The following is a 144,179-nucleotide window of genomic DNA, read 5'->3' as shown; positions in this document are numbered from 1 at the left end:
TATTCATTTCATTGTCATGCCTCTGGTCTGTGCCTCCATCTAGGGAAGGTTATGGGCGTGTTGTACCCTGGCCCGGTAAGCAGGCATAACCTTGTGAGCCCGTTGTTAAGTTTTTGGTACCAGGTCCCCGTGTGGGATCGTGGCCACGACGGTGGTCGTTGTGTCTGTGGTAGACACTAGGACACCCAGGACTAGCCCGATGGGGAGTGAGTCAGAGTGGCCGGGAGAGTGTCATGGCAATGGAGTGGTTTCGTCGGAATGCCGTTGGTCCACCCGAATGGGAGTGCGAGGCCATGGGTTCCGTGGTGTGGGTCCAGTGCACTACCCCTGCAGAGTGTATTAATCTATCGATAGCCGAGTCCACGGTTAAGGACACACTCGAAAGTAGGTCACACCATGGGTCAACATTTAATGAATTTTGCACACTAAGTATGAAGTTTGCATTGTGTTGGTGGTGGAAAGGCCATCGTGTTGAGTTGGACCAGATGTTGGTCGTCTTTGTGATCACCGTAAGGATCACAGGCCATATATTGGTCGTGGTTGTGATCACCGTAAGGATCACGGGCCATTTATTGGTCATGGTTGTGATCGCCGTAAGGATCACGGGCCATTTATTGGTCGTGGTTGTGATCGCCGTAAGGATCACGGGCCATTTATTGGTCGTGGTTGTGATCGCCGTAAGGATCACGAGATGTCTCTGGGTTGGCACATTTGTGATCCAGAAACGATCACGGTTGGTAAGCCAGTTCAAGGGATGATTATCACAAGAGTATGGTCACAGCATGATGGATATATTGTTGCATTGATTACAAATTTGGTTAATTGTCATGATATTGTTTGTCATTATGTTTATGCTTGTTGTGAGCTTGCAAGTACATTCAATGTACTGACCTGGCGTGTCATGCCAGATTTCAGGAAAGTCCCGTTGGAAAGGAGTGCTGTCCGAGTCTAGATCGTGTCCACGTCGGTGTCCCTATGCTATGGAGTTCTGCTACGACGTTGTTCCGCTGCCGCGTCATGATCGAGGCCCCTTTATGTTCACTAAATAATGTACATATTGTTCAGCCGCACCATGTGTGCCGCTTGGCCTCGCTAACTGTTGTAATATAAACTCCAATCCGCTAGCATCAATAAAGAGGTTGTTTTCTGTACGAAGTTGTTGTGTGTTGCCAGAAGACAAGGTCTCTGGGCTGGCAATGCATGGTAAACCGGTTGCTCTGAGCCGGGGTGCCATACTCTAATGGGTTGGTTCTAAATCTTGCAAGCTAGGAATCAATGAGATGTGTAGGCATCTTTGTTGTACTTATTATTTGAATCTTATTTGTTGGTTCTGAATCTTGGAAGCTGGGAATCAATGAGATGTGTAGGCATCTTTGTTGTACTTACTATTTTTATCTTATTTGTTGGTTCTGAATCTTGCAATCTGGGAAACATGGCATGATGATGCAGAGGACAACAACCATAACAAACTGTTCAAACTTGGTAGTATTTTCTGTGTGGAAGTGCGGCAAATGTGTTGATCATGTGCGTCCTTAGAATAATAATTCTAATTGTTGTGCATGTTAATCCTGTGGCACTGATAGAACGAGCCAATGCATTGCTTGTTTTAATAATACATTTTAATTAAATTTAAGTAAAGTGACCACTAGCACTTGTTATTACAGTACCAATACAGACCCACTTGTGAACCGATGTGTGTGGCCGGAATAGGTTTCTTAATGGAGGCGTTTGAATGCGCCGAGGGTGCATATTCTGCTGGGCGTGCAGCAGGTGATGGAGGGGTAGTAACTATTGTCGCCTATACACACTCAGTTTACTATTGAATCTAGTTCCCCAAGAGCTAAAAAACGAACTGCTGTTGCCGCCTACTCACTCGTTCACTTGAAGAGACTCCAATGGCGATTCGAGGGGTGAGCCTGCTGGATATGGACTTCAGCAAGGAGTTCACTATTGAGTTCTCTGTTCAGTCCCATGGCGGCACCAAGTTGAATGTGATGTACACCAACGATCCGGACTCAGTGAAGCTCTGCCTCGCTGAGTTCAAGCAATACCTACAGGACAAGAAAGCACAAGGTCGCAGGACTAGACCTTGTGCCCATCAATTCGTCTCCTGATAGGCACCAGCGGATCGCGGTCACCCAGGTATGCGTGCGAGAGGAGTTTCTTGTTTACCACTATTGTAGGGACATCAGAGGTTCTGGAGCATTTGCCCTTTTCATCAGCAGCGCCGACTACACCTTCGCTACGGTGGAGAGAAGGAAGAACACGACGATTCGGCCATCTGGTGCAATAAGCTTGTTGACATCCTGATAATCCCCATGTGCAGGGAATCATCGTAGCAATTCCCAAAGGCGGAAGTGATAAGTATGGAGTGTCGAACCCACAAGGAGCCAAAGGTAAGATCAATATTGTCTCAAGCCCTATCTGCCACTGATACGACTCTACGTGCACCGAACGTTTGCTTCCAACTAGAAACAAGAAATAAAACTATGTTGTGGGTATAAAGAGGATAACTTTGTATGATATCAGAGAGCTAAAATATAAAAGTAGGTGCTGTTATCATAAGTTTAGAATATATTACTAAATAATATAAATAGAGAGTGTGGAATAATGGTGGATCGGTGTGCGGAATTGTCCTAGGCAATTGTTAACAAGACCGATAGTCGTCATTGCAATTTCATATGAGGGAGAGGCATAAGCTAACATACTTTCTCTACTTGGATCATATGCACTTATGATTGGAACTCTAGCAAGCGTCCGCAACTACTAAAGATCATTAAGGTAAAACCCAACCATAGCATTAAAGCATCAAGTCCTCTTTATTCCCATAAGCAACAACCCCCTTACTCGGGTTTGTGTTTCAGTCACTCACCAACCCACTATAAGCGAATCATGAACGTATTGCAACACCCTACAACGGGAATCCCTCACGCTTGCGCGACACAGAGGGCATCATAGGACAGCACCAAAATAAAACACACAACTCGTACCAATCTAGATCATCAATCAACTCAAAGACAAAAGATATCTACTCAAAACATCATAAGATGGCAACACATCATTGGATCGTAATATGTAGCATAAAGCACCATGTTCAAGTAGGGATTACAGTGGGGTGCGGGAGAGTGGACCGCGTAAAAGAGATGAGGTGGTGATGATGATGGTGATGTTGATGAAGACGATCACCGCAGCGATGATTCCCCTCCCGATGGCACTCCGGTGCCACCAAGAGAGAGGAGGAAAGGTTCTCCCCCTTGTGCTTCCTTCTCCATGGCTTTCCCCCTCTGGTCCTTGGCCTTCAAGGAGATGATGGCCCCTCCGAGAACTTCCTCCATGGCCTCCGGTGACGATGGCCCCCTCCGGCAGGGTGCTAGAGAGGGCCTAGATTGATTTCTTGTGGCTACAGAGGCTTGTGGCGGCGAAACTTCTGATCTAGGTTATTGCCCGACGGTTTCTGTATTTATAGGAATTTTTGGCGTAGGTTTCACGTCACGGGGTTATCCAGGCTGTCCACGAGATGGGGGGGCGCGCCCTATGGGGGTGGCGTGCCCCCCACTCTCGTGGGCAGCCCGAGACTCTTCTGGCCCAACTCCGATGCTCCGTGGTCTTCTTTTGGTCCATAAAAAATCATCAAAATTTGGCAAGTCAATTGGACTCCATTAGGTATTCCTTTTCAGTGAAATTCAAAAACAAGGAGAAAACAGAAACTGGCACTGGGCTCTAGGTTAACAGTTTAGTCCGAAAAATCATATAGAATGGCATATAAATGCATATAAAACATCAAGATGGATAATATAATAGCATGAACACTTCATAAATTATAGATACGTTGGAGACGTATCAGCATCCCCAAGCTTAATTCTTGCTCGTCCTCGAGTAGGTAAATGATAAAAGAAATAATTTATGAAGTGTGAATGCTAGCAGGTGCACAAGTTTGATCAATGATAATTTCAATCACCTTTTCTAGCATCAATATGTGTCATAATAGTAGCTTATCTCATAAAACTTTCCATGATCAAGTAACAATCTATTTACAATGTCAAGTATGGTTCAAAAACTTCATTTAGAACTAACAGACTATAATCTCAGACATTGAAGCAATTGCAATTTATCATAACATCAGAAAGAGTCAAGAATAGAGGCTTTCAGCAAGTCCACATACTCAACTATCATATGGTCTCCTACAATTGCTAACACTCACGCAATACTTGTGGTTATGGAGTTTCAGCCGGACACTGAGAAAGATAGGGGCTTATTGTGTTGCCTCCCAATGTATTCACCTTTAGGTGATGTCAATAATAATAGCCCATACTAACTTACTGATGAGGACATCAATACAATTGTTACACCCACAGCCCCTGCTGCTATACATACTAGACCAATTACTAGAGCTCGTGCACGCCAACTAAATTACCAGGTACTTTCGTTTCTTGGTAATGATTCTAATGTTCATGAGAATATGATGCTGCCTAAATTGGATACATTTGTTTTGCTTACAAATGAAGGGCCTAGCTTGGAGAAGGATGAACATTGGAGCAAGAACAAGCATGGAGATGATGGCATGCACAAGGGGAACAAGAACGGAGTTACAAGTGATGATTTCAGGACTTTGAAGCCACCATAATGGGTGCATGAAGCCTTGGACGAAATATACAAGATGCCACTTCATAAATTTCCTCCCGAGGCTATTTTAGGTGCGGCGTCACCTTATTATTGGGCCAGGCCCATGTAATTTCGAAATACAAAAGTATAGGCTATTTTTAGAGTCCGTATGTGTGGGGAAACAAGAGATAGGGTTGATTTCGGACCCCTCCACCAAGGGCCACGAAATTCCCCCCCTCTTCCTCCATATATACAGCCCTTAGGGCATTGTTTAGACTTTGGGTTTTGTTTAGATTAAAAGTTCGCCATAGCTGCAACTTCGCGTACTTCTTTTGTGTTCAACGACCAGACAAAGGCGTCACAGAACCCCACCTTGATCAATAAAGCTTTCATCTTATATTCGCAATATCCAGATTGCAATCTCAGTTTCTTGCTTGTTCTTCGTTTGCTCGCAGGAAACAGACCCTCGTGGTCAGGTTGATCGTGCTCCGGCGTGGACAATAACCTCTCGGAGTTGGTTTAGCGATTGCTAAGGCGCGACGTCCTCGCACGTTCGTAGTCGGTTCGTCAAAGTCGACTGCCACCAAAGCGATATCCATCATCTCATCGAAAGACGGGACACCTTTGCCTCTATCAAGTGGTATCAGATTTCTAGGTTGCTCGGTGAGATTTTACAGTTTTTCGTAGTTTAGATCGAGTCTGTTCTTCATACCTATAGTCCACGAAAAAGCCACAAAAAAAATTAGGGTTAGTTCATCATATCCGAACCAATCTGAGCCTTTGCATAATCTTTTTAGGGTTTTGCTTTGTTGAATTTGCGGTTGCATCGTCGTGTCTAGTTGCTGGTCTTAGAGTCTAGTCTTTTAGAGTTTCGAGTTCTGGTCATAAGTTGTCACGCCGCCGCCGCACCATCATCATCACCCCTGCCATCTACCACCACCGCTTATCCGCCACCGCTTCGAATCCGTATCCATATACCACCACAGCTGTCATATACCACCACCGCTGCCATCTACCACCATATATCCACCACCAATCCGAATTCTTGTCATATTAGGTTTGTTTTTGAGATCCATCTAGATTCTGATTCGTGTTTCCTTGCCGGAGTAGGTTTCGAAAAAAAAAGAGTCCGGAAACCACGCTCCGTTTAGGCCCAAAATTTTTCGAAAATGCATTTTTCGAGAAAATTTCTGGCTATCCTATTTTTAGGTGTTTCTGAGTGTTTTGAGACAGGTGCCATTATAGGAAGTTTTTTTTGACCCGTTTCCAGTTTTTGGGTCCGGGCAGTCGAAAAAAAAAATGGTCGAAAAAAATTTCGTGCCCATCCTGTCAGTTTGAGCTAGGAAGAGTTTTGAGACACTCGCCATTATAGTGATTTTTCGCAAAAAAAAGCAGCGCAAAAAAAGAGCGCAAAAAAAAAGAGCGAAAAAAAATTCCAGAGTGTGCTTTTCCCTTGTTTACGTGCCGCGCCGTGATTTTGTTGGTGTTCTAGGCTCGCGTCTCTAGCACAGTCTAGCCTAGGACCAGCACAGTACCATCGTTGAGCGTTTATTCAACTTTGCATCTCCGAATTGATTATTGCTGACCCTTTTTGCTACCATATTATAAGCCTTCCCAGCTCCACATACATCTACGTCGTGCATTTGACTCTCCCTGCTCTATCCAAGCTTTGAGAGTTTTTGACTACAACGGTTGCCGATCACCGCCTGCTGCTGGGTAAGAACTGGTAAGAATTTGAGATTTGCTTGACGGATTTGTGACACCCACCACCACCTCTTGTTAGTAGTCTATAGGATCATATTCTTGTGTGTTTCTATTGCTGCTAACTATGCCAGGATCACAAGCCGACGAGACTGACTGGGAGAACATGACGAATAAGGATTTGCATGATAAATTTTAGCAAATGATGAGTGGACAGGTGCAAGACGTGCTAAACAGATTTGAAGAGGCCATGGAGAAGATAGATGGCATGGAGAAGACGTTCGAAACAAAGCTCGATAACAAGTTTAATGAATTGGTCGCGCATCTTCCACCACCACCACCCGCTGCTCCTAACGCACCTCTCCAACAACAACAACAACGACTACCTCCACGTCGCGAAATAGACCTCCGCCGAGCGAGCCGTGTTCCTCTTGCGTTTGGCCAAACTGCTGGTGCTGCTGTTGATACTTCTGTGGCTCCTGCTGCTGATGCGGAGGAGGATGATTATGTGGGAGATTACGAGGATGAGGTTGCTCAAAATCAGAACTACGTGCAACCACCAGCACCACCACCAGCAGGTCGACCTCAGGTATATATTCGTAATGGTAGGCCTGCACCACCACCTCAGGTATGAGATGATGTCCATATTCCTAAACTGAAATTGAATATTCCACCATTTGAGGGTAGATATGTTCCTGATATATATCTTACTTGGGAGTTAGAAACTGAACAACGTTTTACATGTTTACAATATCCCGAGGAGAGACGGGTTGTTGCTGCTGTTTGTGCTTTCACTAGTTTTGCATGTGTCTGGTGGTCTGAACATTGTAGATTATATCCTATTCCAACTACTTGGGCTGCTTTGAAAACTGCTATGCGTACGCGTTGGGTTCCACCATATTATCAACGTGAATTGCTTCAAAAATTGCAGCGTTTAAGACAAGGAAAAAATTCTGTAGAAGAATATTATCAGGAATTACAAACTGGCATGATTTGATGTGGTATTGTTGAGGAGAATGAAGCTATGCTTGCACGTTTTCTGGGTGGATTAAATAGAGAGATTCAGACCATTCTAGACTATAAGGAGTATACTAATATCACTCGTTTATTCCATCTTGCTTGTAAAGCTGAACGTGAAGTGCAGGATCGACAAGCATTGGCGCAAACTAACTTTTCTGCAGGCCGACCTTCATCATGGACACCGCGTGCATCTTCTACTTCAACTGCACCAGCACCTCAATCAGATGCCTCCTACAGCCGTGATACAAGAAAACAGGAACAACCACCATTATCTGCCAAGAGCGCACCTGCAGGGCCTACATAGAGTTCTTCTTCTTCCAGGGCATCAACAGGGCACACAAGTGATATTATTTGTCGTCGTTGTAAGGGAGGAGGTCATTATGCGAGAGAATGCAAATCTCCGCATGTGATGATTGCTACCGAGGGTGGTGGATATGAGTCCGCTAGTGACTATGATGAGGAGACATTGGCTCTTATTACACGTGAAGAACATGGTGGAGATGATTCTGATCATGAGACGCAATACATGGCTCCTGAAGACGCTGACAGGTATGAATGTTTAGTTGCTCAACGTGTTTTGAGTGTGCAGGTCAGACAAGCTGAGCAAAATCATAGGCACAATTTGTTCCATACCAAGGGAGTTGTGAAGGAATGTTCTGTGCGCGTCATAATAGACGGAGGGAGCTGCAACAACTTGGCTAGCATGGAGATGGTGGAGAAGCTTTCTCTTACCACAAGACCACATCCACATCCTTACTACATCCAATGGTTCAACAACAGCGGCAAGGTTAAGGTAACACGTACTGTTCGTGTGCATTTTAGTATCTCTACATATGCTGATTATGTTGATTGTGATGTGGTACCTATGCAAGCATGTTCCTTATTACTTGGTAGACCATGGCAATTTGATAAAAATTCTGTACACCATGGTAGAAACAATCACTATACTCTTGTTCATAAGGATAAAAATATTACTTTGCTTCCTATGACTCATGATTCCATTTTGAAAGATGATATTAATAGAGCTAATAAAGCAAAACAGGAGAAGAATAAGAGTGAAAATCATACTGTGGCAAAAGAATTTGAGCAACAAATGAAGCCTAATAATAAACCATCTACTGTTGCTTCTGAAATTAAATTGAAAAGTGCATGTTTATTTGCCACCAAATCTGATATTGATGAGCTAGATTTCAGCAAATCTGTTTGCTATGCTTTTGTGTGCAAAGAGGCATTATTTTCATTCGAGGACGTGCCTTCCTCTTTGCCTCCTGCTGTCACTAACATTTTGCAGGAGTTCGCTGACGTTTTTCCACAAGACGTGCCACCGGGATTACCGCCTATTCGAGGGATTGAGCATCAGATTGACTTAATTCCCGGTGCTTCACTGCCAAACCGTGCACCATACCGTACCAATCCAGAGGAGACGAAGGAGATTATGCGTCAAGTACAAGAGCTTCTCGACAAAGGTTATATACGCGAATCCCTTAGTCCTTGTGTTGTTCCTATTATTCTAGTGCCGAAAAAGGATGGTACATCACGTATGTGTGTTGATTGTAGAGGCATTAATAATATTACTATTCATTATTGTCATCCTATTCCTAGGCTAGATGATATGCTTGATGAATTGAGTGGCTCTACAATATTCTCCAAAGTTGATTTGCGTAGTGGCTACCATCAAATTCGTATGAAATTGGGAGATGAATGGAAAACAACATTTAAAACTAAGTTTGGATTATATGAGTGGTTAGTCATGCCTTTTGGGTTAACTAATGCACCTAGTACTTTCATGAGATTAATGAACGAAGTTTTACATGCTTTCATTGGACGATTTGTGGTAGTTTACTTTGATGACATATTGATTTATAGCAGATCTTTGGAAGAACATTTGGAACATTTACGTGCTGTTTTTATTGCTCTATGTGATGCACGTTTGTTTGGTAACCTTGGGAAGTGCACCTTTTGCACCGACCGAGTATCTTTTCTTGGCTATGTTGTTACTCCACAGGGAATTGAAGTTGATAATGCCAAGATTGAAGCTGTTGAGAGTTGGCCGCAGCCCAAAACGGTCACACAAGTGAGGAGTTTTCTTGGCCTCGCTGGATTCTATAGGCGTTTTGTGAGAGATTTCAGCACCATTGCTGCACCTCTCAATGAACTTACAAAGAAAGATGTGCCTTTTCTTTGGGGTACCGCACAGGAAGAAGCCTTCACGGTATTGAAAGATAAGTTGACACATGCTCCTTTACTCCAACTTCCTGATTTTAATAAGACATTTGAGCTTGAATGTGATGCTAGTGGAATTGGATTAGGAGGTGTGTTATTACAAGATGGCAAACCTGTTGCATACTTTTCTGAAAAATTGAGTGGGCCTAGTCTGAATTATTCTACTTATGATAAAGAATTATATGCTCTTGTTCGGACTTTAGAAACATGGCAACATTATTTATGGCCCAAAGTATTTGTTATACATTCTGATCATGAATCTTTGAAACATATTAAAAGTCAAGCTAAACTGAATCATAGACATGCTAAATGGGTTGAATTCATTGAGACTTTCCCTTATGTCATTAAACACAAGAAGGGAAAAGAAAATGTTATTGCTGATGCATTGTCTTGTCGCTATACTATGCTTTCACAACTTGACTTCAAAATATTTGGTTTGGAGACCATCAAAGATCAATATGTGCATGATGCTGATTTTAAAGATGTAATGCAGAATTGCAAAGAAGGAAGAATGTGGAACAAGTTTGTTGTTAACGATGGATTTGTGTTTCGTGCTAACAAGCTATGCATTCCAGCTAGCTCCGTTCGTCTTTTGTTGTTGCAGGAGGCGCATGGAGGAGGATTAATGGGACACTTTGGCGTGAAGAAGACGGAGGACGTACTTGCTACACATTTCTTTTGGCCAAAGATGAGACGGGATGTTGAGCGTTTTATTGCTCGCTGCACTACATGTCAAAAAGCTAAGTCACGACTCAATCCTCATGGTTTATATATGCCTTTGCCTGTACCTAGTGTTCCTTGGGAGGATATATCTATGGACTTTGTTTTAGGTTTACCTCGAACAAAGAAGGGGAGGGATAGCATATTTGTTGTCGTGGATAGATTCTCGAAAATGGCACACTTTATACCATGTCATAAAAGTGATGATGCTGTTAATGTTGCTGATTTGTTCTTTCGTGAAATTATTCGCTTGCATGGTGTGTGATGAGGACATCAATACAATTGTTACACCCACAGCCCCTGCTGCTATACATACTGGACCAATTACTAGAGCTCGTGCACGCCAACTAAATTACCAGGTACTTTCGTTTCTTGGTAATGATTCTAATGTTCATGAGAATATGATGCTGCCTAAATTGGATACATTTGTTTTGCTTACAAATGAAGGGCCTAGCTTGGAGAAGGATGAACATTGGAGCAAGAACAAGCATGGAGATGATGGCATGCGCAAGGGGAACAAGAACGGAGTTACAAGTGATGATTTCAGGACTTTGAAGCCACCATAATGGGTGCATGAAGCCTTGGACGAAATATACAAGATGCCACTTCATAAATTTCGTCCCGAGGCTATTTTAGGTGCTGCGTCACCTTATTATTGGGCCAGGCCCATGTAATTTCGAAATACATAAGTATAGGCTCTTTTTAGAGTCCGTATGTGTGGGGAAACAAGAGATAGGGTTGATTTCGGACCCCTCCACCAAGGGCCACGAAATTCCCCCCTCTTCCTCCATATATACAGCCCTTAGGGCATCGTTTAGACTTTGGGTTTTGTTTAGATTAAAAGTTCGCCATAGCTGCAACTTCGCGTACTTCGTTTGTGTTCAACGACCAGACAAAGGCGTCACAGAACCCCACCTTGATCAATAAAGCTTTCATCTTATATTCGCAATATCCAGATTGCAATCTTAGTTTCTTGCTTGTTCTTCGTTTGCTCGCAGGAAACAGACCTTCGTGGTCAGGTTGATCGTGCTCCGGCGTGGTCAATAACCTCTCGGAGTTGGTTTAGCGATTGCTAAGGCGCGACGTCCTCGCACGTTCGTAGTCGGATCGTCAAAGTCGACTTCCACCAAAGCGAAATCCACCATCTCATCGAAAGACGGGACACCTCCGCCTCTATCACTTTGGCGTGAAGAAGGCGGAGGACGTACTTGCTACACATTTCTTTTGGCCAAAGATGAGACGGGATGTTGAGCGTTTTATTGCTCGATGCACTACATGTCAAAAAGCTAAGTCACGACTCAATCCTCATGGTTTATATATGCCTTTGCCTGTACCTAGTGTTCCTTGGGAGGATATATCTATGGACTTTGTTTTAGGTTTACCTCGAACAAAGAAGGGGAGGGATAGCATATTTGTTGTCGTGGATAGATTCTCGAAAATGGCACACTTTATACCATGTCATAAAAGCGATGATGCTGTTAATGTTGCTGATTTGTTCTTTCGTGAAATTATTCGCTTGCATGGTGTGCCAAATACTATTGTTTCAGATCATGATACTAAATTTCTTAGCCACTTTTGGAGATGTTTATGGGCTAAGTTGGGGACTAAACTGCTTTTTAGTACTACTTGTCACCCCCAAACTGATGGACAAACTGAAGTAGTCAATAAAATGTTGTCTACTATGCTTAGGGCTGTTTTGAAGAATAATAAGAAAATGTGGGAGGAATGCTTGCCTCATATTGAATTTGCTTATAATCGTTCATTGCATTCTACTACTAAGATGTGCCCTTTTGAAGTTGTGTATGGTTTCCTACCTCGTGCACCTATTGATTTGTTGCCTCTTCCATCTTCGGAGAAGGTTAATTTTGATGCTAAACAACGTGCTGAATTGATTTTAAAAATGCATGAGTTAACTAAGGAAAACATTGAGCGTATGAATGCTAAATATAAACCTGCTGGAGATAAGGGTAGAAAACATGTTGTGTTTGCACCTGGAGATCTTGTTTGGTTACATTTGCGTAAGGATAGATTTCCTGATTTGCGCAAATCAAAGTTAATGCCACGTGCTGATGGTCCCTTTAAGGTGTTAGAGAAAATAAATGATAATGCATATAAACTTGAGCTGCCTGCAGATTTTGGGGTTAGTCCCACTTTTAACATTGCAGATTTAAAGCCTTATTTGGGCGAGGAAGATGAACTTCCGTCGAGGACGACTTCGTTTCAAGAAGGGGAGGATGATGAGGACATCAATACAATTGTTATACCCACAGCCCCTGCTGCTATACATACTGGACCAATTACTAGAGCTCGTGCACGCCAACCAAATCACCAGGTACTTTCGTTTCTTGGTAATGATTCTAATGTTCATGAGAATATGATGCTGCCTAAATTGGATACATTTGTTTTGCTTACAAATGAAGGGCCTAGCTTGGAGAAGGATGAACATTGGAGCAAGAACAAGCATGGAGATGATGGCATGCGCAGGGGGAACAAGAACGGAGTTACAAGTGATGATTTCAGGACTTTGAAGCCACCATAATGGGTGCATGAAGCCTTGGACGAAATATACAAGATGCCACTTCATAAATTTCGTCCCGAGGCTATTTTAGGTGCTGCGCCACCTTATTGTTGGGCCAGGCCCATGTAACTTCGAAATACATAAGTATAGGCTATTTTTAGAGTCCGTATGTGTGGGGAAACAAGAGATAGGGTTGATTTCGGACCCCTCCACCAAGGGCCACGAAATTCCTCCCCTCTTCCTCCATATATACAGCCCTTAGGGCATCGTTTAGACTTTGGGTTTTGTTTAGATTAAAAGTTCGCCATAGCTGCAACTTCGCGTACTTCGTTTGTGTTCAACGACTAGACAAAGGCGTCACAGAACCCCACCTTGATCAATAAAGCTTTCATCTTATATTCGCAATATCCAGATTGCAATCTCAGTTTTTTGCTTGTTCTTCGTTTGCTCGCAGGAAACATACCCTCGTGGTCAGGTTGATCATGCTCCGGCGTGGTCAATAACCTCTCGGAGTTGGTTTAGCAATTGCTAAGGCGCGACGTCCTCGCATGTTCGTAGTCGGTTTGTTAAAGTCGACTGCGACCAAAGCGATATCCATCATCTCATCGAAAGACGGGACACCTTTGCCTCTATCACTTACATCCAATTGGATATATATATATATATATATATATATATATACATATATATATCATGATCTTTCAAACATGAAGAGCTTGCCAAAGGATAAAATAAAAAAAAGGAAAGGTGAGGATCACCTTGACTCAAGCATAAAGTAAAAACATAAAGTAAAAGATAGGCCCTTCGCGGAGGGAAGCAGAGGTTGTCATGCGCGTTTAGGGTTGATGCACAAAATATTAATGCAAAAGAACATCACTTTATATTGCCCCTTGTATGTGGACCTTTATTATGCAGTCCGTCGCTTTTATTACTTCCACAACAAGTTCGAACAAATATTTTTTTCTCTGCACTAATAAGTCATACATATTTAGAGAGCAATTTTTATTGCTTGCACCGATGACAACTTACTTGAAGGATCTTACTCAATTCATAGGTAGGTATGGTGGACTCTCATGGCAAAACTGGGTTTAAGGGTATTTGGAAGCACAAGTAGTATCTCTACTTGGTGCAAGGAATTTGGCTAGCATGAGGGAGAAAGGCAAGCTCAACGTGTTTGGAGGGTTAATGACAATATACTTTAACTGAGATGTCGGAAAACATAAACCATTACGTTGTCTTCCTTGTCCAACGTCGACTCTTTTAGCATGTCATACTTAATGAGTGCTTCACAATCATAAAATATGTCCAAGATAATATATTTGTATGTGAACCTCTCTTTCCTTATTACTTCCTATTAATTGCAACGATGACCAAAACTACGTTTGCCAACTCTCAACAACTTTTATGCCTCATACGGTCTATGTGTGAAGTCATCACTAACCATGTTATAAGCATATGAAACATATAAAAATTCAGATTAATGACATTCAATTCATTACTCATAGGATAGACATGAAGCACAAGAGTAAATGACAAACTACTCCAAAAGATATGAGTGAAGGACACTGAGTAGGCAAATAATTAACTAGCCATGGGAGGGTTAATATTTTATTCAATATTTCAGATCCAATGATTTTATTCAAACAGCAGGTAAAATTGAAAATACGCTCCAATCAAAACACATATCATGTGATGAATAAAAATATAGCTCTGAGTAAGATGTACCGATAGTTTTGAAGACGAAAGAGGGGATGCCTTCCGGGGCATCCCCAAGCTTAGGCGCTTGAGTCTTCCTTGAATATTACCTTGGGGTGCCTTGGGCATCCCCAAGCTTACGGTCTTTCCACTCCTTATTCTCCTCATATCGATATCTCACCCAAAACTTGAAAACTTCAATCACACAAAACTTAATGGAACTTCGTGAGATAGGTTAGTATGATAAAGAGTAAACCATGCACTTTGGTACTGTAAAAGACAAGGTTCATAATTGTTTTCACATAATTCCTACTGTTACATATCATTTCTACAATTTATATTGAGAAATATAAGCCATAGAAACTGGAAAACAAGCAAACTATGCAATAAAAACAGAATCTGTCAGAAACAGAACAGTCTGTAATGATCTGAACAATAACCATACTTATGATACTCCAAAAATTATGAAATAAATTGGTGGACGTGAGGAATTTGTCTATTAATCTTCTGAAAAAATAATCAACTCAAAATCACTCTTTTGTAAAAAATGACAGCTAATCTCGTGAGCGCAAAGTTTCTGTTTTTTACAGCAAGATCACATCAACTTTCACCCAAGTCTTCCCAAAGGTCTTACTTGGCACTTTATTGAAACAAAAGCTATAAAACATGATTACTACAGTATCTTAATCATGTATACAAACAAAAACAGTAAGGGCAAATATTGGGTTGTCTCCCAACAAGCGCTTTTCTTTAATGCCTTTTAGCTAGGCATGATGATTTCAATGATGCTCGCATAAAAGAAAAGATTTGAAACAAAAAGAGAGCATCATGAAGAATATGACTAGCACATTTAAATATAACTCACTTCCTATGCCTAGGGATTTTGTGAGCACACAATTTATAGGAACAAGAATCAACTAGCATAGGAAGGCAAAACAAGTATAACTTCAAAATATTAAGCACATAGAGAGGAAACTTGATATTATTGCAACTCCTACAAGCACATATTCCTCCCTCATAATAATTTTCAGTAGCATCATGGATAGCAACTTTGTTCTCATACTCAATTGGAACCTCTTCCGAAATAGTGGAATACTAACTAAAGTTGACACTCTTCCAAATCCACTTTCATAAATATCGTACAAAGATTCAACACCCTCCAAGATAGTGGGATCACTAATTCCTAAAGTTGACACTCTTCCAAACCCACTTTAAATTATAGTATTATTCATACTCCAAAAGATATAAGTGAAGTTCTTGGAGCATTCTACAATCAATATAAACTAACCAATATCCAAGCTCAAAATATATAAGTGAAGCACACAAAGTATTCTATAAAGCCATACTTCAAACGATTTAAGTGAAGCACAAAGAGCAATTCTATAGGATCATACTTGAAAGATATAAGTGAAGCGCATGAAGTATTCTATAAATCAATGAATAGCTATCTCATACTAGCATGATTCTTAAATAAAAACAAAAAAACAAAGGGCACAAACAATGTGAATAAAACAAAAACCGAGGTATACCGATATTTGTTGAAGAAGAAAGATGGGATGCCAACCGGGGCATCCCCAAGCTTAGATGCTTTAGTATCCTTTGAAATATTTACTTGGGGTGCCTTGGGAATCCCCAAGCTTGAACTCTTGTCTCTCTCTATTCTTCTCACATCGGTAACTCCTCGTTCTTCAAATACTTCATTCACAAAAACTTAAACAAAAAACCTTGTGAGATCCGTTAGTGTAATAAAGCAAACCACCACTTTAGGGTTCTGTAATTAACTCATTATTTATTTTTATTGGTGTTAAACCTACTATATTCCAACTTCTCTATGGTTCATACCCTTACATACTAGCCATAGATGCATCAAAATAAGCAAACAACACACGAAAAACAGAATCTGTCAAGAACGGGACAGTCTGTAGTAATCTGGAAGTTTAATAAACTTATGTAACTCCAAAAATTATGAAATAAATTTGAAAATTTGAACAATTTGTACATAAGTAATGTGCAAAAAGTTTCAGACACATTTGACTTTCCAGTAAAAACTGTAAATTCATGCAGTACAACCAAAGTTTCTGTTTTTGTTCTGCACATAGTAAGCAAGCAATCTTATCATACTAAAACCAAAGCTTGGCACATTATTTTTATAATACAATGGACATTTACAAGGGGATAATTATTTACAGAGAAACTTCCATGAAAAATTCTACATTATTTCCGTGAGCATGAACACAAGTGCTCAAGGTCGACCCTCACTTCTTCAATGCATAACTTTCCAATCACTTCTCTTTTTGAAAAACCTTTTTTTAGGCATGAGAGGCAAGTGAATATTTTTTGGTATTTTCAATCTTTTGATTTTTTTGTATGTTTCACCCACAAATAGACAGAAACAAAAGGAAAAACAAAATCTACTTAGTAAAGAAAGCAAACAAGCACACACGAGAATATCAACCCCACGCTATTGCTCCCTGGCAACGGCGCCAAAAAAGAGCTTGATAATCCCCAAGTGCAGGGAATCATTGTAGCAATTCTAAAAGGTGGAAGTGATAAGTATGGAGTGTCAAACCCACAAGGAGCCAAAGGTAAGATCAATATTCTCTCAAGCCCTATCTCCCACTGATACGACTCTACGTGCACCGAACATTTGTTTCCAACTAGAAACAAGAAATAAAACTGTGTTGTGGGTATAAAGAGGATAACTTTGTATGATATCGGAGAGCTAAAATATAAAAGTAGGTGCTGTTATCATAAGGTTAGAATATATTACTAAATAATATAAATAGCTAGTGTGGAATAATGGTGGATCGGTGTGCGGAATTGTCCTAGGCAATTGTTAACAAGACCGATAGTCGTCATTGCAATTTCATATGAGGGAGAGGCATAAGCTAACATACTTTCTCTACTTGGATCATATACACTTATGATTGGAACTCTAGCAAGCGTCCGCAACTACTAAAGATCATTAAGGTAAAACCCAATCATAGCATTAAAGCATCAAGTCCTCTTTATTCCCATAAGCAACAACCCCCTTACTCGGGTTTGTGTTTCAGGCACTCACCAACCCACTATAAGCGAATCATGAACGTATTGAAACACCCTACAGCAGGAATCCCTCATGCTTGCGCGACACGGAGGGCACCATAGGACAGTACCAAAATAAAACACACAACTCATACCAATCTAGATCATCAATCAACTCAAAGACAAAAGATATCTACTCAAAACATCATAAGATGGCAACACATCATTGGATCGTAATATGTAGCATAAAGCACCATGTTCAAGTAGGGATTACAGCGGGGTGCGGGAGAGTGGACCGCGTAAAAGAGATGAGGATGGTGATGATGATGGTGATGTTGATGAAGACGATCACTGCGGCGAGATTCCCCTCCCGATGGCACTCCGGTGCCACCAAGAGAGAGGAGGAGAGGTTCTCCCCCTTGTGCTTCCTCCTCCATGGTTTCCCCCTTTGGTACTTGGCCTTCATGGAGATGATGGCCCCTCCGAGATCCTCCTCCATGGCTTCCAGTGATGATGGCCCCCTCCGGCAGGGTGCCGGAGAGGGCCTAGATTGATTTCTCGTGGCTACAGAGGCTTGCGGCGGCGGAACTTCTGATCTAGGTTATTTCCCGACGGTTTCTGTATTTATAGGAATTTTTGGCGTAGGTTTCACGTCAGGGGTGGGTCTCCGGGCTATCCACGAGATAGGGGGCGCGCCCTAGGGGGGTGGGCGCGCCCCCCACTCTCGTGGGAAGCCCGAGACTCTTCTGGCCCAACTCCAATGCTCCGTGGTCTTCTTTTGGTCCATAAAAAATCATCAAAAATTGGCACGTCAATTGGACTCCGCTAGGTATTCCTTTTCTGTAAAACTCAAAAACAAGGAGAAAACAGAAACTAGCACTGGGCTCTAGGTTAATAGGTTAGTCCGAAAAACCATATAAAATGGCATATAAATGCATGTAAAACATCATAGATGGATGATATAATAGCATGAACACTTCATAAATTATAGATACGTTGGAGACGTATCACATCCAGAAGCAATACAAGATCATCGGCAATGGGCAGGAGAAGGACTCCGTGGTTGACCTAGCCGAGAGCATCATCAACCCCTGCTACGCCAACATGAAAGAAGACAACGATACCAAGGAGCTCCACCGGCCACCCTGCATCCGAACAAGTCTACCCTCGTACTCCCCTCCGCTTGCGTCTTCCCCCGCTCTGGTTCATTCGGTCCACGGTCTTGATGTCATCATCCACCTTGGTGCTCTCGCCGCGGCGCCGCTGTCTGTCGTTCCGAACATGGCTAGCAAAACAAGATGAATCAGGAGACAACTGTTCGTCGAGAGGCTGATAGTCCCGGGCCCACCAGATCCATGGCTTAGGTTTTGTTGTTTAACATGGGCAGCCCACGACATGTTTCAACATTTTTTGGATCAAGCGGCCTCTAGGCCTCCCAACCTAGCTTGTCTATAACATCAGCAACCCAAGTTATGTTTGTTTTTTTAAGACGACGGATAGCTCAGTTCTATTTTCTATAAGAATGCAAAACTGAACCTATGTTTTCCCTTCAATAGTAGTGTATATATATATGTATATATATATATATATATATATATATATATATATATATATATATATATCTTATTTTATTACATATATATGCATTTAAAATTAGTGTGAATTATATGTGCAAGCAAAACCCTACATGCACGTGATAAAGGAACATTTAGTTTCTCGGTGTCGCTGGGTGCGAAGTAATCAATCCGCTATTTTTCTATCCATTGATCCAAGGCATTTAAGAGTTTTGTTACGTCATCGTATGTCAGTGAAGGCTGATGAATTATTCAATCTACTTTTCCTTTTGATCGAGGAGATTTAAGGTATGATGTTTCTAAATATTGTAGGAAAAATGAACCATTTAAAAAATCCTGAACAGGTTTTGGAAAATTATGTATACTTTCAGAAAAATGCGAACAAAATTTGAAATAGGAACATCTTTTAAAATTTACAAACATTTTTTCAGAACACCAACTTCTTTTATAAAAACATGGACATTATTTGAATTTGTTAACATTTTATAAAACAGGAATATGTGTTGAAAATTCATAATATTTTTTGAAAATGTGTATCTTTTATGCACGAACATTACTTTGAATTTTGAAAATATCACTAAATCAAGAATATTTTTCGAATTCGGAGCATTTTAGAAAATGTTGTTTACTTTTTAGAAATCTCGAACAATTTTACAAAAACATATTTTTTGAAAAAATGGGAAACTTTTATCAAGTTCTGAATATTTTCTAGAAAAATATTTTTTTGAAATTTTGAATATCTTTCGAGAATTATGAATTTATGAAATAAATACTATAAGAAAAATAAACTTGGAAGGAAAAAAAGAGGTAGGGGAAGGAGAATAAAAATAGAAGTAAAACACATAAAGCAACAAAAAATTACAATTTTGACCATTTTCCATTTTTTTTTGAAATTCTGAATGTTTTTTTGATAATTTTGAATTTATCAAATAAATTCTATAAGAAAAATAAACATGGAAAGGTAAAAAGAGGTAGGGAAAGGGGAATAAAAATAGAAGTAAAACATAGAAACAAAGAAAAATGGGCCAGCTGTGACTATTTGTCACCCTATGCAGAAAATAGAATTTTCATAGCTGCGTGGGTAAAAAAAAAGTGGGCTGGCTTCGCTGGGCCACAGTGCGCGGCCCACATATGAAATTCTGAAAAAAAATCCTTTTTTTCTAGCAAACAAACGCATAAGAATTTAGTACCACCTCCGATAGAAAAAATTTCTTTTCGGGAGTGAACGGATGAAAAGTTGACAAAACGCACCTTGCTTTATTAGTAGCTCGCCACTGCATGTCACACCTGCCATTGTGCCCATGCAAGGAAATGTTGAAACTTTAAAACTAATATTAGAGAGATAGACATGTGGGACGCCCTTCAAGAGCTACTCCTTGCACCTAGTCCATACACCTCCCCTCATACTTCTATTATTTTTTGCACACCACCTATGCATCTCTATAGATCAAAGAATTGTTGCCATGAATCAGGGTTGACCGGGTCGAGGAGGCGGGTCGCCGTACATCAGCGGAGATGGAAGGCTCATCGAGGACGAAGTGAGAGGAAAGGTTGAATAGGCCGACTGGGACGTGCGGAGATGTGACGCCAGCGTCCTCCTTCCAAAGAAGCAGAAGTGGGACAGCCTCACCAAAGAAGAACAAGCGGCAGCATAGTGCAGAGAGGCGAGAAGCCAATACTCGGTGATTCATTGTTGCCTGGTGAGGACATTTTCTAGTAGGTCGGGTATCACTACATGAAAGCGAAATTCCCTGGATGCGTCTTGGATTATAGCACACAAAAATGTCGTAAATCGTAACACCAAGATTGATCATAAAATCTAAGGATGATTATCCTTTGGTGAGAAATCAGTACCTGCATATTCGGCAGTAAGCTTACATCCATATAGATCATCCCTACAAAGAGACTGCTTGTTCCCCTTCGACTTCGTGATGAAATTCTTCAGGGGTGTTAGTCCTCATTTTTTGTCCCTTTTGGTCATTTGATGACAAAGGGGTGAAATTTGAGTTAGTCTTCAAGCGGGTCTATATATATGGGAGTTTTTTTATTTAAGTTGCAACTCTCCCTCTTCTGAAGTGTTTGTTGAATGAGTAGTAAACTTAAGCCCGATGGTGACCTGATACTTTTGCTATGGTTTTCTGCATGCTATTTCCTCATTAATGTTATGCACGCATGCTGAATTACATCAGTCACCATATTTCGTCATGCATTTCAAATTCTTCATTCAGTATGTTAAATGCGTGTATGAATTACAAGATATAGGGGGGGGGGGATCTCCATGATTCTACTCTTCAAATGTGCATTGCTTCAAAAGCATATTCCTCACTATGCACATCCTCAGGGGGAGTTCTTCTATATCTTGCAATCAAATTACTCAATATTGAATACTCTAAATTCATATGTTTATCCCCATTGAAAACTTAACCTATATTGTAATCAATCACCAAAAAGGGGGAGATTGTAAGTGTATCTAGTGCCCCTTAGCGATTGTGGTGTATTGAAGACTTATAGGTTAAGAGACTAATATGTTTGTGAGTGTACATAGGCTCTATAAGTCGATGAGGACTTTGATATTTACAGTGAAAGTCGACCCCTAAAAATGAATGTCTTCGACTGAAGACTTTGGTTCTCCTAAAGACTTTGAAAGTGAAGAAATTGGTGTGACCGTGAAGACTCGGATATTCATGCAAGGAATCTGAAGGGTGAAGACTTTTGTTTTCATTGTTTCATTTTCTCTTTGTTGAGTCATAGGAAACACCGTACTGTTAAAGAGGGTCGAGCTAATACTAAGGAAACTGATTTCCATGTGATGCTCATCTCAAAATCCTACACCTACCCAATCCTTCGAGTGAAGCCATTGGAAATCTCATATTAGTGCAGTCAATTTCTTCAGTGATAGAGACGAAGATCTTCTGGTCTCTGAATTTGTCCTGCTCGAGGAGTTAGGAATTTGCCAGTGTGAATTACGTACAAAGTGAGGAACATGATAGCCCTGAGGAATTCGAACCTCAAATCCGACCGTTGCTATGCCACGCGCCAGCTGTCCAAAATATCCTACCACCTAACGGTCATATCATTGAAGGGCATTTATGTCTTATCATGTCAGGCTGCTCCCTAGGCTATAAATAGCCGCCCGCTACAACTACTAGCTGGTTGGCTGCTCCGAGAGAAACCGACACTTGTCAATTGAGAACATCCCATTCCTCTGAGGACTTTGAGCGAAAATCATCAAGTGAGGAAAACCCAAATCCCAAACTCAAACCTACAAACCTCAAAGTGATTGAGCATCACTGAAGAGATTGTTCCTATGTGGAACCGACGCTTGTTACCGTTGAGGACTGTGTATCCTCCGGACGGTTAGGCGTCATGGTCTGAGTATCCAAGAGGAATTGTGGGTTGCCGAGTGACCAAGTCTGTGATGGTTTGGAAATCACCTGTGAAGACTTACCACTACTATTGGGCGAGGTCTGTGTGATCTTAGCTCAAGGACAATACGGTGAGGACTGTGTGTCCGGAACTGTCTGTCCTTGAGGTTAAATACTCAGCCGCTCTAACCAGACGTACAACTTTCATAGCAGTTGGAACTGGTCTACCAAATCATTGTCTTCACCAAGCCTACTGGTTCTATTTCCTCAACCTTTTCATTTCCTTAGTTATGTGTTGATGAACTTGATCATTACTATTTGAAGACTTTGACCGAAGACTTTCTCTAATTCCTCAATCCTATTTCTTCAGTCAGTTTGTCTTCATCCTGCTTATCCTGTGTTTACGCTTTTTGTACTCCGTGTTTGTCTTTTATTTCATCATGATGACTATGGTATTGCTCTGTTATGCTTATACATGAGTACTTATTCCGCTGCAAGTAGTTATTCACTTGTGAATTTCCTTACCCTGAAATTCCTCAGTGAAGAATTCATAAAAATCGCCTATTCACCCCCCTCTAGTTGACGTAACGCACTTTCAATTGGTATCAGAGCAAGGTACTCCCTTGTTCTGTGTGATTTTGGTTTAACCGCCTGGAGTTTTAGTTATGTCGACTGCAGGTATGATCAAGGTCTCGGCTGGGTGTCCTACCTTTGATGGGACGGACTACCCCTACTAGAATAACAAGATGCGTATGCATCTTGAGGCAATCGATAACGATCTCTTGTACATTGTGGAAAATGGTGTTCCCTCAGTCACTCCGTCTATGAATGCTGCTGATGTGAAGAGATTCAAGCAACACGATTCTCAAGCGAAGAATATCATATGTGGCCATCTGAGCTACGGACAGTACGGCAGAGTGAGTGCCCTGGAAACTGTCAAGCTAATTTGGGACAGGCTGTCAAAGATCAATGAAGGAGTCTCAACTCAACATGACTCCCGAGTTGATGTTCTTCGCAATCTCTTCAACCACTTCAAAAGACTCGAAAACGAAAATGTTTAGCAAACCTTCGATCGCCTCACTGACATCTCAAATGAGCTTCAAGCACATGGTGCCACTGACATCACCGACCATGAGGTGGTGAAGAAATTGTTGAGATCACTTGATTCTTCATTCGACACCCTTGCACTGATGATTCAAGAGCGAGCTGATTATAAGTCACTTGATCCTGCTGATATCCTCGAGAGGCTGAATACTCATGAGTTCCAGCTTGCTAAGATGAGAGAGATCTATGGGCCGAGCTATGGAAGATCACGTGCACTGAAGGCCAAAGCAATATCTGAGTCTGAAGCTGAGGATTCTGGTAGCAGTCTTGGTAATCCTAAAGAATTGAGCCAAGAGCTAGCAATGCTCATGAGGAAATTCCAGAAGTTCTCTCGTCGCGGTCATTTTGGAAAGTCTTCAAGAAATGATGATTCCTCGTCTCGTGACTACAAAAAGAGAACTTGCCACAAATGCAAGAAACCTAGTCACTATATGTCTGATTGTCCTCTGTGGGAAAAGGAATCAAAGAAGAAGTACAAAGATGACGATTCTGATGACTCAAAGAAGAAGAAGAAGAAATCTTCAAAGTCTTCATCATCAAAATCCTCAAAATCTTCATCTCACAAGAAGAGCAGTTCCAAGAAGGCCCGGGCATTCATTGGCAAGGAAATGGACTCTAAAGCGGAATCTGAGGACAATGTGGAAGAGGAGGAATCTGACTCTAGTGTGGCGAGCCTAGCCCTCGCCACTGCTTAGGTCAGCAAGTCCATCTTCAACACTGAAGAAAATGACTTCCCCAACTCTGCTGACAATAGCGTCGATGACTATGCTCCCACCTATTGCTTCATGGCAAAAGGTGCCAAGGTACTCAAACATTGCCCCTCTGACTCTAGTGAGGATGAATCTGATGACAATCTCAAGCCTAGCTACTCAAAACTTGCTAAAATTGTTGTTAAACAACACAAGGCTTTAGAAAAGATTCAAAATCAACTAGACAGAAGCGATGACCTGTTTTTTTACTGGTAACTGTAGGGAAAAACCCCCACAGCATTCAAATTTTATTAATAAATAAAAGAAGAATGTACATGGATTACAAGGGGTAATCTAAAAGAAAGAAGAAATAAAACTAAACTAAGAAGCTAGCTCAAACTACCTCACGGAGGTAAAAAAGAAATCCATCTTAACAGCTCCTCCTTATACCTTTGCTTGACTCTATGCTGCATGAGTGTAATATCATGAATGAAGGCACTCCTCCATCTATTAAGACTCTGTCTCTCATGTCTGAATACTTTTGCATTTCTCATTATCCAAATGTTCCATGAAGCAACAAAGACAACTTCAGTAAAGCAAGGTTTTGCAAAATCTTGCTTAGCTTGCAAGACAATAGTGGACATATCATCTCTAGGTGGCCATGCAATTTGAAGGTAATTCCCTATTCTCACACTGAAATTACATTCAAAGAATAAGTGATTCCTGGTCTCACGTGTCACCAAGGGACAAAGCACACAATTTACCCCATCCTCCAAATGCTAGTGCCTTCTTTCAACCATATATTTAGTGTTCAGCCTATCCATAATTAACATCCAAGCAAACACTTTGATTTTCATTGTACATAAAGATCTCCATATCCACAAAAGGAGAGGATTGAAAGACATGGCTGAATGCATGAAAGAGTAAAACAGCTTGGGCTTAAAGGGATGGCAAGTCCCCTGCCAGAACCAGATGTCATTTGCTTCCACTTCCCTATTCCAATTGGCCATCAGATTTTGCACAGTCATATACTCCTGATAGGCCTGTGCAGATAGAGGTAAGTGGAACATCTGAGTAACATTCTATGATTGAAAAGCCTCAAAAGCTGTAATCCAGGGATCTTTCACATATGAAACGAGCCTTGGAAATCTTGTTTGCAATGTGATCACTAAATCATCAATCTTCCACTTATCAGACCAGAACAAAGCTGAGCTCCCAGAGTTGATTTGTACCCAAGTTGTGCTCCTAAAATGATCCTGCAATTTGCAGATATCTTTCCACCAAAAAGAACCACAACTATCAGTCCCCTGGGGTACAGAAGAGTGGTAATATGTATCCCAGATAAGTGAGACCCATGGTAGATCCAACCTATTTAGGAATTTATGCAAGTGTTTGAGCAAAAGAGCCATGTTCTGTACACCTAGGTTTAGGATTCCTAGTCCACCTTTATTTTTGGGCCTACAAATGAGGTCCCAGGCTGCCAAGGATGGTGAGGCTCATCTCTATGCTTTCCCCATAAGCATTGCCTTTGAATTCTATCCAATTGCTTTAAAATTCCAACAGGAACAAGTAGGCTGCCTAGATAGAAGATGGGCATGGAAGACAGAGTAGAATTCAAAAACTGAAGCCTTTCCCCCTGATTTAAGAAAGAAGAACTAGCTGACATTCTTCTCTACATGTAGTCAACAAGAGGCATAAAATCCACCATTTTGGGTCTGGTAGTACCAACAGGTAGGCCAAGGTATGTGAAAGGCATTTTGCCAACCTGACATCCAAAAGCAGCAGCCAAGCCAAAGGTAGTATTCTCATCAACATTTATTGGTACCATGGAAGATTTGTGGTAGTTCACCACTAAACCAATAGAGGTGGAGAACACTTGAAGCATGTCCTTGAGAGCCAAGAGTTGAGTTTTGTCTGCTGGTAGGATGATAAGGGTATCATCAGCATACTTTACTATAGGATAGTCTTGGTCATGGCATGGGATAGGCAGCTTTAAAATTCCCTTTTTGAACATATCATTTACTACTGATTGCAAAAGGTCAGCAGCAATCACGAAAAGTAAGTGTGAAAGACAATCACCTTGTCTAACTCCCTTTTTGCAGAGGAACTGTCTGCCAGGTACTCCATTCAAAAGGACAGTAGATGTTCTAGTGGATAACAATTGCTTGACCCAAGAAATCCATTTATGATTAAAACCCTTATGCTTCAGAATTAGCAGGATAGCTTCATGTTCAATGGAATCAAAGGCCTTCTCAAAATCCAATTTGAGAATAACAATAGGTCTCTTTGACTGATGGCATTGGTGCAAATATTCAAGTAACCAACCAATATAGTCCTGAATGGTCCTGCTTTTAATGAAACCATATTGGTTCTTATGTATACATTTCATAATGATCCTCTGAAACCTATTGGCAGCCATCTTGGACAAGAATTTGAGGCCCATCCCAGTCAATGAAATTGGCCTATAACCTCCAACACTTTCAGGAACCAACTTCTTGGGGATGAGTGTGATATAAGAACCATTTATATTTTCCAAATTTGCAGTGCCATCATGAAAAGCAACAGCCAGGTCATAAAAATCTTGACAAATAATGTGCCAGCATTTCTTAAAAAATAACCCATTAATTTCATCTGGTCTAGGGGCTTTATCTATGGGCATATGTTTGACAATATCATCCACTTCCTCTTTTGTAAATGGTTCTGTTACAAAATCTAACCCATCAATTGGTTTGAGGAGAGCAGTCAAGTCAAAGCCCATTACTATTCCAGCAGAAACTCCCATCCTATATTTGAAACAATTCCATATGATGCCCTCCATCTGAGAGTGGTTAGAGACCACAGACCCATCTGTGTCTTTCAGGGAAGCAATGGAATTTCTTTTATGCCTCTCAGTGGCCATAGCATGAAAAAATTTGGTGTTCTCCCCACCAAGTTTGATATACCTGATTGTACACCTCTTCTTCCAATATACAAACTGAACATGTAATAGCTTTCCCACATGCAATTTTACCACCTTCCTGAAATAGAATTCAGGTCTATATAAAGTTCTAACCTCTTCAGGGCCATCAAGACACAAAATGACCTCATTGCACCTTGAGATCAACACTTTGAGTTTAGAGATACTCATCTGCCATCTCTTAAGGGCCCCTCTCAAAGTCTTAAATTTATCTGCAATTCTAGTAGTGATATGAGTTTTGTGAGAATGCTTCTGCCATGCATGCTTTACACACTCCATAAACCCCTCAAGCTCAACCCAATAATTCTCAAACCTAAATATAGAAGATTTAGGAATAGAGGTCTTAATTGTGACCACACATGGAACATGATCAAAAGCAGTTCTAGCCAAGGGTAACACTTCAGTCATGGGATATGGGGAGATCCAATCAGCATATGTAAAGAACAAATCTAGCTGTTCTAACAAGGGATTGTCATGCATATTAGACCATGTATAAGATCTCCCCTTAAGAGGTAGCTCAAGCAGACCAAGGTGAGCAATTATTTCATTGAAAATGAATATATCATTTAGATCACCCCCTGGCAAATTTCTATTTTCCAGAGACCTCATGAAGTTAAAATCACCCACCACAAGCCAGTTCTCACCCATTGGCATATGCAAGTTATATAACCAGCTGACAAAGTTGCCCCTAGCCTCTCCTTGGCACGGACCATACACAGAAACAAGAGACCATTGTTCATTGTTTTGGTTTGAGATGAACTGAATTACAACTGCAAACTGCTGAATCTCAACGATAGTGCCCCCAAAAACAGATGAATTCCACACTATTAAAATGCCCCCAGAAGCACCCTCAGAAGGGGAAAAAGCAAAACTATCAAATCTTTTTGGGCAGAAAGATCTAATAGACCTGAAATTAAAAGAAGCACATTTGGTCTCTTGAAAACATGCAATAGCACAGTGGCTCTCATCCAATTTCTGTTTGACAGCTCTTTGTCTAGCATCTGAGTTTAAACCCCTAACATTCCAGCACAAAACACTCCAGTTCTTACAAGCATTACTTATTAAAACCACTATGAGTAGAGAGGACAATCTGATGACACTTAATGCCACCACCACCAACAAGCACACATGTCCAGCATGATACATGTAGATTATTACAGGGAATAGCAAAAAACAAATGCCCTGATAACTGAAGGACAAAACATAACACTTGCCACCCCCAACTAGCTAGCTGAGAACTAAACATCTGCACCATTGGTTGTAGGAGTAGAGGGATCAACCATAAGCTTCTCCACAGAGATCAGATCATCAGCAATGCCCAGCTCCTGGCCAATCTGCTGTAGCTTGGAAATAGGAGTTGGAGGTGGAAGATCTTCAAATGGCTCCGCCTGCATGTTCCGAGACACTGTAGCTGAGAAGGGCTTGGCCTTCGGCTTCCTCCTCTTTGACTACATTGGGAGCTCCTGGAATGTTGGGTTAAAACCATCTCTCTGCAAACATCCACGAGTGCACCTTCTGACTGAGGTTTCAACAATTGGAGTGGGAGCCATAGTTTTCCTGGGCCTTCGAACCTTTCTCTGTTCACTTGCAGAAATGATTTCAGTTTGTACAGCTGGCTCAGTAAATTGTTCTGTTTCACAAATAGAAGAGGAATCATTCTGTTGTGCTGGAAAAAGAACCCTTGCCACAGGCATGTGCTCCATTTCAGTGCTATAATAAGTCAGTCTTGGCACCACAAAGGCCAAGTCCCAGCTTCTTTTGGACAGCAAAGCAGACTGCAGAGGTAACACCTATATAGGCTGAGGGATTTCATAACAGATATTAGAATGCATGATGGCCTCAAAGTTCCTTCTGAAGGTCATCTCTCGGGGCAGCTCAAGCCCAAAAAAACTTTAGCAGCAGTGACATCAGAAGGAATTAGTAGGGGAGCATCTATGGCCTCCTCCATCACAAAATTTCCATCCATAGAAGGGCCATTCTTAGGAGCTGGTGGAATTGGCTGATAAACCACTAAAGCCCACTCATCAGGATTATAGTCTAGAGCAATATTGTTGTCCACAGCTACTAGTTGCTCTTGCCCACCTTCTGGTACAACTGGTTGATCCACATCAAAAACAAGCACAAAATTAGGTTGAATATGTTGATCCACTAACACAGAAAGGTCTTAAGAGAGGTCATGCACCATAGATTCTTGCTCCACTTCCACATCATTCTGCACATCTTCATCTTCTCCCCAAACTGCATTGCCCCAATGATTGTCCCCCAGGTCAGGTTTCTCTGGAGGAGGTGGTGGCTCATTCCATCCTAAAATAGGATATGGAGGCAAGATAAATTGTGGAAGTTCAGGAAAAGGCACACCAGGAAGGGGATGAGGATTTCTATTAATTGGCATCCAGTCCTCATCTTGTGGCATCTGCTCTGCAAAATTTGCACCAATAATATAAATAGGCACTGTCCATGACACTCTTGCCCCCTCCCCCATGCAGCATAGTCATTGAAAACAACATCACGAGGAACCAGAGCGTCCTCAGGAAAAGATGCAAACACTAGTGATCTGACTAGATATGGATCTTCACTGTTCCAATGATGGAATTTGCCAAAGGTGTTAATTGCTGCTCTAATATTATCAGTATTGCGAAGATCTAGTGGGATTCCCAGCAACATAATCAGACCCTGACAAAAACCCTAAGCCCCACAAAAGCCCTCCCCCTCATCATGCTTCATAAAGCAGATGAACCGATCATTGCCAAGGTGTTGTGGAGGAATTTGGAGGAGAGAAAAATGCACTGCTAGATCCCTAACTCGAAACAGCCTGACAGTAATGATCCAAGGCTGAGCAGAGCAAACCTAGTATCCATGAGCTTCCAGCCATTCAGCAACCTCCTCGCGAGCAGCTCCAATCTCATTGGAAGAGGGCACATGCATGACCTCAGCAAGCATGTAATCTTCATGATGACGCACGATAGGGACGTGCGGCGTGACATAGGTACGCGGCCATATTGCATCCCCTGCATCGATGATGTGATGTCCAGCAGGAACGTACTACATTGGGTCCAAGGGAAGTTGGCCATGACAGGCGGCGGTGATGGTGGCTCAAGAGGAGGCGGCTGTGGTGCTAGAGGCGAACCAGGAGGAGTCCTAGGACCAAGATGAACAGGGTTGGGCGATGTAGTCGGTGCAATCAAAACCAAGGAGTCCAAGTTTGGTACAAATCCTGGCAAAGAGACATTCTCATTCCCTGTAGCTTCAGTCTCGAAAACTGAATCATTAGCGGGTTTGGGTTTCCAAACCAAACCCAAGCACTTGGCAAAACGGACGCAATCGCTCCTACTATGGCCAACTCAAGAGCAGCCCAAGCACTTTAAAGTTGACGTTCATGAAGAAGAAAAATGCCCTCGCTTAAAACAAGTCTGACATGTAACAATTTCGTCGACCATATCATTAATCATTTGATCAAAAGAAGCCTCAACCTTCGATGGGCTTGGCACAGTAACATAATTAGATGGGCCGGCCATAGCTAGACCCAAAGGAGGCAGATTTGGAGGGCCAGAAATCCAGCCCGTGCCTGCCGGCACATGATCCTATGCAAGACCCCTCAACGCGATACGCTGTTGGATCTCCAATGAGCTCACCGTGCCAAAGACGATCGGCGGCGAAGCAACAGTCCAATTAAGAACGGCAGGTTGGGGCGAAGGAATGACCTCACGCTCCCTCTCAGATATCTCATAGCCAACACTCTGTGTTGCCGCAATACACTCAGCCATAGCTTGATATCTGTACCCTTTGCACGCATCATAATTTTGAAACGTAGCAAAAGATAACTTTTTCTGAACAGAAGACCTAGACTTAATGGCTGATTTGGATGGAGGATTGTGCATTGCAAGAAGGCCGGAGGCTGCCCTACATTTAGAAGGGCTAACCAAAATCCACTCAGCATCACACTCTTTCTTCCAAATTTTGAACTCACGATACCAATTGGGACCCCCATTTCCCCACCAATGAAAATAACATTTGAATTGAGGGCAAGAGTATGATCTAGTGTCAACAATATGAAAACCAACATCCTTGCATGAAACATTGAAGCTAAATACCTTGTCTGCAATATATGAGACCCAAAGATCAATGGCAGATCCTCCAAACGCCGATTCAAGAGCGGCAGCCACAGAGTCCTCGTTGAGCCTAAAATCATGCCTGCTAAATGAGACAACCAGGGTAAAAGCCCCTCTCTCACCCATGGGGTGGAGAGTGAGGCCGGATGCCCTATAGATTTCATCTGCAAAAACTCTACCCCTAGAAAAGTCCAAATCAAGGGTAGATCCCAAAGAAGAATCCATCACCAAAGACATAAGCAGAAAGACCTTGAGACGCCGAACAAGATGAGTGGATCAAAACACCAAATTAGTGGTGAGAAATGAAGATCGCCGATGGATAGGGTTTAGGGGTGGGTGGGTGGGTGGGAGCACCATGGGTCCATTTACCAACAGGAAGTTGGCGAGTAGCTTGCTAAGCGATGACCTGTTGGGTGAGGAATTGAATCGAACTAAGACTCTGACAGATAATCTTGAGACTTCAAACTCGTTTGACAACCTTCTGAATCATCATAACACTCTATTAACTGAGCATGAGAAGCTTTCTTATGAATTTCTTCAAAGAAAGCAAGATCTTGAGAAGTTAAAAGCAAGTTATGAAGATCTTCAGAAGGAAAACGATTCATTGCTTGCTCAATAGATCAGCTGATATCGTCCAAAATAGACTGCAAAGGGCCGCTGGAGCCAAATGAAGTGTTGTGCCTCTTCTATTGGATCCAAAGAGGATCCTGGACTTCATTGACCTCTGGCACAAAGATCCAAACACTCCACTGCCTGAGCTAAACCTCACACCTGGACAAAGTCACATGTTGACGACGTTCATTACAGAAGAAAAGTGGAAATTTGATCAAGCCAGAGCTGCCAAGAAAGCCCAGTACAAGAAGCAGCGCTATCTGAACGATAACGTTATGAGGTTATCACCTGAGCAGCTCATTGCTATGCAATCTGACATCAAAAAGCTCAGTGATGAATTTGATGCCTATAAGGCTGAATGGATGGGAGCCAAGGTCAGATTCGTCAAGCTGGCAAAGAAATTCACACCCAATGTTGTTGATCCATCGCACATTGAGATTCCCTTAGCTGAAGCTTCTGCCCAGCCGAATGAAGGTCATGCCAGCACTGCTGATGAAAATCAGGCTACTGATGAAACTGCTAGTACCAGAGCTGAAGAAATACCAGCCGCTGAAGAAACTGCTAGGGCAACCACTAGTGTTGTGCCTGAAGAACAAGTCAGGACGGCTAAAGAAACTGAAGCTGTGCCTGAAGTAACTGCACAAGACAGGCCAACTGCATCAGTTGTGCTTGAAGAAAATGATCTGATTCCCTCTGCTCCGCCTGCACCAACACCAAGCCCAATTCTTCCTTATGCTCTGGAAGTGAAGAAAACAAAAGCTGTGGAGAGAGCCGCTCTGAAGAAAAGGAAAACATCTATTTCCTCAGAATCTTCTACACCGAAGAAGGAGAAGATTTTGATGAGTTCTCTTGAGAACCCTATCGATGATGTTCCTCTCTGAAGCATGCCATCAAAGGAACTTGTTCCTTATGGTGAAGATTATGAGATTCCTGATGAATCTGCTGAAGAAGATCCCTCTGCTGCTTCCACATAGCAGATGGATGAAGAAGTTGAAGTGGATGCTATCACTTCAACTCCCCAGGTATCATTGCCAATGCCTCAGTTCACAGTTGAAGAGGCCGACGTTGAAGAAATGGAAGAGGATGAGGATGTGGACAATGGGAGCACCACTCCAGTGATGAACGATGATTTTTGGGAAAGTCAGCACCCCAACTCTCCTTTGTTCACACCACTCCAACAAATTCCTCAGTCCCCAGCACCAACTGAAGTTTTGATGGGCTCTGAAAAAATTCATGCTACACCTTGCATTCATGAAGAGATTCCAGCCACTAGTGCTGATGATAAAGCCGGCGAAGAAATGGAGGCTGGGGCTGCTACTGAAGCAGAAGCTGATATTCCTCAGCCCGCGGCTCCGGAGATTGAGATTCTAGAGGTTATTCTTCAACTGACTGACACTCCCCAGCCAAAGCCGAGGAATCCCTTCTCCAAGACTCCAAAATTCAAGGTTGATGCTTTCTTCAATGAGCATGTGTTCTTCACTGACTATAATACATATGACTCTGCTCAATTGAGAAGGAAGCGTTTCTGGACTGCCAGCCAAGCCAACTTCTATTCCTCAGTGCTCTTCAACAAAGACAAAGGCTTCGACCATGAGCATATTCCTCACATTGATATGGAACTACTGCCTTGCTTCACACCTGTCCTCGCTGCTATTCATGATGCTGGGTGCTTAACTTCTTCTCGGACATATGTGATTGGAATGAAGAACTTATTCTTCAATTCTATGCGACGCTGCACATCACTGGCAATGCTGAAGATGTGAACTCATGGGTATTGGACAGGATGACAGAAAATACTAACTACAAGGCACTGGCAACTAAATTGCTTCATGCCATGCCTGTCAGTCATCCCCCAGAAGGTGCGCGTCTCATGTACTCTGAAACTGAGTTGTCTGATCATTTCATGCAAGTTCTGATGAAGCCATTGAAGCCTGGTCAAGCCTCACGGACAAAGTTCCTGGTGAAGGAACTGCAATATGTGCGAAGGACGGTATACCGCATTCTGACCAAGACTCTGAGTCCTATCAAATGCCATGACTCAAATGATGAAGAAGTTGTTGGCATCATGAAGAATCTGCTTTTCAATATCATGCACGGTATTCCCGTGAACTACCATGACTTCTTCATGAGGACTTTGGCAAATGTCGCGATGTCTCCCTTTGAGTTGAAGCCTTACGCTCCTTGGATTATGAGATTCCTTAGATCAAGGTCTTCACTCAACTACAAAGCCGACACACTCAATCATGGCAGTTTCTTGCCCCCTATTGAAGTCTCAAGCGGACATTTTCCTCAGCAGAAGAAAAGGGCAAGGCCACTGCAATTATTTATGAGGGTAGTCGCCCATTGGATGGACAGTTCCGCAAAGCTGCCTCATATTCCACCAATGATGACTCTACTACTCATGACTCTACCACCAATGCCTCAAAGCAAAGTCCTCAGGCTACAGTTCCAAGGGTGATGACTGATCATGAGCTTCACCTTAGTTTTCATCAGAAGGTGGATCGAAATCATAAATGGGTCAAACGTCAGTTTGGTTCAATTCTTCACAACATGACTGCCACATATAATTCAGGGAAGAAGAACTACTACTACCTCAATGAAGTTTTTGATCGCACCTGGGCTATCCTGACTCATCTCTACGGTGATGAAGATCTCAAGCAGATGGGTTTCAAGCAGGACTTCGGCTGGTCTAAGCCTCCTCCAAAGAAATTAAAGAAGGTTGAAGTTCCTCCTTTGGTGCCCAGCTCATATTCATCATCCCGTGAGACTGATGAAAATGAAGACTTGGACGACACTGCGGCAGGCCCTTCTCCAACAACTGGCCCCAACAACGCTGATGCTCCTCCTTCGACTTCGTGATGAAATTCTTCAAGGGCGTTAGTCCTCATTTTTCGTCCCTTTTGGTCATTTTATGACAAAGGGGGAGAAATTTGAGTTAGTCTTCAAGCGGGTTTATATATATGGGTGTTTTTTTGTTTAAGTTGCAACTCTTGCTCTTTTGAAGTGTTTCTTGAATGAGTTGTAAACTTAAGTCCGATGGTGACCTGATACTTTTGCTATGGTTTTCTGGATGCTATTTCGTCATTAATGTTATACACGCATGCTGAGTTACATCAGTCACCATATTTCGTCATGCATTTCAAATTCTTCATTCAGTATGTTAAATGCATGTATGAATTACAAGATATAGGGGGAGATCTCCATGATTCTACTCTTCAAATGTGCATTGCTTCAAAAGCATATTCCTCACTATGCACATCCTCAGGGGGAGTTCTTCTATATCTTGCAATCAAATTACTCAATATTGAGTACTCTAAATTCATATGTTTATCCCCGTTGAAAACTTAACCTATATTGTAATCAATCACCAAAAGGGGGAGATTGTAAGTGCATCTAGTATTGCAATCAAATTACTCAATATTGAGTACTCTAAATTCATATATTTCCGTGTGATGCTCATCTCAAAATTCTACACCTACCCAATCCTTCGAGTGAAGCCATTGGAAATCTCATATCAGTGCAGTCAATTTCTTCAGTGATAGAGACGAAGATCTTTTGGTCTTTGAATTTGTTCTGACTAAGGAGTTAGGAATTCGCCAGTGTAAATTATGTACACAGTGAGGAACATGACAGCCCTGAGGAATTCGAACCTCAAATCCAACCGTTGCTGTGCCACGCGCCAGCTATCCAAAATATCCTACCACCTAACGGTCATATCATTGAAAGGCATTTATGTCTTATCATGTCGGGATGCTCCCTAGGCTATAAATAGCCGCCCCCTACAACCACTAGTTGGTTGGCTGCTCCGAGAGAAACTGACACTTGTCAATTGAGAGCATCCCATTCCTCTGAGGACTTTGAGCGAAAATCATCAAGTGAGGAAAACCCAAATCCCAAACCCAAACCTACAAACCCCAAAGTGATTGAGCATCACTGAAGAGATTGTTCCTGTGTGGAACCGATGCTTGTTACCTTGGAGGACTGTGTATCCTCCGGATGGTTAGGCGTCATGGTCTGAGCATCCAAGAGGAATTGTGGATTGCCGAGTGACCAAGTCTGTGAAGGTTTGGAAGTCACCTGTGAAGACTTACCACTACTGTTGGGTGAGGTCTGTGTGATCTTAGCTCAAGGAGAATACGGTGAGGACTGTGTGTCCGGGACTGTGTGTCCTCGAGGTTAAATACCCAGCCGCTCCAACCAGACGTACAACTGTCACAGCAGTTGGAACTGGTCTACCAAATCATTGTCTTCACCAAGCCTACTGGTTCTATTTCCTCAACCCTTTCATTTCCTCAGTTATGTGTTAATGAACCTGATCATTACTGTTTGAAGACTTTGACTGAAGACTTTCTCTAATTCCTCAATCCTATTTCTTCAGTCAGTTTGTCTTCATCCTGCTTATCCTGTGTTTACGCTTTCTGTACTCTGTGTTTGTCTTTCATTTCATCATGATGACTATGCTATTGGTCTGTTATGCTTATACCTGAGTACTTATTCCGCTGCAAGTAGTTCTTCACTTAGGAATTTCCTTACCCTGAAATTCCTTAGTGAAGAACTCATAAAAATTGCCTATTCACCCCCCTCTAGTCGACGTAACGCACTTTCAGTCCTCTATCCGTTAATTATTATTAGGCCGGAGTAATTCAATATGCTAGTGCATATTTTAATCCCAAGGGATTTACAGGTATATTATTATGCATAGCCTTATATAGATGTATTTTAGAGTGTAGATTGATTCATTTTGTTCGGTATATAGTCATACAGGAATCTTTAAAAACTTATATTTAGAAAGGGCGGGAGTATTTTATTCAGCATGGGTGGTTAAAACATTCAGTACCGGGCATAAAACCTTAGCTTTTGTATTTTCAAGTGGCTAAGCAAATGCCTGTTAATTTTTGTGCATCATGTAGTGCTCATTCCCCAGCTATGCAGCAAGCTTGGAACCACGGGCGCATGAACCTATGAGGAGAGATCGTGTGTGGATAAGAAACTACTGGACCAGAAGATGAGGTAGGCTTAGATGGTGGTGTGGGACCAAGTGTACGCGTGTCTAGCTCATTCGAGGCGGCCTACTCCTAGAGCAGCCGTGGGAGCGGGATTAGATCCACGCGCCCGAGCGCGTCCACACATCGACGAAGCAGCAGCAGCCTTCAACGTGAGCTGATCTGCAGTAGCAACACTCCTCACCGGCTCCATGGCCCTCCCCTTCTGCCTCCCCTCTCGTAGGAGTGCTCGCTCGACCCCCACGCATCACACACAACGTCACCTGCTCGAACCCCCTCCATCCTATGCTCGATCAGGAGAGGTTCCCGATCCTCTGCCGCCGGCTGGCCACAGGAGCACCGCCGCCTTCGCCTCCTTCCTTCTCGACCCCTGCCGCTTGCTCGCCTGTTTGCCGCCTCGCCGGACCTTCTCCTCCGACCTCCTGCTATGTCCGAACTCGCCCCTTCCAAATCCCATCGTGGCCCACCGCCCTCCTCTTGCACGGGTCGCGCCCTGCTGCCGCGCCCATCCCCTGCTCACTGGATGGCCATAGCGCCACCGCTGCTCCTGGCTGCCGCGGTTGCCAACTTCTGCCTCCCCTCCCTGTGTCCTCTGCCGGGCCCCTTATCGTCTCCTCCAATAGCTGTTGCTGTGACGCCTTCACCTTCGTGCGCCCGGTCGTTGCAGCCCATGGCCGCCCCTGCGTCCGTACGCGACCAACGAGCTCCATTACTTCACGGCCTCCTGTGCGCCAAGCGAGCCCTGCGTCCGCGTTCTGCTGCTCTCCCTGCGCCCTCCTCCTTCGTCCGCCACTGCCCTACCGATGGCCATGTCCATCCTCTACACCCGAGGACCGCCAAGCCCACTGTGGGCCCGGGCCGTCCGTACGCCGCTGCACCCCGCGCTCGTCGTCCCTGAGCTCTCGCGCCCGAACTCCCAAGGAGAGACACAGCGCGTGCCTCTCCTCCCCTCGATCCAGCAGGCAGCAGCACACGACCCGCCCGCCTCTGCTTCGAAAGAAAACTCAATGGTAAATTCAAAACATTTTTTTGACTTACTAAAACCTATAGTGCGGGTTGATTTCAGGGAACTATATGGTGTTTTTTGCAAAACAACCATGACGGACAACCAGAAGCAATAGCTGGTTTATTAGTAGTTAAGGATAGAAACAACATAAGGTTCCGTTAAACCTGCCGTTAGTCCAACCATTTTATAGACCTTCCCACTTCCTTTATTTTTTGTTTTCATTAATCCTATATCTGAATTTTCTTCCACTTTCTTTTTTGATGTAAACTGAGTTTTCTCTCAGTACTTTTCCCTAGAACCAACTCAACTGTCCCACGTCTAGCCTAAAAATAATAATACCCCACGTCCTATTAACTCATCAAATTAAAATGATATTTTATTTCGTAAACTGAAAGTTCTTACAAAATAATAATAATAATTGTTTATATATAACTTGGCAAGTTAACTCCTAGTGATTGCAACAGCCTGCGGCGTCTAGCAGCGTTGTTTTGCGCACCTCGCAGCAAAACGCTACCCTGCCGACGGCCAGGCCATCCCTCCACTCAGCATCTCCTGTTATTATCTGCCGAGTGTAGGCCCACCCTGCACCTGAACGAGTCAAGTTTCCCACTTCTCTCCGTCTGCGACTCCACTGCCGCGTCTTCCCCATCTCCAGGTCGTTCTAGTCTGGGGCCTCACCGTCGTCCACCGCCTCGCTGCGCTCACGCGGCGTGGTCAACAAACGAGAGTCATCGGAAGACGACTGTATGTGAGAGCCTGACGGTTGGGACCCACAATGTCCATGGTCGCATGCAAGGAAAGTTCCTCCTTATTAAGTTGTTTCCTCCCCCTGATAGCTGGGACCCACCGGCTGTATCTTCGCACGGAAGGAAGTGCCTCCTTGTTATAAAAAAAATGATTCCTCCCGATGACAGCTGGGACCTGACAGATTTGGTGGCTGACTTGTGGGCCTACTAAGCAGACGTGTATGCAGGGCTTTGTCAACTTAATCAACAAATGATTCTAGCAGCCGGGCCGTTGGATGTTAATCCAACAGTCGTGCTCCTTATTCAACCTCTATTCTTGCTCCTGTCTCCCGTGGGTGGCAGTGCCACCGCACACCCGAACGAGTCAAGTTTCCCACTCCTCTCCATCAGCGATTCCACTACCGCGTCTTCCCCATCTCCGGGTTGTTCCAGTCTGGGGCCTCTCCGTCGTCCACCAGCCTTGGTGTGCTTGGCACGGTGTGGTCAACGTGGTCAACAAGCAAGAGTCATCGGAAGCCTCACACTGCAGCCGAACCAGTGAACCCTCGTACTCCTCTACGTGCAGGCTTCCACTGTCGCATCTTCCCCGGCTACGTGTTGTCCCCTTCCTAGGCCTCGCCATCGTCCACTCTCCTGGTGCTCTCGGCACGGCGTGGTCAACGTGGTCAAGGAACGACTTCCATCAGAAGAGTACTGTACATGGAGAGGCTGACAGCTGGGTCCATGGCGGCCGCAAGGAAGTGACTCCTTATTACGTGCAAAATAGTTATTCCTCCACCTGACAGCAGGGACCCACGGACGGGCCAACATATTTTGCGAAAAACATTTCCCCCATGACTGCTGGGACCCACTGAGGGAGTCCTGGATTAGGGGGTATCCGGACAGCCAGACTATATACTATGGCCGGACTGATGGACCGTGAAGATACAAGACTCAAGACTTTGTCCCGTGTCTGGATGGGACTCTCCTTTGCGTGGAAGACAAGCTTGGCGATCCAGATGTTAGATCCCCCTCTTTGTAACCGACTCTGTGTAAACCCTAGCCCCCTCCGGTGTCTATATAAACCGGAGGGTTTGGTCCGTATAGGGACAATCATAATCATCATATGCTAGCTTCTAGGGTTTAGCCTCTACGATCTCGTGGTAGATCAACTCTTGTAATACTCATATCATCAATATCAATCAAGCAGGAAGTAGGGTTTTACCTCCATCAAGAGGGCCCGAACCTAGGTAAAACATCGTGTCCCTTGCCTCCTGTTACCATTAGCCTTAGACGCATAGATCGGGACCCCCTCCCCGAGATCCGCCGGTTTTGACACCGATATTGGTGCTTTCATTGAGAGTTCCTCTGTGTCATCGCTTCAAGGCTCGATGGCTCCTTCAATCATTTCTCTCCCCGGACAGATCTTCGTGTTCGGCGGCTTCGCACTGCGGGCCAATTCGCTCGGCCATCTGGAGCAGATCAACAGCTACGCCCCTGGCCATCAGGTCAGGTTCGGAAACTTGAACTACACGGCCGATATCCGTGGATACTTGATCTTCAACGGATTCGGGCCTACGCCAGGAGTGCCGAACAGTCACGACGAGCATGGCTTATGCCCGCTGTCGGACAATACTTGGAATATCGCACCTGCAGGAGCTCCGGACCTAAATCCGGGGCAGATCGTGTCCTTCGAGGACGGGTGGATGGACCCCACCCCGGAGGCCGCACCCTCATCGGCGGTAGAGCCGAATACAAACTCCACCCCCAAGGAAGCCTGTGACACCGGACCCCCGGACTCGTGTCCGGCTGTAGGTTCCGGTCCGCGCACCCTCGAGCCCGCCGAATCTGGTTGGGCTCCGGTAATGGAGTTCACTGCTGCGGATATCTTCCAGCGCTCGCCCTTTGGCGACATGCTGAACTCGTTAAAGTCTCTCTCTTTGTCAGGAGACTCTTGGCCGAACTATGTCCGGCTCGAGTGGGAATCAGGCGACGAGGGAATTCGTTGCCCACCCACCACCCACTTCATTGCCACGGTCGACAGTTTGACCGACGTGTTGGACTTCGACTCTGAAGACATCGACGGTGTGGACGACGATGCAGAAGATGAACAGGAACCACCGCCCACGGGGCGCTGGACAACCACCTCCTCATATGATATATATATATGGTGGACACTTTGAAAGAAACCAATGGCGATGAGGCAATGGAGGATAACCCCTCAAGGAAGAAAGCAAAGCATGGGCGTCATCGGCGCCGCTCCAAGCCCCGCCACAGCAATACCGAGACAGGAGACGAAAACAATCCGGATGGTGCCGAAGATGAATACAACCCTGATCAGCCTGCCTTCGAGCAGGCCGAACAGGAAGATGGGCAGGTCAGCCCAGAAGAACAAGCGACGGACGGGTACCCGGAGGAGGACAAGTACATGCCCCCTCCGAAGACAAGATTGTCCTCGGGATGATGAATACAGCGTGCCTGAGGACCTCGTAGAGCAGGAGCGCTTCAGCGCCGGCTTATGGCCACAGCGAGGAGCCTGAAAAGGAAGCAGCAGCAGCTCCAAGCTGATCAAGATCTGCTCACAGATAGATGGAATGAAGTCCCGGCTTAGGGAGTCCTGGATTAGGGGGTATCCGGATAGCCGGACTGTGTACAACATCCGGACTATTGAAGCATGAAGAGACAAGACTCAAGACTTCAGCCCATGTCCCGATGGGACTCTCCTTGGCGTGGAAGGCAAGCTTGGCGATCCGGATATTGTGTTTCCTTTCTTGTAACCGACTCCATGTAAACCCTAGCCCTCTCCGGTGTCTATATAAACCGGAGAGGTTGGTCCTTAGAAGGCCGATCACAAATACAATCATACCATCATAGGCTAGCTTCTAGGGTTTAGCCTCTACGATCTCGTGGTAGATCTACTCTTGTACTACCCATATCATCAATATTAATCAAGCAGGAAGTAGGGTTTTACCTCCATCGAGAGGGCCCGAACCTGGGTAAACATCTGTGTCCCTTGCTTCCTGTTACCATTAGCCTTGACGCATAGATCGGGACCCCTACCCGAGATCCGCCGGTTTTGACACCGACATTGGTGCTTTCATTGAGAGTTCCTCTGTGTCGTCGTAGCAAGGCTCGATGGCTCATCTTGTCATCAAGGAAGACATCACCTCGGAAGGAGCTCTGGCTGTAGGCCAAACTCTCCAACTTGGCGGCTTTATCATGGCCGCCCCGTCGGCGGTAGCGCCGACATGGCCTCTCGGGTCATCAATCATAACTTTCGCGTTAGTTCGGTACTCGCCGAACAGATGGATCCAATGGAGCTCTCCTCCCTAAAGGAGCTCTTGGATCGCATCGCCGCTCTGGGAGTCGCTACAAACTATGACTGGATCGGGCTCAAACCCGATCAGAGTGACATTAGATCCCCGTCGGCCACCCATGAGATAGCGATAGTGGAGGAGCCTCACACGGACCGTCCCTCGACTTTGAGGACGAATCATGTCTAGATCACCAGACTCTTTGAACCAAAAACCTGCTCAGAGGGAGACATGACCCAGGTCCCGGACTTAGAATCGGGCATTGTGCCGAAGAAATGGGGCGATACCCCGAATCCCGAGCTGTCGGTCTCGGAGCTTCCTGCGCCCCTGGGTGTTAGATCGGATCAGAATCCGGATTCAGCTAACAGCACCTACAAGGACATAAACCGCCTCTCCCGCATCCGGCAAGAGCCCCAGGAGACTATACATCGCTACTGGGCCAGATTCCTCCTTGCACTTAACAAGGTTAAGGACTGCCGGGAGGAGAATATAGTCTTACTCTTCTGCAAAAACTGCACGGACAAAGGACTCCTCAATGCTATAAGCCGCCGTGACATAGTACGCATCACAGATTTGGCAATCATAGTACAGAAGTACTGTGCGATGGGAAGCGCCTAGAAAACCCAAACTGAATTTTGGGACAGTACGACTCGCACCAAGACCTTTGTCTGAACTAAACGGGCGAACTCCCGTAAGCCGGACAATCCGGTCCCCAAGAGACCAAAGTACACCCCAGGGCAGGGAACCGTATTGGAAGAATGGCTCAATGGACCATGTAAACTCCACAGCACTCCGGACACGACACCAACTCGTAGCCTTAGAGCATGTTGGATACTCCGGCAGGTTGCAAAAAGTGGCGAGGACCTTCTCGCAAGCCATAAAGCAGAACAACATCCCGCCAACGAACACAATGCGGTATTGACTGTCTTCGAGACTTTCGCCTCAAACAATAGGCGCAAGCGAGCTCATCGAAGCTCCGCCGAAATTTTCCAGGTGGCAAAGACAAACCCCTGGAAGGACGCTGCTATAACTTTCAATGCCAGCCTCGATTCCAGACTGTCCGGGCACCGGCCGCCCTGGTCCTTAGCCCAATCGTGGACGGCTTCCGGTTCACTAAGGTACTCATGGATGGCGGAAGTGGATTGAACTTGATCTATGAAGAAACACTCAACAAAATGGAATTTGATAAAAGCCGCATTGAGCAAAGAGGCACCACCTTCAGGGGAATCATCCCCAGTTGGGAAGCACGGTGTGCGGGAAAAATCACACTGTTCGGCACTCCGGAAAATTACAGGTCCGAAGAAATCACATTCCAAGTGGCCCCTTTTAGCAGCGGATACCACGCCCTTTTGGGGCGGGACACGTTCACAAGCTTACAACCCATACCCCATTACGGGTACATGAAGCTTAAAATGCCCGGGCCCAATGGAATCATCACTCTAGCCAGTGATCCGGACGTCGCACTCTGCGCCAAAAATAAAACCGCAACACTGGCCCTGGAAGCATTATCCGAAGCCCTAGCAGCCGAAGAATTAACAACGCTACGGGCCACCATGGACAGGGACAATGTGATACTCGACAAGCGACCCAAGTCCACCTCATTTAAACCCGCAGACGAAGTAGTCAAATTCCAAGTCCATCCAACGGACCCCATGAAGACAGCTTCCATCGGGACACAGTTGAGCCCCGCAATAGACGCCGCACTACGGGACTTTTGACGTGAGAATTGGGATATTTTCGCCGGGCACCCATCGGACATGCCGGGCATCCCGCGTGGATTGGCCGAGGATAGCCTTAACATACTAAAGGGATACAAACCTATCAAACAGACCCTAAGGCAATTCTCAGAGCCCAAACGACAAGCAATGGGGGAAGAGCTAGCCAAGCTACTCGAGGCCAGATTCATCAGAGATATTAAACATCCGGATTGGCTGGCAAATTTGGTGATGGTACCAAAGAAGGACAAATCCTGGCGTCTATGCGTCGACTTTAAAGACCTCAACAAGGCTTGCCCCAAGGATCCCTTTCCCCTCCCTCGCATCAATCAAATCATCGATGCCACAGCTGGACATGACTCGCTGTGTTTTCTCGACTCATACTCTGGATACCATCAAATAAAGATGGCAGAGTCCGACCAAGCTACAACAGCCTTCATAACTCCATATGGCCCTTTTTGCTTCAACACTATGCCTTTCGGGCTTAAGAATGCCGGCGCAACTTATCAACGCATGATTCAAACATGCCTGGAAAAAAAATTCGGCAAAACAGTAGAAGCATATGTGGACGACGTGGTCATAAAAACAAGACACGTCGAAACCCTAATAGACGACTTGAGGCTTACATTCGATAACCTCCAGACATACGACATCAAGTTGAATCCGGAAAAATGCGTTTTCGGCGTCCCTTCGGGGAAGCTGCTGGGCTTCACTATTTCCAATAGAGGAATTGAAGCGAATCCGGCAAAAATCCGAGCTCTGTCGCAGTTGGCTATACCAATAGACCTCAAGCACATCCAGAAACTAGCTGGATGCGTGGCCGCTTTGAGCCGCTTTATATCCAGGTTAGGAGGAAAGGCATTGCCTCTTTACCGCCTCCTTCGGCGCACCGAACACTTCGTGTGGACGGATGCAGCCGCAGCCGGACTAGATGAAATAAAGACCTTATTGGCCAGCAATCCAGTTCTAACAGCGCCAAATACCGGGGAACCTGTGCTATTATACATAGCTGCAACACATCAAGTGGTAAGCGTAGTGCTCGTCGTCGAGCGAGAGGTGGATGGATACAAATTCCCACTTCAACGGTTTATTACGTATCCACGGACCTCACCCCATGCAAATCCCGACAACCACACTATAAAAAAATAGCATACGCGGTCTTCATGGCATCCCGGAAGCTGCGACACTACTTTCAAGAGTGTTCGATTACGGTGGCCTCTGAAGTACCACTCAATGACATAATTAATAACCGCGACGCTATGGGCCGGATTGCTAAATGGGCTATCGAGCTCCTGCCGTTCGACATAATATACAAACCACGGCGAGCCATTAAGTCGCAAGTACTGGCTGACTTTGTCGCCGAATGGACAGAAGCCGAACTCCCTAAAGAGTACGACGCGTACTCCAACTGGATCATGCACTTTGACGGCTCCAAAATGCTGGCCGAATTGGGAGCAGGGGTAGTCCTGACGTCTCCCACTGGAGACACGGCCCAGTATGTCCTTCAAATATTATACACAGACTCTAACAATGCAACCGAATACGAGGCGTTGTTGCACGGTCTTCGGATGGCAGTCTCTATGGGCATCCAACGCCTAGAAGTGCGCGGGGATTCAAACCTCGCAATATCACAAATATACGGAGACTTTGATGTCAAGGATCTGAAAATGGCGGCCTACCGCAATGCCGTCCTCAAAATGTCAGCTCGTTTCGAGGGGCTCGAATTCCACCATGTGGCTCGAGCAAACAATCAAGCGGCGGACGTCCTCGCCCGCATCGGCACCAAACGCGACCCTGACCCACCTAACATATTCTTGGAAAGGTTGTTCAAGCCGTCTGTAGTATGGGAAGGGGAGTCCGGCAACACCAGTACGGATCCGAACACACCCCTAGATTCCGAACCATCCGACACAATCGGAGGCTCTGCCACCGAAATAACATCTTCGACCCACGAAATCATGGCCATAATTGCCCTGTGGACTGAGCCTTTCCTGGCCTACCTAAATAGGCAGGAGCTCCCCGAAGACCAAAACGAAGCATGGTGCATAGTCCGGCGTTCTAAAGCTTACAAGGTCCACGAAGGGGAACTCTATAAGAAAAGCACGACCGGAGTGCTCCAAAGGTGCATCTCCGAAGAGGAAGGGCAGCAACTCTTGGCTGAAATCCATGCCAGACTAGGCGGACACCATGCCGCGGCTCGAGCGCTAGTCAGCAAGGCCTTCCGTACAGGCTTCTATTGGCCGACGGCCCGAGCAGACGCACAGGACCTTGTCCAACATTGCGTCGGTTGCCAGCTCTTCGCCAATCAGAGTCATATGCCCCCTACCGCTCTCTAAACAATCCCCATAACTTGGCCCTTCGCGGTCTGGGGGCTGGATATGGTCGGACCCCTTAAAGGGGGAAGCCATAAGAAAAAATACTTATTGGTCATGGTGGACAAGTTCACCAAATGGATAGAAGCCAAACCAGTTAAAACGGCCGAATCCGGACCTGTGATAGACTTCATATCCGGGGTTGTACACCGATACGGTGTCCCCCACAACATCATCACTGATAATGGCTCAAATTTCACAGCCGATGAAGTGAAAACTTGCTGCGGCAAAATGGGCATTAAGCTCGACTACGCTTCCGTCTACCACCCCCAAACAAACAGCCAGGTCGAACGGGCAAACGGTCTCATCATGAGCGGGATCAAACCCAGACTAGTGTGATCTTTAACAGAATCGGATACGCACTAGGTAGAGGAGCTCGACTCCGTACTCTGGGGGCTGCGGACCACACCGAATCGCACCACCGGATATACACCATTTTTTATGGTGTACGGTGCGGAAGCAGTACTACCCTGTGACATAATACATGATTCACCACGCGTATGCATGTACGAAGAGAAGGAAGCCGAGTTAGATTGGCAGGATAACTTGGATGCCCTGGAGGAGGAGCGCGATGTCGCAAAAGCCCGTTCCGCATTCTATCAGTAGCAGGCACGACGATATCAAAGCAGAGAAGTGCGGGCCAAAACTTACAATATTGGCGAGCTCGTTCTACACCTACCGGAGAAGAAGAAGGACAAACTCAAACCCAAGTGGGAAGGTCCCTTCGTCATTGAAAAAGTTCTCACTGGTGGAGCGTACTTTTTATGTAATGCATCCGATAACAGACTCGAGCCGAACCCATGGAACACGGCCAGACTCGGGAGATTCTATGCCTAACGCTGAACTCAGTGTTCGTCTCCTTACCTCTCCTTTTTAATTATGCTCCACCCCTTTTCTCTCCTTTCTTGACCCTTTTTTCTCTTCACACAAAGTATTTAATATAGTGCGGACTCCCGGATCACTCCGGCCTATGTGTGTAAGCTATACCCGGGGTCTTCCTATTCGGAAGCTAGACATAATTACTTTAAATGGATTTTTTCCCATCGCATATGCGTTCTTTTCCCATATGTGCATTTTCTTCACCATTATATGCATCGATATGACTTAAGATGTGGCCAAGCTGGGTTGCCTGGCTCTTGTGTTTATGCCCTACGTTCCCGTTAATTCGGCTAGGGCATAAGGGGAGCACCTCTGCGATTGTTACTGTCGGTTCAGCCGGATGTGTACCTCAGACTGGGTGAAGCCGAAAGCTAGTTTCCTTAAGAGAATATTCGATCGGTGAACAAAGGATGTATTCGTTGGTTACAACAAAAAAACCCAGTCGTTTTGTATCCTGCGCCATCGTTCGCAGTCTGGACATGTGCATCGACACATGCATACCCAGGGAAAGGAACCCCTAATGGAACTATTCTCCCTGGAAGATGTTTCTTGCTATCCATGTAATATAACATAACTAGTTGGGTACTTGTCTGTTCAAGCACTTATGACCCCTACGCCTGGTCTCCATGCATACCCCGGTTTTTGTATAACTGAGCGGGTATTCGGACCCACCCCGGACTGTAGGATCCGGAGGCTGAAGCGAAAAGGTCTGCCATGACAAATTATTTTAATCCGGCTACGGGCTACTTATGCCAATTAAATTACACAGTCACTGGGACTGACTACATTCCTCCTCTATACCATCTAACAGGCTATCTAGCCTACAATCCTGTTGAGAATACTTAGCGGCTAACGCTACCTGGTCATATACCAGACTCACGGGAATTTCTTGCCCATCGGGCCCCGCCTGTCCTACTTCGGCCATATGGTTCGGGTCCAGCTTGGTGTAGCGCATCTTCACCATTGCCCAAGCTTCTCTCGCACCTTGCTGGAAGGCTGATATCTTCCACAGACGGAAGCGCCGCCGGGCTCCTTGAAGCAGGTCCGTAAGCTCCCCCATGCCATTTGGCAGGAGGCTTGATGGCCACAAGGCCTGAGCAACGCCGTGCATCACCCGCCGAGTGCGCTCGTGCAACTGCGAAAGTTCTTGCAGCAAATCACTTGCAGATGCGGGCATCTCCTCTTCAGGGCGACCCGTTAACATTCCTGCAAGATAAATCCTTTCAACATAATTCCTCACCGAACTATCATACAGTTCGTTTGAGCACTTACCATAAATGCCGCGCCCAAGCCTTTTGTTCTCCTTCACGAAGTCCGCCAGTTGAGCACGGACGTCCTTTAATTCCACGTCCAGCCGAATATTGGCATCTTGTAGCTTGTTCTTCTCTTGCGTCACTTGCGTAAGGATGCGCTCGCTAGCCTTTAGCTGCCTTTTGAAATGCAAGTCGTCATCCGTTACGCCCTTCGGATTCACCCTGGGAATGTTTGCAGAATTTTCTGTTAGACTAATCACACCAACCATTTACTAACTGGTACATCTGCGTATAATTGAGACAAATACTACCAGAGGGGAGCTTCTAGGATTCCTCTAACTGAGCAACCGCGTCCGTCAACTGGGCCTTACATGCCTCCAGCTCCCGAGCCAATTGTTCATTCTTGTCCACAAGGACCTGTGCACATATTGATCCTTCAAACAGTTGTCCCAACTATTCCAAGTCTCAGGGGCTACTGCTATACATACTTATGAAAAATTTCTTACCCGTATATCTGTGGTATACTAGTTCGTCGCTTGGGAAAGCCCGCCTCGAGCAGCTCGGACGTATGCGTCCGCCGAATTGAAGGCATTAAAAGCCACTTCGGAAAACATGTTGTTCCGAAGCACGGCCCTCCGGCGCCGGTGATTCATGGCGCTCTCCACTTTGGAGTTTGTGGCCGAACACATATCTGCATCCTCTGTCAGGGAACTATGCGGTATTGGCCCCGTGTATAGTCCGACTTTTCCTCTTACTGCCAGACACAAAGGGCGCTGTCATATTTCAAATTCTATAATCACAGGACAGGTTATTACTTTACCTCTGCAGCGGTGTATCAACCCTCACCGCCTTCCTCTTGAGCCTGCCCGATCCGGACGCCCGTGGTTGACAAGTCCCTAGGGGCTCGGCCCCTCGCTCCGACCGTCGTCTCTGCAAATAGTACGACGCCTCGAGGGTAAATCATAATACCTGAGGGGAGTCCTCTTCGAAGGATAGGGTTTTTAGTTCGGCTTACATGGGACGCAGGGAGCAGTCCAGGATAGTCAGCCGTAATGGCCACTAAGGCGCCATCCCAGCTCGCTTGATAAAATACCCCGTTGACAAGCTCCACAGTGATATCCGGATCTTCTTTGAGTCCCGGATCTAGGGCCCTTCCGGGGTCCTCTAGTTGCGGGGAGGGGCTGAAGATCCCTTCTACGGCCCTCCTCAGTTCCTGCCCGGAAGCATTGATGCAAGTAATCTTAGCAGAAGGACGCTAAAGTAAGTGAAGCAGGGAAAAGAATGGCAACTTACCCACTCTGGGGGGTTGTACATGGAGAATCCGTCCCGCATTTTAATGTGAAGGAATTCCTCCTCTTCTCCTTTGTATAAATCGCACAATATCCTTGCCAAAGCATTGGCGGAGTCCGGACCCTTACGACCGCATCGGGTGGCGTCGTCTTCCCCGTTGAAGTGCCACATGGGCTTCCCCCGATATTGAAGCGGTTGCACTCCCCACCTTATGCATATCGCCATGACCTCGGCTATCATTAGTCCGGATTTGGCCAGTAACTTTATCCTGTTCATCACGAAGTGTATTTCCCTCGTATCCTCTTCTTGAGGGCCCCGAGGGCGCCAGCTTAGGCGTGCCTTCGGCGGGGCGTTACTGAACTAGGGGAGACCTGTCCGGACTGGATCCGGAAGGGGAACATCATCAATGTAGAACCATTCTGAAGGCCAGTATTCTGGTGCCTTCTCGGGTGTGCCGGACAAGTATCCGGTCTCGGCAATACGCCATACTTTGGCCCCACCCACTTGGCATAGGGATTCTCCCTAGGTGCGGGGAACAAGGCAGAACAGCTTCCTCCATAAACCAAAGTGAGGTTCGCAGCCTAAAAACAGTTCGCAAAGTGCGACGTACCCCGCTATGTGCAGAATGGAGGCAGGGGTGAGGTCGTGCAACTGGAGGCCGTAGAACTCCAGGAGCCAGCGAAGAAACGGGTGGATAGGAAACCGGACGCGCCTTAGCAGATGCGGGATGAGGCATACGCGCTCCTCTGGAGATAGGTTTGGGGATCCCTCCGCTTGTTCCCCTCCATCATAAGTAGCTATTCCGGCTCGGACGGGGACCATGAACGCCGGTGGAAGAAACCCTTTGATTTGTAGCTTTATCAAACGGCTATGAGGAATTGAACACTCTCCCCAATCCCTCGACTTAGAGGGAGGAGGGAAAGCAGAAGAGCTGCCACGGCCGGCCATGTTGGAATGGTTTTTCGCGGAGCGCTCTACGGGATGCTCGCTCAGGGAGAGTGAGTGAGGTTTGGATCTGAGAATCCCCGTCCCTTCAAATAGGCGGTCAGCCCGGAGGATCGAGGGTGTCAAATGCAAAAATGCCTCGGCTCCTTGCATTCGCTCGACACGTGGAGGTGGTCATTATTGAGGCACTAAAGCCGAGGAGCACAACATTGATTGGAGGCCGGACACTATTCATCGTAACAGGTACTTTGGAGTATTCGGAGATGGAACCTGCCTTGCAATGTCGAAGACAATACTGCGCGTCGGACTCATCGTCATTGAAGCCTGGTTCAGGGGCTACTGAGGGAGTACTGGATTAGGGGGTATCCGGACAGCCGGACTGTGTACAACGTCCAGACTATTGAAGCTTGAAGATACAAGACTCAAGACTTCAGCCCGTGTCCGGATGGGACTCTCCTTGGCGTGGAAGGCAAGCTTTGCGATCCGGATATTGTGTTCCATTTCTTGTAAACGACTCCATGTAAACCCTAGCCCTCTCCGGTGTCTATATAAACTGGAGAGGTTGGGCCTTAGAAGGCCAATCACAATTACAAATATACCATCATAGGCTAGCTTCTAGGGTTTAGCCTCTACGATCTCGTGGTAGATCTACTCTTGTACTATCCATATCATCAATATTAATCAAGCAGGAAGTAGGGTTTTACCTCCATCAAGAGGGCCCGAACCTGGGTAAACATCTATGTCCCTTGCTTCATGTTACCATCAGCCTTGACGCACAGATCGGGACCCCCTACCCGAGATCCGCCGGTTTTGACACCGACACTGGCGGCCGAGGAATATGGACTCGAGCGCCACACCAAATTTTATCCAAAGCACAAGTGGCTACCTCAACTCGAGGAGGAGCCTATACTACCAGCACAAGACGAGGCTGACCGGCCACCTCGTGGCCGGGATAAAACGGCGTATCAGCCCGAATACCAGCCCGCACCCCCACGCCAATACACTACGGCCTGGGGCAATAGGCAGGACCTGCGAGACATCTTGGAAAACAAGGCAGGACAGCCAAGATCGATCTACGGATCGCGGGGGCATGCCCCAACACGTGACGATGATCGTCATGCCGGATACACTATCAGCAAGTCCGGTCGGGCCGAACACAGCCAACCAGACTCATTTGAACAGCGTAGCCACATAGCCCGGCATAGAGGCGCCGCACACCCCCTCTGCTTCACTGACAAAGTGATGGGTCATGAATTCCCAGAAGGGTTTAAACCCGTAAACATTGAATTATACGATGGCACAACAGACCCCGCAGTATGGATTGAAGATTTCCTTCTCCACATTCACATGGCCCACGGTGACGATCTACACGCCATCAAGTATCTTCCCCTTAAGATCAAAGGACCGGCCCGACACTGGCTAAATAGCCTGCCGACAAATTCCATTGGCAGTTGGGAAAACCTAGAGGACGCGTTCCTCGACAACTTCCAGGGCACGTACGTGTGACCACTGGATGCCGATGACTTGATACACATTACCCAACAGCCCGGAGAGTCAGCCAGAAAATTCTGGACTCGGTTCCTAACTAAATTGTCGACTGTCCGAACGATGAAGCCCTGGCGGCCTTTAAGCATAATATCCGCTACGAGTGGCTCGCCCGACACCTCGGCCAGGAAAAACCAAAGTCCATGGCAGCCCTCACGACACTCATGACCCGCTTTTGTGCGGTCGAGGACAGCTGGTTGGCTTGTAGTAGCACCACGCCAATAAACTCCGGCACTTCAGATGTCCGCGACAATAACGGCAAGCCACGACGCATTAGACATTAGCATCAAAACAATGGCGACAACACTGAAGACACGGCAGTCGACGCCGGATTCAATGGCTCAAAATCCGGTCAGCGGAAAAAGCCGTTCAAAAGAAACAATCAGGGACCGTCCAGTCTGGACCGCATACTTGATCGCTCGTGCCAAATTCAGGGCACCCCGGATAAGCCAGCAAACCACACTAACAGAGACTGCTGGGTGTTCAAACAGGCCGGTAAAATAAATACCAAGAACAAGGACAAGGGGATGCACAACAACGATGATGAGGAGCCCCGGCGTCCGAACACGGGGGGATAGAAGAAATTTCCTCCCGAGGTGAAAACGGTCAATATGTTCTATGCCACCCACATTCCCAAACTGGAACTAAAGCAAGCACTACGGGACGTCTATGCGATGGAGGCAGTTGCCCCAAAGCTCAACCCATGGTCAGCCTGTCAGACCACTTTTGATTGTAGGGATCAGCCAACCAGCATCCGTCATGGCGGTTCAGCCGCATTGGTCCTAGACCCAATCATTGACGGATTTCACCTCACGCGAGTCCTTATGGACGGCGGCAGCAGCCTGAACCTGCTCTATCAGGACACAGTGCGCAAAATGGGCATCGACCCTTCAAGGATCAAACCCACCAAAACCACCTTCAAAGGTGTAATTCCAGGCGTAGAGGCCCGTTGCACGGGCTCCATAACATTGGAAGTGGTCTTCGGATCTCCGGATAACTTCCGAAGCGAGGAGTTAACCTTCGACATCATCCCTTTCCGTAGTGGCTATCATGCACTGCTTGGACGAACCGCATTCGCTCGATTTAATGCGGTACCACACTATGCATACCTCAAGCTCAAGATGCCAGGACCTCGCGGGGTTATAACAGTCAATGGAAACACGGACCACTCTCTTTATACAGAAGAGCATACTGCAGCCCTCGCGGCAGAAGTACAAAGCAGTCTTCTCCAGCAAACCACCAATCCAGCGAAAACAACCCCGAACACCGTCAAGCGAGTCCGGAGTACCCTACAGCAGGATCGCCAGGCATGCCAAGAGCGCGACAAGCATTCGCGCCGCATGTACATAATTACGCACTCAAAATACCATGGGCATAGGCGGAGGCGCAACAGTGACGCGGTCAACAGTGCGGTTCAGCCGCAACATTCTTTAATAACCCTCTTTATCCTTCAGGACCCTACTTTCGGGCAGCCCCTTCAGAGAACCGGATCATCGGACTCCTCACAGGAGGGAGAACCAAGGAGGCAAAAGGCTTTGCGCACAAAGGGAATACCCAGGTGGTATCTGTTAATGATCGTTATACCTGTTTTATATACCTACATGCGGCCCGCCCTTGGATGGGACGTGTCAAATTGTCCTCTTTACTTCTGCTCAACGCATTAATTGTAAAGATACGCTTGGACGTATTATTTATCAACGGGAGATAATATATAGCATCAGCTTATTATTCCTATCTTCACATTTTCTGTGAAAATGTTTATTTAATATTGAATCCGTACACTTTGGTACGTTCAGTTTGCCAGAGGCTTCTTATGGCGCCCCATAATACGGCAAGATAAGTCCGAACACTTTCAACAGTGCGGCACCCCGAACTTATAGCATTATATGCATCAGCTCCGAATCATGTCTTGGGTCAATATTTGGGTTTGCCCGTCTCCCTTGTTTTGGTACCTTACGTTCTGTTATATCGGCAAAGGTAGCGCAGGGAGAACTACCGCGATTGTGTCCCGGTTCTTCTAGACAAGCACCTCAGTAGAGAAAGCCGAAAACTAACTGGCATGATGCAGTGAGAGCTGGTCGCTGTTCGAGAGGTCTTAAAATCCTTAAAGATTTTTTCCGCTTTAGGCGAGGAATTGGCCTCGTCCGATTTAGGCGTATATAGCGCCCCAATTCGGCTTTCCGAATTCTAGGGGCTTCGCCAAAATTTAAAATTGTAGACTTCTATGGCTAAGTGAAAGTTATAAAGCCGCATAGTTCGATTGCCTTGTTCGCTGCTCCAAACACCTCCTTCAGGGACAAAATATTTGGATAAAGAGTGTCTGGGTTTTCCACGAACACCCCAGTACTAGTTACGTGGGGGCGGAAGCTGACGACTGGCCTACTTTCAGAATTTTATAAACAATCGCACAGAAGGTAATATTTTAAATCAACAAAGTGCTATATAGCGCAAACAACTTGGTTTTTATATTACAAAAACGACATGAGTACATTCACTCAAAGATCGTGTCCTTGGTACATTCATCGGCCACGAGGCGAGCGCCTTTCATAACGCCAACATAATATTTCTCGGGATAGCGATACACCTTGCCCTCCGGCGGTCCGTCCTTCACTAGCTTCTCCGCATCTAGCTTGCCCCAATGCACCTTCACACGGGCAAAGGCTCGGCGGGTACCCTCAATGCAAACGGATCGCTTGATCACTTCAAGCCGCGGACAGCATTTACCATCTGCTTTATCAGGCCGAAGTAGCTGGCGGGCAGGGGCTCACCAGGCCACATCCGGACTATGAAATCTTTCATAGCCACTACGGCCGCCCTGTGGAGTTCAACCAATTGCTTCAATTGGTAACTCAGAGGCATCAGGTGTTTGGCTCCAGCATACTGGGACCAGAACAGCTTCTCCGTTGAGCTCCCCTCTTCGGCACGGTAGAACTCCGCGGCATCTGATATGCTGCGTGGCAGATCTCCGAATGCCCCTGGAGAGCTCCGAATTCGGGTAAGTAAAAGAAATGTCTCCTCCACATGCTTGCTTTGCATAAAGAATGTCTTACCCACCGCTATCTTCTTTGCCGCCTAGATTTCCTGCTGGGCCTTTTGGGCTTCGGCATTGGCGTCTTCCATGCTCAAAAGGGCCTCCGCAAGCTCGGACTCTTTCGTCTTGAAGTCACGCTCCAAGGACTCGAACTTCTTGCCGAGCTCCTGGAGCTCTTGATGTACCTCGCCCACCCTAGCATTCTTCTTTTCACGTTCAATGCGCTCCATGGCCGCCTTGTTTTCGGCCTCGGATAGCGCTTTCTTCAGGGCCGCCACTTCGGTCGTGGCTCCTATTACAAAATCATGACGCTTTTTTGTTAGCATCACTATTTTTTCTTACTCTATATGACATGTGAACGGGGTATCACTCACCTTTGTTCTCTTCGAGATGCCTCTTTGTGAGGCTGAGCTCACGTTCGGCCTTCTCAAGGTCCCATTTGAGTCTGATGACCTCGGCTGTGCGGGCAGCAGTGGCAAGCAGCACTGCCTGCTCATTCACATAGACACCTACTATTAGACTCCTGCGGATTAGAATTGACCCTCCATTTGGCTTTTCTTTCTGAACACCAAACAGAGTATCAGGGGCTACTATCTATCGGGTGATAATTTCACACACTTTTGATTACTTACCTCAAAGCCTGTCAGGAGGCTGGTGCAGGCTTCGGTCAATCCGCTCATGGTGGACCGAACCTTCTGAATCACCGCACTCATAAGAGTACGGTACTCTTCATCCATGGAAGCGCCGCGAAGCACTTTCAGTAGACTATCCGGTGCCTCGGGCCCAACGGAAGTCATCGGCACGGTCGGCTCGCCCTCCTTAGCGAGGGGCTGCCTGCCCGAATCCGGAATCCTTGGAGGTTCCGATACAGTGTTCGGCTGAGAGCCCAACTTGTTGTGGCTCTCGTCAGCATAATCCGAGGGGATCTTATGCCCCGTATGCCCGGCGTCTAGAATTTCGGCTTGGGGCATCTCCAGAGTCGCCTCCCCCTGCTTTGGGACCCTTTGGGACAACACCTCCGTGTCATCCGCAGGCCGGGGGGAAGTGGCCGTCGGGAGCGAATTCATTGTCGAATCGCTCAAAGACCCATCCGAAGAAGATACCTCGGGATGGGCCATGACCGGACTGCATATACGTGTTCGGCGTTATAACAAACTATGAGGCTAAGTCGCACTAAAAGTATTGCATATGCGGATACTTACGATCTCACCAGGGCCTTACCCCTGGGTAGCCACTCCTCCTCGGTGTAGGCGGCGGTTGTGGAGTGGTCCGGAGGGAGGGTCCGTCCTTTCTTGGACCCTTCAGCCTCCCCGGAAAGGGTAGCCTTCCTATTCTTCCCCCCTTCGTTTTTGAGGAGAGGGTTTTTCTCCTCCTCCTCCTCCTCCTAGTTTTCATTGGAGGACTGCACCCTAGTGTCTTCGGACGATGAGTCCGGCACCACGTTGCGCCGGGAACTTCTTCTGGTCCTCGTGGCCTTTTTCTTTGCCTTCTTATCCGGCACCTCATAGGGTGCCGGGGCCAGCATCTCCGTCAGGAGTTCGTCTGCTGGGTCCTCAGGGAACAGAGTCGGACAGTCGATCCGCTCCGCTGTAGGCACATATTCCTGTCAAAATTAGCATAGTGGCTTGAGTTTCTCCCACGAATATACTGGGGAAAGTCACATCTTGAAATGTAGAACGCTTACCGCGTTGGCCTGGCGCCTGGCACTAAGTCCGCGGTCCTCAGAGGTGGGGGGAGGAACCCCACTGGCCTTGAAAAACACCTTCCAAGCGTCTTTGCGCATCGTGTCAAAGAGCTCTTGTAGTGTCTGGTGTTGGGACGCGTCAAACTTCCACAGGTTGAATGCCCATCTCTGACACGGGAGAATCTGGCGGAATAGCATGACCTGGATCACATTGACCAGTTTGATACTCTTGGTTATCATGTTTTGGACGCAGTTCTGGAGTCAGGTCAGCTCTGCAGGTGCGCCCTAGGCCAGGCCTTTCCTCTTCCAGGAAGTGAGCCGCATGGGGATGCCAGATCGGAATCTGGGGGCCACCACCCAATTGGCGTCGCGTGGCTCGGTGATATAGAACCACCCCGACTGCCACCCTTTCACGATCTCCGCGAAGGAGCCTTCAAGCCAGGTGACATTGGGCATCCTGCCCACCATGGCGCCTCCGCACTCCGCTTGTTGTCCACTCACAATCTTCGGCTTCATGCAGAAGGTTCGTAGCCACAAGCCCAAGTGGGGCCTGATGCGGAGGAAGGCCTCACATACGATGATAAACGCCGAGATGTCGAGGACGAAATTTGGGGCTAGATCATGGAAGTCCAGCCCATAGTAAAACATGAGCCCGTGGACAAAGGGATGAAGTGGAAATCCCAGTCCACGGACGAAGTGGGCAAGGAACACAACCCTCTCGTGGGGTCCCGGAGTCGGAATGATCTGCCCTGCGTCAGGCAGCCGGTGCACGATATCTGCGGCCAAGTACCCGGCCGCTCAGAGCTTCGTAATATGCTCCTCCTTGACGGTGGAGGCCACCCACTTGCCCCTTGCTCCGGACATGTTTGTCTATGCGGAGAAGGTGTGAACTAGGGCGCTGGAGCTCGAGGGTGCGAGAATGGATAAGCGGAGGAGGAAGAAGGCGTGGGTAAAAATGGGGAATCCCTATCCCTTTATAGAGGCGACAAAAACGGTGCGCCTCCCCACTTGCCTGCTGAAGATCGCTTATTTCCCAAATGCCACGATTGATGGCGCGGTTGGGTTACCCATACCCGTATTGATGAGAATCCTGTGATAAGGGGACATGATCTCTGCTTCGACAAGATGTGCCGAGGAAACCGCCTTGTAATATGCGCTGTGGCTGGTTGTGGGAAAGCGGTTCGAATAATTACTCGGCCGTAGTGTCATGTCATGTTGTCTGAAGTTGTCAGCAGATTACATTTGTGGAATATCGTTCTCTCTACGGTGGTATGTCTTGCGAAGCCGGACACGGTTTAAGTGTTCGAGGTTTACTTTGGAGTATTCGGAGATGGAACCCGCCCTGCAATGTTGAAGATAAACCACGAGCCGGACTCATCATCATTGAAGCCTGGTTGAGGGGCTACTGAGGGAGTCCTGGATTAGGGGGTATCCGGACAGCCGGACTATATACTATGGCCGGACTAATGGACCGTGAAGATACAAGACTCCAGACTTCATCCCGTGTCCGGATGGGACTCTCCTTTGCGTGGAAGACAAGCTTGGCGATCCGTATGTTAGATCTCCTTCTTTGTAACCGACTCTGTGTAAACCCTAGCCCCCTCCGGTGTCTATATAAACCGGAGGGTTTGGTCCGTATAGGGACAATCATAATCATCATAGGCTAGCTTCTAGGGTTTAGCCTCTACGATCTCGTGGTAGATCAACTCTTGTAATACTCATATCATCAAGATCAATCAAGTAGGAAGTAGGGTATTACCTCCATCGAGAGGGCCCGAACCTGGGTAAAACATCGTGTCCCTTGCCTCCTGTTACCATTAGCCTTAGACGCACAGATCGGGACCCCCGACCCGAGATCCGCCGGTTTTGACCCCGACACCCACCAGCTACATCTTTGCACGCAAGGAAGTGCGTCCATATTACGGGCAAAAACATGATTCGCCCCCCTGACTGCTGGGACCCACCAGCTACATCTTCGCACGCAAGGAAGTGCCTGACAGTCTGGACCCACCTAGTCTAAGCGTACGTAGCATTGTCATTCTGGTCGTGAACGTGTACGTACATATGATTGGTCTATCTGCAGGCTGCACCGATGAACCGTGGCCGTGTAAGGAAGGGCACGTGTCGTAGTAAAGGCGCACACGTAGCATGTACACGTACGTACAGCGGCCAGGGTGCAAGAAAGAAAAACGGCCACGTACGTACATACAGACGGGGTCTCGAGTGCCTACTCGCGCATACGTACGGCCAGGGCTCGTGTACATGGCTGGGTCAGAATGGAGTAACTGCGTCGTCGTCGTGTTCATGGGGAGGCAACGGAATGTGTCGTGTTCATCGGGAGGCAACGGGACGCATGGAGCCAATTGACTTGGATGGAACAGCCGATGGAAATAAGGCCTGGCGTACTGCAGAGAGGAGGAAACGACTTTGTGTTTGACCGGCCACGGTCGAAACGGGAACCTGTTAATCAGGAGGGGTCTGGCGTACCGCAAAATGGAGGAAACGGACTTCTGTTGTACCTCCTACGATTGAAACGGGGTACTGTTGATCGGGAGGGGTGTGGCGTACCGCAAAACGGAGGAAACAGACTTGTGTTGGAGTGCTACGGTCGAAACAGGGGTCCTGTTCATCGGGTGGCGTACCGCAAAACGGGACTCCATGGGATACTGTTCATCTCCACCGTCGACCTCCTCCAGCCTCCACGGGCTACTGTTCACCCCCGTCGACCTCCTCGAGCCTCCACGTGTGACTGTTCATCCACGGGGCTCCTGTTCATCCAGCCTCCACCGCGCGCTACTCCACCGGCTACTGTTCCACTAGCCCTCTCCAAGGGCTCCTGTTCAACCACCCCTCCACGGGCTACTGTTCATCCAGCCCTCCATGGGGTCTTGTTCATCCAGCCCTCCATGGGGTCCTGTTCATCCAGCCCTCCACGAGGTCCTGTTCATCTAGCCCCAACCGGCTCGATCGGGGTCCTGTTCATCCAGAGGAAACACCACGGGGTCCTGTTCATCCACCCCACCGGGAACTGTTCATCCAAACCCCCTAACAACGCTCACTGTTCATCCATAGGTGGCATCGTTCGACTTCAGTTAGCAACAGTAGCGAAGGAATCGCTCGATCGCTCGGGTTCAATAACGCATAGCCTGCAGTGTGATAGGTCTCCAACGTATCTATAATTTTTGATTGTTCCATCCTATTATATTACCCCTTTTGGATGTTTATGGGCTTTATTTTACACATTTATATCATTTTTGGGACTAACCTACTAACCGGAGGCCCAACCCATATTGCTGTTTTTTTGCCTATTTCAGTATTTCGAAGAAAAGGAATATCAAACGGAGTCCAAACAAAATGAAACCTTCGGGAGCGTGATTTTTGGAACAAACGTGATCCAGAGGACTTGGAGTGCAAGTCAAGAAGCAGCCGAGGCTCCCACGAGATAGGAGGGCGCCCCCCTGTAGGGCGCGCCCCCTGTCTCGTGGGCCCCTTGGGCCGCCACCGACGTACTTCTTCCTCCTATATATAACTACGTACCCCAAAAACATCCAGGGGCAACATGAAACACAATTTCCACCACCGTAACCTTCTCTATCCGCGAGATCCCATCTTGGAGCCTTCGCCGGTGTTCTACCGGAAGGGGAATCAACCACGGAGGGCCTCCTCATCAACATCCTTGCCCCTCCGATGAGTGGTGAGTAGTTTACCACAGACCTACGGGTCCATAGTTATTAGCTAGATGGCTTCTGCTCTCTTTTGGATCTCAATACAATGTTCTCCCCCTCTCTTGTGGAGATCTATTTGATGTAAACTCTTTTTGCGGTGTGTTTGTCAAGATCCGATGAATTGTGGGTTTATGATCAAGTTTATCTATGAATAATATTTGAATCTTCTCTGAATTCTTTTATGTATGATTGAGTTATCTTTGCAAGTCTCTTCGAATTATCAGTTTGGTTTGGCCTACTAGATTGATCTTTCCTGCCATGGGAGAAGTGCTTAGCTTTGGGTTCAATCTTGTGGTGTCCTTACCCAGTGATAGAAAGGGTTGCAAGGCACGTATTATATTGTTGCCATCGAGGATAACAAGATGGGGTTTATATCATATAGCTTGAGTTTATCCCTCTACATCATGTCATCTTGCTTAATGTGTTACTTTGTTCTTATGAACTTATTACTCTAGATGCAGGCAGGAGTCGGTCGATATGTGGAGTAATAGTAGTAGATGCATGCAGGAGTCAGTCTACTTGTTATGGACGTGATGCCTATATACATGATCATGCCTAGATAATCGCATAACTATGCGCTTTTCTATCAATTGCTCGACAGTAATTTGTTCACCCACCGTAATACTTATCTATCTTGAGAGAAGCCACTAGTGAAACCTATGCCCCCCGGGTCTATCTCTTATCATATTTGCTTTCAATCTACTTGTTTGCATCTTTACATTTTGCATCTATCTTATAAAATACCAAAAATATATTCATCTTATCATACTATCTTTATTAGATCTCACTTACGCAAGTGGCCGTGAAGGGATTGACAACCCCTTTATTGCGTTGGTTGTGAGTTCTTTGTTTGTTTGAGTAGGTGTGTGGGACTTTTGAGGAGCCTCCTACTGGATTGATACCTTGGTTCTAAAAAACATAGGAAAATACTTACGCTACTATTGATGCATCACCCTCTCCTCTTCGAGGAAAACCAACGCAAGCTCAAGACATAGCAAGAAGGATTTCTAGCACCGTTGCCGGGGAGGTCTTCGCTCAAGTCAAGACATACCAAGTACCCATCACAAACTCATCTCCCTCGCATTTACATTATTTGCCATTTGCCTCTCGTTTTCCTCTCCCCCACTTCACCCTTGCCGTTTTATTCGCCCTCTCTTTCCCAACCTCTCTCTCTCTTTTTCGCTTGCCTTTTTCTGTGTGCTTGTGTGCTTGTCTGACCTTATGGCTTCGCGTAAGGGTCCTGACCACCTTCTCAGAAGGATGGATGAGATTGAATCAAATATTAGAAGCTTTATGAATTTGCAATTTGAGCATAATAATTTCTTTAGAAAAGAGCTTAAGGAAGAAAAAGGTTTTTTGGGTTTTATGAACAAAGAGCTTGATGATATGAATAAAGAATTTTATGGTGTTAATGCTCAAATTACCCGGCTTGAAAATGCTATAGCCAAAATTTCTGATAAGCAAGCCACCTTAGTCAATAAGATGGCCGCTAAACCAGAAAAGTTAGATGAAAATAATGATGATGATCTTAAAATTATTGATGCGTCTCCTATTAGATCTAAGTTTTGCAATATGAATTTTGATGATTATGGGACTGATGATGAATCAACTTTGCCTAGAAGGCGTCCCAAAAATTCGGAGTCTTTAGATCTTGATGCTAAAATTGGTAAAAGTGAGATTGGAAAATCCTCAACTTCTAATAACATTGAACCTACCATCTCGGATTTCAAGGAATTTGTATGATAATTGTTATTTAAAAGGTTGTATTTCCTTGTTGCAATCCGTTGTTAATTCTCCTCATGCTTATAGTCAAAATAAAGCTTTTACCAAACATATCGTTGATGCCTTGATGCAATCTTATGATGAAAAACTTAATTTCGAAGTTTCGATACCTAGAAAACTTAATGATGAGTGGGAACCTACTATAAAGATTAGAATTAAAGATTATGAGTGTTTTGCTTTGTGTGATTTGGGTGCTAGTGTTTCCACGATTCCGAAAACTTTATGTGATATTCTAGGTTTCCATGATCTTGATGATTGCTCTTTAAATTTGCACCTTGCGGATTCCACCATTAAAAAGCCTATGGGAAGGGTCAATGATGTTCTCATTGTTGCAAAAAGAAATTTGGTGCCCGTAGATTTTATTGTTCTTGATATATATTGCAATCTTTCTTGCCGTATTATTCTTGGTAGACCTTTCCTTAGAACGAATGGTGCGATTATTGATATGAAGGAGGGAATATTAGATTCCAATTTCCATTAAAGAAAGGCATGGAGCACTTTCCAAGAAAGAAAGTCAAATTACATTATGAATCTATCATGCGGGCTACTTATGAATTTAGTGCCAAAGATGGCACTCGTTAGATCTATGTTTGCTTTTATGCCTAGCTAGGGGCGTTAAACGATAGCGCTAGTTGGGAGGCAACCCAATTTTCTTTATGTTTTTTGTTTTTGCTCCTGTTTAGTAATAAATCTTGCATCTACCTTCTGTTTAGATGTGTTTTATCCTTTAATTAGTGTTTCTGCCAAGTAGAACCTATAGGATAACCTACGATGATAGTTGATTTGATTCTGCTGAAAAACAGAAACTTTGCGCGCACGAATATAATTTTGTTAAATCACATGAACATGCTTTTGCGTTGACCTTTTTGCTTCTATACAATAAACAAATTGTCCAGGACGTCCTATTTTGGTAGGATTTTTAGAGTTCCAGAAGTTTGTGTTAGTTACAGATTGCTATAGACTGTTCTTTTTTGACAGATTCTGTTTTTCATGTGTTGTTTGCTTATTTTGATGCATATATGGCTAGTAAAATAGTTTATAAACCATAGAGAAGTTGGAATACAGTAGTTTTAACACCAAAATAAATAAAGAATGAGTTCATTACAGTACCTTATGTGGTGGTTTTGTTTTCTTTCACTAACGGAGCTTATAAGATTTCCTGTTGAGTTTTGTGTTGTGAAGTTTTCAAGTTTTGGGTAAAGCTTTTATGGACTATGGAATAAAGGGTGGCAAGAGCCTAAGCTTGGGGATGCCCATGGCACCCCAAGATATTCAAGAATAGCCAACATCCTAAGCTTGGGGATGCCCCGGGAAGGCATCCCCTCTTTCGTCTTCGTTCATTGGTAACTTTACTTGGAGCTATATTTTTATTCGCCACATGATATGTGTTTTGCTTGGAGCGTCGTGTATTATATTAGTCTTTGCTTTTTAGTTTACCACAATAATCCTTGCTGTACACACCTTTTGGGAGAAGCCTATTTGATTAGAATTTGCTAGAATACTCTATGTGCTTCACTTATATCTTTTAGAGCACGGTGGTGTCTTAATTTTAAAGAAATTTCTAGTCTCTCATGCTTCACTTATATTATTTTGAGAGTATTTTATAACAGCATGGTATTTGCTATGGTCATAAAGTTGGTCCTAGAATGAGGAGCATCCAAGTTTGGTATAATAAAAACTATCATAGAAAGTGAATTGGATGCTATGATCAATTTGATGCTTGATAATTGTTTTGAGATATGGAGGTAGTGATATTAAAGTTATGCTAGTTGGGTGATTATGAATTTAAAGAATGCTTGTGTTGAAGTTTTTGATTCCCGTAGCATGCACGTATGGTGAACCGCTTTGTGATGAAGTTGGAGCACAATTTTATTTGGGACAATTGCATTTTTACCCCTAGTTGGTTCCTACCCACGGGTTTTGCCCTTACTTTTCGAGCCTGCTCAGTTTTGCCCTTACTTTTTCCATCGAGGTCCCTCGAATGCCCTTTGAGCGTTTGACCAGAAGTTTGAAAATTCATAACTAATTCATATGAACTCAAAAAAATGCAAATAAGATATCAAAATGTTCAGATAAACATTACCTTTATGGGCATATCATTTGCATTCAGGACAAAAGCATCATTTAAACTGCCCGAGATAATTAATGTTATTAACATTATTAAAAATAAATATGTATAAACAATATTTTTTTCATGAATAAAAATTACATGCAAATTTAGGTGATGTTTTCTGAACATCCTGATAACTTATTTGCATTTTTCTGAGTTTGTATCAACTTGTTATGAATGTTTTAACGCCTTTGACCATTATTTGGGAACTTCATAACAAGTTGATACGAACTCAGGAAAATTCAAATAAGGTATCAGGATGTTTAGAAAACATCACCTACATTTGCATATAATTTTTATTTACGAAAAAAAAATTGTTTATACCTATTTATTTTTAATAATGTTAATAACATTAATTACCTCGGGTAGTTTAAACGATGCTTTTGTCCTGAATGCAAATGATATGCCCATAAAGGTAATGTTTATCTGAACATTTTGATATCTTATTTGCATTTTTCTGAGTTCATATGAATTAGTTATGAATTTTCAATGTTTTGGTCAAACGGTCAAAGGGCATTCGAGGGATCTCGACGGAAAAAGTAAGGGCAAAACTAAGCAAGCTCGAAAAGTAAGGGAAAACCCGTGGGTAGGAACCAACTAGGGGTAAAAATGCAATTGTCCCTTTTATTTATTGAGTGTCTTCCTTATGAGTGGCGGTGGGGATGAGCGATGGTCTTTTCCTACCAAGCTCTCCCCCTAGGAGCATGCGCATAGTGCTTTGGTTTTTGATGACTTCTAAATTTTTGCAACAAGTATATGAGTTCTTTTGATTAATCTCGAGTCCATGGATTGTACGCACCTTTTCACCTTCCATCATTGCTAGCCTTTCTTGTGCCGCGCAACTTTTGCCGGTACCATACACCCACCATACTCCTTCCTCAAAACATCCACCATACCTACCTATTATGGCATTTCCATAGCCATTCCGAGATATATCGCCATGCAACTTTCCACCGTTCCGTTCATATGACACGCATTACTTTTGTCATATTGCTCTTTGCATGATCATGTAGTTGACATTGTATTTGTGGCAAGGCCACCTTCATAATTTTCATAAATGTCACTCTTGATTCATTGCATATCCCGGTACACCGCCGGAGGCATTCATATAGAGTCATATCTTGTTCTAGCTTTGAGTTGTAATTCTTGAGTTATAAATCCATAAAAGTGTGATGATCGTCATTATTAGAGCATTGTCCTAGTGAGGAAAGGATGATGAAGACTATGATTCCCCCACAAGTCGGGATGAGACTTCGGACTTTACAAAAAGAAAAAAAAGAAAGAAGAAAAGAAAAAAATAGAAAGGCCAAAAAGAAAAGGAAAAGAGAAGGCCAAAGAAAAAAAGAAAAAAAAGGAAAAAGGGAAAAAAGAAAATGAGAGAAAAAGAGAGAAGGGACAATGCTACTATCTCTTTTTCCACACTTGTGCTTCAAAATAGCACCATGATCTTCATGATAGAGAGTCTCATATGTTGTCACTTTCATATACTAGTGGGAGTTTTCATTATAGAACTTGGCTTGTATATTCCAATGATGGGCTTCCTCAAAAATGCCCTAGGTCTTTGTGAGCAAACGAGTTGGATGCACACCCACTTAGTTTATTTTGTTGAGCTTTCATATATTTATAGCTCTAGTGCATCCGTTGCATGGCAATCCCTACTCACTCACATTGATATCTATTAATGGGCATCTCCATAGCCCGTTGATACGCCTAGTTGATGTGAGACTATCTTCTCCTTTTTTGTCTTCTCCACAACCACCATTCTATTCCACATATAGTGCTATGTCCATGGCTCACGCTCATGTATTGCGTGAAAGTTGAAAGAGTTTGAGATTATTAAAGTATGAAACAATTGCTTGGCTTGTCATCGGGGTTGTGCATGATTAAATACTTTGTGTGATGAAGATAGAGCAACAGCCAGACTATATGATTTTGTAGGGATAACTTTCTTTAGCCATGTTATTTTGAGAAGACATGATTATTTTGATTATTATGCTTGAAGTATTACCATTTCTTATGTCAATATGAACTTTTATTTTGTATCATTTGGATCTGAACATTCATGCCACAATAAATAAAATTACATTATGAATTACGCTAGGTAGAATTCCACATAAAAAATTCTCTTTTTATCATTTATCTTCTCGAGGACAAGCAGGAATTAAGCTTGGGGATGCTTGATACGTCTCCAACATATCTATAATTTTTTATTGTTCCATGCTATTATATTACCCCTTTTGGATGTTTATGGGCTTTATTTTACACATTTATATCATTTTTGGGACTAACCTACTAACCGGAGGCCCAGCCCATATTGCTATTTTTTTTGCCTATTTCAGTATTTCAAAGAAAATGAATATCAAATGGAGTCCAAACGGAATTAAACCTTCGGGAGCGTGATTTTTGGAACAAACGTGATCCAGAGGACTTGGAGTGCAAGTCAAGAAGCATCCAAGGCTCCCACGACATAGGAGGGTGCACCCCCTGTAGGGCGCGCCCCCTATCTCGTGGGCCCCTTGGGCGGCCACCTACGTACTTCTTCCTCCTATATATACCTACGTACACCGAAAACATCCAGGGGCAACACGAAACACAATTTCCATCACCGTAACCTTCTGTATCCACGAGATCCCATCTTGGAGCCTTCGCCGGCATTCTGCCGGAGGGGCAATCAACCACTGAGGGCCTCCACATCAACATCCTTGCCCCTCCGATGAGTTGTGAGTATTTTATCACAAACCTACGGGTCCATAGTTATTAGCTAGATGGCTTCTTCTCTCTTTTTGGATCTCAATACAATGTTCTCCCCCTCTCTTGTGGAGATCTATTCGATGTAAACTCTTTTTGCGGTGTGTTTGTCGAGATCCGATGAATTGTGGGTTTATGATCAAGTTTATCTATGAATAATATTTGAATCTTCTGTGAATTCTTTTATGTATGATTGAGTTATCTTTGCAAGTCTCTTCGAATTATCAGTTTGGTTTGGCCTACTAGATTGATCTTTCTTGCCATGGGAGAAGTGCTTAGCTTTGGGTTCAATCTTGCGGTGTCCTTACCCAGTGACAGAAAGGGTTGCAAGGCACGTATTGTATTGTTGCCATCGAGGATAACAAGATGGGGTTTATATAATATTGCTTGAGTTTATCCCTCTACGTCATGCCATCTTGCTTAATGCGTTACTTTGTTCTTATGAACTTAATACTCTAGATGCAGGCAGGAGTCGGTCGATGTGTGGAGTAATAATAGTAGATGCAGGCAGGAGTCGGTCTACTTGGTATGGACGTGATGCCTATATACATGATCATGCCTAGATAATCGCATAACTATGCGCTTTTCTATCAATTGCTCGACAGTAATTTGTTCACCCACCGTAATACTTATGCTATTTGAGAGAAGCCACTAGTGAAACCTATGGCCCCCGGGTCTATCTCTTATCATATTTGCTTTCAATCTACTTTTATTTGCATCTTTACTTTTTGCATCTATCTTATAAAATACCAAAAATATATTTATCTTATCATACTATCTTTATTAGATCTCACTTTCGCAAGTGGCCGTGAAGGGATTGACAACCCCTTTATTGCGTTGGTTGCGAGTTCTTTGTTGGTTTGTGTAGGTGTGCGGGACTTTTGAGGAGCCTCCTACTGGATTGATACTTTGGTTCTCAAAAACTGAGGGAAATACTTACGCTACTATTGCTGCATCACCCTCTCCTCTTCGAGGAAAACCAACGCAAGCTCAAGATGTAGCACAGTGCAATCGCTCGGGTTCAGTTAGGTGACACCTCGCTCGGGTTCAGTTAGAGCCCAACGCCTCGCACCCACGCGCGTACGGTACGAGAGAAACGTGCATCACCTGGCCCCGACCACCCACCGTAACCGGGAAATCCTTGATATTTTACTTGCCCTCGCTTCTCCCACGGTTTTTCTCGTCATGGTCGGACCAAAGAATGTCATGCATCTGCGTCTCTGGCCCGCCCAGGACGAAAAGCCCATTTTCTGTCATGATTTTTTTTCATAGAAGTAGGATCCCACCACACTATGATGATACCGGGTTTTGTCACAATTATCATCGTAGAAGTGTCATAAGTATGACAATTTTTTTTTCGTTCGGCCCAAAATGTCACGGATGTGTCTTTTTTTTGTAGTGTTCCCATGTAGCTTTCCTTTATAAGCCTTTTGTTCAATGGACAAGCTGTCATGTGATGTCCAACCTTTTTGCACTTAAAGCAAGAAATGTTGGACTCGTTCTTGGCTTGGTCTTGTCCCCTTATTTGTTCATGGATTTCTTCTTGTTGGAGGAAAACTATGCCGATCATCACACTTTTCCATGTCTCTCTTCAAACTAGTGACTTGGGCCTTGAGCTCATTAATTTCCTCTACATGGTTAGTTTCAAGACTAGAAACAAGAGGACTAGTGGAAGTAGAAACTTCATGGTTAGAGAAACAAGACAAGGTGATCAATTCATCATGAGATGTACCAATATCATGTAGAGAGGAATTGCAAAGACTGGCAGATGTCAATAAGGCATTTCGAGTAGAAGATGTGCTAATATCCATATGAGACTCACACGATTTTACCTTGGTGACCATAGCCTCATGAGCTAACTTTAGACCATCATGGGAGATTAGAAGATCCTCATAAGTTCCCAAGAGGTTTTCATGACTTTCTTCCAATTTCCCATAATTTATAGTTAGCAAATCAAGTTGAGTCCTTAGCTCAACATTCTCCTTCAGAATTGATGCTTCACATGAAACCGAGTTAGTAGCACAAACATTATTATCAACATGAGAGGAGCAAGTAGCAATCAGAGACTTCTCATGAGTTGATTGAAGCTCCTCATGAGATTTAGAGAGTTTTGTGAGCTCTCCCTTGACACTATCACATTCAAGGAGAAGGAGCTCAAAATCCTCTTTAAGTTTATAGTGAGTAACTTTAATCTCTTCTTTTTAAGACCTCAAGTCACTACGGGTTTCATGAGAGTTAGCAAGTTCATGTTCAAGTTGTTCACTTTTAGCGTGCTCGTTAAGAAATAAATCATTACATTTTTCAAAGCAAGCAAGAACATCTTGGAACCTTGTGTAAGTGTTATTTTTAGCTCTATGAAGTGTTTGCCCAATCTCATAGAGATTTTGAGCCAATTCTTCTTCTTCATCATCATTATCATCATCATCATCATCATCATCATTACAACTATCATCATTATCACTAGATAGGATGATACCTCGTCATTACCTCTTGCCATGAGGCACATGTGAACCAAAGGGGCTGATGATGTTTCTTTCAGAGAAGAGGTTTCTTCATCAATCAAGCGTGCCTCATCTTTCTTTATTTCCTCTACATGGTTAGTCACAGAACAACTAGAGGAAACCAAGGCATTCCCATCATGGCAACATGGGAGAGCAAGCATATCATCACTAATGAGCTTAGCACTATCATCACAAAATATTTCTTCACTCACCATGTCATTACCTAGTGGCACACCACATGTTGGTGAAGTGGAAGATGTTGAAGTGTCTAAGTAATCGGAGGTGGAAGCAATAGAGAGCTCTTCATGATTTAAAAATGTGGAGAACTCCTCCATCAACTCCCCCAACATAATATTATCTTCATCAATATTGGACCCACCATATATATCTTCATGTTTGGTCCAAGTCTCATGAGCCGACTTGCAAGTCGTGACTGCTTTGAACACTTCAAAGGTTAAAGCTTGATGAATGACAAGAGAAGTATCACAATCAAGATACATATCCTCAATAGATGGAGAATGTCCATCCTTTGCAATAGAAATTCCTGCAAGAACAATTCGCAAAGCATTTGGACCCATGGCCCCAAAGTGACAAAGCATGCGAATTCTCCATAGGTGATAATTTGTGCCATCCAAATAAAAAGTGTTGTTGTGCACTAAATCACTAGTCGACATCGATACTCTCGAGGCGGTGAAGCCTAATAAGGAGAGACCAAGCTCTGGTACCAATTGAAAGGACCATGATGTAGCCTAGAGGGGGGTGAATAGGCGTTTCAAAATATTTTACGGATTTGGCTATATCCTAACGCGGAAATAAACTAAGGGATATTTTTCAAGCACAAATCCTAAATATACTAGGCTCACTAAGTGCACCAATAACTTAGGATAAACAAGATGAGAACAACGAGGATATGAGTAAGCATAAGTAAGTCACACAAACTTACTCAATGTATATCACGAGATATGGAAATGAATAATACACACAACCACAAGTAAGCAATACAAGCTTACACAAGTCATGTCACAAGATATGGAAATGAATGTTACAAGCTAGCAATTCACATTAAGCATAAGATAGAACAATAGTAGAAAGTATGAATTGCAAATATAATTTGTAGGCCTAAATAATCTCTTCAAGGGAATGGCCAACACAATATAATGAGGACAACAAGATGTGGTGAATGCATGGTCAAGTGAACAAAGTAAACCAGAAGCAAGGAGTTAGGGTTAGGGATAACCAAAGTCACAAAGACGAGGATGTATCCCGATGTCCACTTCCTTGGAGGGAAGCTAGTCACCGTTAGAGAGGAGGATGTTACCACAAAGGCACACCAGTGCCATGAAGGCTCACCCTATTCTCCTTGAGATATCACCATGAAGGCGATTCTCAACTACTAGTGGTAGACCTTGAGGCAGCCTCCAAACCTTCACAAACTTTCCGGGGGACAAATCACAAGTTGATTCCTCACCAGAGCACTCCTACCGCCTAGGAGTCTCCAACCTCCAAGAGTAACAAGAACAAAGGGGAAATGCTCAAGACTTGCTCAAATCACGAATTCATTTGGTCAGGAGAGGGAGAGGGAGTGGATCTATCACTTGATGGGAATAACTCTCAAGAACTCTCACGAATATCTCCGGGATCTAGGATTTGGTGTAGGAGAAGTGAGAGGGAGCCACTTGTGTTCTTGGGGCGATTTGGGATGAAGTGGTCAACCCTCTACTGGATGGGTAGAGGGATATATATTAGTGGTAGTGCAAATATGGTCGTTCGAGTGTAAGTGGCTGTGCCGGGCCGGACATCCGGGCCTGGGGCCGGACATCCAGCCGTTGTGAAGTGTGCACACACGTACACAGAAAAGCAGGTTACGGGGCCCGGACATCTGGCCAAACTTGGGGGCCCGGACATCCGGCCAAGTGCCGGACATCCGGCGTATACAAACAACATTTCGGTAAGTTTCTGGACATCTACAGCCGGACATCCAGCGATTTCACACAAATCAGATGCCCTCTGGATAGCAGTGGCCGGACATCCGGGGAAAAGCCCGAACATCCGGCCAACACAAAAACTGCAGCTGCCCCAAAAGTAAAACATGGATAACTTTCTCATCCGGACTCCGATTTTGATGATCTTGGGCTCATTTTGAAGCTCCAGGTCCTCACATAGAGAACCACCCAAGATAAACCAAAATGGCAGGTGCGAAGTATGGAAAGTTAAGATCATATACTTTGGGGAACCTATATGGCTATGGATTTACTTTGGTAGATGTATAGGCATATTGTATTTGTATTGGATAGGAGTGAAATATGCCTATGTTGGAATATGATGTGAGGAAGTAGAAATAGAATATGTTGACTTGAGAAAATCTATCACTAACCCCTTTGATCCCCTCTTAAAAGTGCAGGATCCCTATAACTTAGGAAACATAAAAGATCTATACTACATAGCTATCGAGAATCCCTTCTTGAGTGTATATATTTCTTGGGTTGTCATCTTTCCACAACACTAACGCCAAAGGAACAAGTAACTTTGACTCAAGCCTTTCACTTGAGCTTGATGTTGATGTTTCTTCTTGGCTCAAGTGGCAAGACATTGGTGAAGTCTTCAAGTAGCTCCCATATACACAATATGGGAAGCTTGGTTTGTATTCATATTCACTTGTCCATCATGTGATCATCCACAAGCTTCAAGCATGTAATCCCTCGTGATGGTTATCTTGAACTTTCCCTTATCAACCATGATCTCCAACACTTGATGTCATCCTCTCAAAGACACTTGAAATCTCTCTCTTGATGCGAGCCCATGAGAATCACCTAACCCTCAAAAACATAGACTTGAAGGGCTTCATTTGCGCTCGTGTTTTGAACATTTAGAGTTCGATCTTCGAGCTTCATCTTGGTCAACCGCTATCTCTACTCCATGTTCAATCTTGATGTCTTGAAGGGCCTATTGAATTCTTCACTTGAATAGCTTGCTTTAATACTTGATCAATCATGACTCAACACATGAGTCCATTATGATCATATCTTTGAGCCACTCCTAGAATTTATCATTCAAGTCATCCTTTTAAGATCATGATCCATTATGCCTCAAACCATAGCCCTAAGCATGGCAACCCTTAAGATAATCCAATGAACTTGATTTTGATCATCTCGATGTAATTGTTGGTTCAAAGGAGTTCTCTTCCATTATTCTTCAATCATTTTCCAATGGGACTAACCTTCAAACTCATATCCAATCCAAACATTAGTCCATAAGGATTTTCATTAGTTAATTACCAAAACCACACATGGGGACTCACACATAGCTGCTTGTTCTGCGCTGTCGCGAGCACCCACACACAGCTGCAGGAACCGCCATGGCGCACGACACGATGCATGACCCGACTCTGTACAACCCCTAACGATACTCAATGGAACAAACAGAAACGATCCAACCCACCGACATGTGGGACAAGCATCCAACTTGGCCCACCGATCACTTTGTAGAAGCGCATCGGCGGGTGTGTACTCGCAACACATCTCTCTCCCATATTCAGACCAGAGACAAGACACAGATGAGACGTAAATGCAGGATCTATCATAGGATGAAAACTCAATGGACCAAAACAGGACCACCCACGAATGTATGGGTCCAGCATTCAAGATGGCCCACCTGTCATGGTGCGTCGTGCGAGTATGTAAGCGTCAGCCCACCCCTCTCTCTACTCTAGCTAACCATAGTCGAGACACAGCTCCACAGATCTCTTACATGAAAAAGAACAAAGGAAATGCACAAATTTGTGGGACCAGTAGCCAACTCGGCCCACCAGTCATAGTGCGAAAAGGTAGCCGCATGTGTGCACGCGTCAGTCTGTCTCTTAACCACCACGGGCGATGCATGCATGCCTGTGCATGCCTTTTGACTTCCCATGCGTTCGCACACGCGTTTGGAAACAGGGCTCAACACCGAGTGGGATCCCTTTCTTATCGTCTTGTCCGCCTATTCCTTTACCGCCATATGGGGCCCGTGAAGCACTAGTGGGAAAAGTGTGATACGTCGCCAACGTATCTATAATTTTTGATTGTTCCATGCTATTATATTATCCATCTTGGATGTTTTATATGCATTTATATGCTATTTTATATGCATTTATATGCTATTTTATGTGATTTATATGCTATTTTACACGCCCGTGAAGCCCAGTGCCAGTTTATGTTGTTTCCATGTTTTTTGAGTTTTACGGAAAAGGAATACCAAACGGAGTCCAATTGACCTAAAAAATTATGGAGATTATTTTTGGACCAGAAGAAGCCCACGGAGCATCGGAGATGGACCAGAAGAGTCCCGAGGCCACCACGAGGGTGGAGGGAGCGTCCTACCCCACTGGGCGTGCGCCCTACCTCGTGGCTGCCTCATGGACCCCCATGACTTGTTCCTGACGCCAACACCTCTTATATATCCCCAAACATCCAGAACAGAACCAAGATCGGGAGTTCCGCCGCCGCAAGTCTCTGTAGCCACCAAAAACCAATCGGGGCCCTATTCCGGCAGCCTACCGGAGGGGGGATCCATCACCGGTGGCCATCTTCATCATCCCGGCGCTCTCCATGATGAGGAGGGAGTAGTTCACCCTCGGGGCTGAGGGTATGTACCAGTAGCTATGTGTTTGATCTCTCTCCCTCTCGTGTTCTTGATATGGTACGATTTTGATGTACCATGAGCTTTCCTATTATAGTTGGATCTTATGATGTTTCTCCCCCTCTACCTTCTTGTAATGGATTGAGTTTTCCCTTTGAAGTTATCTTATCGGATTGAGTCTTTAAGGATTTGAGAACACTTGATGTATGTCTTGCATGTGCTTATCTGTGGTGATAATGGGATATTCACGTGATCCACTTGATGTATGTTTTGGTTATCAACTTCCGGGTTCTATGACCTTGTGAACTTATGCATAGGGGTTGGCACACGTTTTTGTCTTGACTCTCTAGTAGAAACTTTGCGGCACTCTTTGAAGTTCTTTGTGTTGGTTTGAATAGATGAATCTAAGATTGTGTGATGCATATCATATAATCAAACCCACGGATACTTGAGGTGACATTGGAGTATGTAGGTGACATTAGGGTTTTGGTTGATGTGTGTCTTAAGGTGTTATTTTATTATGAACTTTAGGACTGTTGGTGACACTTATAGGAATAGCCCAATGGATTGATCGGAAATAATAACTTTGAGGTGGTTTCGTACCCTACAATAATCTCTTTGTTTGTTCTTCGCTATTAGTGACTTTGGAGTGACTCTTTGTTGCACGTTGAGGGATTGTTATACGATCCAATTATGTTATCATTGTTGAGAGAACTTGCACTAGTGGAAGTATGAACCCTAGGCCTTGTTTCTAAGCATCACAATACCGTTTTTGCTCACTTTTATTACTTGCTACCTTTCTGTTTTTATATTTTTAGATCACAAAGACCTATATCTACCATCCATATTGCACTTGTATCACCATCTCTTCGCCAAACCAGTGCACCTATACAATTTATCATTGTATTGGGTGTGTTGGGGACACAAGAGACTCTTTTTTATTTTGTTGCAGGGTTATTTGAGAGAGACCATCTTAATCCTATGCCTTCCACGGATTCATAAACCTTAGGTCATCCACTTGAGGGAAATTTGCCACTGTCCTACAAACCTATGCACTTGGAGGCCCAAGAACGTCTACAAGAAGGTTGCGTAGTAGACATGAAGCTCTTTTCTGGCGCTGTTGCCGGGGAGGTGAGTACTTGAAGGTATATCTTTAGATATTGGAATCAAATCTTTTAGTTTCTTATTTTATCACTAGTTTAGTCTATAAAAGAAAACTACAAAAAAATGGAATTGAGGTTGCCACATATGCTTCATCTTTTTAATGTCTTTCATGAAGATAAGGACTCCGATAATTGTGCCAAAGTGTTAGAAGAAGAATGCAATAAAATGTTTGGCACTAAATCTTTGAATGATGAGCATGATTGCAATGTTGTTAGTATGAACTCTTTGAATATCCATAATACTAAGGATGATTGCACTAGTCATGATAAAAATGTTTCTTATAAGCATGTCAATTTTTGTGGAGTGCATAGAGTTTGCAAGTACACACCAAATAGGGAAGATAGATTTTGCAAGAGGCATAAGTACTTAGAAACTAAATGGTTGCAAGAGAGGCTAGATGCTTGTGCTAAAAATTTAAATTTCTTTGCTATCCTTGTGAACTTTGCAATGAACATGATCATTTAGATCTCCAATGCAAATTGTTTCATGATTGAACCATGTACAAAAATTGTGATGTCTTGATTTCCCTTGCGCATCACAATGAACTTAGTTTGCTTGTGGGTTATGAAGAAATGAAAGGTATAACTAAAGATATTCCAGAATTTGTCCTTGATAAGGTTCTTGATTTTGATCTAGAGGAAATTTATATGTATTGTGCGGTGAATTGCATTGAAAATCCTTATATTGACAATTACATAAAGACAGGAAAACAAATAGAAGATGAAGAGAATACTAATGAAAGGGAAGTGGTTTCCCAATATCCTCCTATTATTTCTTATGATGAATCAGGTAACGAGGAGGAGCTTTCTATTCAACCAATCTCATTAATAAGGAGCTCCAAAAAGAGGATTAAACCCAGACATAATGTGGAGAAGAAAAAGAAAAGACGGAGAAGATAAGGTAAAATGGTATCCCTCCCAAATGATATTGCTCCTATTATTGTTATGCCTATTACTCATTGTGATGATAATAACTGCTATACTATTGGTGCTATCCATACTATTAATGATGAGAGTGATTATGCTTATGATATGCAAAGGCCCAAGCTTGGGGATGCTATGTTTGATGAGAATGACATGTTTGAGAATTTATTTGCTGCAATTAATGTTTGTCCCAAGCTTGGGGATGCTATGCTTATTGAAGAAGATATTTTTAGCCTCCCAAGTTTTGATATGCAAATTTATTATGATGATAGCATGCCTCCTATTTACGATGATTATATTGATGAAAGTGGGTTTGGAAGAGTGTCAACTTTGGGGAGGAATGATCCCATTATTTTGGAGGGTGTTGAATTGTAACAGCCTGATTTTTGGCCATTTATTTTTCTTTTGTTTTTTCGAGGTTTTTGCTTGAGTTTTCTTTTTTCGTGGCTTTGTGGTATGGAAACTGAAGAAGATGACCTCTTATTTGCTTCCTAAGTGGCTTGTCATACCCAAATCCTTCCCAAGACCCTGTCATTTCCATCCCAGCCCAAATCCAAATATTCTTTTTATTAGGAATATTCCTTTTCTATTAAAGGAATTATCCTTTTTGCCCTAGGTTGTGAAGCAACATATATTACCTCACTCCTAAAATTCCCAAATAGTTCTCATAAATTGTTTGGGTCATATCTTGATCAATTATGGCAAAACTTTTCCTTACCATGATAAAAAATAATACTCAAATAATTCATTTCCTATTCTGCCCTAAATGGCACATTGTGAAGCAAGTGTTATTTTTCTTTGCCCAATTGACCTCAAACTCCTTGGACATCTTTTTCTGTCCATATAACTGCCACCTGCCAAAATGCAACCTCATTTTCCTAGTAATTATTTAATTATGATTTTCCAAAGTTTCTGTCCAGAAAGAAACTTTGTGAAGGAGGTACAAGCTACGCATATCCAAATGAGTTGCCATTTTGCATGATCCTTCATATCATCATATCATAGCACTCCACCAAAGTTGAGCTCAAGTCATGCCTCTGTGTGAGCTCATCTTCAATTCTTTGATTTTGTCCAAACTTTCAGTCTGTGAAGAAAGTATATTTTATCTTGCTCCATTATGGCTGCAAATTTTTATAGGCCTTCTATTATCCATATAAACTATCCCCACCCATTTTGGGCATATTTCATAAAGCAATTATTCCTCTAGAATTTATGCAAGTTTCTGTCCAGAGGAGATGTTTGTGAAGCAAGTACCATTTTTGCTTGGCCAATTGGTATGAGACTTTTTGAGCACCTTCATAGGACCAAATAACTCTGCCTTGCCCAATTTGAGCTCAAGTTGATATTCTATGTGAGTGCATCACCATGCTCAAGTTTCTGGACCATTTTGGTCAGTTGTGAAACAACTTCATTAAATCTTGGTCCATTTCCTGCCAAACTCCCCAGGACTGTAATCCTTCCTAAGCTAATCACCCCAGACAAACTCTTTGGCTCCAATCAAGCTCTTGGTGATCACCAGTGCACGTTCAAGTTTACTGCATTAAATTTCAGACATTAATTACCATTCAACCACAGAGTTTTTCATCGATCTACCACAACAGTTGAAACCTCCACGGGAAGAACTTACCACTAGACAACACGTTTCAGCCTTTGGCACTTTCTCCTCGCCAGCTCACGCGGTGACCACCTCTCTGGCATGCCATGGTCGCGAGCTGAATGGTTTCTTGCTCGGGCACCTTCCCCTCTCTTTGTCTTCGCGCGCCTGAGTGTGTCCGATAGCTAGCCCGCATCGTCGCCGTCCTCCTAGAGCCACCTCCCCCTCCGCAAGCCCCTCCGTAAGCGCTCGTTGCCGCGCACCCACGGGAAACCTGTAGCCGACCGTCTCTGTTCGCGCCGTGGCTTCTGCCTTCTCTTGTCCCCGAGCTCGGCTCGTCTCCGTGAACTCTGCGGCTCATCAGTTGCCTCCCTCGTCACCTTCCCGTGCCCTCCCATGGTCGCTGGCCATAGCCAGAGTGTTGGCCGCATCCCCGCGGCGACACTCGAACCGGCCTCCCTCGCACGGCTATATATAGCCCCTCCACGTGGCCCTCGAGCACAGCATCGCATCCACTGCACTCCTCTCCCCCTCGCCACCTCTAGCCCAAGCTCGAGAAGCTCTCTGTGCTCGACATCGCCGTCATGGCTGCTGCAGCACTCCTCTCAATTTGTAGCGAGGCCGAGGCTCTCTCTTCATTCCACCACCACTAGAGCTCCACCCAGTCATCGGCGAACCTCCCCAGCAACTTCCCCTCTCCTCCGGTGGCCTCTGTCCACGAGCTCCATCATTGCCCGATGCCGTCATCCGCTGTTGCGGGAACCCTGCTCGACCCTGGCCTCTCCGGTGAAAACCAAGGGTCTAGGGAGATGCGGCTCATCCCGCTGAGCACTCCAGTAGGTGGCACGGCACGGGAGGTGGCCGGAGCTGCCCGTAGTCGTCGTCGGGCGCCGGCTCTGCCTCGGTCAGGGGTGGCCGTGAGATGGGACAAGAAGGAGACAAAGCCCTCCCTGCCAGCTGGCCGCGGGCCCCGCATGTCAGCAAGACGAGGTCGGCCCCGCAGCCTACTGACTGGATTAAGTGGAGGCGTAAACCCACTAGTACGTTTTCGTTTTCAGAAAACGTATTTCCCCTCTGCTTCATGCTGAAGTACGTCTTCCTTTTCTGAAAGCGTATTTTGCATCTACTTTGGCACAGAGTACGTTTTCTAATTCAGAAAGCGTATTTCTTGAAATCTGTTTCTCTCTTATCCACTCAGGGACCCGTCTATGAATATTCTTTTTGCAGAAAAGCCCCTGATCTTCTTCACCTCGTCAAGCCCGTTCTATTGGCCACACTTTCACCATGTGGTAACATTCTGAAAATGACCAGTTTTCCCTTGCACGAACAAGGCCCCTCCGGGAGAGGACTGTTTCCGACGAATCTTTCCGCGGCTTCACCGCACTTCTCCCCGGTTCCTTCTTCATCCCCAAGCAAGCCAAAATACCCACTTGCATGATAGTCATGCAGTAGCCATGGTTTTCAACTTGAATCTTTATTAAATGTTTGCCTATTGAAAATATGGTTATCGTTGTTCTAGTGATGCTCAGAGTTGCATGCTCACTTTCATGCTATGTAGTCTTGTACCCTATTATAATGTTCTACCTGCTAGTATTTCCTTTCATATGTTTATGCTTGCTAGTAGTACATGTTGATGTTGGTGATGGTCTTCGGTGCATGATTGTCGTCTGTCCTGAGTACCATTGTTATGCATGTTCCATTGCATCCGTTGGTTAAATGCTTGCATGATAGCAATGTCGAGATGTTCTTGCATGATATTTATTGTTGATGCTAGTGGTCATACTAGGTTTCTGAGTAATGTACTTGTGATTTTCATGCTAGTCAGTATGCCATGCTCAGTTAGATATATGATTTGTTGTTGTTGCTATGTTAAGACATAATGTTGCACAACCATGTTTATGTTGATATCATGCTCATGTATTGTAATTGCATCATGTTATTTTCATATGACTCAACTTATTGCATTCAAGTTTAAACGGACGTAATTGAACTTGAACAACTGTTGGATGAGTCATGGTGCCACCAAATCGAGCTGACCAGTGCAACCACACTTGCCTTATGGGGGGGTCCTAACTGGGTTTATTGTCATGCCTCTCGCCGGTGCCTCCAACGAGGGAAGGTTATGCGCGGGCGCTACCTTGGCCGGGTAGGACGACATAAGCCTGGTGTGCCCGTTGTTGTATGGATCCATGTCGCTGTTTGGGACCGTTTGTTTTGCCACGACGGTGGCCGTTGGTGCCTTTCGTAGGCACGGGGCCACCCATGACTTAGCCCAGAGGGGAGTTGGTCGGAGTGGCAGGGAGAGTGTCATGGTAGCAGATCGGTTTTGTAGGAATGCCGTTGGTCCACCCAAATGGGAGCGAGAGGCCATGGGTTCAGTGGTGTGGGTACAGTGTGCTAACCTCTGCAGAGTGTGTGTTAAGTATATCGATAGCTGCGCTCGCGGATATGGGCCCAGTTCGTAGTCGGTCACACTATGGGTCAACAGTAATAATAATGATGTGCTTAATAACCCCATTTCGATGATGAGATAAGTGGATTTTGTGTTCTATGTATGATCACCGTTTGGTTACGAGGTAACCCGTTGAACCAAGAGTGGTTCCGTTTGTGATCTGTGAATGATCACCGTGGTATCGAGGATACCAAGTTGTTGAATATTCGTGATGTTGTGCGAGAATCGTGGGTAAAGATCAAGCTCCTCGTGGTCATGTAATGATTACTACGGTATTGTTTATACCAAGCTTGATTGGATCCTGAGATGATTGTGTGATGTCCAAGGATGGTAAGTGATGCATGTGATGGTTACGAGGTAGCCCGAGCAGAATAAGTGGTGATATAGTGTCATCATGTTGCATGCTAGGATCGTTAGATTCATATGTTCATGCCATGCTCATATTGTGATACCTGTATCACGTTCATGTTGTTCATGCCATGTTATTCTGATGATATCCTGTTAATTTCCAATTAACCTGTAATTGTCATGCTGGTGTTTGTCTTGAATGCTTCTGGTTATTGTGAGCTTGCAAGTACATTCAATGTACTGACCTGGCGTGTCATGCCAGTTTGCAGGTCATGCCGAATTTGATTGCATGTTTGCCATGGATCCCTTGTGTGCGAGCTAGGATAAGCGTTCCAGCCAGAGTCCCTATGGAGTGGAGTTCACTACCGTCGCTGTTGTTCCGCTGCTAGAAGTTATCCTGCTGCTTGGACATGTTCTGCTGCTTGCATAGAGCAACAGTGGCAGGCGTAGTGTCGCCGTGCAGATGCAACCCCTTGTACCCAAATAGATTGTAATAAAGAGCTGATTTGTTCTATGCTAAGCAGTGCCATATTCCAGAAGGCATCATCTCGATCTCTGGGCTGGAATACGGGGCGTTCTGATTTCTCTGAGCCGGGGTGCCACAGGCTTGGTATCCGAGCAGATCTGGCTGTAGGACGCCCTAGACCGCGCAAACGTTAGAAAGTGGTAGTATAGACCCCAATTGGTTTGTTGCACTTGATTGCTGCATTTGTTTGCCGCATAGCATGCATATAGATTATTATTTTGTCACTAACGGTTAATCTTGTGAGTGTAGGTGGCATCGTTTTTGATCCACGCCTGCACCCTCCTTCTTAGCATGCCTGCTCTTTGGTGTTTGGCATCATCTCTGTCCCAGCAGAGTGATGCCCTGGTGCCGAGTGTTTCGGACACCATTTGTAGGAGTTATTGCTCAGGTATCGCGTCGATTTTTTTCCGCCACCCACCCATATTATTTTGGTGATAGGCTTGTATCTATCCCGAATCGTTCCCTCCATCTCGTCCCCTTGGCAACCCTTGCTGATCTTTGTTATCAAAAAGGGCAATGCCATTAAACTCAGTCTTCCACCGTTATCTTGCCCTGTCATGTCATTCTTTGGACGTGTACGATTTCCCTTTCGTATGCGTGATGATGAGGTAGTTGTGATTGTTGTGTCTCGCTACATGATCATCAAGTCTGTCCTCGCCTCTGTATCCATCCAGATCGAGCCGATGTTCAGCCAGTTCTTGGTGTAGCTTCGGTTACGACAACACCTTCCACATATGGATATAATTTTCGTGCACACCGCCACATCATATTAGACCGTAATACCGGAGTTTCCGCGAGATTTGTGTGCTTATGTGTGCATGCATATTATTGTGTCAGTAGCAGTAATATGTGATGATTGCTTGATTAATGATATTAGTACTATGCTTGAGTGCTCTTGTTTTAGTCGTTTCTTTTGTTTCTTTCATTGGTCCTTCGGCGTTACATATTTTCCCCTATTAAAGTTGCTCATCAGCCGACACCGGACCCGAAGAGTCAGCAAGGAATGCGTATATTTGGAAATTCAGCTAAACCAAATGGAGTTATCAGCTGACTGCAGTGAAATTTGGAATATCTCATTTGAATGCAAAAGAAATCCTAATGGACTGTCAGTATCAAGATTGCATTAGTGTGCCCTCCTCACAACAGTATGGAATTCTCAGCCGACTGCATTGAGATTGGGGATATCTGATCATGATACTGAATAATCAAGTTTGTCTTAGTGTGCACTCCACATAGCAGAAATGATCAAATCAACAAGAAGATAAATTGTGTGCAAGGTTGACAGAATATTATCAAAAGTATGGCTCAGATACAAGTTTAATTTTTCATTGAGGATAATTTTGGAACCTGATGTACCTGGAAGCAAGAAAAAATATTAAGATGGTTATATATGTGGAAATCAGTCCACATATCACAATAAGAAGCTTCTAGTGTAAGCAACCCAATCTTCCCTCGCAAGATAACAGAGAAGCTTCCAAGGCAAGATTCATCTATCTTCCTCAGTATGATACATGGATGATTTCCCGTGCAAGGTACTCTGCCTTCTTCAGTAAGCAACCGCAAAAGCTTCCGACATAAGGTACCGAGTCTTTCCCCAGCAAAGTCTTTAAGGGGGGTAAGTTTCTAAAGCACGATATTCAGTCTTCTTCGGCAATATGTATGATGAAAGTTTCAAGCACAACCTCACCAATCTTCCTCGGTAAGGCATTGGCACAAGGTACTACACTGTGAATTGGCAGCATATGGCAGTGAATCCCAAGAATCAGATCCGCAACATTTTGGTCAGAAGCAAGAATCAGTCAGAATACACGTCTGTCTCGGGAATCAGATTATCATATATATGTGGTGAGCATAGCACCAAGATCTTACAAGTCACTCGGATGAGGATCTAACAACCACATGAGGATGGTTAAGAGTAGAAAGCCAGTATACACTGTAGTGTGTCAAAGGATTATGAGGATTGACGACATCAATGAACTCAGTACAAGTACCTGTGAACCTGGAAAATGATCCTGATGAGCCCTTGTCCCCTTTTTCTCCAATGACGGCACCACGCCTGTGATCTGAGCTATTTTTAGCTATCCGGGGTGGATGCCGATTTTTACTTCTCTCTTCAACGACTGTCACGAGTTTTGAGCTGCTTTTTGGCCATCTCGTACAGCTGTTGAGTTTCTTTTTGTGACAGTAGCCCTATAGCTCCTTTTTGGCTATTTTAGGGAGCTGCCACCTTCTTCTTATCGACCCGGTCTCATGCTCTGATATGCTTTTCGGCCATCCTGAGACATGGTTGAGTTATTTCAGTAATGTCCCAGATCTGAGTTGTAAAGACCGTTCTGGTGGCTACTGATTTATTTGCCGATTTCTTGCAAGGGTTCGGATGGTCATTTTCCTGCGGTCAGAACTTAAGGGGTGTTGAACCTGCCATTTAATGGGTTACCATGTCAGAAGAGGCAGATAAGAGTAGGCCTGTCAGAATCTTGTACCTGACAGAAACTATGGTCATACGAAGAAGCAATATGACCCAGCTCTTTCAGCCAAGGATCTAGAGAAAGGGAACAATAATAAAGGAGCAAAGACCGCCAATACAGGTATAAAAATTGTTGCATGACCCACATAGTGCAGATACTCTGGACAGTCTGAGCCAGTATAGACCAACATGAATATTCAATTGCGGGTTCTACTCAATTTTGATAAGCACCCCATATCCAAACAACCCGCTCATTTGATTGGGAGCACCCTTAGGCCTTCATAAGCCTACTGTTGAGCAATGTTTTCCTCTTGTCACAAGACTGCGGAAGAAGCTTCTGGGTTTGTCCTCCTTTATGACAATGGCTGGGAGATTGCTGCTAGTGAAATCTGTCCTAAACTCATTCTTGATCTATCTCATGGGATGCCTTGATGTGCCTGTCACCATCAAAACCCAAGCCATAAAGTACTTGAGACATTGCCTTTGGAGAGGCCCTGATCTAGAAGACCATAGACCTGCCATGGTGGCATGGAGCATTATGTGTAGACCTAAAAATCAGGGTGGCTTGAGAGTGAAAATATTTTTTCAGAATAAGGCCTTGCTACTTAAGAATCTACATAAGTTCTATAACAGACACAATATTCCCCGGGTCAACTTGATTTGGGAATCATATTACAACAATGATTCTCTGCCTGGTAATAGCTGGATTGGATCTTTTTGGTGGAAGGCAAACCTTAAGCTGATTGATAACTATAAGTCTTTGGCCAGATGCAACATAGGTGATGGCAAGAGTGCTTTTTTCTGGACTGATCTTTGGCACTCTGCTTGATTGCAAGACATGTTCCCTCATTTTTTCTCTTTTGTGAAAAACAAGGATGCTACTGTTCACACCATTCTCCAAACTGAATACTTAGAGGACCTATTCCATCTACCACTGACTGTGCAAGCTTTCCAGGAATTTGAGACTATGGAGGACATGTGCATTGCTTTAAGGGCCTCTGGTACTTTAGATCATACTGACACCTGGAGTTACATCTGTGGAAATGAACGATTCTCAGTTGCTAAGGCATATAAAGTTATGATGGGAGTTAAAATTGTGCCACAACAGTTCAACTGGATTTGGAACAGCTCTTGTCAGCCAAAACACAAGGTGTTTTTTTGGAGACTACTTCATGACAGGCTCAATACTAGAAATCTTCTGAGAAGGAAATCTTTTCAGCTGGGTAACTATAATTGTGCTGTTAACAATTGTCCATAGGAAGAAACTCTTCAGCACCTTTTCTGGACTTGTCCTTTTGCAGCTCAATGGTGGGACCTGGTTTGCCCTTCAAGGAAGTCAAATGTTTCAATCATGGAAGCTTTTCTTGATCTCAAGCAAAAACTCCATGTGCCTTTCTTCATGGAGATAATCATCCTTGCTTCTTGGGCTATCTGGATCTCCAGGAACAATCTGATATTCCAAGCAATTCAGCCTAGCATTCAAAGGTGGAAAGCCATCTTCCTGGAGGAGCTCAATCTTCTAAGATTTAGAATTTAGATGAGTTATGCTGGAGCTTACTGTTATTGGCTGGATAATCTTGTGTGGTAATCCTAGTTCTTAGTTGCTAGTTTTCTTTCTATTTTTCCCTTGGCTTATCTCAAGCCTTATGTACAGTGGAACCTTCTTGTCTTTTTTACCATAAAATAATAAAAAAATTGCAGTGGGGTTTTGCCCTACTGTGTACAGTCAGAAAAAAACTACCCGCTCTGTTAATAGTATATGCTCGGATTTGTTAGTCTCGAATATCTGAGCCTGTCAAGTCAGACAAAGGGGTCAATTCAACAGTTTGGCTCCAATAACCATGGTGAAGCATGACACAGCCTACTATCCCATGGGTACCCCGACAAAATGAATAATCAGAAGGTGAAATAACAATCTCGAAGCATGAGCCCTCGCTTATGTAAATCATCATGGATAGCCTGTTGTGAACAAAATTCTTCTGCCGCACCCACCGTCAATCAAGGATGAGGATATTATTATATAAGGTCATACCCCTAATGCTGGCCACAACAGGCAACAATCCAATATTTGGTATGAATCTGATACTCAAGAAAGTGAGGCCAGACAGGACGATTCAGAAATTCCCGCGATAAGTCAGAATATGACACGAAAACGGTTATGCCTCAACTCACTGTATGGAACCTGAAGGACCAGCATTTAGTGGAGAAACCCAATGCAAGGAGTCAGAGCTTGGCTGTTTATCAAGGAAAATCTGATCACAACTTCATGAAAGATTGTCAGTGCCGGATGACACACCCAGCAGAAATCACTCTTGGATTTGTGAGAAGAACATATACTTCAGTCATGATAAATCACATTCAGCTAAATCAGCAGATCTTAAAAGAAATGGGAGCCTGTAAAAGCATGAACAAGCAAGGTAAGATCTGTAAGAACGTGGATACAGTAAAGCAAACCACCCCAGGGCCAGTCACATAAAAATCTAGTGGGAACAACAGTAAAGGAAAAAGGATACCCGAGTTGGAAACGGTTTCCTTAAGTCAGTATATTCATACTTGTTCCCTGAGCAACCAAATCTCAATGACGAGATTTCTTTAAGGGGGTAAGAGTTGTAACAGCCTGATTTTTGGCCTATTCTTTTTCTTTTGTTTTTCCAAGGTTTTTGCCTGAGTTTTCTTTTTCCGTGGCTTTGTGGTATAGAAACTGAAGAAGATGACATCTTATTTGCTTCTTGAGTGGCTTGTCATACCCAAATCCTTCCCAAGACCCTGTCATTTCCATCCCAGCCCAAATCCCAGTATTCCTTTTATGGGGAATATTCCTTTTCTATTAAAGGAATTATCCTTTTTGCCCTAGGTTGTGAAGCAACATATATTTCCCTCACTCCTAAAATTCCCAAATAGTTCTCATAAATTGTTTGGGTCATATCTTGATCAAATATGGCAAAACTTTTCATTGCCATGATAAAAAATAATCCTCAAATAATTCATTTCCTATTTTGCCCTAAATGGCACATTGTGAAGCACGTGCTATTTTCTTTTGCCCAATTGACCTCAAACACTTGGACATCTTTTCCTGTCCATATAATTGCCACATGCCAAAATGCAACCTCATCTGCCTAGTAATTATTTAATTATGATTTTCCAAAGTTTCTGTCTAGAAAGAAACTTTGTGAAGGAGGTACAAGCTACGCATATCCAAATGAGTTGCCATTTTGCATGATCCTTCATATCATCATATCATAGCCCTCAACCAAAGTTCAGCTCATGTCATGCCTCCATGTGAGCTCATCTTCAATTCTTTGATTCTGTCCAAAATATCAGTCTGTGAAGCAAGTATATTTTATCTTGCTCCATTATGTCTGCAAATTTTTCTAGGCCTTCTATTATCCATATAACCTATCCCCACCCATTTTGGCCATATTTCATAAAGCCATTATTCCTCTAGAATTTTTGCAAGTTTCTCTCCAGAGGAGATGTTTGTGAAGCAAGTACCATTTTTGCTTGGCCAATTGGTATGAGACTTTTTTAGCACCTTCATAGGACCAAATAACTCTGCCTTGCCCAATTTGAGCTCAAGTTGATACTCTATGTGAGTGCATCATCATGCTCAAGTTTCTGGACCATTTTGGTCAGTTGTGAAACAACTGCATTAAATCTTAGTCCATTTCCTGCCAAACTCCCCAGGAATGTAGTCCTTCCTAAGCTAATCACCCCAGACAAACTCTTTGGCTCCAATCAAGCTCCTATTGATCACCAGTGCATGTTCAATTTTACTGTAGTAAATTTCAGACGTTAATAACCATTTAACCACAGAGTTTTCATCGATCTACCACCGCAGTTGAAACCTCCCCTGGAAGAACTTACCACTAGACAACACATTCCAGCCTTTGGCACTTTCTCCTCGCTAACTCACGCGGTGACCACCTCTCTGGCATGCCATGGAGGCGAGCTGAATGGTTTCTTGCTCGGGCCCCTTCCCCTCTCTTTGTCTTCGCGCGCGTGAGCGTGTCCGACAGCTAGCCCACGTCGTCGCCGTCCTCCTTGATCCACCTCCCCCTCCGTAAGCCCCTCCATTAGCGCTCGTCGCTGCGCGCCCACGGGAAACCTGTAGCCGACCGTCTCTGTTCGCGTCGTGGCTTCTTCCTTCTCTTGTCCTCGAGCTCTACTCGTCTCCGTGACCTCTGCGGCTCGTCCGTTGCCTCACTCGTTACCTTCCCGCGCCCTCCCGTGGTCGCTAGCCATCGCCAGAGCGTTGGCCGATCCCCACAGTGACACCCGAGCCGGCCTCCCTGGCACGACTATATATAGCCCCTCCCCGTGGCCCCCGAGCACACTGTCGGTGTCAAAACCGGCGGATCTCGGGTAGGGGGTCCCGAACTGTGCGTCTAGGCGGATGGTAACAGGAGACAAGGGACACGATGTTTTTACCCAGGTTCGGGCCCTCTCGATGGAGGTAAAACCCTACTCCTGCTTGATTAATATTGATGATATGGGTAGTACAAGAGTGGATCAACCACGAGTTCAGAGAGGCTAAACCCTAGAAGCTAGCCTATGGTATGATTGTTGTTCGTCCTATGGACTAAAACTCTCCGGTTTATATAGACACCGGAGAGGGCTAGGGTTACACAGAGTCGGTTACAATGGGAGGAGATCTTCATATCGTATCGCCAAGCTTGCCTTCCACGCCAAGGAAAGTCACATTCGGACACGGGACGGAGTCTTCAATCTTGTATCTTCATAGTACGGGAGTCCGGCCGAAGGTCATAGTCCGGCCATCCGGACACCCCCTAATCCAGGACTCCCTCAGTAGCCCCTGAACCAGGCTTCAATGACGACGAGTCCGGCGCGCAAGTTGTCTTCGGCATTGCAAGGCGGGTTCCTCCTCCGAATATTTCATAGAAGATGTTGAACACCAGGATAGTGTCCGGCTCTGCAAAATAAGTTCCACATGCCACCATAGAGAGAATAACATTTGCACCAATCTAATCTGCTGACATATTCCGTAGCGTGACATCACGCCACGTCCAGGCTTTTATTCATTTTACTGTTCCACCTCAGCACGTTTAGCGAGGCGGTTTCCTTGGCACGTCTTGTCAAAGCAGTGATCGTGTCCCCTTATTCCGGGATTCTCATCAATACGGGCGTGGGTAACCCAACCGCGCCATTAACCGCGGCGCTTGGGAGGTAAGCGAGTTTTATTAGGCCGATGGGGGCTCGTAGTTTCGGCCGCCCATATAAGGGAATAAGGATCTACCCTTTCCATTTACGCCTTCTTCCTCTGTTGCTTATCCATCCCTGCGCGCTCGAGCTCCAACGCCCAAGACCGCACTTCCCACCTCAACCTTCTCCGATCATGTCCAGAGCGGGAGGTAGATGGATGGCCTCCTCCGTCACGGAGGGGCAAATCAAAAAGCTGAGGAAGGCCGGATACCTGTCTGACGACATCGCGCACCGGCTTCCAGATGTGGGGCAACTCATCCCCACCCCCAGGCCCCATGAGAAGGTTGTTTTTCTTCCCCATTTCCTCCGCGGACTGGGTCTTCCTCTTCATCCGTTCGTCCCGGGGATCATGTTCTACTATGGCCTGGATTTCCACGATCTGGCCCCGAACTTCATCCTCAACATCTCGGCGTTCATCCTCGTGTGCGAGGCCTTCCTCTGCATCCAGCCCCACTTCGGCTTATGGCTGAAGACCTTCAATGTCAAGCCGAAGGTAGTGGGCGGATGCCAAGCAGAGTGCGGAGACACCATGGTGGGCCGGATGGCCAACGTCCTATGGCTTGAAGGCTCTTTCGTGGAAACAATAAAGGGATGGCAGTCGGGGTGGTTCTACATCACCAAGCCGCGCGATCCCAAATGGGTGGCTTCCCCACACGTCTCACCTCCTGGAAAGAGACGGGCTTAACGTGGGGGGATTCGGAAGAGCTGACCGGACTTCAAACCTGCGTCCAAAAGCTAGTGAACAAGAACCTCAAGCTTGTCGGCCATGCTTATCCGCCAGATCCTCCCATGACAACAACGGGCCTTCAAATTGTGGGAGTTCGATCCGGCATGGCACCAAACCTTGAGCGTTCTTTTCGATACTTCGTACGAAGATGCCTGGAAGGTGTTGTTTAAGGGTGATGAGGCACCCGCATCCGCTACCGAATATCGCGGATTCAGCTCGCGGCGCCGGGCCAGCGAGGTAAGCTACTCTACCCTTTACGGGATTCTCGTCTTTCATAGTCTGACTCCATGTGGGATCTAAACTCCCTCTCTTGTGACAGAACTGGTTGGAGACATCCGGGCAGATGAACTGTCCGGCTCCCTTACCAGAAGACCTAGCGGACGCCCAATTGACAGGGCTGCTGGTTCCGGCACCCCACGTGGTGCCGGAGAAGAAGGCCAAAAAGAAGGCCACGGGGACCCGAAAGAGTTCCCGGTGCCTGGCGGTGTCGGATTCGCCCGACAACCCCGGCGCACCCTCCGCCTCCGAAGACGAAGAGGAGGAAGAAGAAGAAGACGCCTCTCCCCCTCCAACGGGGGGAGGAAAGAAAAGAAAGGTCGCCTCGACTGGGGAGGCCGGAGGGTCCAATAAGGGGAAGACCCTTCTGCCGGACTACGCCTCCAATGCCGAAGACCGCGGGGAGGAATGGCCATCCAGGGTCAAGCCACTGGAAAACTCGTAAGTATCCAGATATTCGAATAACTCATGGCGCTTCTCTGTTATTTGGCATTTTTTGACGCCGAATTTAATTATGCAGTCTGACCAAAGCTCAGCTCGGCGATTCGTCGAGCGGCTCCCTGAATTCGTCGGATGTGAATAGCGCTTCACTTCCGATGTCCTCCACCCGGTTCCCTGCGGACGACGCCGAGGTGGAGTCTCGAAAGGGACTAAACCAGGAGGAGGTGGTCCTGGAGGCGCCGGAAGGCGATCTCCTGGACTCCAGGCCCGAAGGGGGTAAGGCCCCCGAGGGATCTAAGTTCGGCCCCGGGCCGGGCGCTGCTCCGGAACCATCAAAGGTTCCAGAGTCCGACAGGCGGCGCCTTCATAAGAAGGGCAAGCCTACGACGCCGGCAACCTTCGTCCATCCGGAGGCGCCGAACAATTTGCTGGAGGTGCTTGACAGCGCCTCCATCGATGAGGAACACCGCACTGTTATGAGTGCGGTGATTCAGAAGGTTCAGTCCGCCAAGAGCGGGCTGACAGAAGCGTGTACAAGCCTGTTAACAGGCTTTGAGGTATGTGTTAAAAAACATATATAAAAAATGTTACCGCATAGACAGTAGCCCCTGATGCTCAGTTCGGCATTCGGAAAAAAAGCCGAGCTGAGGATATAAAAAGATATACACAGTAGTCTAATAAAAATATGTCAATATGGGAATGCAGGCTATGCTGCTGACCTCTGCCGCACTGACTGCAGAGGTCAATGCCTTGAAGGAGAATCTCGAGCGGTCTGAGAACAAGCTCGGCCGTGCCAAGAAGCAGCTCGAGGACAAGGAGGGTATGTAATACCGCATATAAATGTATATAGAAATACTTGGTTGCAAATAATGACAGGACCAACTTAAATGTTGCAGGGGCCACAACCGAGGTGGCGACCCTGAAGGAGGCGGTCTCTAAGGCCGAAAATAGTGTGGCCCTAGAGCGCATCGAGCGAGATAAGCAGGAGGCGTGGGTGGCAGAGGTGCGGCAAGAGCTCCAGGCTCTCGTGGAAAAACACGAGAGTTTGGAGCGTGACTCGAAGACTCGAGAGTCCGAGCTCGTCTTGGCTCTTGAGAGTGCCAAAAATGCTAAGGCCGAAGCCTAGAAGGCCCTCCAGGAGATCGAGGCGATGAAGAAGATAGCGGCGGGTAAGGCATTCTTTATGCAAAGCAAGAATATAAAAGTTAATTATCTGCTACTTACCCGAATCCGGAGCTCTCCAAGAGCGTTCGCCAATCTGCCCCGTAGTGTGTCTGATGCCGCCGCATACTACCGAGCCGAAGAGGGGAGCTCGACGGAAAAGTGTTCTGGTCTCAGTATGCTGAGGCCGAACATCCGGTGCCCCTGAGCGACCAGCTGAAGCAGCTGGTCGAGCTCCACAAGGTGGCCGAACAGGCCATGAAGGGCCTCATAGCTCGGCTGTGGCCTGGAGAAGCCATGCCTGGGAGCTACTTCGGTCTGGTGCGGCGGCTGGTGGACGCGTGTCCGTGGATTGAGGTCGTCAAGTGCTCCGTCTGTATCGAAGGTGCCCGTCGGGCCCTTGCCCGTGCTAAGGTGCACTGGGGCAAGCTGGATGCTGAGAAGCTTTTGACGGACGTGGCACCGCCGGGCAAGGAGTATTTCATGCCCGAGATGTATTATAAGGGCGTCCTGAAGGGTGCTCGCCGTATAGCGGACAAATGCTCCAAAGATGTAATTTTTCAGTAGACTCGCATTTGTTATCCTGTACGCTGAAAACTTTGTTCGTGTGCGTTAAGCAACGCTTGTTAATTTAAGATATTACCTTCTGTGCGGCCGTTTATCAAATCTGAGAGATGCAAGTCGTCGGCTTCGACCCCCATGGCACGAGTGCTGGGGTGTTCGGGATAAACCTGAGCGCTCTTGTTCCCATTCTTGGGTCCATCTAGGGAGGCACTCAGCACAACGAACCAGGCCGTCAGACTTATAATGCTTTATCACTCTCACTTGGCCATAGAATTCTATAATTTTAAATTTTGGCGAAGCCCCTAGTATTCGGAAGACCGAGTTCGGGGCGCTATCCACGCCTAGGCCGGATAAGTCCGGTTCCTCGCTCTAAGCGGCATAAGTCTTTAAGGACTCGAAAAACCTCATGAACGGCGACCGGTCTCTCGCACTATCATGACGGTCAGTTTTTGAGGTGTTAACCCAGCTCAACTGGGGCACAATCGCAGTAGTTCTCCCTGCGCTACCTTAGCCAACATTGTGGAACGTAAGGTACCAATACATGGGAGCCGGGCAAACCCGACTATTGACCAAAGACATGATTCAGAGCCGATGCATATAGAGCTATAAGTTCGGGGTGCCGCACTCATGAGAGTGTTCGGTCTTCTCACACCATGTTATGGGGTGCTTAAGCCCCTGGTGTATTGGCCGTACCAAAGTGTACGATTGCAGAATGTCATGACTGAACATATTTGTATATACAAAAAGTAGATGAGTACAATAATAGATAAGAGCTATGTATTGTTTATTAAAAAAGGGCTGCTGCGAAAGCAGAACGATACAAGTAGTGCGATAATCAAGAGATGGGATTATTTGACGTGTCCCCCTCCAGGGGCAAGCTGCGGGATTTTAAGTAAAACAGGTATTAAGCTCGTTATAGAGATCACCTGGACATTTGACGCGGCTTGTTTTCTCCCTGGCTGTTGCATCGTATGTTCGACGAGTGTGTTGCCGGACAGGCCTTCCGAATAGTTGGGTCCTGAAAGTGTATAAAAAGGAAACAGCGGAATAGGGAGCCCCTTGGTGCGGTTGAGCCGCATTCTGGGCGTGCCGTAGTTTTGCCCCTCCCCTTATGCCCATGGTATCTCTAAGGCGTAATTATGTACGCGTGGTACCGATATCGCCATCTGGCGAGGGCTGGGGTTGGGGCCGCACTGCTATGCTTGCTCGGAACGTGCCAGCCGGATTTGTTGTAGGTTACTTCGGGCTCGCTTGACGTTGTCCGGACGTTTGACACCTAGGTTGGAGGATTGCCTTGAGAGGCTACTCTGTACTTCCGCCGCCAGGGCCGCCGTGTGCTCCTCCGTTCGGAGAGAGCGTTCGGTGTTTCCATTTACCGTGATGACTCCGCGAGGTCCTGGCATCTTGAGCTTGAGATATGCGTAGTGCAACACCACATTGAATTGTGCAAATGCAGTTCGTCCGAGCAGGGTGTGATAGCCACTGCGGAATGGGACTATGTCGAAGATTAGCTCTTTGCTTCGGAAATTATCCGGGGATCCGAAGACCACTTCGAGTGTAACCGAGCCTGTACAGCTGGCTTCTACACCTGGTATGATGCCTTTAAAGGTTGTCCTTGTGGGTTTAATCCTTGAGGGGTCGATACCCATTTTTCGCACTTTATCCTGATAAAGCAGGTTCAGGCTGCTCCCACCGTCCATTAGGACTCTCGTAAGGTGAAATCCGTTGATAATTGGGTCTAGGACCAATGCGGCGAATCCGCCGTGACGGATGCTAGTGGGGTGGTCCCTTCGATCAAAAGTGATCGGGCGGGAGGACCATGGGTTGAACTTTGGGGCGACTGGCTCCAACGCATAGACGTCCTTGAGAGCACGCTTCCGCTCCCTTTTGGGGATGTGGGTTGCGTATATCATGTTCACTGTCCGCACTTGCGGGGGGAATCCCTTCTGTCCTCTATTGTTTGGCGGCCGGGGCTCCTCCTCGTCATCGCTACGTAGCCCCTTGTCTCTGGTTTCGGCAGTTAACTTGCCTGCCTGCTTGAACACCCAACAATCCCTGTTAGTGTGGTTGGCTGGTTGTTCGGGGGTGCCGTGTATCTGGCACGAGCGGTCGAGTATCCGGTCTAAGTTGGATGGGCCCGGAGGGTTTCTTTTGAATGGCTTCTTCCATTGACTGTCGTATCTTCAGTATTGTCGCCGTTAATGCGGTGCTTATGCTTGTTGCGACGTGACCTGCCGTTGTTGTCCTTGGTATCCGAATCGCCAGGGCTCTTGGTTATGTTATTGCTACGAGCTAGCCAGCTGTCTTCTCCCGCACAAAAGCGGGTCATGAGTGTCGTGAGGGCTGCCATAGATTTCAGCTTTTCCTGTCCTAGGTGCCGGGCAAGCCATTTGTCTCGGATGTTGTGCCTGAAGGCTGCAAGGGCCTCGGCATCCGGAAAGTCGACTATTTGATTTTGCTTGGTTAGGAACCGTGTCCATAATTGTCTGGCTGATTCCTCTGGCTGCTGGATTATGTGGCTTAGGTCATCGGCGTCTGATGTCGCACATAAGTGCCCTGGAAGTTGTCAAGGAATGTGGATTCCAGGTCCTCCCAACAACTAATTGACTCTGCTGGCAGGCTGTTAAGCCAATGTCGAGCTGGTCCTTTAAGCTTGAGCGGGAGGTATTTGATGGCATGTAGATCATCACCACGGGCCATGTGGATATGAAGGAGATAATCCTCGATCCATACCGCAGGATCTGTTGTGCCATCGAATGATTTGATGTTTACGGGTTTAAAGCCCTCGAGGATTTGATGATCCATTACTTCGTCTGTGAAGCATAATGGGTGTGCCGCGCCCCTGTACTGGGCTATATCACGACGCAGCTCGGATGAGCTTGGTCTGTTGTATTCGGCCTGGCCGTACTTATCATGTCCGGCGTGACGGCTAGCATCACGTGAAGCGGGGCGCCCATGCGATCCGTAGATTGATCTTATTTGCCTTGCCTTATTCTCCAATATGTCTTGCAGGTCTGTTACGTCTCCTCGTACTCTGGTATGTTTTGAGTGGTGCCGGGGTGCGACTTGGGTCGAGGGCCTGAAGGCCTCTCTATCGCGGCCATGGGGTGGCTGATCGGGCGCATCGTACGCTGGTGATGTAGGTTTAGTTGCTTCCTCCTCAAGTTGGGGTAGCAGCCTGCGCTTTGGGTAGCTCTTGGAGGGGCATTCGAGTTTATACTCTTCGGCCGCCAGGACTTTGGTCCATCTATCGGCTAGCAAGTCTTGGTCAGCTCTAAGCTGCTACTGTTTTTTCTTGAGGCTGCTTGCCGTGGCCATAAGCCTGCGTTTGAAAGCCTCTTGTTCGACGGGATCCTCTGGCACGACGAATTCGTTGTCGTTGAGGCTTGCCTCATCTTCGGAGGGAGGCATATAGTTGTCGTCCTCAACCTCTCTATCGGCCGCTCTCTCATGAAGGCTGGCTCCTTCGTCCTCCTGCACTGAATCCTGCTGGAGGGGGTTGTCTTCGGCATTGTCCGGCGTGTTGTTATCTCCGGTGCCGGAGTCGCCGTTTTTGCTTTGGCGGGACTTAGAGCGGCGCCGCTGACGTCGGCGCTTGGGTTGCTTCTTGGAGGGGTCATCCTCCGTTTTTTCCTCGCCATCCCCTGCTTTGGGGGTGTCCACCATGTATATGTCATATGACGAGGTGGCTTTCCAGTTCCCTATAGGTGCTGGTTCTTGGTCGTCTCCTTCATCGGCGTCCATACCGTCGATGTCTTCGGAGTCAAAGTCGAGCATGTCGGTTAAATCGTCCACAGTGGCTACGAGGTGGGTGGTGGGTGGGCCTCGAATTTCTTCGTCGTCCGCATCCCAACCATGCTGACCATAATCCGGCCAGGGCTCTCCTGAAAAAGAGAGAGACTTTAGTGAATTCAGGATATCGCCAAAGGGCGAGTGCTGAAAGACGTCCGCGGCGGTGAATTCCATGATAGGAGCCCAATCGGGTTCGATCGGAAGGGGTGCGGGAGATTCGGAGTCCGGAACGGAGTCCGGCACCTTGGAGTCACGAGCCTTGCAAAGGACTAGGCTGGTATTCGGCTCTATCACCGTAGAGATTGCGGCTCCTGGGGCGGCGTCTAACCGTCCGTCCCTGGTTAGCACAGTCGGCTCCGGGCTAATGGTCGGAGAGGACACCTGAGCAGCGCTCAGGCACTGTCCGGCGGCAGAGCTAGATCATGCCCATCGAGACAGTGCAGCCCGCTCGGTCGTGGCTCGAATCCGTCGAAGATCAAGTCCCCGCGAGAATGTCCGCCGTGTAGTTTAAGCTTCCAAACCAGACCTGATGGCCAGGGGCGTAGCTTTTGATTTGCTCCAGATGGCCAAGCGAGATGGCCCATAGTGCGAAGCCGCCGAATACGAAGATCTGTCCGGGGAGAAAAGTCTCACCTTGGACCGCGCCGTGATTGATGATCAAAGAAGCCATCGGGCCTAAAGGTGACGACACAGAGGAACTCTCAATGAAAGCACCAATGTCGGTGTCAAAACCGGCGGATCTCGGGTAGGGGGTCCCGAACTGTGCGTCTAGGCGGGTGGTAACAGGAGACATGGGACACGATGTTTTTACCCATGTTCGGGCCCTCCCGATGGAGGTAAAACCCTACTCCAACTTGATTAATATTGATGATATGGGTAGTACAAGAGTGGATCTACCACGAGATCAGAGAGGCTAAACCCTAGAAGCGAGCCTATGGTATGATTGTTGTTCGTCCTACGGACTAAAACTCTCCAGTTTATATAGACACCGGAGAGGGCTAGGGTTACACAGAGTTAGTTACAATGGGAGTAGATCTTCCTATCGTATCACCAAGCTTGCCTTCCACGCCGAGGAAAGTCCCATCCGGACACGGGACGGAGTCTTCATTCTTGTATCTTCATAGTCCGGGAGTCTGGCCGAAGGTCATAGTCCGGCCATCCGGACACCCCCTAATCCAGGACTCCCTCACACACCATCGCATCCACCGCACTCCTCTCCCCCTCCCCACCTCTAGCCCGAGCACGAGAAGCTCTCTGTGCTCGACATCACCGTCATGGCTGCCGCGACACTCCTCTCAAATTGCGGCAAGGCCGAGCCTCTCTTCATACCACCACCACTAGAGCTCCACCCAGTCACCGGCGAACCTCCCCAGCAACTTCCCCTCTCCTCCGGTAGCCTCTGTCCACGAGCTCCATCATTGCCCGACACCGTCGTCCGCCGCTACAGGAGCCCTTCTCGATCCTGGCCTCTCCGGTGAAAATCAAGGGTCTAGAGAGATGCGGCTCATCCCATGATTTGAACTCATGGTAGTAAGCATGAACAGTGTTAATGCCTTGTTTTAATTTGTTCCAATTTGCGAAGCAATTCACGACGATAGTAAGGAGGAAAAAATTGCTGTCTCATTACAACTTTCAAATCTTTCCAAGTTGTGGGTTGGTTATCAATGTTTTTCTTACAATGTATACTCCACCAAACAGAAGAAAAACCAATAAATGCTCCAGTTGCAGCTCGTACTCTCTCAAGTTCGGAAATATCATGGTGACTAAAACCTTTTTCTATTTCAAACTCCCAAGCTAGATAAATAGCAGGATTAAATCTACCCTCAAATGAGATAAAGGGATAACCTGACACTACTGCAGGATGCAGCTAACGCGACACTACGATCAGAGACCCTTCGACAAAACTGCGTGTGATGCAGTAATCACAAATGGTGGTGTAAAAACCCATCAAAAAGGTGCAAAACGTTTGTGATGACGGATGCATAAAACACGGTTCAGTTTTTATTACGTGTGCGATTCAGGGCATACGGTTCAGTTTAGTTAACTGTTTGCAATGAGGAGGAACAAAAGAAACGGGCTGCCAGATGAAGGCGTGTGCGATGTAGAGCATACGGTTCACTCGCATGAACTGTTTGTGATTAGGCAACATGAAAGAAATGGTTAGACAGATCAAGGTGTGTGCGTATATGGCATGCGGTTCACTCGGATGAATTGTTTGCGTTGAGACAAGAGAACAAAAATGGTTCAATATAACAAGATGTGTGTGATACGTGGCAAACAGGTGTGTAATCAAAAATGTGTGCGAAGACCGATCATAACACATTTGCTTCTAATAAGACGTATGTGATATGCTCTGTCTACACAACATCTATTGGCCATTGGGGGGATGGGCGGTCATCCAGATATGCCATAAGGATGCGAATAGGGATCCTATATCAGCAAGGACTAGTTGTTCCACCAGTAGCTCATGTAAGAGAACTCTCAAGTTAAGTGTGCACGGGATGGAGCAGCCATCAGATGGGTGACTGGATGGGAAGTTGTGTGGATGTTAAATTAACTAATAGGATGGGTCATATCGGTCAAATTAAATGACTGATATGACCCATCCCATGAGTTAATTTAACTCGAGGTCCTTGTTTTTTATTTTTATTTTATTTTTAAACACATCTTAAAGAAGGACTACCACATTACTTTTTGACAATGTGTATATGTGACATACAGTTGATCCATCTGACCTGTTTGTGATGGAATAAGCCGGGCAAACGCTTGCTAGTGTGCAACCGTTTCCAATTGATGAATTCGTCACCAACGGGTTCCCTAGTGTGGTCCGTGTTCATCTCATCATCATCTACTTCTTGTGCTAGCTCGATGTTCCTTATATGCTAAGTTTCCATTAATTGATGATGTTTTGTGAACACACCACTATTTCCCACCATTTCCTCACCAGTTTCCTTCCACCCAGCGATATTGCGCATAAACCTAGGTGCGACGCGACACATAGAGGCACCAAGCGCAACCTGTAGCACATCCACCTTTTCCAAGCATGCCAACCCACCAAAGCGCCGCCTCTACCTTCAACCTCATCAACGAGGAAAACCAGAAGGCGCCATGGCCCGTCGAGGTCGCGGCGCTCCTTGGCAACGCGATGGACGACTCCATGATGTGTGTCATCACGAGGGTTGAGAAGACCCTTGGCGCATGGCATTTCAACACCACAGATCAAGATAGGGCATCTCAACACCGAGAGGCTACAACTCACCACACAACATGATCGATGGCACGCCTTAGAGCAAGCTAGGCGTGTCCACGCCGATAGGCTGCGGCTCGCCGCATGGCGAGACCGTTGCAACACCGTAGAGCGAGAGGCGCGGTGCACTGCACAACAAGAGAGAATCCATCGGTGCTTGCCTGTTGTCGATAGGGCGTCGCAGCTGGGTACACATCCCGTCAGTACACCCATTCCTCGCTAGGAGTGGGCACAGGTCCTCTACGCCGTACTTGCACCAGAGGCCAGCCGCGTCGTACTTACACCGGACGCCCGCCGCACCATTCTCATGGGTCACACTGTTCTCCTTGTCTGCAGCCCGCTCGATGCGAACGCGCTGGTCGGTAGGCTCGACCGCCTCCTTGGCCCAGTTTTCCACCTGGGCGTAGTAGAGGAACATGGCTGTCGCATCCTTGAGGTGGTGATCTATGATGAAATAGCTAACTTGGAGATCAAGATCATGCTCCAGATGTACCACGAGCATGTCGACCGCCTGGATGAACGCTTGCACGAGTTCAGGCAGAGCCAAGAGCTACCATAGGCAACGGCTGCTAGTCATGGTCTCATGGACGCGTTTTATTTTGTTGACTCATTTCGACGTGGATAGCTATGTATTCACAGCTATCATAGTATTGCTCTGTTTATTGATCTGTTTCAATGTGTGTACTTTGTTTTCCGTTCTTATATGTTCTGTTTCAATGTATGTTTATACGCTTTCCATTCTGTATATGTGGATGATAATAGATAGATTCAAATTAGTATACAAAAATAGATAGAAAATGAAATTCATAATATATATAATATTAATTGTTCATTAGTTCATCACAGAATATATATAATATCATCATATATACATGATGATACTTAACTACTAGGTACAATGCATAAAATTGAAAATGAGCAATACTAAAACTAATAATCCATCCTGGGCCAGTATTCCGGCAGCCCCTGGCCAGCAGCTCCCTGGTGTGCGACATCTTCCCAGCGCAGAGGCAGTACTCGACCTCCTCTGCCTCGCAGCGCTTGACGTACCGATCTGCCTCTTGCAGGCGAACGAGCGCGGACAATCTTGCCATTTCGTTGGGCGCCCACCGGAGCTGCTTGTCGGTGGCATGCTGGAGCTTATCGGCCCGGCTCCATGCAGCGATGAAGCTCCTAGCACCTTTGGCCTTCCTCGTGAAATACCCATCTTTGTACACCTCCTCCGTAGGACGACGTGCCCGCCCCCAAAGCTCCGCCGCCTCCTTTTTATAGGCGGCATCAAGGAATTCACAGGCCGTCTGGTACCTGGATCCTCCGCCGCCATCTCCTTCTAGAAAGCCACTTCCCTGGCTTTCTCAAACGGCGGCAGTGACTTCCAAAGACAAAGATCATACTGGCCCAAAAACCAATCCAAAGTTGGGGGGTCCGGCGCAACCTCGTCCGGTGGCGCATAGGGGTCCTCGTCACTGCTCTTCGAGTGAGCGTCCTCGGGGGGCGGCGACTCCTCGTCATTGTGTGGGCACACTGGCGGTGCCATGACAGAGATTTGAGAGAGAGAGAGAGAGAGAGAGAGAGAGAGAGAGAGAGAGGGCGAGCAAGGGGAGGATGTAGATGAGAATGCAAGCAGGACGACGCGAGCAATGTAGTATTTACTAACACCCGGAATCTAGATCGACGGGAACAATACACACGTCGGTCGCTAGAATTTACGAGTACTGTAGTTTGACTTGCACACGGTTCCCATAGCAAAACCCGTGTGTGAACATAATAGCTGACGGTTCCCAAGTGTCTGATTAATAATGCCCTCCACTCACCTTCCAAACCTGGAGGCGTGAAATAGAGTGCCAATCGTGTGGGGGGCGGTTGTCTTGCCAGATTTTACATTTTCTTTTTTGAACACCAGATATTTACATCGTCTGATGATTTTTTAACTCGCACACAAGTACACAAATATGATTTTTTAAACCGTTATGGTTAGTCGTTGCATGTAGATGTAGTTTAAATTTGAATTACGGTCATTAAATGGCTAGAAAATCACCTAAGTGTCTTCAAAAGGTCAAATGACTCCTGAAATTTTCCAAATATTCACATGACAGTTGTATTAGTGCATGTTACACGTAGAAAAAAATTGAAGGCCATAAGAGGAAGCTATCTTCCGTTCATCATCAAACATGCATTGTTCCCTCTCAGAACCACGAGCCTTCTAGTGAGTTGCTCCGGTTGTGAGGGGTGTGTGTCCAAACTTTCGTCAAACAAGCCAATTTTTTTACCACATCATGTTGGTGGCATAACATTACATCAAGCAAGGTTTCATGTTTTTCTGGTCATTTTTTAATTTTTTGGAATTAAAATGCCATGGCACTCAATGCATATTTCCATGCCGTGTGACTAATTTGTTTGAAAATTCCTTCTAATTTACTGCAGATTGAATTAATTCGCACACAAGTACACAAATATGATTTTTTTTTCAAACCATTATGGTTAGCCGTTGCATGTAGATATTGTTCAAATTTGATTACGGTCATTAAATGGCTAGAAAATCACTTAAATGTCTTCAAAAGGTCAAATGACCGCTTAAGTTTTCCAAATTTTCACATGACAGCTGTATTAGTGCATGTTACACGTAAAAAAAATTGAAGGCCGTAAGAGGAAGCTATCTCCCATTCATCATCAAACATGCATTGTTCCCTCTCGAGCCTTCTAGTGAGTTGCTCCGGTTGTGAGGGGTGTGTGTTCAAACTTTCGTCAAACAAGCCAATTTTTTACCACATCATCTTGGTGGCATGACATTACATCAAGCAAGGTTTCATGTTTTTCTGATCATTTTCTAATTTTTCTGGAATTAAAATGCCATGGCACTCCATGCATATGTCCATGCCGTGAGACAACTATGTTTGAAAATTCCTTCTAATTTACTGCACATTGAATTAACTCGCACACAAGTACACAAATATGATTTTTTTTTCAAACTGTTATGGTTAGCCATTGCATGTAGATGTAGTTCAATTTGAATTACGGTCATTAAATGGCTATAAAGTCACTTAAATGTCTTCAAAAGGTCAAATGACCCCTAAAATTTGCAAACTTTTCACATGACAGTTTTATTAGTGCATGTTAGACGTAGAAAAAAAATTTGAAGGCCGTAAGTGTAAGCTATCTCCCGTTCATCATCAAACATGCATTGCTCCCTCTCGGAACCACGAGCCTTGTACTGAGTTTGCTCCGGTTTGTGAGGGGTGTGTGTCCACACTTTGGTCAAACAGGCCAATTTTTTTCCACATCAATTTGATGGCATGACATTACATCAAACAAGGTTTCATGTTTTCCTGATCATTTTTTATTTTTTGGAATTAAAATGCCATGGCACTCCATGCATGTGTCCATGCCGTGAGACCAATATGTTTGAAAGTTCCTTCTAATTTACTGCACATGGAATTAACTCGGTCACAAGTACAAAAATATGATTTTTCAAAACGTTATGGTTAGCCGTTGCATGTAGATGTAGTTAAAATCTGAATTAGAGTCATTGAATGGCTAGAAAATCACTTAAATGTCTTCAAAAGGTCAAAAGACCCCTGAAATTTTCCAAATTTTCACATGACAGATGTATTAGAGCATGTTACACATAGAAAATTTTTGAAGGCCGTAAGAGGAAGCTATCTCTAGTTCGTCATCAAACATGCATTGTTCCCTCTCGGAACCACAAGCCTTCTAGTGAGTTGCTCCAGTTTGTGAGGGGGGTGCGTGTCCAAACTTTCGTCAGACTGGCCAATTATTTTACCACACCATCTTGGTGGCATGACATTACATCAAGCAAGGTTTCATGTTTTTCTGATCATTTTTAATTTTTTGGAATTAAAACGCCATGGCACTCCATGAACGTTCCCATGTCGTGAGACCAATATGTTTGAAAATTCCTTATAATTTACTACACATGGAATTAACTCACACACAAGTACACAAATATGATTTTTCAAACCGTTATGGTTAGCCGTTGGATGTACATGTAGTTCTAATTTGAATTACGGTCATTAAATGGCTAGAAAATCACTTAAATGTCTTCAAAAGGTCAACTGACCCCTGGATTTTTTGAAATTTTCACATGACAGTTGTATTAGTGCACGTTACACGTAGAAAAAATTTGAAGGCCATAGGAGGAAGCTATCTCCCGTTCGTCATCAAGCATGCATTGTTCTCTCTCGGAACCACAAGCCTTCTAGTGAGTGGCTCCGGTTTGTGAGGGGTGTGTGTCCAAACTTTCGTCAAACATGCCAAATATATCACCACATCATCTTGGTGGCTTGACATTACATGAAACAAGGTTTCATGTGTTTCTGATATTTTTTAGTTTTTTTGGAATTTAAATGCCATGGCACTCCATGCTTAATTGTGTCATAGCCGTTAGACCAATATGTTTGAAAATTCCATCTAATTTACTGCACATGGAATTAAATCACACACAAGTACACAAAATATGACTTTTCAAACCGTTATGTTTAGGTGTTGCATGTACAAATTTCAATTACGGTAATTAAATTGGTAGATAATCCCTTAAATATCTTAAAAGGTCAAATGAACCCTGCAATTTTTCCAAAATTTTACATGACAGTTGTATTAGTACTACAAATTTTCTCGTACATTTAAAACACCATCCGTTGCCACTTTACTCCAAATTCGTCTTTCATAGCTAATAAAAAATATCTACTATATCACACACAGTTGTTTTGTAGGAATCATTTGTGTTGAAAATTTCTTGGTCTATTTAAGTCTTCCTCCTTAAGCTTCGGCGGCTCGTCTGCTCCAGTGCCAGCAACCCCGAATACACAAATCCCGATCCACATGGAAATGCTTCATGAACGCCCATTCGATGGCCGCTCCCCCCTGAGCCCCGCCGCCAACGCGAGAGCACAGCTGCCTATGCCGATAGTGTAGCCGCATTCGCAGTGAGTGCGGACGCTTCCTCCAAGAGGGCGTCTGCGGTAGCTGATACGGTAGCTGCAGCAGCCGAGACAGCTACAGCTGCTGCTGCGAGGCGGCTTCAAATGCCAAGAGTAGTCGAGCTGACGTCCTTGCCGCTGATGTCGCCCAGGCCCGGGTCGAGGCCATCCACGCCAAGATGTTCCAGGACACCTCGGAATCCAGCATGCAACCCATGTCCAAAAAGGCGGCGGTGGCCATGGAGCACCTGCATCCTCATTAGGTCATCGAGCGGGAGCTGGAGATGCAAGAGGCGGCGAATATCGAGGAGCACCAGGAGGAGGAGTTGCGCGTGGCCTAGGTCGAGGTAGAGAAGAGTCTATCCATCGAGGAATCGGCGACGGCGGAGTACCAACGTGAGCTCTGGTGCAGCCACTACTACGAGTACTACAACCTTGAGGGTGGCGCTGAGGACAAGGACGCGGTCGACTTCAGCAGGGGGGACGCGGAGTCCACCAATGGCGGCATGTCGCTAGGACAAGTCATCGATGTCTCATCCCACACAGGTGATGCATAGGCGAGCGCGGCAGCGGATTTGTTAAAATTATGCGTACTTAGGCTTTGTTTTTAATGCTGGTCTTTTGTTAGAGCAATGTTTAGGTCAACTGGCTCCGTTTAATTACTAAAATTGCTCGATTTAGTAAGTCTGGTCTATGTGTTGTACGCTCTTTTGTGTGCCCAAATTAGCAAACAATGTTAAATTATGCAATGACGTACACGGAGAAATTTCCACCAAAATTTGAATTGTCAAACTCATCCCATGTGTGTTAACGAGAAGAATCGTTTGCGATGCACACTATCGTTCAAAGTGAATGGTGTCCGGTGGCATCGCGTGCAAAGTTTCCCTCCACATTTCAAAATTTTTGGTCTACCGTCGAAATATCTACCCTCCCCCTTCCCTATCCCCTTTTCTCCCCGACGACATGTCACATTTCCCCTATTTCCCCTTCCTTCCTTCCTTCCTAAGCTATAGCCGCTTCCTCACTTTCTTCCTCGCTCTCGCCCTCTCGCATCCTAACGTCGGGGTCGCCATGGTCTTCTTCAAAGACCTCTCCAGCGGTTCCTCCTCCTCCGACGACTCCTTCACCACCCGGGTATGCCTCTCTTCTCTCTATCTCAGGCTATGACTTGGAATGAAGGATTTTTACCCGGCGGTCGATTTGAGTCATTTCTTCCTCTTGTAGTTCCCTAGGACCATTAGTTGCAACGAATGGAGTGGGGTGGCTGAAGCTCTGTCTGCTCGTTGTCACCATCAATCTCCATGCATGAAGCTAGTTGCGTTTGAATCTATGGATAGTGGGAGGAAGTTTCTCGCATGTGCAGAGAAGGTTAGACCCTCTTTCGTTGTTACAAATCATATGTTAGATGTGATTCAGACAGTGTGACGGTCCCAACCCATTCATACCACACCTTCAACCAAACGCATCCTAAGAGAGTGTCACAGTTTGTACGTAGTATCTAAAAATGTTGCCATCTCATCAGCGGTGCCATTAGAAAATTATTTGGCACCGCTTCAGCAGTTTGTGGAGCCAACTTGTCCACCCATCCCAGAAGCCAAGCAGTAAAATACTAAATCTTTATGGCATGAAGGAACTGGGCATCAGAGCAACTAGGTGCTCCAGAGTTTGGGTCCCTGATTTTTTTCGCTGCATCGGCTCGCCAGTGCAGGGCACCGGTGCGAGATGTAGCAACTGTTGTCTTTACACCAGTTTTGGCATATCGTGGACGACCTTAGTGCTATTAGTTATATGTTACTAAATTTGTGCATGTCCACACCTGTTAGTATCAATTTGTTGTCATCCAAACATTGTCGCTATGCTGTTGCAGTTATATTTACCTTCCTCTTAAAATGTTCAATTTGTTATTTATAGTACATGAGTAAGAACTTGTAGCGTTGTTGTAGTTAATTATAGCTTTTGATGTTTTAGAATTTGGTTGTTGTCCTAGTAGCAATTAATTCATTTGCACATTGATGTTTTTGAGAAGATATGTCTTAATTAACCTGTTTCTTCAGTTTTTCAAAATAAGTATTGGTGATTTTCTATGTTGCTATAAACCCGTTTTCCCTACAATTTTTACTGATCTAGTTTTAAATATTATACGATGAACGGAACTGTTCGTACTTGGAGTGGGTTGACCAAGAGTGGCCACACTCTTTGAAGATGTGCCTAGCAAAGCTCTGGAGCATGTATCAGGAAGAGAACAGAGGTAGGCTTAGGGAAAGTGTTGTCAATGCTAAAGAATATTTGAAGATGCGGGATAAAAAGAGGAAATTGGAGAATGAGGTCAGATTTTTTAAACCAGACTTTCTTAAGATGGTGTTGGTGAAGGAGGAGGCACTTTCCCAGCTGTCCAGTGCAAAATGGATTCTTACTGAACTGAAAGCATAGGTGGATAAGGCAAGCCTGGATGATCTTGATTAGGGAAATGAATATATTGTTCTAATATTGTTCTTATGAAGTTGAACTATCTATATGATGTATTGTGCTATTTTCCGGTAGCTATCATACTGTGATGTTAAAATGTATCTATGTGCCTGATATGAAATTGGCAGACAACTATTCGATATGAAATATGACTTTGCGTAATACTGGAATTATTTATTGTAAACTAATAAACCTGTTAAATGGGTCATGGAACTTTGCAAATGGTTCTAGAAGTAAAAGTGCTTGTGATGGATAGCCCAATGCCACACAATTTTGTTCATCAAATCATGTGTGATGTAGTTGATAAAAGCAAATGATTAATCAAGGTAGATCGTGTGTGATAATTACACCTATCACACACGAGCCTATACATAAACTATGTGGGATGTACATATGAACGGAAACGTTTTCCTTAGATTGACTATGTGGGATGTACATACGAACGGGAATGTTTTCCCTGGATTGACTGTGTGGGAAGTACATACAAACGGAAACGTTTTTCCTGGATTAACTATGTGGGATGTACATAAGAATGGAAACATACTACTTGCATTGATTGTGTGTGATATACATATGAACGAAAATGTTTTTTTGTGATTCACCATGTGGGATGTACATACGAATGGAAACAATTGGGTTTCGATGCCTTGCTCGATCACACACGAGCTCATTTTGACCCAGCCTGTGTGCCAGGAGGGCCTATCCCTGACTGTTCTGGATCGTGGGGGAAGGAACCCCCTATCCCCCACACTCACTTGCCGACGATTCCAAATTCCGTCGGGGAAAGGGGTTAAAAACCGTTTGTATAGAACCAATGCGTACCAGTGTGACCATGTGTTTGTGTGTGTTGTCCCACCTCTCGTGATGGTGAAGATGTATCCATCGTCCAAGAACTTCTATCTCCAGAACCTGTGATGATTAGTAGAAACAAGAAACAAAATTCGAGAGTGTTGTTCCTATGAACTGCTAGGTTGTGATGGTAAAACACTTATAGTAAAGCGGAGATCAATATCTTACAAGTTCTTACAATGCAGCAGGTGGTGACAGGTAACCAACGGTGTTAAACAACTCCGAAGATTGAGTAAGGCGATTGCTAGGGGAACATATGTATACACGGTGTAGAAATATGTGGAGCTTGGAACGCTTAAATATATAGTAGCAAAATATTAGTAATAATCAATTCAAAGATGCAATGTCGAATAAATGCTCAACGATGGTACTGTGCTGGTCCTAGGCTAGATCGGACTTGAGACGCGAGCCTAGAACACTAATGAGGTCACGACGTAGCACAAATAGCATCAATAAAGAATATGAAGTAGCTCTAGATAGCAAGATATAATCGAAGATCATAATGGCAGTAAAAATAACGATGGGAACCAACTACCAAGTAGGATATACCAACAACTTTCTCTCCAATTGTCGTGTGAAAAACTTTGTGACAATTTTACGATAATTTTGTTCTAGAATGGCACCGACTCAAGCTTTCGAATGCAAAAAAAATCACTCAATTCCGAGTTGATATGAGGAGCCAAAAAATTCTAAAACTAGCATGAAAAACTGGAACGAGTTGTGTTCGTGAATTTCGGAGGGCAAAAAGAACTATTTAGAAGCCGATTTTGACGTGTCAAATATTGAACTAGCATCTGCTGCTATTCAGATGCGGCTTCCTGCTAGCTTCATTTTGATTACTCATATGAGGAAGATATGTCTGTTTTACTGAATAGTGCACAAAACAGATTACAATCTGAATTCAGTAAAGAGATGGAGTCTAGATAGATCCGAATTTTGTTTTTTTTTTTCTTCTCTCCTTTTTTTCCTCACACTTTTTTCTTTTTCTTTTTCTCCTTTTCTTCTCTGATTTTTTAACCTTTCTCTCTCTCTTTTTTTCTCTCTCCCTCTTTTTTTCTCTCTCCCTCTTTCTAAAACAAACTAGATAAGATGCAGATTGGATCAAGCGAAGATGTGAACAACCTCAACTATGATTATGACAATGAACTATGGGTAGCACGTGGTGGAAATTGATGGATGGAATGGTGGACAGTGGAAGGGATAACGATACATCGGTAGCGTGACTAATGTGAACAGAACTCGAAACTCTAAATGAACTAGACACTAAGACCAGCAACTCGACATGATGATGCAACCGATATTTCAATAATGCAAACAATGAAAAGAAAATTGCAAAGGCTCAGACTGGTTGGACAAAGGATAAATAGATCTAATTTTTTAGGCTTTTTCTTGGACAGTAGGTAAGAAAAAAAATCTAATCTAGGGAAAACTGGAATTTCTCACCGAGCAACCTAAAAATTGATAGCACTTGATAGAGGCAAAGGTGCCCCGTCTTTTGATGAGATGGTGGCTATCATTTTTGTAGACTAGACTTTGATGATCGGACTATGAACGTGCGAGGACGTCACGCCTCATAAATCGCTAAACCAATCTCCCGAGGTTACTGACGATGCTGGAAGCACAATCAGCCCGACCACAAAGGTCTATTCGTGCATGCAATCGAAGAAGAAGCAAGAATATGATAATGCAATATGAATATTATGAATATATATGAAGTATTGATAAACATGGGGATCCGAAAGCGGTCTTGGTCTGGTCGTTGGACAAAAGCGAAGTACACAAAGTTGCAGTGGCTAACTTTTAACAAAACAAATCACAAGGAAAAAGCTACTCGATTGATCTACCTATATAGGAGCAAGGGTGGGCGGCCAAGGAGGTGGCATGACGTCCTAAGGTAGCCTAATACTAACCCTAGGTCGTTTAAGGCTCATGGGCCCAAGTGGAGGTGATGCAAGACCTTTGGACTTGTAGTTTGACTCAGATTATGTTGCAACATCAGATTGTTCCGTCAATATGTCAATTCTTCAGACGAATTTGAAGGTGAATGAAATTGGGTTGGGAAGAGAACGAAATCTACTTTCCAACAAAGAAGGAATCGCCAAATTCGGAGTTTGAATGAAAGAGTTCTTGCTGTTTTGAGTCAGGTATGTCTGCGGAAAATAAGACGAACTGTGCGGGCGGTGGTGGAGACATCAAACACTATTCGGATTAGAGTAGCGTGTGAGATAGTTGGCATACAATTGATCCTTCCATTTTGTTTGTGATGGAATAAGTCAGGTGTGTTGTGAGCGCTTGTTGGTATACAATTGTCAATGATTGATGAATTCATCACTGACGGGTTCCCTAGTGTGGTCCATGTGCGATGTGATATGCTCTTTGTGCACAACATCTATGCTCTGTCTACAGAAGAACAACATATATACTTATAACATGACATGATTGGAAAACCAAATTAAAGAACCAATTAAGTTGTATAACAAAAACCGTAATATTGCAAGGTTCAAATTCCAGCATTACCAGGCCCAAATTCAAAGATTACGAAGTTCAAACTATTGTGACAAATAAAATTCATCTTCTTTAGAATCTTTGTCATTCACTATTTCTGTGAAAGGATCAGCCACCGAGATGTCATATAGTGGCTTGATACAGTGACTTCCGAATAATCTATGATATGAAGTTACCAACTTAAATTCAGCTTCTGCAAAGCCTTTTCCCTTCAGTTGTAGACGCCTATGCTCTTTAAAAAACCATTCACTTCTGCGCACTAAATATAGGGCAAACCTCATTACCTTGAGCAACCTTGCTTTCTCAACAAAGAACCTAGCAAATTTAATTTTTGGTGCGGTGCCTAGGTACTCGTTAAAAGTAATTTAAGTGAGATGAAGATCAAGGTATTCAATGGGATTGTTATATTCCCCAACATTTTCTACTTTCTAGCCTTCTAGTATCTGCAAACGAAGACAACAAATTAGTGCTTAGCTACAGATTTGAACACTTCAGGCCTCTTTGATTTGCAGGTTCTCCAAAATACACGAAAAGAGTGAAATGCCACCTTCAATCTTCATGTAACATCTCAAAAAATATATGTAATGAAATCCTCCAAATTTCCTTTAGAAACCATTCTACATTTGTCATTGTAATAATGGGTAACAATAAACTGAGCTCTGTTGTGGTTAACAATTAACTGGAAAGGAGCATCACCTCGATGTATAGCTTCTCCGTGCAAGGAAAACATCTAAGGAATCTAACAAGTTCATCCAGATCGGGGCCGACAGATTGTAGTGCCAAGATCTTCATTTTGTGCAGAGACTGGGTCAAGCTTGTGGGAATCATTTTCTAGATGACAGGCAAGCATTGATAAAATGTGTTGTCTAATAGTATATAAGAAGGAGAAGAAAAAGACTATTGTACCTGAACGAATAATGATCTAGTAACAAGTTCGTTGAATTCAGCACACAAATAGCCTAACACTGTCAATTTTGGTGCATGAATGAACCCGATTCTTGCTGGAGCTAATTTATCAAGTACATGCAATCTCTCGAGGAAAGGCACATTCTCAATGAAAATATCGTGAAAACACCTCTACTAACAGCCTTGGGCGGCGCTAGCAATGCACATAAATCGCAAGGACATTCGCCCAGGTGATGTGGACGCTACTGAACCGATCCATCACCTGAAGATGAAGGTACTCGAGCATTTTACAGCCGACGAGTAGGCGCTCCAACTCCTCCTTTGACATGCAGACCGCCATGTGCTCGAGGTTCTTAAGTTTAGGGAGATGGAGAGCGTGTGCGGCATCAATCCGGGGGAAAAGGCACTGCCTGAAAGTAGCTCGGCGCAGCATGGGCGCGAGGCGGAGCACGGGCGACTGCAGCGAGCACGGATGTCTAGCATTCCTCGAGACGATCTATGGCTGGGGATAGGAACCAGTAGTGAAACCAGGGTTTGGCATTGCAGTTGGAACTGAGCTTGTCGATAGAAAGGCGTCTAACTAGCCCAGGGTGCGTGACGATGATGCGGAGCAATGCGTCCAGGCATTGGCACTGCTGGCTGTAGAGCTCATTGTCGATGATGGGGTCTAGAGGGGGCACCACTGCCACTGGTGGACAGTGGTCCACACGCCAATTTGATGGGGAGGTGGCATATGATGGTTACCAACATCTCATCGAGGAGGCTGCTGATGAAGTCCATGCTTGCTGGAGTCTCTTGCGATTCTGGCTCGACTCGCCCCCGCTTGTTGGCCGGCTCATCCTCCATCTCGCTACAGGCGGCGATCCTTGGCGGCGGTGCTTATAGATGAGAATGGACAACTGTTCTACATACCTTCTCGAGGTGGCCGAAACCAAAAGTCCAAAACCAGAAATAAATTGGTAGCGCTCGTGGCTTGCTTCCTGGTACCGTGAGCGTGTGCGGTGAACTGCTCGCAGTCATCATGTCTAATCAAACAGCTGTCCATGGTATTAAATGGTTAATTGAACGCCCATGGTTGGAATAATATGATCATTTGCAATAATAACATGGTGTATATTTGTTAGAAAATACCTACGAAAATCAATGTATAAAAAGGCAAAACTAACCCTGAATAATTTCATATTTTTAGCACGACACTCCTATAGTTGCATGTTGCCTCTGTAAAATAAATCAAGGCGGGAAGAGACAACATATGTCGTTTCGCACACAGATCAGGCGACCAAGTTCCCTCTCGGAACCATGAGGCTTCTTGAGAGAAGCTCCGGTGAAAGAAAATATGCGTCATAGCTGAGTTGAAAAGGGCAAAAATATCTAACTCTAGCTTACAAAAGTTACAAAAGCACGAGGATTAATTGTTCATCAGGTTTACACAAAATCCAGAATGAACATGACAATACAATCTAACTCAAGCAAAGTTTTCAGCAGTCACAATCAAATGGATCGGTCTGATCCATAAAATCAAGATCCTGGGCTAGAAAATCTACTGGTACATGAAGACAAGTTGTTGTAAATAAAAGCCGAGCACGTTCACAAAAGCCCTATTTTCCACTTGAAACTTATTTTTATGTTGTTCAACGTGTCCACCCGTGAGAAAGTTTTTTGTTAAAAACCTTGATCCTCACGGACAATAGTACCCTCACGTTCAACAGGAAGAATATCATAAAGCTAGTGTTTGCATGGTTGGATGCATATCCTTCCAGCGTTATTGTCCTCAAACAAATGTCATAAGAACTGAGAAAATCTTGGTGCTTCTTATGCCACCGATTGGGTATACCTTTTTGTCCATGTGCTTTTGCCTAAATAGACATGAAGACTGCAAACAGTTAATGTCTAAAAAAAGAGTAAGTCGAAAGAGCGCAACTGAACGGTTAATTCTAATAAATTATATATGGGCATTCGACGTGCTTGAAATCATCACCTTTGTTTACAAATCCTCCAGACAAGGAAAGCATTGCAGCAAGCCGATAATCGTGTTCAGATCAAAACACCACATACTGATATGTAAGGTCTTGATAGAATCCAACACCATTGATAGGGTATCCATGCAAAAACTCTTTACTGAGCCTAGAACATAATATTAGTAGCAAAAGTGTACTCCAAGAAGATATAATACTTATGTGCACAAATGAAAAATGCAGCTTGAAAGTGCAACTATCCCTGGGTGGTTTTGGTAATGATTAACAACATATAGCTCATTAAACTAATGCTATTTCAAGATGAATATTTTAGGAAATTTCAATGATTGTCATGACATGGATTAGGAATGTGGACCCCTCAAAATGCTAAGGACAAAGGATTGGCTCAATCTCTAAAAGCTCAAGACTCTACATTTTACTTTTAGTGATCCAAGATCACATTGAGTCCATAGGAAAGCCAGTACTATTAAAAAGGGATGAGGTGTTGCTTAATGGCTTGCTTGCTCAAGAGGCTTAGTGATATGCTCCAAAAACCCTCAACCACTTTCTCATATCCACATATGTCCCAAAATAAAAGTCAAACTTGGACCCACCGATTTGATCTATCCGGCGCCACCGAGTTCATTTGACATAGCCACTGCTAGAAACCCTGGTTACTTCGGTTTCACCGATAGGGATCTTGGTCTCACCGAGATGGGATTGCAAAATCTCTATTTCACTTCGTAACGTTTTGGTCTAAGTGAGATGAGCGATCGGTTCCACCGAGTTCGCAATACAAACTCTCTGTTTCCCTTTCGTAAAGTTTCGGTCTCACCGAGATGAGCAAATCGGTCCCACTGAGTTTGCTTGACCAACTCTCTGGTTAGCTTATTACCAAAGTCGGTCCCACCAAATTTGTGTAATCGGTCTCACCGAGATTATGTTATGCCCTTACCCTAAAGAAATTGGTCCCACCGAGTTGACATGTCGGTCCCACCGAAATGCCTAACAGTCACATTATGAACTAAATCGGTCTGACTGAGTTTTTTGATTCTATCTCACCGAGTTAGGTAAATTTTGTGTAACTATTAGATCTTGTGTGGAGGCTATATATACCCCTCCACCCTTTCTGCATTCGAGGAGAAAGCCATCAGAATGTGCCTACAGTTCCAGGATTCATTTTCTGAGAGAGAGAGCCACCTACTCATGTGTTGAGACCAAGACATTCCATTCCAACCACATAAATCTTGATCTCTAGCCTTCACCAAGTTGCTTTCCACTCAAATCATCTTTCCGCCGAATCCAATCCTATGAGGGAGAGAGAGTTGAGTGTTGGGGAGACTATCATTTGAAGCACAAGAGCAAGGAGTTTATCACCAACACACCATCTATTACCTTTTGGAGAGTGGTGTCTCCTAGATTGGTTAGGTGTCACTTGGGAGCCTCCGTCAAGATGGTGGAGTTGAACCAAGGAGTTTGTACGGGCAAGGAGATCTCCTACTTCGTGAAGATCTACCCTAGTGAGGCAAGTCCTTCGTGGGCGATGGCCATGGTGGGATAAACAAGGTTGCTTCTTCGTAGACCCTTAGTGGGTGGAGCCCTCCATGGACTCGCACAGCCGTTACCGTTCGTGGGTTGAAGTCTCCATCAACGTGGATGTACGATAACACCACCTATAGGAACCACGCCAAAAATCTCCATGTCAACATTGCGTATGCTTCCTCCAAAATCCTTCCTTTACCTTCATATGCAATGTTTTACATTCCGCTGCTATACTCTTAGAATTGCATGTGTAGGTTGATTGCTTGACTTGTGTAAAGTTGCTAAAATCTGCCAAGACTTAAAATTGGGAAAAGGCTAGATTTTTATTTGGTAAAGTAGTCTAATCACCCCCGCCCCCGTCTAGACATACTTTCGATCCTACAAGTGGTATCAGAGCTATGGTCTCCATTTGCCTTGATTTCCATAGCTTTTGGTGATCATAGACTTGGTTTCACAACCAAGGAGAGTATGGCATCTAGCGACGGAAATTACCACCGTAGAGGTCCTTACTTTGATGGTACTAATTTTGCTAGTTGGAAGCAAAAGACGAAAATGCATATTATTGGACATAACCCCGCCATTTGGGCTATTGTGTGTATTGGCTTGCAAGGTGAATTCTTCGATGGAAGAGAAATGAATCGTGAAGCTACCGCGGAAGAGTTGAAGATGCTACAATATAACATTCAAGCTTGTGATATTCTCTTCAACGGATTGTGCCCCGAAGAATTCAACAAAATCAGCCGTCTTGAGAATGTAAAGGAAATTTGGGATACTTTGATTGATATGCACGAAGGTACTTGCTCCGTCAAGGAATCCAAATTGGATGTGCTTCAAAGTCTTCTTGACAAGTTCAAAATGAAGGATGGTGAAGGTATCACTGAAATTTACTATAGGCTTGCTCTCATCACAAATGAGATTGCCGGCTTAGGAAGTGAAGAGATGACCGATAGATTCATCATCAAGAAGATCCTAAGAGCCTTGGATGGAAAATATGGTACCGTGTGCACATTGATCCAAATGATGCCCAATTACAAAGATATCAAGCCAATGGAAGTCATTGGAAGAATTGTTGCTCATGAGATGTCACTCAAGGATAAAAAATAGCTTCACAACAAGTCAAGTGGTGCTTACAAAGCCTCATGTGATGCTCCTACATCATCAAGTGAGAAACAAACCTTGAACGAACAATTGAGCCTAATGGTGAAGAACTTCAACAAGTTCTACAAGAGTAGAAGCAAGGAAAGAAGTTCCAAGTCAAGGTCCTACAATGAGAAGAGATCTTCGAGTCGTGAACGTAATTGCTACAATTGTGGAAGACCCGGACACTACTCCAAAGAGTGTACGGCTCCCTACAAAAGAAGAGAAGATTCTCCTAAAAGAAGAAGTAGAAGAGAAGAATCACCACCAAGAGAGAGAAGGAGTAGAGATGATCGTTATGAACAAAGAACCTCCCGGAGAAGCAAGGATTCAGAAAGGAAGGACAAATCATCAAAGAGCTACACAAAACAAAGACATCAAGCTCACGTCGGTGAATGGGTATCCGGCTCCGATTCCGACCATCACTCCGAAAGAATTTATCACTACGACTTCGAATATACTCAAGATGAAGGTGTTGCTGGTCTATTACTTGTGTTAACCAACTCCTATAACATATTTGACTCACCAAATGAAGGAATTGGAAGATCCTTCATGGCTAAAGGCCCAAAGGTATCACACCCCGAGTATGTTGATTTCAATAGTGATGAAGATGACTTGCTAGGTGATGAGGATTTACTTGTTGATAACTCTAGTTATGAAAACTACGATGAACTTGCTATTAATCATGCTAATCAAGATAAAACGAATGACGATGATAAGAAGGAGATTGATTGTCTAACTAAAGAACTAAACACTCTTAAGTTAGCTCATGAAACTACCTTGGAAGATCATCGAGAACTTTTAAAGATTCATGAGAAATTACGCTTTGAAAAGCTGAACCTAGAGAAAGAGCATGAGTTTCTAAAGGCAATCAATGATGATCTTCGCAAGAAAAGTTCTTCTTACATTGCCAAGTGTTTACTCTTGTCTACTTACATGCCACAAGTTAAATCTAGCAACAAAAGTAAGAAAGATTCTTCCTCTAGTAGTAACAATAATCATGCTAAATCCAATGTTGTTGCTTCTAGTAGTTCTTTTGATTCCACTAATGATTCTCTTAGCCAAGTTTCACTTGATCAAGAAAATATCTTATTGAAGGGAATTATATAGAAAGGTGTTTACAAGAGCCATGCCGAAAGTAAGCAATTTGAGGAAATTGTATGCAAGCAAGGAAGGCACCGGAAGAACCAAGGTGTTGGTTTTGAACAAAAGTTCAATGCCAATGGAGTTGAGTGGGAAGAAGATCAATACCCCAAGACAAAGTTTGTTCCTCAACAATAGAAGTATGATCCTACCTCTTTTCAAGGGACACAAGCTCAAGATAATCTTCCACGACAAGACCACAAGCAAAAAGGCAATGATGAGCTTCAAGAGGACATTGATGAATTTGAAGAAGCTCCCAAGGCCTTGGTCAAGTGGGTTCCCAAGACTACATAAAGTTCTACTTCATCAAGTACGACTACAAACCCAAGGATTCCCATCAAGATGATGCGGATCCTGAAGAAGAAGAACTAGAGAGTTCTTGAGGGTGACTCCGCCACCACACTTCACCCATATCATTTTGGCAAGAACAAGTGGAAACAACTTCCATATCTTGCAGTAGTTCAAGGAGTGACAAACCCTCTTGTTGGTAAGACAAGGGACAAGGTAACCTAATGCTTTCATGGACATCATCTTGTTTGAACATCATTCTATGTCTATGGATATCCTTGTTCGTTCCTTGTGGCACTAACTCCTATAGGTATTGAAAGTGCAACTCACTCCAATGGATTGCTACGAATGATCTACATCAACATTGAGCGTCCACATCTTCAACACCTACATGAAGTCATCATCGACAAAACCCAAGGTTAGTTCATCCCTCTTAGTGGGGATATCACATCTTGGGGGAGCTTTACTCTAAGACTTGAGTTAAAGCAACTCTAACAGTGTGAACACAACAATGCTTTATGTAAAAGTGGTAACCCCACTTGTGCTTAAACGATGAGTATGACCTATGATCAAATGTTCTCATTTGACTCCTAAGTCAATATACTCATATATAGATGACCTAGTCATCACAAATTTCTTGATAGATGCTAGAGTGTTTGTGCATGCTTTGCCACATGTTTCATTTGCCATTTTATTGTGTGAGCATGTTGGTTGCATATTTTACTCATTCGAGGACATCCACTTGTTGCTTTGATTATTTATCTCTTTCTCTTTTGCTAAGTGGGTGGACAAGAATGCCTAAGAACCTTCTCTAGCTATCTATGCTTTCCTCATCACAAACTCTATTCATGCTACATCACAAAGTTTGATCAAGCCAGATTCGAACCACTCTGTGTGAGGAGCACTCGTAGTCCCGATTCGTCATAGACTTAAAATTCCAAAACCTCTTGGTGCATTTCGGTATGATAGAGTCATCCATTTCGGTCACACCGAGTTCACTAAGTTTGTCTAGGTTTTCATCTCGGTGCAACCGATTTGAAGATTTCGGTCACACCGAGTTGCAGTAACCGCTTGTGATTCTGCATCTCGGTGCCACCAAGTTGTTCCACTCGGTCACACTGACAGGGTCGGGATATATATATCCACGGGTGAGATTTTGGAAATTTCTTCAAAATACCTCAGCCCGCGCATATCCTGCTCTGCCTCCTCGGGTCTCCGGATCGTCTCCTCGCCGTCAGCGACCTCCAGCCGCTGGTTTCTGTCGCCGTCAATGGGAATCTACTCTGCTGTTGCCGCCGTAGCAAACTCTCGGCGAACTAGGGTATGAGTTCGACCCCTTGTGCTCTCTTTTTACCTATGATTCTAAGCACATGGTCAATGCCATGATCATTGCCATGTATGAAATCAATCTATCCAGAGAAAACTTCCTTTAGGTTAAGTTTGATTCGAAAATTTAGGGATAGGTCTCCGCTGAACTCATCTTGGACCGACCGAATTGTAGAAATCGGTCTCACCGATTTGGCTTAGGCCATTGCACATGCGCTTTTCGGTTTGACCGAAAACTGCAAATCGGTGTGACCGAGTTCAATTCTCTGTGACACCCTAGCAATATCGGTGCCACCGAACTGTGACTTCGTCTAACCGAGTTCACTAGTTTAGGTTCCAAATGCTGCTTCGGTATCACCGAGTTTATCAATTCGGTAGCTCCGAAATCTTTTCAGTCGAGAATGAAAACTAAGTTTTTGACTGATATGTTTTGCAAAAATCTCTGCACTTAGTGACGCTCATCCACTCTACCTCATCTATATCTATTCACAGGGTTTGCTGTCAGTTTGCCTGCCAAGATGTCTGACCAGAGTGATAGCCAGAATAAATCTGAAGAGCAAGAGAAAATGAGTTAGGGCACTAGTCCCTCAAGCAGCTATGATGAGGGCAGCAGGAGCACACCAAGTAACTTGCCCAAGGCAGCCACCAGGACAAGAAAGAAGAGAACCTCAGACTCTGAGGATGAGGACTATGCTGCTGTTGAGGATGAGGCCACCTCAAAGAAGAAAGTGCTGAACAAAGAGTATGGCACTACTGCCACAAAGCCTGGTATGCTTAAGAAGGCACCAGCAAGGAGAGTCCCAATGTCAAAGCCAAGGAAAGTTCCAACAGGAGGAACCATGAAATTCACAATAGAATCAAATGATGGTGAGGCAGTTGGAGATGGCAAGAAGAAGAAGAGGGCAAGAACCACAACTACAAAAGTTCTCAAAAAGTCAACTATGGTAAGAGATTCAGAAGAAGAAGAAGAGGAAGAGGATGCTACATTAGCACCTAAGTCCCAAAAGCTTATGGGAGATGCAATCAAGTCCGGGGCCGCTACTTCTAAGTCCAAACCTTCCCCGAAACCTGCTTCTCAAAACACCAAGTCTGCACCCAAGAGAAGCACCAGAAACATCCGAGCTGAAGAGAAGAACAAGGCCCGAGTGCCTGAAGTTGAAGAAGAAGATGCTGAAGCCCAAGTGCTGAGAAAGCTCAAACCAAATATTCCAAACCACAATGACACTCATCCAGTGGCAGAGGACATGAACATCAGAAAGGATGCACATCTAAGACTTTGGAGGAAAAATGGTCCTTATGCTGTGAGAAGGAGAACTACTATGGACTATGGATTCCACACCAAAGAACAACAAGACTTCTATGAGACCATTCTGCTTGACAAGAAGCCAATTGTCTGTGATATGAGATGGGTTGACTGGGAATATATTAAAGAGAATGAAGATCACTTCCCAGGTGTATATGACAGCTTCAAAGCTTGTGGAGTTGACAAGTTCATTGGAAAAAAGCTCACCAAATGGAATGATGAGCTAATCATGCAATTCTACACCACTGCTCATTTCTATCCAGATGGAAGGATAGTGTTGATGTCTGAAGGTACAAGGTACCAGTCAACTGTTGAAGAATGGGCAAAGTTAATCAATGCCCCAGAAGACCATGAGGATGATTTGGATGTGTATGCCAGGAATAAGAAAGACCAGAACTCCATGGCAAATATCCATAAGGAAATTCCTGATGAAACCCTGGAAACTCATAAGTTGGGCTCAGTGAAATATCTGTTGTCTGGTCTGCCTACTATCAACACCATCTTAAGGCATACTCTGTTGCCCAAATCTGGAGATCATAGGATGATAAGAGGACATTCAATCAACTTGCTGCACATTTTTGATGTGCCTCAAAAATTCAAGTTCATGAGTCTGATTGTAGAGACAATCAAGAGGACAGTTGCTAACCAGAAAATATCTTGTGGGTATGCTCCAAACATTCAGGTGCTCATCAACTCAAAGATGGGCACATGCACTTACTTGTTGGACAAGGAGGACTTACCTCTCAAGCCATATTTTGAAGACAACACATTTGTAATGGATGAGAATGAACCTTCATCAGTGCAAGCACAAGAGAAGAGATCTAAGGCAAACGCAGAAAAAGCTGCAAGGATGCCAACTGTTGAAGAGGCATCTCAAGTGTTCTTCAAGAGCAAACAAGATCAAATTGGATATCTGATCCAATCAACCTTGAGGATTGAGAAGGGCTTGGCCACCCTGACTTAGAATGAGGAGAGCTTGGAGAGGATCATTGAACAAAAAATCTATGATCTTGATCTGAAAGTAACTGAGATGCAGACAGTAGTTGAGCAGCTCCAGAAGGAAGCAGAGGAGAAGAAAGGGAAGGCAACTACAGATGCTTTTCAGCGTGTGCCAAGAGGTCATAGGTCAGCTGCAGTGCCAGTACCAGATACTAGAGCGACCACATCAGCACCAGCAGCTACAGCTTCAGTGCCACCTCCAGCAGCCACTCCACTAGCTCCAAATCCATCGACTGATGCCTTTATCCTTGGAGTTCTCTCTACACCACCTCCCAAAGACCAAGCCTGAGAGATGCATAGCACTATGCATATTTGAACTTTTTGGTAACTTGTTGCCAAAGGGGGAGAAATATGTATAGATCATAGGCTTCGAGAGAGAGTGTTTCTTTTTGTCTCTCTTGCACTTTGGTTGGTTAAACTTTATTCTGTGCTTGTTTGATACCTTATGTCCTTGTGTGAGATACTTGTATGATCAGATGCTACTTTAATGTGTGCTTGGACGATATTATCTCTTATATCCATATATGATCATCCACTTTGCTTGGTGATGAGTGCATGCTTTTAATTGCTATCATTTTGAGCGCTCCACCAAGATGTATGTGACATGGAAGAGTAACCCATGATACTAATCGATTGTGTATTAAATTCAAAAGCAAATTCAATAATGCACAAATTTAGGGGGAGCTCTTTCTTATCACATACTTCTCAAAGCGACGATGATTTCAATCTTATTATTGTTCGTTGAAGCTTTGATCTATATGTTGTCATCAGTTACCAAAAAGGGGAAGATTGAAAGTGCAACTATCCCTGGGTGGTTTTGGTAATGATTAACAACATATAGCTCATTGAACTAATGCTATTTCAAGATGAATATTTCAGGAAAGTTCAATGATTGGCATGGCATGGATTAGGAATGTGGACCCCTCAAAACGCTAAGGACAAAGGATTGGCTCAAGCTCTAAAAGCTCAAGACTCTACATTTTACTTTTAGTGATCCAAGATCACATTGAGTCCATAGAAACCCTAGTAACTTTGGTTTCACCAATAGGGATCTCGATCTCACCGAGATGGGATTGCAAACTCTCTGTTTCCCTTCGTAATGTTTCAGTCTAACCGAGATGAGCGATCGGTCCCATCGAGTCCGCAATGCAAACTCTCTGTTTCCCTTTCGTAATGTTTCGGTCTCACCGAGATGAGCGAATTGGTCCCACCGAGTTTGCCTTACCAACACTCTGGTTAGCTTATTACCAAAGTCGGTCCCACCGAGTTTGTGTAATCGGTCTCATCGAGCTAACGTTATGCCCTAACCCTAAAAAAATCGGTCTCACCGAGTTTGTGTAATTGGTCTCACCGAGATTACGTTATGCCCTAACCCTAACCGAATCGGCCTCACCGAGATGCATGTCAGTCCCACCAAAAATCACTAACGATCACTAGGTTTACTAAATTGGTCCGACCGAGTTTAACGATTCGGTCCCACCGAGTTTGGTAAATTGTGTGTAACGATTAGATTTTGTGTGGAGGCTATATATACCCCTCCACCTCCTCTTCATTCGTGGAGAGAGCCATCAGAACGAACCTACACATCCATCTTACCATTTCTGAGAGAGAACCACCTACTCATGTGCTGAGGCCAAGATATTCCATTCCTACCATATGAATCTTGATCTCTAGCCTTCCCCAAGTTGCTTTCCACTCAAACCCTCTTTCCACCAGATCCAAATCTTATGAGAGAGAGTTGAGTGTTGGGGAGACTATCATTTGAAGCACAAGAGCAAGGAGTTCATCATCAACACACCATCTATTACCTTTTGGAGAGTGGTGTCTCCTAGATTGGTTAGGTGTCACTTGGGAGCCTCCGTCAAGATTGTGGAGTTGAACCAAGGAGTTTGTACAGGCAAGGAGATCGCCTACTTTGTGAAGATCTACACTAGCGAGGCAAGTCCTTCGTGGGCGATGGCCATGGTGGGATAGAGAAGGTTGCTTCTTCGTGGACCCTTCGTGGGTGGAGCCCTCCGTGGACTCGCGCAGTCGTTACCCTTCGTGGTTTGAAGTCTCCATCAACGTGGATGTACGATAGCACCACCTATCGGAACCACGCCAAAAATCTCTGTGTAACATTGCGTTTGCTCCCTCCAAAGTCCTCCCTTTACCTTCATATGCAATGTTTTACATTCTGCTGCTATACTCTTAGAATTGCATGTGTAGGTTGATTGCTTGACTTGTGTAAAGTTGCTAAAATCTGCCAAGACTTAAAATTGGGAAAAGGCTAGATTTTTATTTGGTCAAGTAGTCTAATCACCCCCTCTCTAGACATACTTTCGTTCCTACACAGCTTATGATTACAAAAGTGTTGATGATATAAAACTTACGTGCACAAATGAAAAATGCGGCTTATGATTACAAAAGTGTTGATGATAATATACAGTACCTGAATAAGTGTGGAGCCAACCACCATCTTGTAACCTTTAAACGGATTAGGAATTACACGCAAGGTCTCTAGTTTAGGCGCAGAGACCACATTTATTTGTGAAGGTGCATGACGATAATCAAGGAGCAACCTTTGGAGTGAAGGGGGCATGTTTGATGATGAGCGCCTCTCCTTTAAAGCAAATTCCAATGCTTACAAGGTGAGGCAACTTTGTTTGGAGACAACATGTATGGATTTCTTTTCCAAAAACAAGCAGCAAACGCTCCAGGGTGGGGCAGCAGGAGTCGGTGATGTTGTCCAGTGAGGCCTCCGACAGATTGACCACCACAAGCGCGAGTTTTTTAGCTGTGGGAGTCGAAGCATTTGTACCAGATTGTCTGATAGATGGCACCAGGCCAAGGTGGTGGTGTGGAGAGAGGAGGAAAACCTTGAGATGGACATCAGTGGTGAGGGCACAACTACAATGCTTAGTGGGAAGCTATTTTCGTAGTAATGGTGGAACTCAAGATGCTGGAGTTTTTTGAATTGACGGGATGTCAGCCGGGCGTACACCGTGTAGGGTATGTGCAGCATGCAGCATGTCAGGATGAATAGGCGTTGAAAGGAGCCTTGGTGGGAGGAGATGATGGCTCCATGGAGTTCAAAATAATGAATGATCGATAGCTGGCGACAGTTGAGATTAAGAGGCGTTTTACGGCGCGCCACATAGTGCAGCACTGAGATGCGAGGACCTATGTGTGACAGAGATTGTTGGTGGGGAGAATGGAGGTGATCTCCCCAAGGATGGTGTCCGGGAGATTGCTGATGCGATCTGCCTATGATTCTACGGGTTCCTCGGATCCAGGGGCCATGGCCGCCTCTGCCCGCGCTGCCGGGTGCAGGATCTACAACTGGCGACACCGCTGGTCGGAGTCACATTAGTACATACCAATCTGGGGGGGGGGATTGGCACAAACATATATGTAGGATAATCAAAATCAATTCTAAATATCTGCAAGAAAAAATGGCATGTATGACAATCCAAATCAATTCTCAAGAACTGGCTACGAATTATTAGCACGAACGCAAAACCAATCAGATTATTTGCAAAAAAATCACTTGTACAGAACAAACACTTAATCATTAACCATAGATCCATTCAAACAATTAATACACTACATGGATCTAACGAATCTTACTCTGATTTCATGGACTGGGTCAACATAACCATGTGATTTCTATTCCAAAAAAAGAAGGGGGGCTAACCATAAACAGTTTCTCGTCAGAGTCGTAGTCGTTGATGGAGTAGCTGTGGACCTCCGGCTCCGTATGGGGAGGCACAACAATAGGGACGAAGTCAAGCCCGTGCGAGACCTCGTCGGCAACGACCGCAAGCTTTGTGCCCAGCTTCATTCCTTGTGTGGGTGCTTCACCAGCCCCGACATCGCCACTCCCTTCGATGGTGCGCTTCGACGGCATCGTCATACACTCCCAGCAGAAGTGAAAATTATGGACATGTGGTGTGGCCGCCTATTATGACTAGCGGATTGGGTGCGCCATTAATGTGGAGAAGTGGGAGGGAGGTGGGCGGTGGTCGAAGGGCTGGCTCGCCTCCCCGTGAGCCTACATAGCGGACTGCTGCATGCCTACCGTCATTTCACACAGCTATTAGCATGCCCCTCGGTGACACTGCGTAGCGAACACAGGCATGCCTCGGCCTCCCGGTCAACATGTGTGGTGGACTTTTCGCATGCGTCTCATCAAATCACGCATGCTCGTACGGCACACGGGACACGTGGCGGCATGTATTATATTGGTTCTTTTGTTTGATGATTAATTATGCCGCATTATTGCTTAATCGAAGCACTACACGCACATTGTTGGTCTAACACACATGGTTCGAATAAGGAGTTCATTTGCGATATTGGTTGCTAATTATTGATAATTTCCTATTTGTAAGAAGATTATATCAAAACTTGTCTCAAATTTGACCCAAAAAAATCATAGTCTATTTGTGTCCATATGACACCACGATAAGTTTCATGAATTTCAACTTAGTTTTGGATTTAATAGATTTAAAATCAAGATTCTTGATGTCAGAAATTTCTTGCATGGGGACTAAACATGCACCCAGGGACACGTACACATATGATTTTCCAATCCATTTTGGTGCACTATCATGGGTCTCATGTAGCTCAAATTTGATTTCAGCAAATTAAATCCCTAGGAAATCAATCAATGTATAAAACAGACGAATGTTATCTATCTGTTTTTCAATTTTTAACATTAAACTCCTTTAGTTGCATGTTCGTTGCAGAAAAAGTTTGACATGCATCTTTGGGCCACATGCACGTAGTGGTCCTAGGACACTCACTCACGTATGACGCTCTCTGTGGGCCTATGAGGTTGTCGTCCATCACTATGACCTGTGGTGAGAGAGATTAATTTTTCCAACTGGTTTGTGTTACGTACGGTAGGAGTATATATATATATATATATATATATATATATATAATATATAGTACGCGTCGAAGAGTGTGGGGGCAAAATATACTACATGTCATATAGGACAGTCACTCGCGTGTGATCCTTCCATCCTTGGCCCGCGCGGTTGTCCTCCATCACTTTGACCCAATGAGAGAGGTTAATTTGACCAGCAAGGAGCTTTCTTTTTGGTTTGCGCTGCGGTAGGAGTATATAGTACGCGTCGAAGAGGGGAGGGGGCAGCACATACTACAGACATGTCATGAACAATCTCACTCCGTTTGGGGACTTTTTGGTTTCCGAGGCTGGTGCGGCATCAAAGTTGTGCATATTGGGTATTCAAACATCACCAACACCTCTTTGGGCCACGTGCAGGCGATGGTTGTCACTCACTCACCTGCGACGCTTCCCTCCAATGGCCCGCGAGGTCGTCGTCCATCTAATTTGACCCAACGAGAGAGGTAAATTTGACAAACAAGGAGGATTATTTTTGGGTTGTGTTACCGTAGGAGTATATATTACGCATCAAAGAGGGGAGGGGGCCAGCATATACTACGCGTCAAGAACCTCGCTTCGTGTGCGGACTTAAAGGTTTGCGAGGCAGGTGCCACATCAAAGTTGTGCATGTTAGGTATTCAAACATCACAGCCACACATCTCCATACATGTGTTTGGCCCACATGCAGGCGATGGTGGTTGTACTCTAGCACTCACTCACGGGGTTATTGGCGATATGCTTCGTCCATCTATGTGCCGGCTTGGTCAACAACTTTGATCGATAGTGATAGAAGTTACTTTGTCTTATAATTAGGAGGGGATTAAATTTTGGTTCTTCTTATACAGTACGGTACTTGTCATGTTGTGAGATCACATAATATACTTTGAGCGCATGTGTACGCATGAATCCCTCCCATCAGATTGAAGTGGGGTGGGGGTGGGAGAGCACGCGACGCATCATGAACCTCGCTTTGTGTGCGGACTGTGCGATTTTTGACGCATGCATGCGCCACATCAAAATGTTGTGCTTTTGGTATTCAAACATATGCATGCATCATGCATGTCCATACCTATGTTTGGGGCACATGCATGGAGTGGTTGTCTTTGGGCACTCTCCCTCGCTTGGTTATCATTGATGGCCTATGTATTCGTTGGCCCGCATGGACGTCCATCACTTTGACCGACAACGAGAAAGGTTACCAGGGTGGATTCTTCTTCTCTTGGCTCGTGTTACTGTATAGTCGTACGCCTATCATGGTGAGATTCCAAACCTAAGTTTGAGTACACATGAAGCCCTATGTATATACTATATGCGCCGTAAACCCTTGCTCTATGTGGGGACTTTCTAGTTCCAAAAGCATAGTGTCACATCAAAGTTGTGCATTGGGTATATTCAAACACCACATAACACTTCCATACATTTGTTTGGGCCACATGCACGCAGTGGTTGTCTACAGGCACTCCCTCACGTGGTTATCAGTGACAAGCTAGACTATTTGTGGGGCCGCGTGTGGATGTCCATCACTTTGACCCAACAACGAGAGAGGCTATTTGACAAGGGTGGTGATTCTTATTGGTCAGTGTTACAATATGTCTTGGGGAGATGCCCCCTCCCACCGACTCAAATTGTGTGTTTTGGGGGGCACTACTAACCACTTGATGAACCTCTGTGGGGTCTGGGATGTCCGGTTAATTTGTGAGGCACATGTGCTACATCAAATTTGTCAATTGGGTATTTAAATATCACACCACACCATTTTCACACACACGCACACACGCACGCACGCACACACACACACACACACACACACACACACACACACACACACACACACACACATATATATATATAGGTAAAACTGTGTCTATCATAGCTTGCCACAGAACTAGTTAAGGCTTGCCAAATATTAACCGGTTTAAAAGTAAGTAAAATATATGAAATAAATAGGGGAGCCTCAATCTAATATAATAACATGATCCAACGGTGTGATTGTGAAAATATGCATTTATGTATCCACAGCGAAAAAACAAGCATTTTAGCTCACTTCAGGATCAATATATATTGAAACATTTGTTCTTTTTGTTCAGGACACGTGCAGTCATATTTTTTCAATCCCTCCATTGGATCATGTTATATTATAGGTTTTTTGGTTCAGTAATTTTTTCAGCATTTTTGAGAACTTTTACACCGACGAAAACCTTAACTAGTTCTGTGGCAAGCTATATATATATATATTGGGCCACCCGTAGGTGTGGTTCGTATGTGGTCTCATCCATCTCGCACGCAAACACACATTTGTGGACCCGCAGATGGTCCACATTTGACCGGGAGCAAAGGGGGGGGGGTTGACCATGATGTACTCCTTTCGGTTTTTTGTTATGGTAATGTGAGATGTTAGACCTAGCTATTTGGGGCATGCGTTAAAAGCTAGGATTCCCCTACCGTCAACATGAAGTGTGTGTGTGGGGGGGGGGGACTAGCAATAATAACATGCACTTTACGCGACACGTGCCACATCAATGTTGTGCTTGGGTATTTGAACATCAAAGCACCCTTTTCACACATAATTTGTCCCACATGTAAGTGTGTTTGTGTTGTGACCATTTCCCATGTTTTTTTGCCAAATTTATAAACATCAGACGAGTCGGATGCAGCAACCGTCTGTGATCGGATACACAATAGACACAGTTCCATCAGACTACCTGTGTGCCTCGCGTGTGCCCTGTCACTCACATCATCACAGAGGATTGGGCTCCACAAGGCTTCCCTCCCGCTCTTGAAAATATCTACTCCCTCGCAATCTAAAAAATATCTACCCGCCTAGAGGTTTTTTTGTTTGATAGCACACGATTAGTATGTGTAGACTGTGTGCGATGTCTCTTACTCCCGCTCTGCTTCAATTCATTGATACAAATTTTCAGTAGCTACTCCCGCCTGCATCGCACGCAATCTCAAAAATATCAGCTCGGTTGGAGTGTTTTTCTGTTTGATAGCACCTGATTATTATGTTCTAACCGTGTGTGATGTTTGTTACTCTTGTCCTACTCTGCTTCAATCCCTTGAACCAAATTTTTGGTAGCCCCGCCATTTCGTCAAACACCACCTTGGCCCCCCTCCACACACACACCCCATATCATGCGCTCACCGCAAATCCCTAGCTCACACACACACACACACACACACACACACACACACACAGACACACGCAGCACAACACACACACACACACTCCCTCGAGCACACAATTCATCCCCATCCAAGGTTATACGGCGACCACTCTTGCTTGTGCTTCTTTGCCGCCTCCATCGTCAACCTCCTGCCCGTGCTGGTTACCTACCGATATACATACCCTCGCCGGCCTAAGTTTCTTAGATGCCGCCTACAAAACGCCCCTTTCCCATAGATCCCCATCCCCCTCCCCGACTCAAGAGCATCGCAGCCTAAGCCCGGCTACGCTTCGTGGGGAGCTCGGGGAGAGAATGGCCCAAAAGAGCTTTACCGAGGCCTTTTCACCCGACGTCGGTGAGGTGGCCGCCGAGGAAGCTGATGATGATGACTGGCCACATCATTTCGATCAGCAGCTAGTGTATTCTGGTCTGTCACCCATTCCGGTTACGACATCGAGGCTGTCGATCGGAAACGACTTGACGCGGGCTATGTCATAGGTTAAGTTGCCCAACCCCAACTGCTTGGGTTTGACAGCCGTCGATCTCATCGTTGGCCCTACCGCTAATCTCCTGTGGCTCATTATGAACAATTTACTATGCTTCATCGCCATGGAGCCCCTTTTTTCATTTCTAAAGGACACGTTCTACGACGCTGGCTTGGGATCCTCAGCTGCCAAGTCAAACCTCATCAACAATGACGGCGAGGTTGTTCAGTTGTTTGTAGTTAGCATATGCCTAGTTTCAATTGCCATGTTTGGTTGTTCGTAGTATGACTTGTTTATTTCAGTTATTCACAATGTGATGTTCTGTATGTGCAAGTATGAACTGCGCAATTCAATTTCATCAATACCGGCTTTTAATAATAGCTCTATGAATGGCTATATTTGGTTGTTATTAAGCATGTTGTATTTAACACGCTTTTCCTTTTGATTTAACAATAACTAGTATACTTACACCTGCACAATACCAGTATGAATGACTATGTTTGCTTGTTTTTAAATGTTAGACCTATTGCTATTAACACACCTTTCCACTTCTGGTTTTTCTTAACTAGCGTGCTTAAAGCTTTGCCATGAAGCTATCATTTGGAGATTATGGTGTCTACCATGGATATATTTGGTTGATGTTTAGCCTGTTGTGTTTAACATTCCTTTAGATGTACTTAGGCAAGACAATATTGGGAACAATTGTTGTTTACCATCGAGGTTAGTTTCATCCCATGGGTTATATATACTAACTGTTCAGGATATCTATAGCTGGTACCATATAGGCCAGGGGCTGATAAGGTATTAATCGTCAAATCGGACATTTAACTGAATATATCTGTAACCAGAAGCTGAAGCTTCAGGAGACCCATTTCTGCACTTTGCGCAGAGAACTGAAGGATGAGACCGACGACCTAAAGAAGAAGCTGGCGGAGGTGGACAAACGCGAGGAGACCGCACTAGACGCCCAAGCCGCGGCCGAAGCCGAGCTGGCATCCCTTTATCCGCAAGTGGGGGATGTCACTTCCCATGTGGAGCGGGCAGCGGATGAGGGAAACCGGGCTCGAGGACTGCAGCACATGCTCTCCGAGATGTTCTAAGACCTCGAGCGAAGGGCTCGTCGTGCCATGAACTCTATCTTGAAGTAGAGCATCTCAAGCCCGCTCATTCCCGATGACGCTGGCTACCTCGCCTTCTTCACAAGGATCATGGAGCGGCTTGAGGGAGGCACGGAGAAGGTGGGCAAGCTCGTGGTAGAAGAAATTCGCGACCTCCTCGCGCATGTGGCGACACGCGCGTTCAGTCATCTCCTTTGTTCTAATCCCAACTTTGACTTTGAGGCTGTGATAGCCCCTGTGCCAAGGGTGGTTCGCGACGCCCTGGGCGAGTGGGTGGAGGATCATGTGGATGCTCTAATCGCGCGGTTTGCCCCTGACAGCCACGAAGACCAGCACGAACCGAGGGGCATGGGATTGACGACAACGATGATGACGATACGTCTCTTTAGGCTGCCTTCCTTCTGTTTACCTGCTGACACTTGAGTATGGCCCCATGGCTATGTAAAGGTGTTGATGAAAACTCCTTAATGATGTACCAAACCATATTTGTGCCTTCTTACACTGGCCTTGATGCTTATTCTGTGTTCATAGCCCCTAAGCAAGGGTTGATCATCACTGGTATGCTGGGTCGCGATGCCCGGGCAAGGCCAGGAGATGAGCACCCCTAAGGCGAGAGGCCTAGGGTAACGCATGTCTATTGGCTTACTCATGAGCACTACGAGAGGGCTTAGATACCAATCTTGGTGAGGTGGTGTGCACAAGGGGAGACCTGCAGCCATTGCTGCCTAGGTCCTTAATGCCGCAGGGACTAGCACATGTGCAAGCACCGTGCCCAGCCCCCACTTGTGCGACACTCATGAGGGGTCATCAGGTAACCGTTGCTGCTTTTTCATAAGAAATTCACAAAGGGAAACACACAAGTAAAAAGCCCCAACCCTTCTCGAGCGAATACACAAAAACTTAAAGCTTTATTCGGGGAAATCGCAAAGTCGGTTTACAAGAAAAAGGGAAAAAACTGTCGTGTCCGGCGCCTACACTAGTCTTCCCACCAGTACGGAGCATGGGGCCTCCACTTGGGCGTGGGCATGGTCGACGTTCGACCGTTCCACCAGCGCGGAGCATGGGGCTTCCGCTTGGGCGTGGGCGGGAGCTCCTGCGAGGCCATGGAATAGTGAACTTGGAGACTCCGGGGCATGTACAACCCCACCCATTATTACGCGAGTGTGTTAGGGGTATAATTTGCGGAGGTGCTGAATATTCCAGGCATTTTGCACAGGGACCCCGTCCTCTGTCTCCAGGCGTGCGACGCCTAACCTAGAGACGTGGGCAATCTTGAACGTGCCTTCCCACATGGGCGAGAGGTTCTGGAGGCCTTCCTTGGAGAGGAACCGCCTTAGGATGAGGTCTCTGACCTCAAGTGTCCGGGGGCGGATGTTACGGTTGCGGTAGCGCCGCAAGGCCTGCGGGTACCTTGCAGCATGGAGGGAGGCCTGGCGGCGGGTCTCCTCGCCAAGCACAAGATCAATTCTCCGTGAGGCACTCTAGTGCGCCTCGTCAAATGCCAATACTCGCGGGGAACCATGCTTGATCTCAGACAGGAGGACCGCCTTGGCCCTGTAGACAAGGAAGAATGCAATCTGTCGGTGGGCTTGGTCACGGTGGTGCGGATGAAGCACAACACGGACTAGAGTTCGTCCAGCCAGCCCCTGCTGCAGGCCTCAACCTTCTTTTGGAAGCTCCTGGTCTTGAGGCCGCTAAGGACCTCTGCGTTGGCGCACTTGGCATGGTTGTTGCTCCACGGGTGCGCCACCGAAGCGTAGCATATATGCGTTGTAAGCTTAGCACAATATGACCTAAAGAGGTTACTTGTAAAATGGGAGCCGTTATAGGTGATGATATGGTTGGGGACACCGAACAGGCTCACGAGGCACTTGATGAACTTGACGGCCGAGTCTCTAGGGATGGTGCACATAGGTTCCACCTCCGCCCACTTGGTGAACTTGTCGATGGCTACGTAGAGGTAGCGATAGCCGCCGGCCGCCCAAGGGAATGGACCCAGTATGTCCAGCCCCCAGACCATGAAGGGCCATGAGAGTTGGATTGTCTGGAGCCCCTGTGCTAGCTGGTGGATCTGCTTGGCGTGGAACTGGTAGGCCTCACAAGACCGGACCAGCTCGTGGCGTTGTGGAGCGCTATAGGCCAGTAGTATCATTGTGGAACACCCTGCCCACAAGTGTGCGTGATGAGGAGTGATGCCCACAGTCTCCTTCGTGGATGTCGACCAACAGCTCCCGTCCTTGATCTTCAGAAATGCATCTCTGCAAGACATCGTTGGGACGCCTACGGTACAGCTCGCCGCCCCGCAAGTAGTAAGCGGTGACTTGGCGAGCCACGAGCTCCGCATCCTCATCCTTTTCTTGCAAGGTCCCATGGAGTAGGTAGGCCTTGAGCTCCTCCACCCAACTGCTCGCTTGAGATTCCAATGTCAGGAGCAGGCAGCTGTAGAGGTCAGGCCGCAGGCTGGGGATACCGTGGGTGGCACGGGCGGCAGTTCCTCCAGGAGAAGCATCAGGCCGATAGATGGGGGCGCGGCTGACGGCTTGAAGAGCCTTTCCTCAAACACGCCGAGGTTTTGAGGTTCGCGGCAGGATGCCTGCCTGTCGACGTCGTCGGTTTCCCTATTCGCACCACGCGGGATGTGCTGCAGTTCCAAGCCCATGAAACGCTTTTCAATTTTATGTATCTCCTCAAGGTATGCCGCTATATGCTCATCCTTTGGCTTGTACTCTTTGTTGGAGACGTTGACAATGAGCTGGGATGTAGTAGCCTTGAGGCCGGCGATTAGGCCCTCATACTCCACATTGCTATTGATCACCTTCTTGCGATGCTGGAAGACGAGCACAACCCTAGCCCCCGCGCCGTGCCGGGAACAGGCGCCATCGAAGTGCATGACCCAGCCATTGGGCGCCTCGTCTCTAGGCAAGACGGACTGGTCCTTGCGAGGCTCATTGTCATGGGTATCTTTCCACTCCACCACGAAGTCAGCAAGCGCCGCCCCTTTAATGACCCTGGTCGTACAGAACTTCAATTGGAAGTCTTGCAGCTCGATGTTCCACTCTGCGACTTAGCCCACAGCATTAGTGTTGGATAACACCTTCTCCAGAGGCTATGCGGAGACAACTTTGATGGGGTGGCCCGGAAGTAATGGTGCAGCTCCTAGAGGCAACTAAGAGTGCGAGGAGGAGCTTATGCTCCATTGGATAGCGTAGGCATGCGTCCCGCGGTACCGTGCTGACAAAGTACACAGGATGCTTGATGAGGCGTGGGGCATCAGTGGAGGTTTGCTTCTAGTGGGGCGCGGGAGGCCCCCGCACTTTGCTAGGCGAAGGAGGCGCGAGGGGCTCAAGGACGCCGTCTAGTAGCATTGGGGACTCGCGGGCCCCACAGCCTTGTGGGGGATGCTGGGCTTCCCTTGGGTACCAACACGCTTCTCCCGGACCGCAAGGAGCGCCGCGCTGGCCGAATGCGGAGTAGCTGCCAGGTAAAGCACCAGGGGCTCGTGGAGGCGGCGCTGCACCATGATGGGCGGGCTTATGAGGCACCTCTTGAGGTCTTCAAAGGCCGCATATGCCTCCGGGGTCCACTCGAAGAACTTTTCCTCTTCATCAGCTTGAAGAAGGGCAGGGCTTGCTCGCGAAGCTTGGAGATAAAATGCCCTATAGAAATCACGTATCCCGCCAGCTTCTGCATTTCCTTGAGGGTCTGAGGGAGCATATCTTCTCGCTAGCCTTGATCTTCTTGGGGTTGGACTCGATTCCTCAGTGGGAGACAACGAAACCGAGCAGGTTACTGGAGGGTACCCCGAAAATGCATTTGTCTGGGTTAAGCCTCAAGCTCACTTTGCGCAGGTTGGCGAACTGTGGCACCCTGGCTCAGAGAAACCGGAACGCCCCATAGTCCAGCACAGAGATTGAGATGAAGTCTTCTGGAATACGGCATTGCTTCACATAGAACAAATCAGCTCTTATTACAAAGGATAAATACAATGGTCTAACGTTACAAAGGATCACATCAGCGTGGTGACACTATGCCTGCAATACTACACTTGTACTATGCTAGCAGCAGAACAACTCGTAGCAGCGGAACAACGACGAAGGTGGTGAATTCCACTCTGCAGGGACTCTAGCTGGGACACCATCTAGCTCGCACGAGCGGACACCTCCACAAGCAATCAATCAAACATGGCATCACCTGCAATCTGGCATCACACGCCAGGTCAGTACATTGAATGTACTGGCAAGCACACAACAACCACAAGCATCAAGACAAAACAACAACATAGCATTAAGCAGGTTAATTCATTAACAACTACTATGATGAAGCAACTACTAAGCATGATATGAAACTACTACAATACTGATAAACCACCATCTCAGATCTCAATAACATTCTCATGCTTGGTTAACTGGCCAAGCAATATACCATCTCGATCACCTCGTTATCTATCCCTTCACGTGATCACCGCGTGACCACATCACTAACTAAATGAGCATCCTCAAGATCATCCCGACAACATCATCATCATCCTGCCAAACTGCCACAACTCATCATATCAACATATTAGTCCTACAGAAGTCATTCTGTCAAGTGAGCGTTGATCGAACGGTATGACCTTGTATGAACTTGTGCCCATGACCGAGGACGTGGCTATCGATAGATTAAACACACACTATGCAGAGGTAGCGCACTTTACCCACACCATAGAATCCCTGGCCACGCACTCCCATTCGGGTGGACCAACGGCGTTCCGACCAAACCAATCTACTGCCATGACACTCTCACGGCCACTCCGACCAACTCCCTCATGGGATAAGTCATGGGTGGCCCTGTGCCTACCAAAGGCATCAACGGCCACCATCATGGCAAAACAAAAATGGTCCCAAACGGGGACAAAAAGGGCCCTATCCAACTACGGGCACACAAGGTCATGTCTGCTTACCGGGCCAAGGTACCACACGCCCATAACCTTCCCTCGTTGGAGGCACCTGACCAAATTAATGACGGAATTTATCCCCAAAATATAATAGTGATAACTGATACTCCGCTATCATTTACCGACCTGTAATCCAAGTCATAGCAATATCCAACAAATAATCCAAGCATAATATCATCATACCAAAATAATCCGAGGATAGTATAACACTACCATCATGATGAATCCACAAACGATTTTACTACTTCTCAAATATCAAGAACCACCTATCCAGCTAAGATCCACATGCAAGCATCATCTTCGAAAATAATACTACAAAGCAACATACCAACTATCATCCCGAGAATAATCATACTAGCCACTAATAATCCAAAGGCAACGTGATATCCAAAGTAATACTCCAAAGCATAATACCATCAAGAAAATAATCATAACATAAGCCACTAATTAACCAAAGGCAACATGTCATCCAAATAAGCTGCAAAATATTAGTCCTAGAACTCCAAGCAACATCATGGCAATAACAAGTTCAAAAACAACTTTGAGAAAATGCCATGAACAAAACACAAGTAGCTAAAACAATATTTTAAACAAGTTCAAATAATTTAAACCATGTCACTGCATTACAGTAATGCAAATGGAGGGTGTGGCCTGCCTGGGGTGGAAGGCTTCACCGGGAGAAAGTGCGAGAAACTCATGGAAAGATTCGCCGGAAACCATACTCTCTCAAAGGGGCTGAATAAGGGCAGGGGAAAAATGGTCATTTTTAGAATGTTAAAAAATGGTGAATATGATTCCATCGGAATGGGATCAACGAAATGAAGAAGAGGGCTTTGGAATCACCTGATTTGGAGCTACGGTTGCGGAGTTATGAGGTGATGAAGATCAGGGACTTTTCTGTAAAAGTATTAGCACAAACAAGTCCCTTAGAAGGAAGAGCCGGGTTTTGAGAAAATACGCTTTCTAGAGAGGAAAACGTACTTACACCCGAAGAACAAGTCAACGCCATTATCCTCCTCCTCACGCCCGTTCACAGCCGAAGGATAGGTGGCGCTGGACGGTGATAGACGGAGCTACTGGCCATCTCCAGCGGCGCCCAGCCTACCCATGGGCTCAGGAGATGGAGCCGCGTCGCCTGGGGTAGGTCTCGTTCGCCGAAGGACGCGGGGAAGGGCATGGCATTGGCTTCGGCAGAAGAAGGCTTCGGTCGCCAGTGGATTCATGGCAAACGACCACCGGAGGGGGAGGAGATTAGCGGGGAGGCTTCAGGGAAGGGTCTAGGGTTGATGTGAAGGCTTCTGGAGGTGGTGGAGTGCAGGGAGGGGCTCGTCTCCGGGAAAATTAGAGCAAATGGCCGTGGCGACCATGGCGGCTGTGGTGGTCGAGGAGAGGCTCCGGGGCTCGAAGCATGGGCCGGGGAGTACTAGGGGAGGGAGGTGAGGTCGATGTGCTGCTCGGGAGGCCTTGGGAGTGGCTTAAATAGCGGAGAGCAGGGGTGGCCGAGCTGTCGTCGCCGTGGACGCATGTCCGGCACCGCGGACGCGTGGCCACACTCCCAAGCTTGCTGATAAACAACGGGGAGGAGCAGTGGAGGAGCTCACGGGGGTAGAGGGAGCCAAGGGGAGGCAGGAGGAAATGGACGGGAGGCGGGCAGTGCCAAGCAGCCATAGTGCGTTCGTGGGCGCTCGGCCCCTAGCTCCGGCGAGGATGCTTTGGGATGGGGCAGAGGGTCGAGGGCAACGACTGAGGGAGGGGGAGTCAGGTCGGCACACCGAGACGCATGGAAACCATCGTTGCAGAGCTGGACGGCGTGTCCCGACGCCAAGAGCACGGCCAACGGTGCAAGAGCACGTGCACAGACATGCTAAAGACGTGGTCACCATTGTGCCCAGCAAGGAAGGGACGCAAGAGACTGCCGTGAGCTGTCTAGTGATGAGTCCCTGCATCACTGAGGCCGTGGGAGGATAAAGATAAGCATAAGAAGCCATAGACAACTAGGATTCATCGAGAGAAGTTTGCTGCATTAAACATGGCAGAACACTACTGATCAACAGGAAATTGATTGGAGTCAATGGAGTTGTCTGGGGTGATTAGCTTAGGATGGACTACGATCCTGGAGGTGTTGAGGGTATTTGGTCCACAAAATAACCTACTTGCTTTGCAACTGCCATTTGGGTCCAGAAACTTAATCAAGATGATGCACTCACATGGAGTGATGAAATGGGATGACTCTTGGCAAAGTGTCATGATATGGACATATAAGGATGCTGTAAAAAGCTCATACCAAATGGGTTCACCAAAATGGTACTTGCTTCACAAACATCATTTTTGTCCAGAAACTTGGAATAATTTTGGTGATGAAATGGCTCAATGAAATGATGCCAAATTGAGTGGAGAGATGTTTTATGGGTAGGAGCATGATCTGGTAATTTATCAGAATTTTTTGAAGCAATATAAAATACACTTGCTTCACAACCTGAAAATATTGCGAGAATCAAAGATTTGGTCTTGTGCTCACATAGATGATTGGATGGGGCTGCAAATTGGTGGAGGGGGTTAATATGAGCACATGAAGGAGTGTGTAAAAGTTAAACTCATTTGGATACTCCTAGCTAGTACTTCCTTTACAAAGCCTTTTGTCTGACATAAACTTTGAAATCACCGAGGAAGATTGGCTAGGCAAATAAAGTTGAATTTGGACATGAGGCAATTATTTGGACATATAAGCATTTACAAAAAGGTTGGGAGCAACTAGGAAAATATAAATGACACTTCCTTCACATAGTGCCATTCAGGACAGAATAGAAAATTGAATATTGGGGAATTATTTTTGAACTACACAAGGAAATGTTTGGGCATATTTGAGCAATATATGACCCAAAGGAATTATGAGAATTATTTGAGAACTTTTGGATGGACATAAATATTGGTTGCTTCACAACCTAGGGCATATAGGGTTATTCCTTTAATAGAAAAAGGAATATTCCCTAGAAAAGAATTTTAGGGTTTGGTCAAGGAGTGAAATGACATGATCTTGGCAAGATTTTGAGAATGAGGTGCCACTTGGGAGGGGGAATGAGGATGATTTCCCAAGTGGCAAGGCCACAGAACCACTCCAAAAAGAAAAACAGAGCAAAAACCAAATAAATAAAAAGAAAGAGAAAAGGGCCAAAAGCCAGGCTGTTACACAAACATTTGCTCCAAGTATTCAATTAGTGTCCTGGCCTCGCGCAACTTGACCACGATGTCGTTGACAAAGGCCTCCGCATTTCTCCCCAACCGCGGCCCCAACATGATGTGCATCAACCGCTGGAAGGTGGCACCAGCACTCCTCAGCCCGAAGGGCATGCAGGTGTAGCAGTACACACCCATGCAAAGATGAAGGCTATCTTCTCAACATCCTCCACCACCATCTAGATCTGGTGGTAGCCCGATAATGCATCCAAGAAGCACAACATGTTGCATTTCATGGTTCATTCCATGGTCTGGTCAATGCGAGGAAGCTGGAACGGATCCTGATGGCAAGCCTTGTAAAGGCTCGTGTAGTCGACGCACATGCGTTCCTTTCCACCCTTCTTGGGGATGACGACCGGGTTGGCGAGCCAGTCCAGGTGTGGTACCTCTCGTATGACCCCAACCTCATGCAACTTGTGCATCTCTTGGACAATGAACACCTGCTTCTCCAGTGCTTGAAGCGGCACCTTCTGCTTGACCGGGCGGGCGTTGGGGCACACCACATGGTGGTGCTCGATTACTTCCCTCGAGACACCAGCCAAATCCAACACCTTTCACGTGAACACGTCCTTTGTGACGCCCCTGATTTGACCGTACACTAATCATACACGCAAATGTGTACGACCAAGATCAGGGACTCATGGGAACATATCACAACACAACTCTAGAAACTAATTAAAATAATACAACTTTATATTACAAGCGAGGGCCCTCAAGGGCTCGAATACATCAACTCGAATACAAAGGAGTCAGCAGAAGAAACAATATCTGAGTACGGACATAAGTTAAACAAGGTGCCATAAGATGGCTAGCACAAACTGGGATACAGATTGAAAGAGGTGCATGCCTCCTGCCTGGGATCCTCCTAAACTACTCCTCGTCATCGGCGACCTGAACGTAGTAGTAGGTACCCTCAGTGTAGTAGTGGTCGTCGTCGACGGTGGCGTCTGGCTCCTAGGCTCCAACGTCTAGTTTCGGCATCCGAGAAGAGGAGGAAAAGGGGGAGAAATGAGGGAACAAAGCAACCGTGAGTACTCAACCAAAGTACTCGCAAGCAAGGATCTACACTACATATGCATGGGTATATGTGTAAAGAGGCAATATCGATGGACTGAACTGCAGAATGCCAGAATAAGAGGGGGATAGCTAGTCCTATCGAAGACTATGCTTCTGGCAGCCTCCATCTTGTAGCATGTAGAAGAGAGTAGATTGAAGTTCACCAAGTATCAACGCATAGCATAATCCTACCCGTCGATCCTCCCCTCGTCGCCCTGTGGGAAAGCGATCACCGGGTTGTCTCTGGAACTTTTCTGGGTGTGTTTCATTAAGTGGTTGGTTCTAGTTGTCATAAGGTCAAGGTACAACTCTGGGTCGTACTTTTACCGAGGGACACGGCTATTCAAATAGATGAACTTCCCTGCAGGGGTGCACCACATAACCCAACACGCTCGATCCCTCTGGCTGGACACACTTTCCTGGGTCAAGCCTGGCCACGGAAGATCAACACGTCGCCGCCATACCTAGGCACAACAGAGAGGTCAGCAACCCGGTCTAAATCCTATGCGCACAGGGGTCTGGGCCCATCGCCCATTACACACCTGCACGTTGCGTACGCAGACGGTGAGCAGACCTAGCCTCCCTTATACAAGAGCAGACATTCCAGTCCCACCCGGCGCACGCCGCTCAGTCGCTGACGTCAAGAAGGCTTCGGCTGATACCACGACGTTGAGTGCCCATAACTGTTCTTGTGTATTTGGTTAGTGTGTATAGGTCAATGGCCAGACTCAGATCAAATACCGAGATCTCGTTAAGTGTATTATTATGAAGTAACCGAGAACGCCGACAGGGCCAGGCCCACCTCTCGCCTAGGTGGTCGCAACCTGCCATGTCGCTCCGCCACAAAGTAACCATCGGGGGGCTGTCGGGAACCCAGGACCATCACTACCTGGATGGAACTACCTACCCCTTCAGCCCCCATCTGTGAAACACTTGCGGGTACTCTACGAGCCGACCCGACTTTAGTCACCATCTGAATAGTATGTATGTATAGTATATACCCGTGATCACCTCCCGAGTGATCATGGCCCGATAGTATAACATGGCAGACAGACAAGAATGTAAGGCCACAGATGATAAACTAGCATCCTATACCAAGCATTTAGGATTGTAGGTGAGGTATCAACAACTGTAGCAACAATGACAAATTATGAAACAGAATAGGATTAACCAAAATAGTAACATGCTACACTACTCTAATGCAAGCAGTAGAGGGAAGGAATAGGCGATATCTGGTGATCAAGGGGGCGGGGCTTGCCTGGTTGCTCTAGAAAGGAGGGATTGTCAACACTGTAGTCAAACTGGGGGTCGGCGGCAGTCTCGGGGTCTACCGGAAAGAAGTAATGAAGGGCGAACATAATAAATAACAGAGCAATCAAAGCATTACAAAGCGTAACATGGCAATACGCGGTGCTAGAGGTGACCTAACGCAGTAGTAGGTAATACACGCGAAGGGGGAAACATCCGGGAAAGTTTTCCCAGTGTTTCGTGTTTTCGGATAGACGGACCGGAGGGGAAAGGTTGCAGGTTCACTATGCTAGGGACGTGCGGCAGACAAATGGACTGCATATTCGTATTTGTCTTGTCGTTCTGAGCAACTTTCATGTATAAAGTTTTTCCATCCGAGCTACGGTTTATCTTCTATGATTTATTGAAGTTCAATCAATATTATGGAATTTCCTGAAAATTGGCTGTCTGAGAATTGTTTAGTTCTTGAACATCACTTAGCTGTTTTCTAGAGGCTATAGCTAGTGTTCTGTACATCCTATGAATTAGTGCCTTTTACCAATTTTTATCATCTTTTTGTGATCTACATGACACCATCATTGACATCCATCTTAGAGTTTAGTTGCTTGATCGAAAGTGTATTTGAAAAGTACCACTTGAAGTTAATTCCAGAAACTGTTAAAAATATACGAACATTGGATTTTGTGATTTTCATAGGATTTAATCCTTACATATTTTGAATTTGGACCAATGGGATAAAACGGAGTTTGTCAAGTGTACTTTTGATGTATATTATCCTTAGCCACATTAGAAGTCGTTTTGTTGTTGTTTTGTTGCAGTACATCGAGGTAGTTTGTGTATTGAAGCAAAGCTAGCTACTGCTACAATAACATTCAGTTACTATAGTAGAGCAGCAGAGGAACACACACTGCACGCACACACCACACACACATGGCAATCACGCACACGGGCGCGCCGGTGGCCATGACGCTAGCCAGGGGCACAACGCGTGAGTGGTAGCGGTAGTGGTGGTGGGTGGCACTAGGCAGCCGTGGTAGTAGCATGGGTAGTAGCAGCACACGAGCAGCAGCAGCAACTAGAAGATCAGCCGCAACAGTAGCAAAGGGCAGCAACAGCAGTGAGCAACGGTGGAGGCAAAGCAGCAGTAGCGGGGGTGGAGGTAGTGCCGGGAGCAGCGGAAGCTCGAAGAGATGCGGCCATGCGCGAGTGGGCGCACGTGGGGCTGTGGCCGACGCGGGGCACGCAGGGGCGACGCGCACGGGATACAGCTGCGGGGTGGTGAGCACGAGGCGGCAACAGCGCAGGGAGGTCGTGGCGCGTCGCAGCAAGGAGCAGCAGGAGAGCAGTAGTAGCAGGCAGAGCATCAGCGAGGGGAGCAGCGAGCAGCACCAGGAGCGGTGTCGCGCGGGCGGATGGCGCTGGCTAGGGACGGCGGGCACAACCGGGGCAGCCAGGGTGTGGGCATGCATGGGCGCAACAGGAGCGCAGTCTAGGGACACGTGTGTGGAGCTTTGGATGCGGCGACGATGAGCATGGGTCAGCGGTGGCGAGTCTCGGTGTCAAAACTGGCGGATCTCGGGTAGGGGGTCCCGATCTGTGCGTCTAAGGCTAATGGTAACAGGAGGCAGGGGACACGCTGTTTTACCCAGGTTCGGGCCCTCTCGATGGAGGTAAAACCGTACTTCCTGCTTGATTGATCTTGATAGTATGAGTATTACAAGAGTTGATCTACCACGAGATCGTAGAGGCTAAACCCTAGAAGCTAGCCTATGATGATTATGATTGTTCCTCTATGGACTAAACCTTCCGGTTTATATAGACACCAGAGGGGGCTAGGGTTTACACAAAGTCGGTTACAAAGAAGGAGATCTAATATCCGGATGCCAAGCTTGTCTTCCATGCAAAGGAGAGTCCCATCCGGACACAGGACGAATTCTTGTGTCTTGTATCTTCACGGTCCAACAGTCCGGCCAAAGTATATAGTCCGGTTGTCCGGATACCCCCTAATCCAGGACTCCCTCAATAGCCCCTGAACCAGGCTTCAATGACGATGAGTCCGGCACGTAGATTGTCTTCGGCATTGCAAGGCGGGTTCCATCTCCGAATACTCCAAAGTAAACCTCGAACACTTAAATCGTGTCCAGATCTGTAAGACGATTTTCACATACCATCGTAGAGAGAACGGTTATTCCACCAATATAATCTGCTGACAACTTCAGATAACGTGCCATCACACCATGGTCGAGTCATTATTCGAACCGTTTTCCCACAAGCAGCCACCGCACATATTGCAAGACGGCTTCCTCGGCACGTCTTGTTGAAGCAGAGAACATGTCGCCTTATCACGGGATTCTCATCAATACGGGCACGGGTAACCCAACCGTGCCATCAATCGTGGTGCTTGGGAAATAAGCAATTTTTAACGGGCAAGTGGGGAGGCACACCGTTTTCGTCGCCTCTATAAAGGGATAAGGATCCCCCATTTTTTACCCATGCCTTCTTCCTCCTTCGCTTATCCATTCTCGCACCCTTGAGCTCCAGTGCCCTAGTTCACGCCTTCTCCACACAGTCAAAACATGTTCGGAGCAGGAGGCAAGTGGGTGGCCTCCACCGTCAAGGAGGAGCATATTACGAAGCTCCGGCCGGCCGGATACTTGGCCGCAGATATGCGCACCGGCTGCCGGACGCAAGGCAAATTATTCCGACTCCGGGACCCCACGAGAGGGTCGTGTTCCTCACCCATTTCATCCACGGACTGGGACTTCCACTTCATCCCTTTGTCCGTGGGCTCATGGTTTACTATGGGCTGGACTTCCATGATCTTGCCCCAAATTTCGTCCTCAACATTTCGGCGTTTATCGTTGTGTGCGAGGCCTTCCTCCGCATCAAGCCCCAATTCTTGCCTATGGCTACGGATCTTCTGCATGAAGCCGAAGATCGTGAGTGGCCAGCAAGCGGAGTGCGGAAGCGCCGTGGTGGGTAGGATGCCCAATGTTACCTAGCTTGACGGCTCCTTCGCGGAGACCATAAAAGGGTGGCAATCGGGGTGGTTCTACATCACCGAGCCGCGCGACGCCAATATGGCGGCGGCCCCCGAATTCCGATACGGAATTCCCATGCGGCTCACTTCCTGGGAATAGAAGGGCCTGGCCTGGAGTGAGCCTATGAAGCTCACCGGACTTCAGAACTGCATTGAAAATATGATGGACAAGAAGATCAAACTTGTCAACATGGTCCAGGTCATGCTCTTCCGCCGAATCCTTCCGTGCCAAAGACGGGCATTCAATCTGTGGGAGTTCGATCCGGCCGAACACCAGACACTTCAAGAGCTTTACGGCACGACGCACAAGGATGCATGGAAGGTGCTATTCAAGGCCTCCGAAATACCTCCTCCCACATCGAAGGACCACGGACTCCACGTCACGCGGCTCCCCCATCCGGTGAGTTTTCTGACCATCACCATATGTACCTTTCCCAACATACTCATGGGAGGATTTTAAGTCATCGTGTGTATTTAATCAGGATTACATGGTGACGGCGGAGCGGATCGACTGTCCGGCTCCACTGCCGGAAGATCCAGCAACCGCTCTCCTGACGGAGATGCTAGTCCCGGCGCCTTACAAGATGCCGGA

Source organism: Triticum dicoccoides, chromosome 4B (assembly GCF_002162155.2).
Source record: "Triticum dicoccoides isolate Atlit2015 ecotype Zavitan chromosome 4B, WEW_v2.0, whole genome shotgun sequence".
Lineage (NCBI taxonomy): Eukaryota > Viridiplantae > Streptophyta > Magnoliopsida > Poales > Poaceae > Triticum > Triticum dicoccoides.
Note: the sequence above shows the minus strand (reverse complement) of the source record.